At 52.6% G+C, this 129257-nt stretch overlaps 1 protein-coding gene across 1 annotated transcript; it reads left to right on the forward strand.

Annotated features, from left to right (window-relative positions):
• The first annotated feature begins 6936 nt into the window (after positions 1–6936).
• On the forward strand, positions 6937–99016 carry PPARD (peroxisome proliferator activated receptor delta). The gene is made up of 8 exons (XM_066234606.1): positions 6937–7074; positions 11747–11830; positions 85173–85403; positions 93158–93312; positions 94271–94409; positions 95559–95761; positions 95903–96353; positions 96839–99016. The coding sequence occupies exons 3-8, from the start codon at positions 85274–85276 to the stop codon at positions 97084–97086; spliced, it is 1326 nt and encodes a 441-aa protein (XP_066090703.1). The 5' UTR covers positions 6937–7074; positions 11747–11830; positions 85173–85273; the 3' UTR covers positions 97087–99016.
• The last annotated feature ends 30241 nt before the right edge of the window (positions 99017–129257 follow it).

The following is a 129257-nucleotide window of genomic DNA, read 5'->3' on the forward strand; positions in this document are numbered from 1 at the left end:
TAATGCCTTCAGAGGTACTCATACACTCGGGGCACCTGGAAAGCACAGGCTGCGTGGTCCTAGGTCGTCCCTTTGAAGTTTGTGCGTGAGGAGCTGTGACTGGCAGGAGAGCAAGAAGCTGGTTGCGAACAGTTGTTAGGATGTGCGAGGCACCTCCTCCTCAAGCGCGGTGCCCACCCAGTGCAAAGAGATGCCCACTGAAAGTTCGCCTCTGTCCCTTGTTGTAGATGGTGGGGAGCGGGGGATGCCAAGAAGGCCGATTTCTGCCGGCTGAGGAGGGCCCCACCTGCTGGCTGGAGCCTGACATGGCTGGAGAGGAGGTGGGAACCCACAGCGGCCCCGGCTGGCCGGCTCACTCCACATTGCGAGTCAGCCTTCAGTGATGCTGGAATTGCCCATGGGAGCAGGTGTTCGTAGATGAGATCTCCAGCGGGTCTGGAACGTGTTGCAGAGGTCTGGTAGGAGCCGGCTTTGCGCACTTTGAGCTGTGCCTGAGGGGAAAATCTAGTCAAAATGAAGATTCCGGGAAGCTGTATTAGCCTGGGTTTGTGATTCAAGGTACAGACGGATGTAAGTAAACGTGGACTTTATTCATAGAGTATTGAAGAGTTTCCTGAAGTAATCGGGAGGATGAAAGAGCCAGCCTGGAGGCTTTATAGTGAGGAGCGATATCAAAAATCATGGCGCACAACAGTTTTTGTGAGGACACCCCTGCCACCACTACCTCTAGGTACTGATGCTGCTGCTTCCATGGCTGTATCACCAGCGCTGGGCTCTGCTCTCACAGATGCGGCTGTGGACATCAGGTGGGGCTGCTGCTCTGCCACTTACCTGAAGGGATGAGCTGTGCTCTCTACTTTCCAGCTTCCAGTGCCTCTGATTGGTGGAGCCTAGGTCATGTGGCTTTGCCCTAGCTGCAAAGGAGGCTGGAAGCAGATGCCTGACGTTTTTGGCTTCTAAGGTGGGAGGATCCCAAAATATGGGAAGGCGATTCAGAAGTTAGGAGGCCCAAACCAAGGGAAGCCTTAAAGAGAATGGGTATACATAAAATGGCACATTCTAAGGCCAGCAATCTGGGTGGCAAAAGGCACCACGATCATTTTATAGATGTTATAGATTAAATAAGAAAAAATATATATGAGGAATGGGGTCAGACATCAAAAGGACTCTTGCATGGAAGACAGTTTGACTTAGTATACCTCCAAGAACTAGAACTAAGACTACTGGGTAGGAGCACCAGAGGATACAAAGTTTTCCTTATTATAAGGAAGATTTTGTTGTTGTTGTTCCTAAAAAAACAAACCCTGCTTCCATTGTGGGGGGGGGATGCTCAGAATAAAAATGTAGAAAAATAAAAACTCACAGCCCAAAGACAACTGCAGATAACATTTTAGTGTGCTTCCTAACACTTTTTTCTATCCTAATTTTTTGTTTTCCAAACATGTACATATATATATGCTATACATATAATCAGATTCTGCTTTTTTCCACTGAAAATTAGATCAGAACATTTTTTCATTTTTAAACTAAATCTTTGTAGTTGTCTTTTTTTTTTTTAATTTTTAAAGGAGAGTTTTTTTTGTTTTTGTTTTTTATTTATCCATTTTTAGAGAGGAGAGGGAGAGACAGAGAGAAGGGGGGGAGAAGCTGGAAGCATCAACTCCCATATGTGCCTTGACCAGGCAAGCCCAGGGTTTCAAACCTGCAACCTCAGCATTTCCAGGTCGACGCTTTATCCATTGCGCCACCACAGGTCAGGCTGTAGTTGTCATTTTTAATACCTACATAATATTCCTCAAGGAGCATATAGCATCATTTACTCACACATTTCTTCTCTGATGGACAATTAGGTTATCTCCAGTTTTTGTTGTTTCATTGTTGTTTTAAATAATATTGTAATGAGCAATGGAATTATAAAGTCTAAACATTAAATATATATTTATTAAATATATTATATTAAATATTATATTTATTCTTTTAAATATAAAAGTGAAATGAGGTAAAGTGTAGCATCTTAACAGTGCTCATGGAATTTCTTTTAGGGAGACAGCTGTCTTTTTTTTTTTTTTTTTTTTGTATTTTTCCAAATTTAGATGCAGGGAGGCAGTCAGACAGACTCCGGCTTGCGCCAGACCCGGGACCCACCCAGCATGCCCACCGGGGGGCAATGCTCTTCCCATCTGGGGCGTTGCTCTGCAATCAGAGCCATTCTAGTGCCTGAGGCAGAGGCCATGAAGCTATCTTTAGTGCCTGGGCCAACTTTGCTCCAATGGAGCCTTGGCTGGGGGAGGGGAAGAGAGAAATAGAGAGGAAGGAGAGCGGGAAGGTGGAGAAGCAGATGAGTGCTTCTCCTGTGTGCCCTGACTGGGAATCGAACCCAGGACTTCCACATGCAGGGCCTATGCTCTACTGTTATGGCAACCGGCCAGAGCCGAGACAGCTGTCTTTATCAGAGGAAGTAAGCCTGTTAAGGGTAGAAAGGAGGATCTTCAGGGCACGCATTTTGACAGGACACCTAGCAATGAAGAAACATAGCTAAGAAGTCTCCTTCTGCCTGGAAAGCCAGAGGAATTTGTTTTTTCTCTGGGGACAGTGGGATAAAGAAGAGAATAGGGGGGCAGGGAGAAGAGGTTGTGATTTGGTAAAAGGCCAGGTCCTAAGAGGCAAAGGGCCAGTTAGAAAACCTCAGTTGGGGACAGGAAAGGATGTTAAAGAATGCCTGTTGTGAGTTTAAACTGTTTGCAGTGCATCATTTGACCTTGCCCCTGGGTCCAGACTATCATAATGACTTCTATACCCATGAATGTTTTTTGTGGGAAGATTTGTGGGCAGTCCTTAGGGAGGGTGGAGTTTCAGCTCTATATTTTTGAACTGTGGGATTGCCCACAGCTGGGCTAAAGCAGGATCCCAGAAGCAGAGAGATTTAGGAGAATATTAATTCCCAGAAATTTACAGAAATCTTAGGGAAGACTTTGACCTCCACAATCCATTCCTACTTCAATCTCAAAGGACAAGGAGGTTGACATCTGAATTACAAAAATAAATGCAAATTCATTTTTAAAAAGTAGAAAATGGTGATGGGAGGAGACTTGATTTAGGGTGGCGAACACACAAGATTATGTATTACAGAATTGTACACCAGAAACCTACATAATTTTATTAACCAATGTCATCCCAATATTCAATTAAAATTTTTTTAAAATAGAAAATAAAAAGAGAAGAAGAAAAAAAAGAAAAATCACTTTAGTTCTACCATCCAGATGTCTGAGGGTGTGGCTTGAGAAGTATATGAAAGAGGGAAGGTCAGATGTGGATTCAAAGGTCAAGCGCACCAGGCGCGTGTCCTGGGCTTGACTTCTGAAAGGCCCTGCAAAACCCCAACTTTACATTTTTTTCTAATGACACCAAGTTTGGTTTCTGTAAAGCCAGTAGCCACGGCCACCATCACAGCCGCCTGGCCCATGCAGGTTTGTATTAGATTCGGACAGTAATGAAACAATGGAGCCAAGAACTGGTGGGCCATCACCTTTAATCCTAGCTTGCACCCAGCAGGCAAGTAAAAACACACACTGGGCTCCAAAACCCACTCATTCAGTGCTCACAAAACTACTGACTTATCCAAGTTTCCTAGAATCAAAGGTTTCTAGCTCACCAGATTTATTCACCTCTGTTTCCCATCTCCTTCTCTTTGCACAAACTGGCTTCTCCTTGACACTCTGCCATCTTGGCTACCTCTCCTCTCCTCCATGTGGCCTTTCTCTGCTCTCCTCTCTAATGCTATCTCAGGAACCGAGAGAAAGCAAACTCCCGGTCTGCCCCACTTTATAGTGTAGAAACCAAAATCTTTAATCCAATATACAAACAAGGAAGTCTCCGATACAAAGTCACTTATCTGAGGCATAATGGGATTCCTCATGAGAGTGCACCACCCCACATCAAAAAGGATGGGAAAGGCTTAGTCCCAAAACCAAGCCCCAGGCTACAAGGATCCTGCCTGCCCACAGCCTGCCCCCAACACACATTAATATGATCAAGACCATCCCAAGCAAGAAGGGCAACCAAAAGCATCACCTGGGCGACGGGTTTCCATGTGGGCAGTGCCATCTTTAACAAAGTGAGCATAATATATTTTATCTGCCCAACAGTTTCATATGTGCAATTTTAACATTAATAGTACATAATAATTTTTATTTATTTAAATATATGGTTAACACATATTTTTATTTTCCCTCTCTTTTCAAATTTTTTAAATTTATTTTCTCTCTCTCTCTCTCTCTCTCTTTTGTGTGTGTATTTTTCTGAAGTTGGAAATGGGGAGGCAGTCAGACAGACTCCCGCATGTGCCCGACTGGGATCCACCCGGCATGCCCACCAGGGGGTGATGCTCTGCACATCTGGGGCATTGCTCTGTTGCAACCAGAGCCATTCTAGTGCCTGAGGCAGAGGCCATAGAGCCATTCCCAGCACCCGGGCCAACTTTGCTCCAATGGAGCCTTGGCTGCGGGAGGGGAAGAGAGAGACAGAGAGGAAGGAGAGGGGGAGGGGTGGAGAAGCAGATGGGCGCTTCTCCTGTGTGCCCTGGCAGGGAATCGAATCCAGGACTCCTGCATGCCAGGCCGACGCTCTACCACTGAGCCAACCGGCCAGGGCCTCTCTCTCTTTTTAAAAAATATTTTATTGATTTTAGAGAGAGGAAGGGAGAGAGTGGGAGAGATGGGAACATCGATCTGTTCCTGTATGTGCCCTGACCAGGGATTGAACCAGTAACCTCTGTGATTCGGAATGATGCTATAACCAACTGAGCTATCTGGCCAGGGCTCTCTCTCTCTCTCTCTCTTTTTTTTAAACTTTATTTATTTATTCATTTTAAAGAGGAGAGAGAGAGAGAGAAAGAGAGAGAGAGAGAGAGAAGGGAGGAGCAGAAAGCATCAACTCCCATATGTGCCTTGACCAGGCAAGCCCAGGGTTTTGAACCAGCGACCTCAGCATTCCAGGTCAAAGCTTTATCCACTGCGCCACCACAGGTCAGGTGCTCTCTCTCTTTTTTAAGGGGCCCAATAATTTCTTCTGCGCCTGGGGCCTCAACTAACCTTAATCTGCCTCTAGGGAGGGGCAATCTCTACTTTAAAGATGAGGGAGAGGATGAGGTTACCATTGATTTATACCCCTGAGTCAAGATAACAAACCCAGCCTCTTGCATTAGACTGCAGCCCAGGGGCCAGGTACCTTTTTATAGTATACCTAAAACGACAGGTTGGGATAACAGGTCCCTTCCAGGTCCTAAACGCCTGGGTTAAGAAGCAAGAACATAATTTTCTACAACAGTAGGGAGGATGCTCCCCATTTATGTGGCAAGCCTATTAGATAAGTACAGTACATGGAAAAATAGGTAAGAAGTCCAGAAAAATAAATTTCTCTATAAGGTGGAGTTTTCCAAAGATGAACACAATATATTCAGAGATGAGAAGTCTCCTGTTTCTAATATATCAAACACAATGACTATTAGTCTGATCGGCCTACCTCTAATGGAATGAGATCCTACTCCTACAGTGAAAAGATGACTAAAGATAAATCACACAGCTGATGATGCTCGGATCAAAGCGAAGAAAATTGCAAGTAAGGATGCCAATCAAGAAGAAATACAGCCTGACCAGGCATGGCACAGTGGATAGAGCGTTGGACTAGGATGTGGAGTACCCAGGTTCGAGACCCTGAGGTCACCAGCTTGAGCGTGGGTTCACCTGGTTTGAGCAAAAGCTCACCAGCTTGGACCCAAGTTCGCTGGCTTGAGCAAGGAGCTACTTGGTCTGCTGAAGGCCCACGGTCAAGGCACATATGAGAAAGCAATCAATGAACAACTAAGGTGTCACAATGAAAAACTGATGATTGATGCTTCTCATCTCTTTCCATTACTGTCTATCCCTGTCTGTCCCGCTCTCTCTCTCTCTGTCCCTGTAAAAAATAAAATATATATATAAAAAAAGAAGAAGAAATACAGAAACATCCTAACAGTTTTATTGTTTTTTTGTCAGGTATTTAATATTTTTCCATTAATATTTTAAAACTCTTTCTTATAACATAATCTAGTTTTGTGTGCCTCTTTCATTGTTATTTATTAAACGCATGAAATAATAAACTACCTTTCGGTGTATCATTTATTTTATACTTAAAACGGTCTTGCCCAACCAGGCAGTGGCGCAATGGATAGAGCATCCGACTGAGACGCTGAGAACCCAGATTCAAAACCCCAAGGTCGCCCAGCTTGAGTGTGGGCTCATTAGGCTTGAGTGTGGGCTCACCAGCTTGAGCGTGGGGGTCGCTGGCTTAAGCGTGGGATCATAGATATAACCTCATGGTCGCTGGCTTGAGCCCAAAGTCGCTGGCTTGAGCCCAAGGTCTCTGGCTTGTGCAAGGGGTCACTAGGTCTGCTATAGCCTCCCCCCCTCAGGGCATATATGAGAAAGCAATCAATGAACAACTAAGGAGCCCAAGGAAGAATTGATGTTTCTCATCTCTCTCCATTCCTACCTGTCTGTTCCTATCTGCCCCTCTCTCTGTCTCTCTGTCTCTGTCACCAAAATCAAAACAACAAAAAAAAAGGTCTTTAGGGCTGAGAACCGGTTGTTAAATTATTTGAATCCCACCACTGTCTCTAGCTCTCTTCCAGCTTTCCATTCCCTTTTGTGATCCTTTCTAGACTTGTTTTTACTTGGCCTCGAACTCCTTTCCCAGCTCCTCCCTTAGCTGCCGGGCCCGCTTCCCGCACTAGAGGGCGCTGCAGGCGGGCCCAGGGCAGCGTGCGGTGGGAGGAGCGGCAGAATACGAGAAGTCTCCAGGAGGCGCGGTGATTGGCCGCGGCAGTGGCGGAAAGGGGCGTGGCGTGGTGTGTGTGGGGGGAGAGAAACCGAGCTGCGCGGTGACATCACGCTGTCGGGGGCGGGGCCGGGCCGCGCAGCGTGTGACGCCGGGGCCCGCCGCGGAGCTGGGGATTAATGGGAAAAGTTTTGGCAGGAGCCGGAGGACCCTGCGGAGCCTGCGGGACGGCGGCGGTGGCGCGAGACACGGCCAGGACAGGTCAGTCCAGGTCGGGGGAAGCGGCCGGCAAGCAGCGGAGGTCAACGGCCGGCCCGGGCTGAGGCGGCCAACAGAGTCGGGGCGCAAGGCCCGGGAGGAGAGTCGGGTGGGAAGAGCGGCAGGGGTCGGCGGACTCAGCCGGTGCCGCCTCCCAACGATCCGACCTGGGCCGGTCCGCGGGGGTCCGTTGCCGCCCTGGCGCTACCCCGCCGCCCCTGGATCCCGCAGCCTCTTGGACCTTCACTGCCGTGTGAGCCCGAACTGCAGGCCTCCCCCACTCGACTCTGTGACCCCACTTGGGCCTCGTGGCTCCGTCTCCTCCCACTTCTGTACTGGGAGAGAACCCGGTCTCGGGCGCGGTGTGCTCCTCTCCCGTGGCCCACCCTTGCCTTTGACCTCTATCTTCATCTGTTCTCTGCTGTCCTCGAGTGCAGTGCCCTCTTGCCACGGTCGCCTTGAGGATCTTCTCTGCCCCCCTGGGTATCCTTGTCGCCTGCTTTCGTCCTTCCGTCCTTGCCGTCTCAGCCTTTGCTCTCTGTTCTCATCCCTAATCCCTCTTCCCCCCCCCCCCTCCGGGGCCTGAGCCTTCTCGATATGAATGCTCCCCCATCATCTTCCTCGCGGTGTTACCAAGCTTTTCCAGCCCCGCGCCTCCCGATCCTGTTTAAAGCCTCTCCGCCCCAGCCTGCCCGCGGGGGCCCTGTTTTAGCTCCTCTCTCTGATTTTCTTATTAGCCCGGTCACCTACTTCTCCTTCTCGCCCTGTGCTTTCAGCCTCAAGAAGAAGCATTACTCCACGTACTACTTACTGTGTTTTCCCCTTGACCTGCCGTGGATCTAGCGGTGGAGTGAGGGTGTTCCGCCCCTGACCCAGTAGGGAGCTGAATGAACGTCGGAGCTAAAGAGCAGGTTACGACCTGTGTGGGAGAATTTGCTCCGCTGCTGTTGCATCAGAGATGATGTTTCGGATATGTAGACCATGCTTCTAATCTCAGCTTTAGTACTTCTTTTTTATGGGTCTGTTGACTTCCAGGAACCCTTGGGAAGAGACTGGCCGCTTCGCTGGGTGTGCGCCAGGCGTAGCTGGAGGCCTCTTCCAGCCCTTTTCCCCTTCCAGGAAACAGGGCGCAGTGTCTTTCCACCCTGGGTGTACTGCACACACGGAACTGTCCCCCCGCCCGTCTCTGCCCTGACTCCCACCCTCTCTGTTCTGAGCCTCAATCTGAGAGCGAAGGGAAGTCTCCAGAGAATATGCCCCAGAGAAGGCCTGTAGTGGCCCTCAACCCTTTTTTTCCCCTCTGTACTTGACTCCAGACAATTTTTTTTTCCTGTTTGAGTTTTAAATAGATTACCGCCCGATAGCTCTAGGTCTGGCAGGCATCTGTCCCTTTTATTACTGGAGGTTTGAACCAGCTGCTGATTTTCCTTTGTGCCTCTGATGTTGGCAGGTTCTCTAAGTTTCTCCTACTGTTTCCCTTGGGGACGTGTTTTCCTGTGGATCCAAGAGGGAAGTTGACACTCAAGTCCTATGTCCTTTGCCTAGGCTTTACATCCAATGTCAGGTCAATACCTGCCCGGACAGTTTGTGGGGCTGCATTGGTTAGACTATGTCAGGAACTTTTAAGTTGCTTCTAGTCATAGAGATCATTCTCTGGAGCTAGAGCGGTGTTTTTTGTTGTTTTTTTGTGTGTGGCAGAGACAGAGTCAGAGAGAGGGACAGACAGGAAGGAGAGAGATGTGAAAATCAGTTCTTCATTGCGGCTCCTTAGTTGTTCATTGATTGATTTCTCATATGTGCCTTGAAAGGGGGGGGGGCGGCTACAGCAGAGGAAGTGATTCCTTGCTCTAGCCAATGACCTTGGGCTCAAGCTGGTGAGCCTTGCTCAGACCAGATGAGCCTGCGCTCAAGCTGGCGACCTCGGAGTCTCGAACCTGGGTCCTCCACATCCCAGTCTGACACTCTATCCACTGTGCCACCACCTGGTCAGGTTAGAGCGGTGTTTTTGACCGCCTATCCGAGGACTAGTCCGCCAGAAATTTTGTGCCGGTTCGCAAAAGAGTTCACCACCCCGATGTTGTATGAAGATGATAAGACCCAATGATCTTAGTCAAATTCATTTATGCTCAGGGTGACTTCTGCCTTACTGGTACCCCAAATAATTCTATTTTCAGTGGTTTCCAAGTGTAAAAATGTTGAAAACTTCTGGGCTAGAGAGCCTACCACCTTGGTGGTGTGTCTGAGTGTTTAACCTTCTTGCCAGGCAGAAAGTTTTTTTCAGATGTCTTTAACATGGACTCCTTTATTTGGCGTTGGTGCCCTGGAGAGATTGTCAGGAAATAATATATCCTCTGTTTCTGCCCAGTCTGGTCTTGGAGGATTCAGAAGGTGTGACTCACTCTCACGTTTAGAAACGACGCCTGTTGTTTCACCTGGCTCTGGGTTTCTAGGTCTCTTTTGAGGATCGTGCACTCTGTCTTTGAGCCAGAATTGGACATATAATTGGTAACTTTCAGGAGCTTTGGTGGAGAGCCAACTGAACCAGCCAGACCAGACTTTAAAGTTTTGGAATCCTCTTGTGCACTGAACTTTTCTGTGAAAGGAATAGGGTCATGGATGGTTGAGACAGTCCCCTTTCCACGGACCCGCTGGGCCCCCTCCTAATAGCACTGGGGGGGAGGGATTGGGCAGAATGGACCGAAAGGGATCCCTTGTTCCTATGAAAAACATCTCCCTAGGGTTTTAATGGTCATTCTAATAAAGTTGAGTTTGTGTGTTTGGTGGTAATTTAGTCTTATCTCTGGTTCCAGAGTGTTTTTCCTGACATGGAGCAGTTTGCGATTCTTCTGTCTTTGCCCACCTGTTCTGTGCATCGAGGTGGTGGGTGAGAAGGGCTGGGGAAGAGGTCAAGTCCAGTGCTTGTGGAGCAGCTTGGCCACCAGCAGCCCTGGCTGGATAGCTTCTCTCTTTTTTCCAAGTGAATGTAGAGCAATGGATAGCTTCTTGCAGTTAGTCCACTCTGTTGTTTTCTTTTTCTTTTCTTTTCTTTTTTTTTTTGAGAGAGACAGACAGGAAGGGAGAGAGATGAGAAGCATCAACTCATAGTTGTGGCAGCTTAGTTGTTCATTGATTGCTTTCTCATATGTGCCTTGATTGGGGGGGGGGGGCTCCAGCCAAGCCAGTGACCCCGGGGTCATGTCTATGAGCTTGCGGCTCATGCCGGCAACTCCGCGCTCCAGCTGATGAGCCCACACAAGCCGGCAACCACGGGGTCTTAAACCTGGGTCCTCAGCATCGTAGGCGACGTTCTATCCACTGCCTGGTCAGGCCAGTCTGTTTATTTCTATGTGGGTGGTCATGATTGCCAATTACCAAGTTTCCATTCATTGATTTTTACAGCCTGGGTCAGCCTGTCCCTCTTTTTCAAAGGTGTGAGCAGTGAGGCCTCGGACATTATTCTACAGATGGTGTAGCCCATCACTTCCTTATTGATGCACCAAGTTTACTAAACAGCTCTTTTATCTGGCCGCCTTTCTCCCTGCCTCTCTGCCATGCTTTCTTCCTTCTTCTGCCAGTGCTTTCTTCCTTCTCTGGTGTGTGCCTCAGGCCACTCAGGAAGAACTGCCCTCACTCAGCCTGCCAACTCCACCTGCGGTCCCTTCCCCAGGACCCTGAGAGAGGGCAGTCAGTGTTGGGGGCTGGCCTGAGAGGCCAGGAGGCCCCTGCTTGGGGGTAGCCTGTCCTGGCTGCCGTGCGGGCGTCTCAGGGTCTGCGATGCTGGCCTGTCTGAGGACCATGCAGCGTCTCTCTCAGGAGGTTGGACCTGTCACTTCTAAAGGCTTCGGCTCCATGCTATCCTGAGGCTCCCCCTCCAGGGGTGTTCCCTGCCATCTGGAAATGCCAGGAGCCGCCCAGCAGTCCAGCATTGTCCGCTCTGGGGACAGTCTTCTTCTTCCCTGCACAGCGTGTCTCTGGACTCTGTCTGTCCTGCTGGGCCCTTGAGTGTGTCATGTCAGAAGCTCTGTATGTGATGCCCTTGGCTGTGCCATCTTGTCCCAGATGGCCCAGTGGCTGCTGCTTGTAGAGAGTTTGATGTCCCTGATCAGTTTTCTGTGCCTGTGGATCTGGGGGCAGGAGCTCCTCACAGCCGCTGAGTTCTGCAGGGTCAAGAGGAGAGCTGGGCACTTGCTTGCGTCTGGCAGGCTGGACGTGTCCCTGCGCATCAGGTTGCAGACATGTGGGTCTTCTTACTTGGTAGATAGTTCCTGGCTTTTGTCGGTCAGAGGCTGGCGCTTAGGGTGTGACTCCAGTCCTGTCTCCACGGGCCCCTGGTCAAAGCATCAGGCATGGCTCAGGGCATCTCCGTGTATGAACTGCTGCCCACGGGGGTATTGGGCTCCAGTTCCTTCTGCCCCACCCTGGTACAATCAGTGAAGCTGGTGTCTTCTTACTTGGAAATGAGCAGGCGACTTGACTTCCAGGATTGGGAAATACTTGCTGACTCAGGCTCAGGATAACAGCCTCTCAGGCTGTGTGAATGAGGAACAGAGGAGGAGCCAGCTCGCCTCAGGAGCTCTCCTTGAGCCCTGCGCCTTTAATAATAACATGTGCAAGCTGTTTTTCTGAGCCCTGAGCCCTGTCAGCTAAAGCTGTTGGGTTTCTTTCTATTCTGCAGTGCTGCGTGGTGTTTTGGGCATGTACGTGATACTCACACAGTGGCTTCTGCTCACCAACAGATGAAGACAGATGCACCAAAGAGGTAATCCCGTCTCCTTGCCCGGGGGTCTTTCACTACTGATGCACACGTCCCAGATCTAGAGTTCTGGAGTTCTGGCGTAGGACGTGCAGTCATTTCAGTGGGGGTGAGCCCAGAGCCCAGGTGCCTGTCCGAGCATCTGGGACTCATCACTGGCCCATAGCAGGCACTTACTAAATAATTATTGAATGTCTATCATGTTTATAGCTTTTCAGGGGGACGGGAACATTGAGATTTTCACCTTTATACCCACTAAAACATAAGCCCCACAAAGGAAGGGACTTACTTTGTTTCCTATTGTGGCTAGTACCATGCTTGGCACAGAAGATGTTAAGTAAATATTTGTTGAATAAATAAATGTACATGCTTCCTTCTCTACCCATATGGTTGCCAGGCCACAAAGATGGTGTTCATCATTCTTTTTCATTTATGCAACGAACATTTTTTTTTTTTAATTTATTTTTTACAGAGACAGAGAGTGAGTCAGAGAGAGGGATAGACAGGGACAGACAGACAGGAACGGAGAGAGATGAGAAGCATCAATCATTAGTTTTTCATTGTGCGTTGCAGCACCTTAGTTGTTCATTGATTGCTTTCTCATATGTGCCTTGATCGCGGGCCTTCAGCAGACCGAGTAACCCCTTGCTCAAGCCAGCAACCTTGGGTTCAAGCTGGTAGGCTTTTTGCTCAAACCAGATGAGCCCGCGCTCAAGCTGGCGACCTCGGGGTCTCGAACCTGGGTCCTCTGCATCCCAGTCCGACGCTCTATCCACTGCGCCACCGCCTGGTCAGGCGCAACAAACATTTTTGACTATCCACTATGTGCCAGTCATGATACTGGCACGTGGGGAACAGTGACAGTGGAGAAAGCAGAATCGGTCCCTGTCTCGTGCAGCAGTCTGCTGGCAAAAGGGGGACCGGTCATTGGCACGAACCAGCGGCTAGTAATTCCAGGTCCTGGGAAGGGCGTGTAATTAAGAAAAAGAGGCTTAAAGAGAAAAAGGATGAGCTCGGGAGGTCTCTTTGCAATGCTAGAGATAGCTTTCAAAAAGCAAACCTGCACCCCCCTACCTGCTTTATTTATAGGGCAAAGTGAGGCTATTAGCAAATCAAAGAGATCATTAAAGCAAAGTCACATTTCTGAGGCATCCCAAGAATTCTACCAAGTTTAGAAAACCCCACCATATAGAACATTTTAACTTCACAAAACAAAGGATAAAAAGAAACTGCCTACAGTCTTTCTGAGGGACATGGTGGGTAGGATGAGTATAAACAATCCAGCACCACAGCTAACATGAAGGTGTGGGAAAAAATAGCCTTTAGCAACTTCACAGAACAGGTGAGGTGGGGGGCTGTGCAGACTGTCAGCTTACTGCCAGTTCCCCACGCCTCTGTCCCCCAAAAATCTACACTGCAAAGACCCTGTTGGCGTTTGGTCCCCAACAGGGCATGAAGCAGACTCGTTTCTGCTGTGTCTGCCAGGCCAGCGGGTCCTCCCGGGGTCTGGACAAGGCTCTGGGCCTCCCATTGCTGCCTCCCTGTTCTCAGGATGCCTGGCTGGACTTGCAAACTCCAGACGGGAGCCCCAGGGAATCTGCTGTTCATTGTCCCAGCGATTTGGGAAGCTTGGGTGGGGGTCCGCACTGGGGGCCAGGAGAAACATGGGGATCCTGTCTGATTCGTTTTCATCTCTGAGTTTCGGTGGTTCCAATCACTGTTTATGGGCTTCACTTCCCTTTCTCTGCCTTGAACACCCTGTGCGTTTTCCTGTTGTCGCACAGTGCCGAGGGTGTCTGTCTGTGGGCTCAGGTTGTTTGTGGACCTTGCAGGAAGGCCTCAGGCAGGAGCCCCTCCTGTTCTCAAACCCACACACCAAGGCCTTTCCTCCGAAGGAGACGTGAAGGAGGAAGAAGGGGAGTTGGGAGGCTTCTGTTCCCCGAGAGGGGATGAAGTATAAATTCCCCTGAGCAGGAAGAGCTGCTGAGTTGAGTTGATTTTCTTTGTCATTTGTTTTTGCCACAGCTAGCCGCAGTGGCAGCCGTGTGCACGTCTGGTGGCAGTTGTCCAGTCAAGCCCTGAGCTACTTCCAGCTAGAAGTTTTCTTTCTCTCTCTCTCTCTCTCTCTCTCTCTTAGTTTCTCCTGGCAAAGGTGAGGCTATAGCTTTATCAGATTTTCTGGTGTGAATGAAAAAAACTGCGGGTTGCCATCTTAGTCTTTCCTCCCTGAGGCGCTTTTGTGGGCCTTGTGCTGTGACAGAGGTCTCACATATGGTCTGACGCCCCAGATGTGTGGCACCTAGCTGGGGAGAGGAGACATATGCACGGACAGGGTTTTGAGACATCAGCGACCTGGTGAGGACTAAGACCACGCTGCTGTCCAAAGACCCTCACTGAGAGGGGCAAGTCCCCACTGGGAGTCAGCTTTGTCCCTGGAGAAGCTGGGTTCAGACGGCGCTTTGAACGGAAGTTGGTTTATTTTTTATTTTTTTAAGATTTTATTTATTTATTTTAGAGAGGAGAGAGAGAGGGAGGGAGAGAGAAGGGGGGAGAAGCAGGAAGCATTAACTCCCATATGTGCCTTGACCAGGCAAGCCCAGGGTTTTGAACTGGCGACGTCAGTGTCCCAGGTTGTTTTATCCACTGCGCCACCACAGGTCAGGCCGGAAGTTGGTTTATTTTGAAGTCAACTTTAGACTGTTATAAAAAAGTGATTCTCAAAATTTCTGAAGGGCCTTGAAATTGAAAGCCTTTATACCCCTAAATATTATTAGGGGCCCCAAGAACTTTTGTTTACCATCAGAAATACCAGAGGAATTTTAAAGAATTAATTCATTTACCGTAATAATAAAAACCTGTGAAATTTATCATAGGTGAAATTTTTAAAATTTTTTTAGATTTTATTCATTTTTATAGAGATCGAGAAGGGGGGAGGAGCAGGAAGCATTGACTCCCGTATGTGTCTTGACCAGGCAAGCCCAGGGTTTCGAATCTTTGACCTCAATGTTCCAGGCTGACGCTTTATTCACTGTGCCACCACAATTCAGGTGGTGAAAATTTTAATGAAAATTAACTATTTTTCAGAACAAACAAGTTGTGAGGATTGACTTTGTTTTACATTTTTTTGCTAATCTCTTAATTTCTGGTCTCATAGGAGCTGGATTCTCATAACTGCTTCTATGTGCAGTCTCTTAAAATACATCGTATTTGAAGGATATGAACAAAATCCTGGTTTCACACAGATACCTCATTGAGAATGACAGGGTTATTCTATTGAATGATTTTGTATTTATTTTAGAGAGAGAGGCGGGGCCAGGGAGAGAGAGAGAGAAAGATTTATTTGTTGTTCCACTTATTTATGCATTTATTGGTTGAATTCTGTATGTGCTCTGACCGGGGATCAAATGCACAATCCTGGCATATTTGGACGTCATTCCAAACAACTGAGCCATCCAGCAAGGGCAAGAGGGTTATTTTAATGTGTTTCGCAGATAATTGTGGATGTTCTTTTTTGATATGACACCAAAACTTGACAAGATACCTTCAAGGTTAGTTGGAATGTGGTGTCTAAAGCCTCATCAACAAACTTTCCATTCTTTGTGACGTTAAAATTCATCTTGCACTTTGAATTAGATCTTTTACTTTGAATTAGTCATTAGTTCACTGAGTTATAGAGGTCTTCTAAATGTTGATGTCTCATTTTATAATATCAGTAAATAATATTCATTAATATCACCACTGAGCTCATCCCAAAAGTCTTCCAGTATTGGGGAGTTGTGGAACTCACAGTGGTGGCTACAGCTTTTCCGTATTTTGAATTACTCATGGAAATTGATTTGTATCATTGGTAATATACTGTCAAGTTTTTTTCTTCTTTTTTTTCTTCTGATTATAGTGAGAGAGAGGAAGGAGAACAGAGAGAAAAAGAGAGAAAGAGAAAGAGGAACAATGAGCTGTTCCTCTGTGTGCCCAGACTGGGAATCGAAACGGCAATTTTATGCACATCTGACACTCTTCACAGAGTGAACCGTCCAGGGCAGGTCTTTTTTTTTTTTTTTTTTTTTTTTTTTGTGACAAAGAGAGGGGCAGATAGAGACAGACAGACTGGAAGGGAGAGAGGTGAGAAGTATCAGTTCGTTGTTGCGTGCCTTGACGGTGGGGGGGGGAGGGTTTACAGCAGAGCGAGTGACCCTTGCTCAAGCCAGTAACCTTGGGCTCAAGCTTGCAACCTTGGGCTTTAAGCCAGCAACTATTAGGCTCCAGGCAGCGACCATGGGGTTATGTGTATTATCCCACACTCAAGCCAGCGATCCCGTGTTCAAGCTGGTGACCTCAGGGTTTTGAACCTGGGTCCTCTGTGTCTAAGCCTGATGCTCTATCCGCTGCACCACCACCTGATCAGTCAAATTTTTTTTCTTGAAGTGACTGTTACTTCATTCATTTTCAAGGAAAAGTCTATTCATCTTTTCTTTCAAGTAAAAATTGTGTTTCATGAGAAAAATGGCTAGTGTAGCTTGCAACTCAATCACTAGTGCTTTTTTGTATAATTTCTGTTTTGGTATACAAGATATATATCAGAGAGATGAGAAGCATCAATCATCAGTTTTTCGTTGCAACACCTTAGTTGTTCATTGATTGCACTCTCATATGTGCCTTGACCGCGGGCCTTCAGCAGACCAAGTGACCCCTTGCTCCAGCCAGCGACCTTGGGTCCAAGCTGGTGAGCTTTGCTGAAACCGGATGAGCCCGTGTTCAAGCTGGCGACCTGGGGTCTCGAACCTGGGTCCTCTGCATCCCAGTCTGATGCTCTATCCACTGCGCCACCACCTGGTCAGGCAAGAAATATATTTCTTAAAGATTTTATTTATTGATATTTTTATGGGGGAGGGGAGCGAGAAGTATCAACTCATAGTTGCTTCGCCTTAGTTGATCATTGCTTACTCGATGTATGTGCCTTGTCATATGTGCCGTGGCCAGGCAAGCCCAGGGATTCGAACTGGTGACCTCAGCATTCCAGGTTGACACTCTCTCTATCCCTTGTGCTACCACAGGCCAGGCTGTTAACACGAGATATTTAGAAGACTTGCACTGAAGGGTCAGGATTTGATGTTAGTTTTTGTTGGTTCATCTAAGACATTCCGAAGTAAAGTGGCACCTTGTTACCGTGAATGGCTCTGTGGGTTGAGCGGGCTCTGCTGGCAGTTCTCACTTGGTGGCTCACATTGTGGTAGTCAAATGGAGGCTGGAGCCGCGGCCATCTGAAGGCTCAGCTGGGCTGGACGTCCACACTGACTCAGTCACATGGCTGGCACTGGACGCTGGCTGTGCACTGAGTGCCGGCAGGCGGCCTCGCCGTGTGCCCTGGGCCTCTTACAGTGTGACAGCTGGACTCTGAGCAGGAACGTCCCAGTGTACTGAGAGGTCCAGGCAGAGATGGCGAGGTTTCTCATAACCTTGCCGTTTACGCTTTAGAAGCCACACAGAGTCACTTTCTGTGTGTTTCCTTGACCTGCTCAGATTCAAGGAGGGGACTACAGAAGGGTGTGAATGCCAAGAGGCCTGGTTTAATGGGAGGGAGGGAGGGAGGGAGGGAGGCCTCCTTGGAGACCAGCATCCCTGTGTGAGGTCACCTGGCCCGGATCTGAACACCGCTAGGAGACAAGTGCATCTTCTCTTGATTTCCGTTCCTGGAAACCATTGTTGGGAATTTCTAGGTTGATAGAGGCTGTTGAAAGCCAGATGAAGGAATTTGCACTATATGTTCTTTGGGCAGTGGAAGCCATTGATGGTTTTGAAGCAGGGAGCGATTGTGTTAATATTGCAATAATGTGGATTGATTGGAGACAGTATGGAGGTGGAGGGGTCAGGTAAAAGACCACTGCAGTAATTTAAATGTTAGGAAATTCTTCCTCAGGTTCACTGAGTTTTTCTGGTCGCTGTTAAAATGATTGCTTTTCATCTATCTGCCACACTGGTTAAGTACCTAAGGCATAGGCGGAGCAGCTCCTCTACCCCCACCCTCATTATTACTGGACGCTGACACGTGGGAGAGATTTAAGGGCTCACAAAAATTAAGAGGCAACTAAATGTAGGTTTTATTGTCAAGGCACATTAAAAAATTAATCATAACTTATTTTGGAAAAAGCAGGAGGTACAGGACTTCATGTAACACCGCTAACAGTGTTTCGAGTGCACTTCGGTTTCAGTGTCCTATACCATTGGGAAGTGAGAAGGACAAGTTAGAGTGGTCAGGAGAGAGACAGAGAGAGGGAAAAGAAGAGGTCATGGGGGGAGAACAGCAAAAAGCATTTGGAGGTGTTTTTTTTTTGTTTGGTTTTTTTATGTGCCTTGACCGTGGGCCTTCAGCAGACCGAGTAACCCCTTGCTTGAGCCAGGGACGTTGGGCTCAAGCTGGTAAGCTTTTGCTCAAACCAGATGAGCCCTTGCTCAAGCTGGCGACCTCTGGGTCTCGAACCTGGCTCTTCTGCATCCCAGTCCGACGCTCTATCCACTGCGCCACCGCCTGGTCAGGCCAAAAAGCATTTGAGGAAGGACGAGATCGGAGGGATGACTTGAGACAGAGGTGGCTCCGCATGGACTATGTTACAGCTGGCACCTCCTGGGGCTTTCTGGGGCTCCCTGGGGCCCGGCCCCTGGGTTTGAGCACCTTCTGTCCTTGCTCACCCCCACCTCCCTGTCTGTGAAGAGGCTGCGGGGAGGGCTGGAGTGGCCTGGTGTCAGAGACTTGGGTGTGACTTAGCTCCCAGGAGCGGTGCTGTGGTTTAAAGAGTAGAGCGAGCCTCAGTGATCGCCGGTGCGGCCCCTTCCTGCAGAACTCGGGGCTGAGGTGGCGGACCGGGAGTGACGCCTCCCTGAGCCGGTCCTCCCCGATGCACCGATGCTCGGCTGTGGCACAGCAGCCTGGCTGGGGGGGGGGGTGAGGGGGGTCTTCTCTGTGCATCTGCTGAACCGGGCGGTGCTCACGGTGCCTTGCGGCGCCCCTCCTTTTTCTTTCGAGCCCAGAATGTAAAGCCTCACTTCTGCCCTGTCCTGTCGTCATCTTGGGGGCTCCCCGAGACCATGGCCACATCTCCACAGCTAATAGTGACACAGCTTTGAAAGCGTCCTCTCGGGAGGAGGGTATTGAAGGGAGAGGCTGCCGGTGTCATGGTAAAACCACGTCATGCCTAAGTTCATTTCTCCATTATTAGGTTAAAATAGATTTTCCTTTTTTTTTCTCTTTTTTTTTTTTTTGTATTTTTCTGAAGCTGGAAACGGGGAGAGACAGTCAGACAGACTCCCGCATGCGCCCGACCGGGATCCACCCGGCACGCCCACCAGGGGCGAAGCTCTGCCCACCAGGGGGCGATGCTCTGCCCCTCCGGGGCATCACTCTGCCGGGACCAGAGCCACTCTAGCGCCTGTGGCAGAGGCCAAGGAGCCATCCCCAGCGCCCGGGCCATCTTAGCTCCAATGGAGCCTTGGCTGCGGGAGGGGAAGAGAGAGACAGAGAGGAAGGAGGGGGTGGGGGTGGAGAAGCAAATGGGCGCTTCTCCTATGTGCCCTGGCCGGGAATCAAACCCGGGTCCCCCACACACCAGGCCGACGCTCTACCGCTGAAAATAGATTTTCATTGCTTTTGTTTATAATCTGCTCTCTCTTTCTTTCTTTTTTTTTTTTTAAGTGAGAGGAGGGACAATAGGTAGACTTCGGCATGCGCCCCAACCGGGACCCACCCGGGAACCCTGGTCTGGGGCCCCATGCTCGAATCAACCAAGCTACCCTCAGTGCCCGGGGCCCACGCTTGAACCAGTTCAGCCACTGGAGGGGAAGGGGAAGGGGAAGAATAAGGGAGAGGGAGGGGGAGAGAGGCAGATGGTCACTTCTGCTGTGTGCCCTGACTGGGAATCGAACCCAGGACGTCCATACGCCAGCTCGATGCTCTTTCCACTGAGCCAACCGGCCAGGGCTGCTCTAACTCTTGATCCTTATCTGATTCCTGCTTTTGGCACTTTCCTCATCCACGAGTTGTGACTCAGAGGCACAAGAGTTGTTGGCTGCCAGTCTGATGGTAGTACAGGCCAAGTTCACTCTCCCAACAGCGGCATTGAGCAGGCAGGCCACCCTGCGTGCACAGTAGTCTGTGGGCCCACCCTCCTCACAAACAGGCCGCCCTTGAATTTAACAGAACCCAGAGCGCTCATTACCCCTATTCCCAAATAAGCAAGCATGTGCCTCAACTTCCCTTAATCGCCTAAAACAGTGGTCCCCAACCCCTGGGCCGCGGACTGGTACCCGTCTGTGGGCCATTTGGTACCAGTCTGCAGAGAAAGAATAAATAACTTACATTATTTTCGTTTTATTTATATTTAACTCTGAACGATGTTTTATTTTTAAAAAATGACCAGATTCACTCCGTTACTTCCGTCTAAGACTCACTCTTGACACTTGTCTCAGTCACATGATACATTTATCCATCCCACCCTAAAGGCCGGTCTGTGAAAATATTTTCTGACATTAAACCAGTCCGTGGCCCAAAAAAGGTTGGGGACCACTGGCCTAAAACATTTCCTTGCTCAGAACTCTTACTTGATTTTCTTTGCCTCCAGTTTCATTTCCTCCAGCACGGGGTTTCTCAGCCCCAGCTCTGTAGACATTTGGGGCCGGGTAATGATTTGTTGCGTGCGCTTTCTGTGTATTGTAGGATGTGTAGTAGCATCCATCCACTAGATGCCAGTATCCCCTAAAGCCCCAAAGAATGCCTCCAGACATTGCCACAGGCCCCCTGGGGACAAAGTCACCTCTGGTCGAGAACCACTGCTCTGTCATCTCCCCACTAAATATATCTGGCTGGCTGGGTCCACTGGTGACCTGTCAATAAAAGCTATAAGATAAATGTATAGTTCTTACATTGGAAGGCTACCCTAGTCAGTCACCTCACCGAGGGTTTTGGAGGTGGAATGAAATCGTTCACAGCGAGCAGCGTGTTCCAGCTTCATAGCTTCGTAGGAAACCACGTGACGTCTACACAACAGAGGGGCAGTGTCCGAGGTCTGATGCTGTGTCTTTGAGTGGCGGTGGTTCTCCGGGTCTTGTAGTGTCTGGCAGGAGCCCCCTTCCCACAGCTCCCAGTGGCAGTGGTTCTCCGGGTCTTGTAGTGTCTGGCAGGAGCCCCCTTCCCACAGCTCCCAGTGGCGGTGGTTCTCCGGGTCTTGTAGTGTCTGGCAGGAGCCCCCTTCCCATAGCTCCCAGTGGTGGTGGTTCTCCGGGTCTTGTAGTGTCTGGCAGGAGCTCCCTTCCCACAGCTCCCAGTGGCGCCATGCAGAGCAGAGTTGGTGACGTGTGGCATGTGGATTGTCATTTACCTGTCGGTTCCTGGTGTCCGACATTTCCAGCTGCTCTGGCGCCCCGATCACAGCAGTCTTCCTCTCCAAACCCAGAGGGGTGCTTAGAGCCCACCATCCCTGAGCTCAAGCTTGTTCGTGTGACCCAGACATTTTTTTTCAGCTTTTCTGCCTACAAAAGTCTTCCGGCCGGGCCAGTGAGCCTGATGGGCTCCCCTTGACCCTCAGCTTGTGCACCCTGAGGGGAGCTCCTGAGTGGTCCATCGGGGGCTTCAGGTTAGAGGAGAGAAGACTGCCCTTCTCTTCTAAGGAGAGAGGCTTAAAACAAAACATACAGATTCTAAAGTTCTGGAGGTCAGAAGTCCAAAATTATCAATAGTTTCACTGGGCTGAAAGCAAGCTTGGCAAGGCCAGCAGCAGTGCGGCCAGACGAGGACCTGGCCTGGGGCGCTGCCAGGACCCTGAGCTGACTCTTCTTTCATGTGACCCGGAGGTCTGAACTAGGTTTCTTCCAAACTCTTAGGGTCTGTCTCTTGTGGTGGTTGACGGGGTAATGGCCCCCAAAGATATCCGGGCTGTAAACCCGGGGACCGGGGGATACTCCCTACCTTCTATGGAAAAATGGACTTTGTGGATGCTATTAAATTAAGGATCTTGAGATGGAGAGATAGATTATCCTGGAATTTCTGCGTGGGCCCTAAGTGCAGTCAACAAGTGTCTTTTTAAGATGGAGGCAAAGGGAGGTTTGGTAGGGAAGAAGGCGGTGTGACTACCATGGGAGATGCTCTTCTGGGGCTCTGAGGGTGAGGAAGAGGCCAGGAATGTGAGGAATGCAGCTCTAGAGGCTGGAAAAGGGCGGCAGGCTGGCGAGGGAACAGATGCCAGCCTAGGACCTGGGGGGTGGCGGGGGGGAGCATGCCCAGCCAGCCTAGGACCTGGGGGGGCGGCGGGGGGGAGCATGCCCAGCCAGCCTAGGACCTGGGGGGGCGGCGGTGGGGAGCATGCCCAGCCAGCCTAGGACCTGGGGGGGGCGGCGGTGGGGAGCATGCCCAGCCAGCCTAGGACCTGGGGGGGCGGGGGGGGGAGCATGCCCAGCCGGTCTAGGACCTGGGGGGTGGCGGGGGGGAGCATGCCCAGCCAGCCTAGGACCTGGGGGGGTGGCGGGGGGGGAGCATGCCCAGCCAGCCTAGGACCTGGGAGGGTGGCGGGGGGGAGCATGCCCAGCCAGTCTAGGACCTGGGGGGGCGGCGGGGGGGAGCATGCCCAGCCAGCCTAGGACCTGGGGGGGTGGCGGGGGGGGAGCATGCCCAGCCAGTCTAGGACCTGGGGGGGGCGGCGGGGGGAGCATGCCCAGCCAGCCTAGGACCTGGGGGGGTGGCGGGGGGGAGCATGCCCAGCCAGCCTAGGACCTGGGGGGGGCAGCGGGGGGGGGGGAGCATGCCCAGCCAGCCTAGGACCTGGGGGGTGGCGGGGGGGCATGCCCAGCCGGTACCTTGGTTCGGCCCAGGGAAACTGACTGTGGACTTCTGACCGCCAGGACTGTAGGAGAATAAAATACTTTGTTTTAAGCCACAAGTTTGTGGCCATTTGTTTCTGTGGCAACAGGAAACAACGGCAGGGCTCATCCCCCTGCCAGGTGACCCAGCCGACCCCGCTTTTTGCTATGTCTGTCTTAGAGCATCCCTTTCATGGCAGTTGGAGATCTAAGTTCAGCCTCTTTCCAGAACAATATTTGAGACACTGTGTCCCCAGGGGAGTCCTAGTGACTAGTTGGGAGCGAAAGAGAAGGCCTCACATGGTGTCTGGTCCTTGCTTTTGGAACTCACCCCACACATTTAATTAAGTTGTTAATAAAGGGTTTCTTTTTTTTTTTTTTTTTAATTAATTTATTTTTTACAGAGACAGAGAGTGAGTTAGAGAGAGGGATAGACAGGTACAGACAGACAGGAACGGAGAGAGATGAGAAGCATCAATCATCAGTTTTTCATTGCGCGTTGCAACACCTTAGTTGTTCATTGATTGCTTTCTCATATGTGCCTTGACCGCGGGCCTTCAGCAGACCGAGCAACCCCTTGCTGGAGCCAGCGACCCTAGGTTCAAGCTGGTAGGCTTTTTGCTCAAACCAGATGAGCCCGCGCTCAAGTTGGCAACCTCGGAGTCTCGAACCTGGGTCCTCTGCATCCCAGTCCAACGCTCTATCCACTGCGCCACCGCCTGGTCAGGCAAAGGGTTTCTTTCAAGCTGTTGATGATCCAGGATCGGTTTAAATCTGGCTCTAATTTTACCTTCCCTCATTTCTTCCTTCCATTCATCCAGTAGGTATTTATTGGGTACCTCTTATGTTCTAGGCGTGAGGATGAAGGAGTGAGCAAAGCAGATAAAATTATCTTCTGCTCTAATGGGGGTTGTAGTGAGGGGCAGGGGAGAGAGCCAGAATTAAGTAAATCGCATGTCAGATGGTGATAAATGCCATATGGAAAATAAAGCAGGAAAGAGGCAGTGGCAGATTTAAATAGAAGGCTTGGGGACAGCCTCACTGAGAAAGTAATATTTGAGCTGAAAGAGGAGACTAGGCCATGTGTGGGAAGAATCTTACAGGTAGAGGGAAAGCAAGTGCAAAGGTCCTGAGGCAGGGACATGTCTGGTGCATTTGAGAAATAGGAGGCCATTGTGGCTGGAGCAGAGCAAGAGAGGAAGAATATAGAAATGAGGTCTGAGACGCAATTGGGGGCTAGCTCACCTGTGACCCTGAAACACTATAAAATCTCTTACTTCGGCCCTGGCCGGTTGGCTCAGCGATAGAGTGTCGGCCTGGTGTGCGGGGGACCTGGGTTCGATTCCCGGCCAGGGCACATAGGAGAAGCGCCCATTTGCTTCTCCACCCCCCCCTCCTTCCTCTCTGTCTCTCTCTTCCCCTCCCGCAGCAGAGGCTCCATTGGAGCAAAGATGGCCCGGGCGCTGGGGATTGCTCCTTGGCCTCTGCCCCAGGCGCTAGAGTGGCTCTGGTCGCGGCAGAGCATCGCCCCCTGGTGGGCAGAGCGTCGCCCCGGTGGGCATGCCGGGTGGATCCCGGTCAGGCGCATGCGGGAGTCTGTCTGACTATCTCTCCCCGTTTCCAGCTTCAGAAAAATCCAAAAAAAAAAAAAAATCTCTTACTTCACGTGGCCCTTCGTCTCTTTCTTCCTTTCTCTCTTCCCACAACACCTCTTGGTCTTTATGCCTGTGTCCCTTTTCGTAGAGATCTGTCACTTCATATCTAGGGAATACCAGCAGGTCGGCAGTCAACTTAAAACACTAGAAGTGGCGGTAACTTCTCTTCCTGACCAGTAAAAGTCCCACTGTCATTGGTGGTCTGGGGCTGTGCACTCAGTAGTGCGGTTGGCCACTCTCGCCAGGCAGTTTTGGGGTGGTGTCCGGAGTCTTCACTCTTCACCCTCCTTCTCGGCCCAAGCCTGCCACTTCTTTTTACTCCCGTGCTCCTGGTCTGCCCCGTGTGGGCCCCACAGTCGCCCACCAAAGTGCTTTCTTCACAGCCCCCCATCTTCCTGCCCTGTCTCTCCGGAGCAGTGCCACGGTCTACCCTCTTCCCTGTTACTCCCCACAGTGCTGGGGGCTGCCAGAGGGGACTGGAGCACCCGAGCTGGTGCCCCCGCCCAGTTATGGTCGTCACCTGGGTCCCTTCCCCTTCCCCACGTCTCAGAGCCACTTCAGGAATCCGCCTCCTGTAGGTCCTCACAGTATGCTTGGGTTTCTAAGACTTAGATCCCAAAGGGTCAAGTAAGCCCAGCTTGAAAAGTCACTCCCTGAATAGTGACCCCTTGACAGTTGTGGCAACTTGCTGGAACTACAGCCTGTCAGTAGTCTGATCAGCCTCGTTGTCAGCTGGGGGCAGGGGCAGATCGTCTGTATGGACTAAATCCTCCCGCCTGTGTCCTGGATTTCACAGTCCTAGGTGACTCTGCCCAGAACCTATTTTTAATAATAGCTCCTGATAGATTGTCATTGAAAAAAATTTATTAATCTTTAGTAATAAACAAATTGATTATCATTGAAAACTAAAACATACCTGACCAGGTGGTGGCACGGTGGATAGAGCATCAGACTAGGATGCTGAGGATCCAGGTTTGAAACCCTGAGGTTGATGGTTTGAGCGTAGGCTCACCAGTTTGAGCATGGGGTCGCTGGCTTGAGCAAGGGGTCACTTGGTCTGCTGTAGCCCCCCCCCCCAGTCAAGGCACATATGAGAAAGCAATCAGTGAACAACTAAGATGCCACAACAAAGAATTGATGCTTCTCATCTCTCTCTCTTCCTGTCTGTCTGTCTCTATTCCTCTCTCTGTCTCTGTCACACACACAAAAAAGAAGAGAAAACTAAAACGTTTTTGGCAATAAACAAACTGACCAATGGTAATTTCTGTCTCTCTGGTGAAAATCACTAGGCTATTCCCAGACTGCAGAATGCACCCAATCAGAATTGTATCAGTCAATCCAGCCTGTTTATATTGTTCCAGTGTCTGATTCCTATGACTTTGTTTTTTGGCATCTTAACATCCCAGCATGTTTACAACATCTGCTTACAGTTCGCCTCTCATATCCTTGCAGTGTGTCACCTTTTAGAAAAATATTTAGTCTGTTTTCTAGCCCATTTCCTGACCTAGCAGGCATATCTGCCCCCAGGCCAGGGCCTCCCTCTGTCCCCTGCAAGCCTAGGGCTCACTTGTCTGCTCCCGCACTTAGCCGGACCATCTGTTTTCGAGTCACTTCTGTGCCTGCATGCTGGCGTGTTGGGAGTAACCACGGCGTGCCTTGCACGAGCTGGCTCCAGTGTGCCCAGAGCCTCTGCCCAGCTATGTCTGTCTCTCAGTGGATGGCAGCTTGAACCTTGCCCTCCGTTCTGTTTTCTCCTTCTGTCATGAGAAAGAACTGGTTCACCCATCTGATGTTCTCGGAGTCTGAGACCTTGCTGGGTCTCAAGGAGCAGCATGCTGGGCACGGTCACGTCCTCAGTCCCGACAGGTGTTCATTAGCCGTGAGCAGAGAGCATCTTTCCAGAGATTGGCTCCTTAACGGGCAGGTGCCTTGTGCAGAGATGTCACCAAGCACTTGTTGGGTGGAATGGTGACTGGATGGCCCTCTTGGCCACAGCACGGTCCTGGCACTGGCTGACACCAGAGCCCTGTCTGGAAAGTCATTTCACGGGGCGACAGTCATACATCTGTCGAAGGAATTGTAAGCTGACGTGCTCGTTCTGGGCCCCCTCTCCCAGTCAGTGCCCCTCCCTGGTTGAAGCTCGCTGGAGAGTACTGAGAGTTTGGGCCTTGCCAGTGTTTCCCAGCTGCCTCCTTCTCCACCCTTCCTCCGCTGCGGGTCTGGTCAGGCCCCCGCCGCACACCTCCGGCTTGGCACCTAGCCTGGTCCATGATGGCGGGGTTGTTGCCTGCACTCTGGACCTTGCCATTGGAGTCTGCGTTCTTGAAGAGCTGTCGTTGCCTGTGTCTAATCCCCTTCCCATTCCCGACAGAGGCCAGTTGATACCCAGAAGCTGAATAGACTGTGACTCCCATGGGTTGCGTGCTCTGTGCTGACCATTGTACAGCACCTGGTTTTCATCCACACCAGCCTGAGAGGTGGGAACCATGGGCCCCTGTTACAGATGAGGGCGCTGAGGCTCAGACTGGTTAACAGCGCTGCTGAAAGCCTCACAGTGAGTAAGCAGCAGGGTGGGGATTTGAACCCAAATGATCAAAGCTGGTGTTTTTGACCGCCCCTTGCAGGGCTTCCCAGAGGGGACTGGTCTGGACTTGACTCTTCCATCTCAGAAAACACGTGTTGGGCCGGACAGCACTGCCGCGGGCCCCAGCGGACACCGCCTGCTCTCCAGCACCGGGCTCCTGCTGTTCACTGAGCAGAAGCAAAGGTTGGCAGGCGCCAGGCCCCCTGCAGAGCCTCATCCAGGTCACTGGCCAGAGGAACCCCTGGGGACGGCTGTGCTTTGTGGCTCCTGGATCTGCTCCAAGGCGGTTAACAGCCTTCTAGAACCATAAGAAATAGCCAGCTAACTGGGGGTCAGCCAGGTAGGGTAGAAGGGGTTCCTAGGACAAAAAACAGTGTCCACTCCGAGTGAGGAACCCGTCTGCTTTCAGCTGGTGAAGGGGAGGGGCCGCCCAGAGGAGCGCGTGTGGGGGGAAGGGAGGGAGGGAGACTGCCTTGTTCCCATTTCCCTTGGGCCGGGCGGTTGTCACCCCATTGATGAGCTCACTCGCCCTCAGACCAGCCTGCAAGATAGGAGTGTTGGTTCTGCCCCCACTTAATAGAGGGGGAGGGCTAGACAGGATCAGAGAGGCTCAGTAACTTGCCGAGTCACACAGCTGACAGACAATGCCCTTTGGAGCCCTCTTCTCCGTTCAGTACCTGCGGTTTCTGCGTGGATCCCCTTAGCCCAGGGCCCCATTCCAGTCGGGTGCCGACATGTGTGCAGGTCCGTGCCCCCGGGCTGGGGCAGAGGCTGAGGGGCAGTCGGGGCTCCTGGTACGGGTCCTGCTCGGCAGCTCGGGCCCTTCCTCGAGCAGCAGGACTTCCTGGGCTCAGACCAGAGTGGCGTTTCATTTCGATCCTTTCTTGCACCTTGCCGTCCTGCTTTATCTTCAGAGAGCTGTATCTATTTCTGCTCCCACTTCCCGGCTGGAGGCAGGGGTTGGGGTACGGGGGCGGCACTGGTACTCAGAAGAGCAGGCATAGTGGCATCTCAGCGGCAGCCTTGGCTGGGCTCTGGGGACTGCGCCCACCCGCCTGCTTTGATGGCCTGTCCTCAGGTCCGCAGTGGCCCCCGAAGGGAGTGAGCTTTTCCCTGGAGCCAGCAGGAGACGGTGGGCGGCACCCGCATGTTTCTAGCTCACTGGCTGTGTGAGAATAAGGACTTGAGGGAATGTGGAGGGTCAGGGTTGGGAGCCAGACTGCGGGGGACTAAGCGCTGGCACTGTGAGGCTTTGTCCCTCAGCGGCTTCCTCCTCTGATAACTGGGGGTGTGGGAGGACCCCAGACCCTACTGCTCAGGGGTGATTTGAGGACTGAAAGAGCTCAGACATGAGGGCACAGAGGAGGCTCTCAGCGAGGGTTGGTTGTTTTATTGTTTGCATCTCTCTGGACCCTGGGTACCCAGTGCTCTAGGGGGGTGCCAGTCATGCTGGCTGCAGTGGGCATTGGCTCTAGTCTGTGACACCTGTGGAACTCAACCCCACAGGCCAGTCCCGTGGCTGCCGCTGCCGCCCACCCTGCTAACCCCGCCTGGGCCCTGGAAGAGGCAGCCGGGTGAGGTGAGGGGCCTTCTGGCCTGAGGATGTCAGTCCCCTCTCCCCGAGAGGCCCTGACTTCTGGGTGTCAGCTCTGGGGGGGTCGGAGTTTGTACCCCATGGGCGCAGACACTGCCCGGTGGTTCTGGGTGTTCAGGCCTGGGGTTTGGAAGAAGGACAAGCTGTGTATCTTACTAGTAACAGTGGAAACTTGTATTTGGGGGTCTTAGAAATTAATCAGATGCTACCAGTAGCTGGGCTCATGGGAATTTGGGAAACTGTTCTTTTTAGAAAGCAGACCGACACTCGGGCACAAGAGTTTATTTGTGTGTGATTTTTAAGTTATAATGCTTTAATTGCATAAATCATGCTTATTCACTATTGACAATTAGAAAATATATTGATAGATAAGTACTGAGAAAATCGAAGCCACACGTAGCCAGGCCAAGCGACGGCTGTAAACACTGCCCTGGATTCTTTCGGATTTCACCACGATTGTGTGTGTGTATTTTGTTTTCCTTCAAAAATGGCTCTGTTGCCTTGGATGGCTGGCTTCACTGGTTAGAGTGTCATCCTGAGCCCTGGTCAGGGCACCTACAAGAATCAACCAAAGAATGCAAAGATAAGTGGAACAGCAAATCGATTTCTCTCTTTCTGTGTGTGTCTCTCTCTCACCTCCCCTTCCTCAAGTCAATTTAAAAAAAAGGGATACTGCCTGACTAGGCGGTGGCCTAATGGATAGAGCGTCGGACTGGGATGCTGAGGACCCAGGTTCGAGACCCCGAGGTCGCCAGCTTGAGTGCGGGCTCATCTGGTTTGAGCAAAGCTCACCAGCTTGGACCCAAGATCACTGGCTCGAGCAAGGGGTCACTCAGTCTGCTGAAGGCCCGCGGTCAAGGCACATAGGAGAAAGCAATCAATGAACAACTAAAGTGTCACAATGCGCAACAGAAAACTAACGATTGATGCTTCTCATCTCTCTGTTCCTGTCTGTCTGTCCCTGTCTATCCCTCACTCTGACTCTCTCTCTGTCTCTGTAAAAAAATAAAAAAAATAAAATAAATAAATAAATAAAAAAGGATACTGTTTAACATTTAGTTTTGTGACTTGTCTTTCCCGTTTTTCAGGTGGTTTCATCATATATCTGTCTGCTCTCTGACCCTCCTTGCCCTTTGTGACTGAGCAAAGAAAGGCCCTTTGCTCAGAGGCTGGCATTTGGAAAGAACCCTCTGGTCGTTCATTGGTACTCACTTAAAGGGTGAGGGCAGCCCTGGCTGGTTGGCTCAGCGGTAGAGCGTTGGCCTGGCGTGCGGGGGACCCAGGTTCGATTCCCCGCCAGGGCACATAGGAGAAGCGCCCATTTGCTTCTCCACCCCTCCCCCTCTCCTTCCTCTCTGTCTGTCTCTTCCCCTCCCGCAGCCAAGGCTCCATTGGAGCAAAGATGGCCCGGGCGCTGGGGATGGTCCTTGGCCTCTGCCCCAGGCGCTGGAGTGGCTCTGGTCGCAGCAGAGCGACGCCCCCTGGTGGGCAGAGTGTCGCCCCTGGTGGGCGTGCCAGGTGGATCCTGGTCGGGCGCATGCGGGAATCTGTCTGACTGTCTCTCCCCGTTTCCAGCTTCAGAAAAATACAAAAAAATAAAAATTAAAAAAAATAAAAATAAATAAAGGGTGAGGGCAGAGGGGTTCCTGGGGTCTGTCTCTGCCTCTCCCAGGTGTTTCTTCCTGTCTCCCCTGCCCCCAATTTGCTGTCCCTACCCATCCTCTGTCCTTTGCCTTCCTTTACAAACCTGGAAAAGGAGACCACCTCAAGTCAGAGAGTGTCTTTCTGTAGCTTCTAGGGAGAAACCTCTCGGGAGCTCAGGAAAGAAAGGGCGGCAAAGAGAAGATGGGAGGGGTCATGCCCTGGCTGGGGGCGGGGTCTTGGGAAGAATGACAGAGAGGACAGCCTGGGTCCCTGGTTCTAACTCAACAGCGAACAAACTGGGTGATGAGGGTGGGGGTAGCGTGTGTAGCAGGTGGCTGTGAGGACTTCTTGCTGAGTTGGCAAGCAGGCTGGCCAGGAAAAGGCCTGCAGACCAAGGGGCCCGCTTATGGGCCAGACATGGGGGAGGAGGAAGTGTGTCCTGATGGGGCTTGCTCCTGCACGGTGCCCTGCTCTCTCCGTGACCCTTCGCCTGGCTGGCTCTCCCCACCTGGCAGTGTGGAGGCAGGTGGTCTGACAGGTCTGGGACACCTGGCCATCGTGCCCTACTGACACCTGCGGCCAGCCGCCGCCCATGGCACTTCGGTCATCAGTGGGATCTGAGCGTAGTAGTCTCTGGCAAGGGGAAGATGTTCTCAGCATGCTTGGGATCAACAGCTCAAATTCCACCCTGGAAGAACAACTCAGAACCAGGGGGCAATTGAGGAAGGGCATTCTGGGAGGGGTAGGCTAAGCCTACCTTTACTTTTTTTTTTTTTTACAGAGACAGAGTCAGAGAGAGGGACACGATAGGGACAGACAGGCAGGAACAAAGAGATGAGAAGCATTAATCATCAGTTTTTCATTGTGACACCTTAGTTGTTTATTGATTGCTTTCTCGTATGTGCCTTGACCGCGGGCCTTCAGCAGACCGAGTGACCCCTTGCTGGACCCAGCGACTTTGAGTTCAAGCTGGTAGGCTTTTGCTCAAACCAGATGAGCCCGCACTCAAACTGGTGACCTCGGGGTCTCGAACCTGGGTCCTCTGCATCCCAGTCTGACTCTCTATCCACTGCGCCACTGCTCTGCCAGGCCCCTTTACTTCTCATGAAGAAAATGGGGTCTCCAGCATGAGTTAAAGCGAAGGCTTGCCTGAGCCCCGGGGGTGAGACTCGTCACCCTCACATCTGGGGCACTCTGATCGCACACAGACACTTATGAACGGGGTGATCTCCGTAAGCCGTGTGTTTCTGTGGACCTCCCTGGCCCGTACCTGTCTTCCTGTGGGTCCCAGGCCTGGCGAGACCTGGCAGACGACCTCTAGGCCGCAGCGCAGGGTTCCTTCCCGTGTGTCTCCCCAAAGCCTGCTCTGCTCTGCTCCCTTCCTCCGCTCCTGAGCTATAATAAGTTCCTGTGTGAAACCGTATCCCTCAGCTGACACACGCTGCTGACCGCAGCCCTGGCCATTGGGCGGCCCGTCTGGGGTGACTCCTGGGGCCGGTGTCCCAGCCTCCAGATGGCCTCGGATAGGTCTGAGTGGGAGGTGGGGACCCACCAGAGCAGGGGTGGGTTCCCTGAGGCGGGGGCAGGCCTTGCCCAAGAGTCAGAAAGTGGGAAGTCACGAGAGGTGAAGGGCTGGCAGGTAGCCAGGGGCCAGGGGACACAGAGCTGGAGGAGACGCCGGGCAGACCGGTGGGGGTGGGGTGGGCGGCCGTGGACAGGGACAGGCTTCCCACGCACGGAGCCCCGGGGTAGTGCGAGCCGTTCATTTTCTTTTATAGTCTGTATTTCCACAGCATTTACAAACTGATATACACGTCCCATAAGAAAGTTCACCACTTTAAAGGACATGCTTTGGTGATTTTTAGTATATTTACTATGTCGTACAGCCACCACCACTGTCTTAATTCCAGAACATTTTCATCACCTCTGAAACAGGCAGTTAGTCCAGCAGCACCCTCACCAGCCCCCGGCGGCCACAAATCGGCCCTCCTGTAGGGACCTCCCCGTTTTGGACATTTCGTAGCACCAGAATCACAGTATGAGGCCTTCTGTGTCTGGCTCCCTTCACTCAGCACAGCGTCTTCAGGGTTCGTCCATCCATCTGTCCGTCTGTCTGTCTGTGTTCGGTGCTTCAGTCCTTCATATGGCTGCCCAACAACACTCTGTGGTATGGACGAGACTGCCTTTCGTCTGTCTGTGTGTCAGCTGGTGGGTGTTCGGGCGTTCCCACTGTTGGCCTGCTCTGAACACTCGTGTGGACGTACGCGTCAAGTTCTTCCGGGAATAGACCCGCAAGTGGCATTGCCGTGTCATATGGGAGCTCTGAGTTTAACGTTTTGAGGAACCACTTTATTCCAGAGTGTCTGCACCATGTCCTCATTCGCTCGATTAATTAATTGTTTGTTGTTTTTAATTGGCCATTTTTAATTGTAAGATAACATAAAATTTACCATTTTAACCTTTTTTTAAACGTGCAGTGCTGTGGTGTTCCGTGCACCACATTGTGGTGTGGTTGTCACCGCCACTCAGCCCCAGCGCTGTTTTTCATGTTGCAGATATGAAGTTCTGCGCCCATTAGTAATACCCCCCATTCTCTCTCCCTTCCCCTCGCACCCGCCATTACGCTTTCTGTAGTTGTGGATTTGACTATAACTATGTCAAATATATGAGTGGGATCTTATAGTATTTTTTGTTTGTTTGTTTGTTTGTTGTGGTATTTTTTAGAGTCAGAGAGAGGGATAGATAGGGACAGACAGACAGGAACAAAGAGATGAGAAGCATCTATCATTAGTTTTTTGTTGTGACACCTTAGTTGTTCATTGATTGCTTTCTCATATATGCTTTGACTGTGGGGCTACAGTAGACCAAGTAACCCCTTGCTCGAGCCACGACCTTGAGTCCAAGCTGGTGAGCTTTGCTCAAATCAGATGAGCCCTCGCTCAAGCTGGCGACCTCGGGGTCTCAAACCTGGGTCCTGCACATCCTGGTCCGAAGCTCTATTCACTGCGCCACCTCCTGGTCAGGCGATCTTACAGTATTTGTCCTTTTATGAACACAGTGCCTTCAAGGTTCATTCATGTTGTAGCATATGAGAGTTCCCTTTTTTTTTTGTATTTTTCTGAAGCTGGAAACAGGGAGAGACAGACAGACTCCCGCATGCACCCGACGGGGATCCACCCGGCACGCCCACTAGGGGGCAACGCTGTACCCACCAGGGGGCGTTGCTCTGTCGCAACTGGAGCCACTCTAGTGCCTGGGGCAGAGGCCAAGGAGCCATCCCCAGCGCCCAGGCCATCTTTGCTCCGATGGAGCCTCGCTGCGGGAGGGGAAGAGAGAGACAGAGAGGAAGGAGAGGGGGAGGGGTGGAAAAGCAGATGGGCGCTTCTCCTGTGTGCCTGGCCGGGAATCGAACCCAGGACTTCTGCACGCCAGGCCGACGCTCTACCACTGAGCCAACCGGCCAGGACCGAGAGTTCCCTTTTTATGGCTGAATAATATTTTATTGTTTGCATAGATCACATTTTCTTTATCCATTCCTAGGTTACTTCCCCCTTTGGGGTATTGTGAGTGTGCTCCTATAAACACGAATATTCAAATATCTGTTAATATCTCTGCTTTACACTCTTCTGGGCATATATCCAGATGTACAATTGCTAGACCACGTGGTGAATCTGTTTTTAATTTATTAAGGAACCACCATAGTGACTGTGTCATTTTACATTTATATCAGCAACGTACAAGGCTTCCCATGCCCTTACTCTTTTTATTTTTTTTTCGAGAGAGAGAGAGTTGCCTGACCTGTGGTGGCACAGTGGATAAAGTGTCGACCTGGAAATGCTGAGGTCGCTGGTTCGAAACCCTGGCCTTGCCCAGTCAAGGCACATATGGGAGTTGATGCTTCCTGCTCCTCCCCCTCTTCTCTCTCTCTCTCTGTCTCCTCTCTGTCTCTCCCTCTCCTCTGTAAAATAAATTTTAAAAAGAGAGAGAGGAAGGGAGAGAAATGAGAAGCATCAACTCGTTGTTGCAGCTCCTTACTTGTTCATTGATCGCTTCTCATATGTGCCTCGACCAGGGGGCTCCAGACAAGCCAATGACCCCTTGCTCAAGCCAGCAACCATAGGGTCATATCTGATCCCACATTCAAGCCAGCAACCCCTGTGCTCGAGCCATAACCTCGAGGCTTTGAACCTAGGACCTCAGCATCCCAGGTTGATGCTCTATCCACTGCGCCACCACTGGTTAGGCTCCCCTTTCAATCTTGATAACTTGTTTTCTTTTCTCACCTGATTGCCCCGTTAGAACCTCTAGTACAGCATGAATAGAAGGGGAAAGATTAGACATCCTTGTCTTAGTCCTGACCTTAGGGGGATAGCTCTTAGTCTTTCAGAGCTGCTTATTTTTGAATACAAATTCCTGACTTGCTACAAGTTCAGAAGGTATTCCTTCTTTCCCTCCCCCACCTCTCAGCCCCAGCCGGTCCCCCCTCATGGAGACAGCCTCGTAGCTGCTGTCATTTATGACCATGCACCCCTATCTCTTATCACGTCATTGCTCTCCGGGCCGATGCCGTCTGCTGTAGTCACTGGCCCGCTGCTTGGGTCGAGTGGTCCTTGTCCGTCTTTGCATACCAGTCCATGCGGAGTTCCCCATTCTTTCTCTCTCCTGTGGGTGTGCCGTTCCCACCTGCCGATGGGTGTGCCGGTGATTTCCAGTCTTTGGCTGTAATGAGTAACCTCGATGTGTGTCATTTTGCACAACAGATTGATAATGCTACAGTGTGACAGATGGCGTGATGGAAATCTGCTGGGAATACTGTGGGGAGGGGAGGCTTCTGGCAGCTGGCTGACGGGGCCTGAAGAGAGAGGCTTAGGGTGGATATCCGCCTGTGTGGCGGGCATGGCCTGTGCGGTGGACATCGGCTTGTGCAGCGGACATCAGCCTGTGAGGCGGACATCTGCTTGTGCGGCGGGCACGGCCTGTGAGGCGGACATCGGCTTGTGCGGTGGGTATGGCCTGTGCGGTGGACATCGGCTTGTGCGGCGGGCACGGCCTGTGAGGCGGACATCGGCTTGTGCGGCGGGCACGGCCTGTGCGGCGGACATCGGCTTGTGCGGCGGGCACGGCCTGTGAGGCGGACATCGGCTTGTGCGGCGGGCACGGCCTGTGAGGCGGACATCGGCTTGTGCGGCGGGCACGGCCTGTGCGGCGGACATCGGCTTGTGCGGCGGGCACGGCCTGTGAGGCGGACATCGGCTTGTGCGGCGGGCACGGCCTGTGAGGCGGACATCGGCTTGTGCGGCGGGCACGGCCTGTGAGGCGGACATCGGCTTGTGCGGCGGGCACGGCCTGTGCGGCGGACATCGGCTTGTGCGGCGGGCACGGCCTGTGCGGCGGACATCGGCTTGTGCGGCGGGCACGGCCTGTGAGGCGGACATCGGCTTGTGCGGCGGGCACGGCCTGTGAGGCGGACATCGGCTTGTGCGGCGGGCACGGCCTGTGAGGCGGACATCGGCTTGTGCGGCGGGCACGGCCTGTGAGGCGGACATCGGCTTGTGCGGCGGGCATGGCCTGTGAGGCGGACATCGGCTTGTGCGGTGGGCATGGCCTGTGCGGTGGACATCGGCTTGTGCGGTGGGCATGGCCTGTGCGGTGGACATCGGCTTGTGCGGTGGGCATGGCCTGTGAGGCGGACATCGGCTTGTGCGGTGGGCATGGCCTGTGAGGCGGACATCGGCTTGTGCGGCGAACATCGGCCTGTGCAGTGGGCCTTGCAGGCCAGGCAGAGTCGCAGGCTGGGGGGACTCGCAGGCTGGGGTGCAGAGATGCTGCGGAAGGGGTACATGTGAGTAAGGGAGCAGCAGCTCAGCTGAGATTGGGGAAGTAGAGAGTATTCAGTATTTATTGCTTCATAACAAATTATCCCAAACTTAGTGGCTTATGATGACATTTGTGATCTTGCTGTTTCTGTGGATTCGGTTGCACAGGGGAGTAAGAGGAGGCAGGTGGTGTTGTGAGCTGTTTCGGAAGGCTGCCTCCAATAGCAAGCTGCAGGCCTGGGTGACAGCATGGAGCCGTGATTATAAATAATCTCACGTTAGTCTGAAAACTTGGGGCTGATCTGTGGACCGCTGACGTCTTGGAAGGCCTCTCTGCTCAGGAGAGCAAACGTGACCGCTGTCAGCTGGGGCCGTCCCTGCGCTAGCGGTGTACGGGGTTGCCGTGGGAGAGGGCTGCAGGCAGGGACTCGGCGAGGGGTGTCTGTGTTTACCCAGGTGAAAGTTTCCGGCCTGCAGGTGACACTTGGTACGGATCAAGTACCTCTGTACTTTGTACTTTGGCTGCGTTTTTCCTTATCTTCGAAGTGACCACAGAAAGAAGGCAGTACTGATTCATACTCAGTTTGCAGCTGAGGACACGAAGCCTCAGAGAGGGTGAGAGATGTGCGTGTTGAGCACACGAAGCCTCAGAGAGGGTGAGAGATGTGCACGTTGAGGACACGGAGCCTCAGAGAGGGTGAGAGACGTGCGTGTTGAGGACACGGAGCCTCAGAGAGGGTGAGAGACGTGCGTGTTGAGGACACGGAGCCTCAGAGAGGGTGAGAGACGTGCGTGTTGAGGACACGGAGCCTCAGAGGGGGTGAGAGACGTGCGTGTGGGCTGCAGCTAGTCAGTTGCAGAGGATACTCCGGTCTGCCTGGCCTTGAAGACTGCCTTTTGGTGGCAGTGGGAATGGGAAGGTCAGAAATGGAAAGGTTGGGTGACTGGGAGGCGAGGTCTTGGTCATTCCCTGGGTGTTGGAGGAAGGCGGAGGAGTCTGTCTGAGAAGGTGACTTCTCAAACTCGTGTGGCTGGGACAAAGAAGCCACTGTAACGGAAGGTGAGGCGTGGTGTGGTGGGGGGCAGTGAGTCATTCTGGGACATCGGGCGCTTCCCAGTTGTAGGGGGAGCTTAGTTCCTGTACTTTGTATGAAGACGTACCCTTGGCCAACAAGGGCTCTAAAAGGGGCGCTTGTTGGTGAAAGGGCACTAGGGGGTTGTTTGTTCAAGCAAACGCTGCGTTCACATGTTCTTTCAGCGGCCTGGAGACCGTGTGGCCGGACCTCTGCTGGGCCAGCCCAGGTCCAGGGAGGGGAACTGGACTTCATGTCTTGCTGGAAGGAGTGGCAGAGAGATAGCAGTCATGTTTAGTCCACAGACAGCCAGGACGCAATGGAGAGCAGGGATTTTGAGCCCAGATCTCAGTGACTCAGACCCAGGGCTCTTTCTGTGTCACCACACTGTGACCCTTTCTGCTTCTGACTCCACGGGCTGCCGAGCTTGCTGGCTCATGGTTGTTGTTAAAGGGAGTGGATTTTTATTTTGACCTCCCAGAGAGGAAGTTACACTAGTCAGTCCTTTTTCACAGGTTAGCACCCAAGATCACGGGGCCTGAGAGAACCTTCCAAACAGGCTCTGTCCGAGGGATTTGCTTGCTGTCCTCAGACTTCAGCACCACCGTCTGACACGCATGGAATTCCCCTTGGAGTTTCCCTCCCTGCACTCAGCAGCCTCTTGATCCATAGCGCTGGCCCTGTGGGATCCTGCAGCCCGACTCGCAGGTGGCCCTGCTGCGAGTTATCCCAGATGGTGTCTAGTCCCCTGTTTCCCAGACGTGGCTTAGCTGGCAGACTCACCAGGGAGTTTTGGGAAGAGGGTAGATTCCTGGCCACGCCTGAGGCCTCTTGAATGAGAATTTCCAGGCATGAAGTCCAGGAATTTTCAAGCTCCCCAATGACTTGAGGGGGGAGCCTGGTTGGGGAACCATGACTCCTCAGAGAGAGGCCTTTGGAGTCACTGACTAGAGGTCACAGAGGGCCAGTGCGTGATGGTCGTGAGGGCCACACACTTCACAACCCAGAAGCGATTCCTGACAGTGTTTGGGAGGTTTCCAGCTGCATTTGTTCCCATCTCTGATCTTCTTTTGCATTGTTTGGTATCTGAGCTTTATGGTGACTGCGGTTTTCTTTTCAAGTGTTTGCAGAGGGGAGAAAGCTCTGGGGCCCCGACACGTCCTTCCCAACCAGGACCCGCTGCCTCGTTTATCTGGAATAGAGCATTCCTTTGCTTAGCTGGCTGACTACTTTTGGTGCTGAGACTAGGACAATCCTAGATGTACCCAAGTTAACACAGTCAGACGTTTCTAGTTATGTGCTGTGGACCTACTTAAAGTCTAGTTATAGATTCTGTTTTACTTGTTTAGCAAGAGAGAGAGAAATGAGAAGCATCAACTCATAGTTGTTGGCACCTTAGTTCATTGATTTTTTGGTTTGGTTTTTTTTTTTACAGGGACAGAGAGAGAGAGTCAGAGTGAGGGATAGACAGGGACAGACAGACAGGAATGGAGAGAGATGAGAAGCATCAATCATCAGTTTTTCGTCGTGACACCTTAGTTGTTCACTGATTGATTTCTCATATGTGTCTTGACCGCGGGCCTTCAGCAGACCGAGTAACCCCTTGCTGGAGCCAGCAACCTTGGGTCCAAGCTGGTGAGCTTTTTGCTCAAGCCAGATGAGCCCGCGCTCAAGCTGGCGACCTCGGGGTCTCGAACCTGGGTCCTCGGCATCCCAGTCTGACACTCTATCCACTGCACCACTGCCTGGTCAGGGCTGATTGTTTCTTATACGTACCTTGAGCAAAGGGGAGGGCGCAGCTGAGCCAGTGACCATGAAATCATGTCTCTGAGCCTGCACTCAAGCCGGCGACCTCAGGGCTTCGATCCTGGGTCCTCAGTGTCCCAGGCCAGTGCTCTATGCTCTGCACCACCGCCTGGTAAGGTGTAGTTGTAGATTTTAAAACCCTGTCTGGCCTGACCAGGTGGTGGTGCAGTGGATAGAGCGTCGGACTGGGATTGTGGAAGGACCCAGGTTCGAGACCCCGAGGTCACCAGCTTGAGCGCAGGCTCATCTGGCTTGAGCAAAGAGCTCACCAGCTTGGACCCAAGGTCACTGGCTCCAGCAGGGGGTTACTCGGTCTGCTGAAGGCCCGCGGTCAAGGCACATGTGAGAAAGCAATCAATGAACAACTAAGAAGTCACGACGAAAAACTGATGATTGATGCTTCTCATCTCTCTCCGTTCCTGTCTGTCTGTCCCTGTCTATCTCTGCCTCTTTAAAAAATAAAAAAATAAATAAATAAAATTAAAACCCTGTCTGATATATATATATTTTTTTCTTTTTTTTTTTTCTTTTCTTGTCAGTTAAACTAACATCTACAGTTTAGAATACTTGGAAAATACAGAGGGATACTACAAAGATGAAAATAAAAACAACCTAGAACCTTTCCTCTCAGAGAATCGCCACAGTCAGTACTTTTTTTTTTTTTCTGAAGTTGGAAACGGGGAGGCAGTCAGACAGACTCCCACATGCACCCGACCGGGATCCACCCGGCACGCCCATCAGGGGGTGATGCTCTGCCCCTCTGGGGCGTTGCTCTGCTTCAATCAGAGCCATTCTAGCGCCTGAGGCAGAGGCCACAGAGCCATCCTCAGTGCCTGGGCCATCTTTGCTCCAGTGGAGCCTTGGCTGCGGGAGGGGAAGAGAGAGACAGAGAGGAAGGAGAGGGAGAGGGGTGGAGAAGCAGATGGGCGCCTGTCCTGTGTGCCCTGGCCGGGAATCAAACCCGGCACTCCCGCACGCCAGGCCGATGCTCTACCACTGAGCCAACCGGCCAGGGCCCACAGTTAGTACTTTGATGGGATAGTCTTTCATGTGCTCTTCCCTCCCCGCCACACACACACCTTCCTACACCCTCTTTCTGACAACCACACTGAGCTCACATTGTGATACTGTTAATTAGCAGCTTATTGGGCCTTCTTTCAAATACCTTAAACTCACTTGTTTAAAATGTACAGTTTGGTGTACCCACTATGGAAAACAGTATGGAGGGTCCTCAAAAAATTAAGAATAGACACAGCAATCCCTCTTCTGGGTATCTGAAAAATTTGAAAACATTCATAAAGATACATGTAACCCTAGGTTCATGGCAGCATTGATCACAGTAGCCAAACATGGAAACACCTACGTATCCTCAACAGAGGATTGGATAAAGATGTGACAAGCATGTACAATAGAATACTAAGTAGAATACTACAATAGAAAAATCCTGACCTGTGGTGGCGCAGTGCATAAAGCATCGACCTGGAAATGCTGTGGTCACCAGCTTGAAACCCTGGGCTTGCCTGGTCAAGGCACATATGGGAGTTGATGCTTCCTGCTCCTCCCCTTCTCTATCTATCTATCTATCTATCTATCTATCTATCTATCTATCTCTCCTGTCTCTAAAATCAATAAATAAAATCTTAAAAAGAAAAGAAGATAAATATTGTCCTTTGCGACAACGTGGATGGCTCCTGTTAGGCTCAGTGAAGGCAGTCGGATGGAAAAGCACGAGAGCGAGAGCCATGTGGTTTCACACACACGTCTGTCTTCTCAGCATTACCTCCCACTGCCTGGCAGAGTCCTGCACTTTGTAGGTATTGTTTTACATGTTTTACGTGTGTGTGCACACGTGTTCGCACACTGGTGTGTATACATTTCAAATGGATCAGAATGTAAGGATAATGATACATTTTGCCACGTTCCCAAGTTCTAGAGAGTTATACTAATTCACCTTCTCTGCGGGGTATGAGAGTTGCCTGACTCACTGAATCTGAGTTCATTATAAAGGAAGTCCTGTGAGCTTTTGAAATAGAACACGCTGGGAACCAGTTAGTTTGGGAGTCAGTGGGCACACGCCCCTGTGCTGGGCTTGCCCGTCCTGCCTGTCGGGTAAGGTGGTGTCTGGGAGCTCTGCTCTCCTTCGTCCTCGTCGTGGCCTGTGATGTTGCCTCATTTCCTGTTGCCCGTACGGCGGTTGCATGGCATTCTCTGGCCACTTCCCCTGTCGCATGTGGATGTAGACACGTCGGGGAGTGAGTCAGGTTGGGTTGGTCGAGTGTGTGTAAGAAGATGTTGGTTTCAGCTGCTGATTGAAAAGCCTTTCGCAGTCATCAGGAGAGCTGTCACTCTGGGAGTTGTGTGTCTTCAAAAATAGAAATGAAGAAACATTTCCAGGAAGTCTGATGCAATCCGCCTGGTCTGCCTCTCGGAGGTGGTGGGCGCCCACTTGCTGGTAAACACTGCCTGAGTCACCCACTGGCTTCGGTCCCTGCCCCTCTCCACACAGCTCCTGTCTGGGAAAGCCTGCTGCCCACCCAGGACACGGAGCGTGGCCAGGGACCCCGGTAGGTCTCCCTAGGTCTCCCCAGCAGCCACCCGCCCGCGGGCTCACGGCAGTCCTGCTGTTCAGAGAGGAGCTGTGGCATCTGCTCGTGTTTTAGATGCGTATAAGGAATATCTCGTGTTTTAGATGCGTATAAGGAATATGCACTCGGGGTCTGAACAGGGAGCCAGGTGGCCAGGGCAGTGCTGTGGGTGGCTGAGAGCTCCCTTGTCCCTGATTGGGGGTCACTTAAGGCCCTAGAAATTCACCTTCTGCAGCAACAGCTGGCTGTCATCCTTTCATTCATCTCTCAGGGCGTCACATCCCATTTCCCTCGATGTGCGCCCCAAGCCTCCCCCCCACCCCCCACCCCCACTTGCCCGTCCCCCTCACACGGCGCTGCCGCTTATAGCTGCGGAGACCACTGCGCTGCCAGCGGCGCCTGAGCATCTTCTCTTCGCGTCTCGGGAATCTCTCCTGTGTCGGGCCTCGAGCATCATTCATTTACTGTCACTTCAGCAGTTGTGTGCTAGCTCCTTAGGTGCTGTCAATGCAGGGTAGGAGGAGGCGGGCCCTGCCCTCTAGGAGGGGACACGTGTCCCTTCCTCTCTGATTGGGCCTTTGCCGCCCGGTTCCTGCCCGGTTCCTCTCGCCTCCACCTGAGTGTGAGCGTCCTGGAGGTTCTGTCCTTTCTCCACTTCTCGCCCGGTTCCTCCCACCCCTACCTGGGTGTGAGCGTCCTGGAGGTTCTGCCCTTTCTCCACTTCTCGCCGGGTTCCTCCCGCCCCTACCTGAGTGTGAGCGTCCTGGAGGTGCTGCCCTTTCTCCACTTCTCGCCCGGTTCCTCCCGCCCCTACCTGAGTGTGAGCGTCCTGGAGGTGCTGCCCTTTCTCCACTTCTCGCCCGGCTCCTCCCGCCCCTACCTGAGTGTGAGCGTCCTGGAGGTGCTGCCCTTTCTCCACTTCTCGCCCGGCTCTTCCCGCCCCTACCTGAGTGTGAGCGTCCTGGAGGTGCTGCCCTTTCTCCACTTCTCGCCCGGCTCCTCCCGCCCCTACCTGAGTGTGAGCGTCCTGGAGGTGCTGCCCTTTCTCCACTTCTCGCCCGCTCCTCTTGGCCCTTCCTGTGGCCGTGACCTTCTGTTAGACCGACACCGAACCTCCTGCCCTGACCCTCCGTGTGGACTGTCGGGCCCACATGCCGGGGGGCTCTGTTTTCTGGAGAACTGCTTGCTGTCTCCCCTCTCCCCACATCTCCATTTCTCTGTGTTCCCAGGAGCCTATGGCAGCTTGAGCCCCTCTCTCTGCCTTCCACGGTGTCCTTCCCCTTCCCTCAGTGTTTGTCCTCAGTGTCCTGATTTCACCGCATGTAGCTGGTTGGATCGTGCCCCAAAAGGTATGTCCACATCCTAGTCCCCAGAACCTGTGGATGTGACCTTATTGGGGGAAAGGCTTTGCAGGGTTCTTCCCTGTGCTCGCTGACCTCTGGCTCGTCGGTTCCCGGGCCTGAAACAGGGACAGTGTTTCCCTTTGACAGTGATTAGTGCACATGGCTCCCCAAGTCCGGAGGCAGGGCCCCCTGCCTGCCCCGCCCCCCAGCTCCTAGGCCCGGAGAGGTAGAGGGTCAGGGCTGTGTGCACAGCAGCCACATGTAAGGTCCTTGGGGGTGCGTCGGGGTTTGAACCCTGATTCTCCCACTCATTAGCGAGGGTCTTTGACAAGTTATTAGCCCCTCTGAGCTTCAGTTTCCTCGTCTGGAAATGGGTGTGACAGATTGTTTTGAGGATTAGAGTACGTAGTGTAGCACTGTGCCTGACACCATGTGCTCTGTCATTGGGAGATTCATTCAGCCTGGGCATCACGTGTCCGTCAGCACCAGCCTCTCCCGCTGCCGTCCGGCCACTGTCCTCATCTGTCCCCTGTGCCCCATGCTGGCCAGTGCAGGGGCAGTGCAGTCGGGGTCTGGCTGGGTAAACAGAATGTGGACATACGTGAGGTGATATGACAAAGCTGTTCAGAGTGTGGGCTCTGGAGTGAGACCTGCATCCAGAGTCAGGTTCTGCATCCCTCCCTCTGCGCGTGGGAGAGTTCCTTTTGCTTCTCTGAGTCTCAGGTCCTCATTTGCAGGACAGGAGGACCGCAGGTGCGGCCCCAGAGGGAACTGGGCGGGGTCAATGAGAGAATGCTCGGAAACAGTGTGCCTCGACTCCGTCAGCACCTCACACGTGTTACTAGAAATGACCGCCTTCCGTGGTGGGGCACGGAGGCCCAAGTCCTGGGCGCACAGCTGCAGGGTGCTGGTGCCCCGGAGTTATGTGACAGGGCACATTTCCCATGTGGGCTGCTGCATGGACTCATGACTGCAGGGGAGCTTACCACTCTTTGAACCACTGAGTCTTGAGTTTCTCTGGGGTGCTTGTCACGGTCTTTCTTGTATTACGGTTCTGCGTTACGCTACCCGAGAGCCAGACTGGGCACTGGGTGACTGAGTGACTGAGTTGAACCTTGGGATTCAGCAGTGGGGTGGTCAGCCCCCTGGCAGCAAACCCCGGGGAGCCGGGCTCCTGATCCTCGCTGCCTCCTGTGGCTGCACAGACTGGGCGCTGGGCACTGGGTGACTGAGTTGAACCTTGGGATTCAGCAGTGGGGTGGTCAGCCCCCTGGCAGCAAACCCCGGGGAGCCGGGCTCCTGATCCTCGCTGTCTCCTGTGGCTGCACAGACTGGGCCCCTCCCTCCCGAGAGCTTGCCCTGCGTCTGCAGGACTCAGGGTGGCTCTGGGGGCCCAGGCTCCCCCTCGTGGGAGCCTCCCCTTCCCACCGCTTTCCCACCACCCAGCAGGGGCAGAGCTTGGGTGGGCCAGGCGCCAGTTGGAAAAACAAGTTTACTGCCATGATCATGATAAGTCCTGGGACTGGGGCTTCGGGTTTGGTTGCTTTTTGGATTTTTTTAAAGAAAGAAACAAGAATTTTGTACATTCTATTTTGTGTGTGTGTGACAGAGGGACAGATAGGGACAGACAGGAAGGGAGAGAGATGAGAAGCATCAGTTCTTTGTTGCGGCTCCTTAGTTGTTCACTGATTGCTTTCTCATGTGCCTTGACGGGGGGCGGGGGGGGCTACAGCAGAGCGAGGGACCCTTTGCTCAAGCCAGAGACATTAGCTTAAGGCAGCGACCTTGGGCTTCAAGACAACGACCATGGGGTCTTGTTGATGATCCCATGCTCAAGCCAGTGAGCCCACTCTCAAGCCAGATGAGCCTGCACTCAAACTGGTGACCTTGGGGTCTCAAACCTGGGTCCTCCGCATCCCAGTCCGATGCTCTATCCACTGCACCACCGCCTGGTCAGGCAAGAATTATGTACATTCTTAATACTGAGTGTTGTTAAGAATCTTCTCTGAAAAACTGGAATAACCCACTGACGTTGTGACTGTGTCTGCAACTGCTTATGGGACATCTTCAGCAGGGGGTGTCCAGAACTCCTGAAACTCAACATGCCCCCAAAGACCCCTTATAGTTTTGGCCAGACCTGCTCTCCCCTCAGTCTCTACCGTAATGGGAGCATCCCCACGCCCTGGGTCCCTGGTGGTTGTCATCATTTGTCTCTTCTTTCCAGTGTCTTTAATCAGTCACCATGTCTTGTTGATTCTTCCTCAATCTCTCCTGCTTTTGCCTTTAAGTCTGATCATCCTGCCTTGTGTTTTCAACCTTTCTGCCTCATCGTGTGCTAGGAGTCTCAAATTTCATAAACAGAATGTGGCTGTTTATGGAAATCTGTTCTAAATGCATTTTATCTATTTACATCTTTGGGATTGGGTTTCAATATGTGATCGTGTTTGAGTACTTTCCATAGATCTTTGTTTTTTGCCTGTTTTTCTCCTTTCCTGCCCTATGTTAGACTTACTTTTCTTTCTTCCCTTTACTGGTTTGAAAATTATATGTCTTATTTCCAGTCTTCCTCTTACTTGTCCTCTTCTTCTCCTTCATCTTTTTACTACGTGACAATCGTACAACTATGTTTACTCTAATGTAGTTAATACATTCCTCTATATACTTCCGTTTAGAACTGTTTGAAGGTACGTGTGGATTTGTTTTTCATTTTCGTGCTCAGGATTGATGTGCTAGTTCTGTCTGAAGACTTACCTTTTTTTAAATTGATTTTAAAGAGACAGAGAGAGGAGAGGGTTGTCAGCATTCATTTGTTGTTCTATTTAGTTTTACATTCAGAGGTGGTTTTTTGTGTGTGCCCTGACCAGGAATCAAACCTGCAACCTTGGTGTTTCAGGATGACATTCTACCCAGCTGAGCCAACCGGCCAGGGCCTGAAGTCTTAACTTTAAATAAAAACACAAAAATCAAACAAAAACCCACTTTTATTTTGGAATCATTTTAGATAAATTTAGATTTAGGGAGTTTCTGTATCTCTTCACCCAGGTTCCCGTGATGTTATCATCTTACATATAATTCTCTTTTTTTAAGGTTTTCTTTATAGATTTTAAAGAGTGGGAGGGTGAAGAAAGAGAAAAGTGGTGGGGAGAAGCGGGGAGCATCAACTCATCATTGCTTCTTGTCTGGGCCTTGATCCGGCAAGCCCAGGGCTTCGAACCGGCAACCTCAGCATCCCAGGTCAACACCTCGTCCACTGCACCATCACAGGTCAGGCTGTTTATTATTATTATGATTATTTCAATGTTTGTTTTATTGATTTGAAAGAGAGGAATGGAGAGAGAGAGAGAGAGGAACACCGGTCTGTTCCTGTCTGTGCCCTGACGGGATCAAACCAGCAACCTCTGTGCTTCCGGGCGATGCTCTAACCAACCGAGCTATTTGGCCAGGGCAGGGTAATTCTTTTCTTAAATTCTGGGCAATTCTCAGTCATTGTATCTTTGGTTTTCTTCCCTTCCCTCTACTCGGGCTTTTTGGAACTCCTTTAGACACACGTTGACCGTTCTGCCATCCGAGTCTCCGTAGCTGTTTTTTTGTGTCCAGCTTTATCTCTTCAGACATCTAAATCTCCTCCTTCTGTAGTCTCTTTTGGGTTGTTTTAGGACTTCTGGTTCTGCGCTGCTACTTAATCTTTTTTTTTTTCCTGTATTTTTCTGAAGCCGGAAACGGGGAGAGACAGTCAGACAGACTCCCCGCATGCGCCCGACCGGGATCCACCCGGCACGCCCACCAGGGGCGGCGCTCTGCCCACCAGGGGGCGATGCTCTGCCCCTCCGGGGTGTCGCTCTGTTGTGACCAGAGCCACTCTAGCGCCTGGGGCAGAGGCCGAGGAGCCATCCCCAGTGCCCGGGCCATCTTTGCTCCAGTGGAGCCTCGGCTGCGGAAGGGGAAGAGAGAGACAGAGAGGAAGGAGAGGGGGAGGAGTGGAGAAGCAAATGGGCACTTCTCCTGTGTGCCCTGGCCGGGAATCGAACCCGGGACTTCTGCACGCCAGGCTGACGCTCTACCACTGAGCCAACCGGCCAGGGCCTGCTTAATCTTTATGTGTCTGATGCTTCTCCGTCTCAGGGGTTTATTTCCTTGTGTGGTTTGGAACTCTGGGCTGTGAGCTCTTCTTTTTCAGGATGGACTCTATTTAATGGGCAAGTTTTGTGCCCTGGGTTGTGAAAATCTTCATTCCTTAAAGCATTTTGCGTCTGGTGGGACCAAGGTGCCTCAGCGGTCCTGGCTCAGTTTTTGTGTTCATTTCCTAGTTTGGCAACTCATGCTTTTAAGAGCTCAGATTTGAGTCCCAACTGTTTGATTTAGAACCTGTTTGTCCTTTGGTAACATGTAATTTGGGGCAAGTTGCTTATCCTCTCTGTTTCTCAGTCTTCTCAGCTGTAAAAGGGCCCTGTCTGGCAGGTGGTAACCCCACTGCCGTCTGCAACAGGACACGCTCAGGCTTCTGCGCTTTGCACATGCTCTTCCTCCCTGGAGGTGCCGGTCGCCCGGTGACAGCCCTCCTCAGCCCTTCCAGCAGAGTAGCCTTTGCTTTTTCTGTGCTGGGTCTTTTTTTTACAGTGATTGCCACTCTGTTGTTTCCATGTCCCTTTTCTTACCAGACCCTGAGCTCCTTGAAAACACGGTCTTGCTTTTCTTTCTGTTTTTCTTTTTCTTTTTTTTTTTTTTTGGGGGGGGGCATTTTTCTGAAGGTAGAAGAGGAAAGGCAGACAGACAGATTCCCGCATGAGCCTGACTGGAATCCACCCGGCATGCCCACCAGGGGGCGATGCTCTGCCCATCTGGGGCGTTGCTCTGTTGCAACCAGGGCCATTCTCGCACCTGATGCAGAGGCCATGGAGCCAGCCACAGTGCCTGGGGCCAACTTTGCTCCAATGGAGCCTTGGCTGCAGGAGGGGAAGAGAGAGACAGAGAGGAAGGAGAGGGGGAGGGTTGGAGAAGCAGATGGGCGCTTCTCCTGTGTGCCCTGGCTGGGAATCGAACCTAGGACTGTCACACACCAGGCCAATGCTCTACTGCTGAGCCAACCAGCCAGGACCTCTGTTTTTCTTTTTTTAATTTTTTAGTGAGAGGAGGGGAGGCAGAGACAGACTCCTGCGTGCACCCCAACCAGGATCCACCTGGCAAGCCCACTAAGGAGCGATGCTCTGCCCATCTGGGGCCGTTGCTCCATTGCTCAGCAACTGAGTCATTTTTTTTTTAGCATCTGAGGCAGAGGTCACAGAGCCATCCTCAGCGCCTGGGGCCAACTGGGTCCAATTGAGCCATTGCTGCAGGAAGAGAAGAGGGAGAGAGAGAGAAAGAGAAGGAGGACGGTTGGAGAAGCAGATAGGTTCTTCTGTGTGCCCTGACTAGGAATCGAACTCGGAAACAAGGTCTTCCTTTTCTTGGTGCTGAAAGCTGCTGGCATTCAACATGTGGTGTTGCCTGTTGTTGAGTTGTGTTGACTTTCTCTGGTTGAGTACAGGGAAGGCAGTAAGGTGATTGAGACACAAATGCAGGAAGAGAAAGCAGGAAGGATTGGTGTTTTGGCGAGTTGTGTGCCAGGTTGGTGGAAGTGTGGCTAGAACAAGGTAGCGGTTCTCCATCTCACTGAGGGTTCCAGAGAGTCACAGCCAGCCAGCAGCCAGAAAGAGCCACTACATCCTGCAGACTAAAGTGGTTTCTGGCCTTAAGAGTTCATGTCCCACATTCCATCCCCTGACTCAGCTTCTCTGAGTGCCAGGTAGAGGAATACAAACTAATTATAGTCCCTAGTGGGCCCTAAGAACCTTTTTTTTTGTAAGAGAGAGGAGAGGACACAGACTCCCACATGCACCCCGCCCGGGATCCACCCGGCAGCCCCTGTCTGCTGATGTTAGAATCAACCGAGCTATCCTCAGCACCTGGGACGGAGGAACCGTTCGAGTCACTGGCTGCTAGAGGAGAAGGGGGAGGGGGCGGGGTGGAGAAGCAGGTGGTTGCTTCTATTGTGCGCCCTGAGAGGGAGTCGAACAGGGACATCTGAGTGCTGGACTGGCGCTCTATCCACGGAGCCAACCAGCCAGGGCTGGAACCTTTAATTTTAAAATAAGGCTGCACTTCTGGAAGGGACCGTCGCTTCAGGAGTGGATGATTCCACATGCCCGGGACCCCTAAGGAGACCAGGGTGTGAGAGCTCAGTAACCTGGTGTTTAGAGCCGAGTGTCACCCACGGCTGCCCTTCGTTTACAGCCCAGTTAAGGTTTCTACACTCTGAGATTTCTACAGCGCAAAAGTGTGGGTCGAATAGGCTCCGGGCAGAGCTGAACACAGCCTGGGTCATCCCTCCTCCTCAGCTTCCCTTGCGTTCTCTGGCCTCTGGGGACTCTATCACAAAAATAGTCTCAGGAGAGCTTGAAGGTCCCCGAGGCTGTCCAGCAATCACCTGGTGGAGACAGTGAGCAGGGACAGCACAGCCTCTCAGGCCCGCTGGCGGGACTTCGGGAGTCAGCTTCTGCTCAGAGGCAGGCACAAGGCTCGTCCGCGGACAGCTTAGGCAACTCACATGATTGCCATTACTCCTTTCCCGATGGCTCTGGGTCGTGAATTCAGCACCTGTGTGTTTACTGCTCTACTGGGTGCTGTTGCTGAAAATGCTGGTCTAGTAATGACACCGTCACTCTCCTCGAGCAGCATCTAGTCGGAGAGAAGGCCGAGCACACAGGAAGCTGCAGCCAGCCGTGCAAGCCCGACTCCACGGGATGCTGCTGTGTGCAGACCTGCCTCCGATGGCTGGTGCTTGTGTTCAGGAGCTATCCTCCTTTTGAGATTTGGACAACCAACTTGTTTGTCCTAAGGGAGAAGGGGGTGCAGGCAGTCTGCCAGGTCTGCCCCATCCATTCCCCACGGACTTAGCTAGTTATTAGGACGAGTCCAGGAGTGCCCATTCCAGAGCGGAGACATAGGTAAGTGGGCAAGGGCGGCACAGGGTGAGGGTGGCAGAGGGGGCGTGGGGGACCTGTGAGAGAACAGGCCGTACGCACCTGCGCAGAGCCTGGCGGAGCAGCCCCCAGAGTTTATCACAGCAGCGCTCTTCCCTGCCATGCTGCTCCTCTGCGCCCTCTCCTGCCCTCTCTCTGTCATTGTCATCATCATGATGATTTGCTAGCACTGTTATAGAGATTCCTAGGACCTTTTATGTTTCTGAGGAGTGACCCCAGATATCTTGATGAACTTCTCCTTTCTTCCATTTCTCTAAACAATGACAGTCAACCGTTACAGTGTCACATACTGCTCTCCAGGTCCCCTGGGAGCAGATCACCAGGCGTGGCTTCTTTGGAGGCATCAAGGTTTTTCCTGTGGACCCTTGGCTCGTTTCTTTTCTAGTTTTACTTCATTTTTCTAGGAGAGTGCACCGCAAAGAGATGGCCAAGCCAGGCTCTCCAGGAACGGGCCTTAGAGGCTGTTGTTGAGGGTTAGAGGAAAGTGGAGCAACTGAGATCTGAAGCAGTTCTGGAAGGATCTGTGGATGGGGACTGGGGGACTGCAAGTGAGTTAGGTTGTCTGTGGTCTCAAGCAATTGTGGGAACTCCACTGGATCATCAAGGACCATGCTTCTTCCATTTCCCTTTCTGTCATTCTTAGGCTGTGGCTATTGTCTATGGTCCAAATGGCTACCATGAATCCAGCCATCACATCTGAATTCCAGGCGGTAGAATAAAGAGAGGGAAGGATAATGGGGCCTGTCATTCCCATTTTAGGATACTTCAGGAAAGTCTTCTGTCTCTACCACTGTCTGTGAGGGGAAGTTATTTAATATCTCAGAGCCAGTTACCTCAATTGTGAAATGGGCATAATGGCCCCTTAGGAGGGTGAGTGTTAGAAAGAATGCATATAGCGTACTGGCACAAAGCCCAGCCCACAGCGAGGGCACTGGATGGTCACTGCTGCTGCAACACACCTCGATAGCCTTCCTTCCCCTTTTCCCCTTCCCCCTTCCCCTTCCCCTCCCCCTTCCCCTTCCCCCCTTTCCCCTTCCCCCCTTTCCCTCCCCCCTGCTCATCTCTCCAGGGTCTCCACCCTGCCCCCCTCTTCCCTTGTCCTTGGCTCTGGGCCTTGACCCTCCCTTCCCGCCCGTCCTCCCGCCATGTCCCTTCTCTGCCCCGATTGTCCTGCTCCCCTGCTGCCTCATTCGTCACCATCTTTATTCACCTTCTGCTTCTCCAGCTTTTACTACCTCTTCCTTGTATTGCTTCTGTCCCTTGCTCTTCCTGATGTCCCTCATTAATGGCAAAATGTCATTATATCACAAGGACCAGAGGTCAGAGGTGGTGACTGGCCTTTGGACTAAATCAACAATGACTAATTTATTTTTTTGAAGATTTTATTGGGGGTGGGGGGTGGGGAAGGAGCGGGAAGCATCAGCTCGTAGTAGTTGCTTCTCATCTGTACCCTGACCGGGCAAGCCCAGGGTTTCAAACCGGCGACCTCAGCATTCCAGGTTGCCGCCCTATCCACTGCACCACCAATGAGTCATGTAAAAAAAAAACAATGAACACAAAAAAACAAGTTTAATTGGTTTATTCATGAATCAGTCAGGAATTACATCTGGCAGTTAGTAAGCAGAGACCAGAAATAGCAGGGGCTTAAACCAAAAGAGCTGTGTTTTCTATAGGTGTTTAAAAGGGTGCCGGGGAAGACGAGAGCTGGGCTCTGCTCTGCCATCCTTAGGGTTGGGTCATGGCCTAGGATGGCTGCTGGGGCTCCAGCCATCATGTCAGGTTTCCGGAAATAAGGAGGAGAGACAAGAAAGACATCTGGCTGTTTGTCTCCTTTTTAAGGTCCTTTCCTGGAAGTCCCACCAGGAGTTTCCTCTTCTCGCTGGCCTCCTGTAGCTGCAGGAGGCACTGTGAGGTCTTTCAGCCGTGCCCAGTACTGCCTGGAACGAAGTTGGGGTGCTCCAGCTAAGGGAGAAGGGGGAGCAGACACGGCGCAGTCTGCCAGGTCTGCCCCCATCTATTCCCCACGGACTTAGCTAGTTATTAGGACGAGTCCAGGAGTGCCCATTCCAGAGCGGAGACATAGGTAAGTGGGCAAGGGCGGCACAGGGTGAGGGTGGCAGAGGGGGCGTGGGGGACCTGTGAGAGAACAGGCCGTACGCACCTGCGCAGAGCCTGGCGGAGCAGCCCCCAGAGTTTATCACAGCAGCGCTCTTCCCTGCCATGCTGCTCCTCTGCGCCCTCTCCTGCCCTCTCTCTGTCATTGTCATCATTATTTTTTTGCCCCTCATTCTGGCCCCAGCAGAAGCCCTTAGACTTAGAGCCTGAGGAAGTGGGAACAGTTGGCACCTGAGCGCCCACCCTCTGGGATTGGAGCCATGTTTGAAGAGCCAAGTCCCAGCCCCATAGCAGCTGGGGCTGGTGCAGGACGCGCCGTTCCTGGACATGCCGGGGCCCTGCCCCATAGCAGCCGGGGCTGGTGCAGGACGCGCCGTTCCTGGACATGCCGGGGCCCTGCCCCATAGCAGCCGGGGCTGGTGCAGGACACGCCGCTCCTGGACATGCCGGGGCCCTGCCCCATCGCAGCCGGGGCTGGTGCAGGACGCGCCGCTCCTGGACATGCCGGGGCCCTGCCCCATCGCAGCCGGGGCTGGTGCAGGACACGCCGTTCCTGGACATGCCGGGGCCCTGCCCCATCGCAGCCGGGGCTGGTGCAGGACGCGCCGCTCCTGGACATGCCGGGGCCCTGCCGGGAGACACTGCTCTAGGCGTGCAGTCGGCATCAGGAGGCGTGTTCTTGACCGGGCGCCTGGCATCCGCTGCGCTGGGCTGTCCCTGACGGCTTGTCGTCAAATGAAACCATTATAGTAGTAAAATCCTTCTCCAGGTCTCGTAAAATTGGTATGACTGCTTCGTCTGCATTGATTAATCAGGTGTCTCAAGATGCTGTAGTTAGTCATGTAAAAAAATACAGCTTCTGCTTTCTATAAAATTTCTGTGCTGTTTAACATTGTATTCCTTCTTGGAACTCAAAGAGAATTCTAGGGATAATTTGTCTTTGATTTCCATCTTAGGAACACCTAATGCCCTCTCTCCTGCACCCCTCACCCGGTTCTTCCTGTGAAGTTAGGCAACGGGGAGCCTCCGCAAAGATTTCTGTTTTCCCCAGTGAGAGAGAGAGACGGAGACAGGGATAGGCAGGGACAGACAGACAGGAAGGGAAAGAGATGAGAAGCATCAACTTGTTGCAGCACTTTAGTAATTGATTGCTTTCTCATATGTGCCTTGACCTGGGGCTCCAGCAGAGCAAGTGACCCTTTGCTGAAGCCAGCGACCTTGGGCTTCAAGCCAGCGAATGTGGGGTCATGGCTATGATCCCACGCTAAAGCTGGAGACCTCGGGGACTCGAACCTGAGTCCTCAGCATCTCAGGCTAACACTCTATGCACTGCATCACCGTCTGCTTTGGCAAGCTTCTGCAAAGATTTTTTTAAAAAGAAAAGAAAAAAAAAAGGGCATATCCCAGCCCTTAAGGTTTTAATCTTTCAGGGAAGATGGAAGGATTAAAAGTTTGTTCTAACCCACACTCCTTATGAGCTTGGACTGTGACCCTGGGCAAGTTACTTAACCCTCCTGTGTTCGCGGTTTTCTCATCTGTCAAAAAATAATCCAGGTTGTTACAGGGATTAAGAGGCACATTGGCCTGACCAGGTGGTGGCGCAGTGAATAGAGCGTCAGACTGGGATGTGGAAGGACCCAGGTTCGAGACCCCGAGGTCGCCAGCTTGAGCGCGGGCTCATCTGGCTTGAGCCAAAAAAAGCTCACCAGCTTGGACCCAAGGTCGCTGGCTCGAGCAAGGGGTTACTCAGTCTGCTGAAGGCCCACGGTCAAGGCACATATGAGAAAGCAATCAATGAACAACTAAGGAGTCCCAACGAAAAACTGATGATTGATGCTTCTCATCTCTCTCTGTTCCTGTCTGTCTGTCCCTATCTATCCCTCTCTCTGACTCTCTCTCTGTCCATGTAAAAATAAATAAATTAATTAATTAATTTAAAAAAAAAGATATAAGTTGTATTTGGTTGTCTTTATTAAAAAAAAAAAAGAGGCACATTGGAAGCACTTGGTACATTCAACTGTTATCACTGCCCTTACCCACTGTGGTTGGGCCCTGGAAGGTAGGGGCCAGGGTGGGAGAGGTGTTGGGTGCCACATTGAGGAGTTGGATTTTATTCTTTGGGCACAGAGAACTGCAGGAGATGTGTGAGCAAGGGTGGGACAGATCGTGTCTGGTCTCAGGAGTCTCACCAGCAGGAATAAGGAGTCTGGACGGGGGCAAGGAGGTGTCTCAAGGCGGGCTCAGGTGAGAGGTTGGCAGGGCCTGAGCCGAGACCACCAGAAGAAAGTCAGGGAAAGGGGACAGTGGGGAGTTGAAAATAAACTAGTGAGGGACAGCCCAAGGACGTTGGCATTTCAGCCAGTGTGACCAGAGTGGACCTGGTGCGGGGTGTTGGAGGAGCAGCAGGTGCAGGGGGCAGGAGAGGAGAGAGACCGATGCCTGTGGTTATTTCAGGCCGCAGGAAGCCTGCCCGGGGTTTTGTGGAGCTCTTTGAGCCGGGAAGACTAGCAGCCCCCTGGAGGCCCTTGTCCTTGGGCTCAGGACAGGATGGGCAGCAGTGACCTGCCCGAGGCCCTGACCCCACTCCCATGGGCCCTGGCTGTCAGCTCCCTGCTCTGCACCTCCAGACAAAGGATGGAATTGCCTTGGTGCGGCTTCTCCACAGCCCCAAGGGGTGCCCTGGGGGAGCACAGGCTGCTGCGTCTCTTCCTCTCTGCCTCCAGGCCTGAGCCCGCAAGCACTACCTGTAGTTTACTCGCAGGACGGACTCCAGGCAGGGGAGGAGGAGAGCGGTGCTGGTACAAGCTCAGCCCCTCGTTTTAGCTTATTTTTATGTCAGATGTTTATTATTAGAAAAATAACACGTAGCCTGACCTGTGGTGCTGGCTCGGTGGATAGAGCATTGACCTGGAACGCTGAGGGCACCAGTTCGAAACTTCGGGCTCGCCTGGTAGAGGAACGTAGGAGAAGCAACTATTACGAGCTGATGCTTCCGGCGCCCCGCCCCGCCAGTGCCGTTCTGTCTCTCTGTCCTCTCTAAAAACAATAAATAAAACCTTAAAAGGAAAAGTAACACGTAGACAGATGAGAAAGCTGTGTGACAGAAGGGGACTGACTGGAACTAGATGTGGGGTCTCCAGCCCCACTCCCAGGGGTGATGGTGACAGTGGTCATTCCTCTTTGTCCTTCAGAAGTTTCCGTGCCCGGGTGTCTGTGTGTCTGCGTGTCTGTGGTCTCCTCCTCCTCCTGCACCCCGTGGCAGCAGGGAGCACACTAACTTGTTTCGACACCTAGCTCTTTCCACTGAAATAGATTTTGGGAATTTTTTCACATGAGCATGTACAGATCTGCATTCTTTTTTTTTTTTTAAACATATATTTTTCCTTAAGAATACTCAGTTAATTATATTTTAAGACTATAGTTAAAATTATTTTATTATTTTAAATTAAAGTCTAGTTGACAACAACAACAAAAAAGTTCACATACACTTTGTTCTTTTTAAAAAAAACTTTTTTTGACCTGAACAGCGGTGGCACAGTGCATAGAGCGTTGACCTGGGACACCGAGGACCCAGGTTCGAAACCACTAGGTCACCAGCTTGAGCACGGGGTCGCCAGCTTGAGCACAGGATCATCAACATGATCCCAGGGTCTCTGGCTTGAAGACCAAGGTCTCCGGCTTAAGCAAGGGTCACTGGCTCAGCTTGAGCCCCCCACCCAGTCAAGGTCTGTATGAGAAGCAATCATTGGTCAACTGAAGTAACACAACAGTGAGTTCATGGTTCTCATCTTTCTCCCTTCCTGTCTCTGTCTGTCTGTCTCTCTCTCAAGAAAAAACTTTTTGTTGTACATATGATGTACTGTATTTCCCCGTGTATAAGACGCACTGTCCCTCAAGAAATTTGGGGTCTAAAAACTGGATGCATCTTAAACAGTGGTTTTAGGTTTTTTAACTTACATTTCCTGCTTTTTCGCGCTTGTTTTTGCACTCATTGTAGAAGAAAGTGATTCCTTATCAAACATAGATGAGGACAAGCTAATGGATGGGAGTTTTGACAGGGATGAGGAGTTGTATGACTTTTATGATGAGGAGTTGTATGACTTTTATGATGAATAAAACTTGAGTTGAATAACTTTATATAATACATTTTATTTCAAATTTCGGGCCCCAAAATTAAGGTGCATTTTATATAGGAGAGCGCCTTATACATGAGGACATACAGTATGTAGTTTAACCAGTAATTTTCCAGCACCCATTCATGTAACTGGACATTTAAATGTGTTAGATTTGTCAAGTTACCTGTGGCGTCTGTAACATCGCCCCAGCTGTTTTCTGGTGTGACCCTCGTAGCCCTGTGAGAAAGACAGGCCAGAGGGAATTCTCTGCAGCTCAGGATACTCTTTCACTCTCTGCGGACAGTGAAGAGGTGAGAGAGGTCGGTGCTCATGTAATAAGGAGTAAAAACTGGTCTCTCCTTTGAGAGACTCAGGTGGTTTGGCAGCTGGGTCTAGAGGTGCGCACACATCTACCAGAAAGATCGTGCCAGCAGCATCTGTGGGGCGGGGGTGCTGGGTGGCGATGCCTTGGGGGCGAGCTTTCTCAGAGGGGGTGGAACTTTTTTTCTTTAAGTGAGCAAGAGAGACAGAGAGTGAGAGAGACAGACAGGAAGGGAGAGAGATGAGAAGCATCAATTCTTGCACCTTTGTTGTTCATTGATTGCTTTCTCATGTGTGCCTTGACCAGGCGGCTCCAGCCAAACCGGTGACCTCTTGCTCAAGTCAGCAACCTTGGGCTTCAAGCCAGTGACCTTCGGGCTCAAGCCAGCAACTTTGGGCTTTAAGCTAGAGACCTTTGGGCTCAAGCCGGTGACCCCATGCTCAAGTTGTTGAGCCTACACTCAAGCCAGTAACCTCAGGGTTTCGAACCTGGGTCCTCAGTATCCCATGCCGACACTCCATCCACTGTGCCACCACCGGTCAGGCAAAGGAATGGAACTTGAAGGAGATCTTTAAAACAGGGAGTTAGGAATGAGATGAGTGATACAGGGAGGGCGTCGCCGGCAGGATAGCAGCGTCCGCAGAGGTTCGGGGCCCCATGGCACTGTCCCTCCCACCACCAGCCCTGTCCGATCATGCAGTCAGCAGTTTAAACGCCTGCGCTGCACCCAGCACCTTTGGGGTCCAGGGAGCAGCAGGGACACCTCCATGCCTGCCCTTGATCGGCTCACAAACTTGAAGCAGGAGATGATGGTTGCACAACAGGCAAAACTCATTGATGGTGATTGCATCGGAATAGTGGTCTCCTGTCATTGGGGCAGTGCTGGGGAGGTACAACAAGGGCCTTCTGGGGTGCTGGACAGGTTTGCTGTCTAGAGCCGGGTGAGGGCTTTGTGGTGTAAGACAGCATGGCACTGCATGCTGCTTAAGGTAACGCAGACCACACATTCTGCCCGGGAGAGTGTTATACCCCTGCCATCCAGCAAGCAGGCAGATAAAGCACATCTCCGAATAAAGAAGGAAGCTGCAGTAGCCAGAGGTGTGGAAAGGCTGTGCTTGGGGAAATCCAGAGACGGCAGGAGTGTGCGGCGGGAGGCTTTCCGAGGAAGTGATCCAGAAGCCGAGATGAGGGTGAGGCAGGTGTCACGGTGTCCCAAGTGGAAAGAGCAGACTGTGCCAAGGCCCAGAGGGCTGGAGCCGGTGTGCTGGACAGTCCAGTGACCAGAGTGCAGAGCTCAGGAGGGCTGAGAGATGGGGTTTCAGCTCCTCAGCCTCGCTCACTGTGGTTTCAGAGCCCCTGGTGGTCTGGCTGCCTCTCTCTGCTCTCATGAGCACTGGCTCCAGAGCTCCTCGCTGGTTCCTTCTTGCCACAGAGTCAGGCCCACCCTTCGTAACTGGAAAGTCAAGGCCACGTTCAAGTGCCTTATCTGCCCTTCGGAGAGCACAGCCTGCCCCAGCCAGAGGGACAGTGCGCCATTCCCGGACGTGCACGGCGTCCTGGGCTGCCACGCCTGGCTCACCCTGGCCTTCTGAAAGTGCCTTTCCAGCCTTCCGGCCCAGCTGAAAGGAAGGCCTTGCCCCTACTCCAGAAGTGTCCCCACCTCTCCAGAGTGGAAGTGTTCCTCCCTCTGAGCTGTCCACTCCTTGTGTGGCCTCAGCCACACAGCTCCCTGCACGCCCGCCCTTGTCGAGGGCAGACTCTGTCTAGCTCCTTTTTGGCATCTCACCCTGTAGTGCTCTAGGGCAGTGGTCCCCAACCTTTTTGGGCCACGGGCCGGTTTAATGTCAGAAAATATTTTCACGGACCGGCCTTTAGGGTGGGACAGATAAATGTATCTCATGACCGAGACAAGTGTCAAGAGTGAGTCTTAGCCTGACCAGGCGGTGGCGCAGTGGATAGAGCGTCAAACTGGGATGCAGAGGACCTGGGTTCGAGACCCCAAGGTCACCAGCATGAGTGCGGGCTCATCTGGTTTGCGGAAAAACCCACCAGCTTGAACCCAAGGTTGCTGGCTCCAGCAAGGGGTTACTCGGTCTGCTGAAGGCCCGCGGTCAAGGCACATATGAGAAAGCAATCAGTGAACAACTAAGGTGTTGCAATGCGCAATGAAAAACTAATGATTGATGCTTCTCATCTCTCTCCATTCCTGTCTGTCTGTCTGTCCCTGTCTATCCCTCCCTCTGACTCACTCTCTGTCTCTGTAAAAAAAAAAAATTTAATTAATTAATTAATTTTAAGAATGAGTCTTAGATGGTTGTAACAGAGGGAATCTGGTCATTTTTAAAAAAAACATCGTTCAGACTTAAATATAAATAAAACAGAAATAATGTAAGTTATTTATTCTTTCTCTGCAGACTGGTACCAAATGGCCCATGTACCGGTACTGGTCCACGGCCCGGTGGTTGGGGACCCCTGGTCTAGGTCTCTGCTGTTCACATAGTTCCCAGATCAGTCCCTTCAACGTGTGTCAATTGAAGGGGGCTCTGGGTGGAAGGTTGCCATGGGGTCATAGCAGAGGTTGCCTGGGCAACTATTGAGACTGGTGCTTTCAAATTCCCGACACTTGTTAACTTTTAGGATTCGGGGAAAAGGCAAAGAATTTTCTGGGAATTCCCAAAATCATAGCTTTCATAACACCGTATTAATGAGTTTTTAAATAAGAGTGAGAGACCATGATAAACTGCAAATTCTTTTTTTATGTGATAAAAGTTTCAAAGGTTCTCCTGTAAAAGAAAAATAAAGATCTAATAGTAGATACATTATTATTATTATTTAGAAAAAATATATTGTGACAAGATTATGTTTTTTTGTTTGTGTTTTTTTTGTATTTTTCTGAAGCTGGAAACGGGGAGGCAGTCAGACAGACTCCCGCATACGCCCGACTGGGATCCACCCGGCTCGCCCACCAGGGGGTGATGCTCTGCCCACTAGGGGGCGATGCTCTGCCCATCCGGGGCGTCGCTCTGTCACGACCAGAGCCACTCTAGCGCCTGGGGCAGAGGCCAAGGAGCCATCCCCAGTGCCCGGGCCATCTTTTGCTCCAATGGAGCCTTGGCTGCAGGAGGGGAAGAGAGAGACAGAGAGGAAGGAGAGGGGGAGAGGTGGAGAAGCAGATGGGCGCTTCTCCTGTGTGCCCTGGCCGGAAATCGAACCCGGGACTTCTGCACGCCAGGCCGACGCTCTACCACTGAGCCAACCGGCCAAGGCCGATTATGTTTTTATTAACATGTAAAAAATGACCTTCACCTGATAAAGGTATTTAATAGTAGAAAATGTTAACGGGAGAGAATATTAACAAAATGAATGTCAAAAATCACTTAGTGATTTAAGGATAATGCCACAGATATTTAATATTTAAAAGTTATTGTTAATGTAACATTTAAAATCTTTATTTTTTTAAACTTCTAGACACCAAAATTCACTCTTTTGGGGCTGACCAGGGAGCTGGTCAGCTCAGTTGGTTAGAGCATTGTCCTGAAACACGAAGGTAGTGAGTGGGTTTGATTCCCAGTCAGGGCACATATGGGAAGCAGCTAATGCAGTGGTAGTCAAACTGGTCCCTACCGTCCACTAGTGGGCATTCCAGTTTTCATGGTGGGCGGTAGTGGAGCAACCAAAGTATAAATAAAAAGATAGATTTAACTATAGTAAGTTGTTTTATAAAGATTTATTCTGCGGCCCTGGCCGGTTTGGCTCAGCGGTAGAGCGTCGGCCTGGCGTGCAGGAGTCCCAGGTTCGATTCCCGGCCAGGGCACACAGGAGAAGCACCCATCTGCTTCTCCACCCCTCCCCCTCTCCTTCCTCTCTGTCTCTCTCTTCCCCTCCCACAGCCGAGGCTCCATTGGAGCAAAGATGGCCCGGGTGCTGTGGATGGCTCTGTGGCCTCTGCCTCAGGCGCTAGAATGGCTCTGGATGCAACAGAACAACGCCTCAGAGGGGCAGAACATCGCCCCCTGGTGGGCATGCCGGGTGGATCCTGGTTGGGTACATGCGGGAGTCTGTCTGCCTCCCTGTTTCCAGCTTCAGAAAAATGGGAAAAAAAAAAAAAAAGATTTATTCTGCCAAACTTAGCGAAAATCTGACATAAAGTACTTGGTAAGTAATTATTATTATATGCTTTAACTTGCTGTGACTCTGCTTTATAAATTTTATAAAGTAAAGTTACTTTCCTACTTTATAAATCACTATTACTGTGGAACTGGTGGGTGGTTAGAAAATTTTACTAACAGAGATACAAAAGTGGGCGGTATGGCCCTGGCTGGTTGGCTCAGTGGTAGAGCATCGGCCTGGCGTGCAGAAGTCCCGGGTTCGATTTCCGGCCAGGGGACACAGGAGAAGCGCCCATCTGCTTCTCCACCCCTCCCCCTCTCCTTCCTCTCTGTCTCTCTCTTCCCCTCCCGCAGCCAAGGCTCCATTGGAGCAAAAATGGCCCGGGCGCTGGGGATGGCTCCTTGGCCTCTGCCCCAGGCACTAGAGTGGCTCTGGTCGCAACAGAGCGACACCCCGGATGGGCAGAGCATCACCCCCTAGTGGGCAGAGCGTCGCCCCCTGGTGGGTGAGCCGGGTGGATCCTGATCAGGCGTATGCGGGAGTCTGTCTGACTGTCTCCCCGTTTCTAGCTTCAGAAAAATACAAAAAAAAACCCAAAAACAAAAGTGGGCGGTAGATATAAAAAGGTTGACTACCCCTGAGCTAATGAATGCACAATTAAATGGAACAACAAATAAATGTTGCTCTTTCTCTCTTTTTCCCCCTTTCTCTTTTCCTCTCCCTCTCTCCCCCTCCCCCCTTCCTCTTTCTATCTTTTTTAAATCAATCAATAATTTTTTTTAAGTGAGAGGAGGGGAGATAGAGCAAAAGACTCTCACATGCGCCCTGACTGGGATCCACCTAGCACCACCACCAACCCCTGCCTGGGACTAATGCTTGAATCAACTGAGCTATTTTTAGTGCCTGGGGCTGATATGCTTGAACCAACCAAGTTATTCTCAGCACTTGGGGCTCATACTTGAACCAATCGAACCACTGGCTGCAGAAGGGGAATAGGGAGGAGAAGAGAAGCAGATGGTTACTTCTCCTGTGTTTCCTGATGGGGACTAGAACCTGGGACATCCATACACTGGGCCAGCGATCTATCCATTGAGCAAACTGACCAGGGCCAATCAATAAATTTTTTAAAAATTTACCCTGTTTGGTGTGCAGTTCTGAGTTTAGGCAAACTCAATCATTAATCACCATCATAATCCAGATAAAGAACCTCGCTATCACTCGCTAAAAATAATTACATTACTTTGTGCTACTCCTTTGTAGCCAGACCTCACCGTATCACTAACCCCTGATCTATTCTCTGTTCCTATAGTTTTGCCTTTTCTAGAACATCATGCAAACAGAATCATAAAGTATGTAGCCTTTTGAGCCTTTCACTTAGCGTAATGTATCGAAATATACCCAGTGTTGCTGCTGTATTTGTAGTTTGTTCCTTTTGTTATTAAGTTGTCCATTGTAAGGATGTGCCACAATTTGTTTATGCAGTCCTCAGTTGAGGCACATTTAGGTTATTTCTGGTTTTTGTCAATTTTGAATACACATTCATATGCTGGCTTAAACATAGGAATTTACCATATTTCCCCATGTATAAGACGCACTTTTCCCCTGAAAAGTTTGGGGTCTTAAAACTGGGTGCAACTTATATAGTGGTTATAGGTTTTTTTTACTTGCATTTCCCGCTTTTTTCACGCAGATGAGGAGTTGTATGAATTTTATGATGAATAAAACTTGAGTTCAATAACTTTATGTAGCCTGACCAGGCGGTGGCGCAGTGGATAGAGTGTCGGACTGGGATGCAGAGGACCCGGGTTCGAGACCCTGAGGTAGTCAGCTTGAGTGCGGGCTCATCTGGTTTGAGGAAAAGCCCACCAGCTTGAACCCAAGGTCGCTGGCTCCAGCAAGGGGTTACTTGGTCTGCTGAAGGCCTGCAGTCAAGGCACATATGAGAAAGCAATCAATGAACAACTAAGGTGTTGCAACGCGCAATGAAAAACTAATGATTGATGCTTCTCATCTCTCTTGTTCCTGTCTGTCTGTCCCTGTCTATTCCTCTCTCTGACTTACTCTCTGTCTCTGTAATAAATAAATAAATAAATAAATAAATAAAATTAAAAAAATAATAACTTTATGTAATACATTTTTTCTTCTACTTTTTGGGCCCCAAAATTAAGGTATGTCTTACACATGGGGAAATACAGTACTTAAGTGAAATGAAACCTAGGAGTGGGATTACTGGGTGAATGGTGGGAATACGTTAGTCTGCCCAACTATTTTCCAAAGTGGCTGTTCCCCCGTATCCCTACCAGCAATGTGTGAGCATTCCTCTTTTTCCATAGCCCTATTAGCATTTGGTGTTGTCAGTTTCAGGGTTTTTGTTTTGTTTGTTGTGGCCATTCTAATAGATGCTGTCTTATTGTGGTTTTTTTATTTTTGGTGTTTTTTTTTTATTTTTCTGAAGTTGGAAATGGGGAGGCAGTCAGACAGACTCCCACATGTGCCCGACCAGGATCCACCCAGCATGCCCACCAGGGGGCTATGCTCTGCCCATCTGGGGCGTTGCTCTGTTGCAACCAGAGCCATTCTAGCGCCTGAGGCAGAGGCCATGGAGCCATCCTCAGCGCCCGGCCAACTTTGCTCCAGTGGAGCCTTGGCTGCAAGAGGGGAAGAGAGAGACAGAGAGGAAGGAGAGGGGGAGGGGTGGAGAAGCAGATGGGCCCTTCTCCTGTGTGCCCTGGCCTGGAATCGAACCTGGGACTCCTGCACGCCAGGCCGACGCTCTACCACTGAGCCAACCGGCCAGGGCCTTATTGTGGTTTTAATTTGCTTTTCCCTAAGGACAGAGGATGCTGAGCACCATTTCTATGTGTTTATTTGTCATCTGTATATGGTACCTTCTTTGGCGAAGTGTCTATTCAGGTCTTTTGCCAATTTCTTAATTGGGATGTTTGTTTTCTTACCTGCTATGGATTGGGAGTTCTTTGTCTATCTTAGATACAAGTCCTTTGTCAGGTATGTGATTTGTAAATATTTTCTCCAAGTCAGTGGCTTGTCTTTTCATTCTCTTAACCGAGTATTTCAAAGAGCAGAAGTCCTTAATTTTGATGAAACCCAATTTATCAAAACGTTTTTAATGAATCCTGTTTTTGATGTCATATCTAAGAACCTTTAGCAAGAACCAAGATCACAAAGAATTTCTCCTGTGTTTTCTTCTAAAAGCTTGTCATTTTAAAAATTTTATATTTAGATCTACCCATTTTTAGTTAATTTTATATTATAAAAGGTGTAAAGATAGATCAAGGTTCTTTTTAAAATATTTTTCCATTTGAGTCATTTCAATTGTTTGAAAACAATTTGTTCTCTTTATTGAATTGTCATCCACTTTTGTAAAAAATTAATTCGTCATATTTTTGCAAGTCTAAAATGAAATTGTAAAATATACAAAGCATTAATTACCCTTTCTAATAATCTTGATGTTTGTTTCATGACAAATATTCCAGATATAGAAAAATTTCTTTCTCTTTGACTTGATGTTGGTTGAATAAAATTTGTGTCCAAAGGTATTTATTTTTAAGACTTTATTCATTTTAGAGAGGAGAGAGAGAGAGAGTGAGAGAGAGAAGGGGGGAGGAGCAGGAAGCATAAACTCCCATATGCGCCTTGACCAGGCAAGCCCAGGGTTATGAACTGGCGACCTCAGCGTTCCAGGTCCATGCTTTATCCACTGTGCCACCACAGGCCAGGCACAAGTATTTTCAGGCTGGACATCTAGGAATATGTTACTTTGTATAAGCTCTCTCTTTTTTTTTTTTTAAGTGATAAAAACACTTTGCTTGCGCTGGTTTGGGTTTGGCTATTGCTTTTTCTAATCAAGAACTACTTTTACTGATTCTGGTTTTGTGTCCTCGAGTTCCACTGTACATCTCCTCCTGCCCCTTCTTCTAGAGCAAGTAGTCAAATGCTAGATGGTGCCATTGAGCGTTATTGGGTAGTGGTTGAATAATCTTAACAAGTGTATCTTCTAGGTAAGTTAACACCACGATACAGAATCACATGTCAAAATTGCCAGTTGAAGGACTTGTTTCCAAACATATTTCTTAGAACAGTGGTCCCCAACCCCCCGGGCTGCGGACTGATACCAGTCCGTGGGCCATTTGGTACCAGTCCGCAGAGAAAGAATAAATAACTTACATTATTTCCATTTTATTTATATTTAACTCTGAACGATGTTTTATTTTTAAAAAATGACCAGATTCCCTCTGTTACATCGTCTAAGACTCACTCTTGACACTTGTCTCGGTCACATGATACATTTATCTGTTCCACCCTAAAGGCCGGTCTGTGAAAATATTTTCTGACATTAAACCAGTCCGTGGCCCAAAAAAGGTCAGGGACCACTGTCTTAGAATATCCCTTGTAGGGTTTGCATAAACTATGTATATTAAATTAATGCACGTTTGCAAGGATGATTCACCATTGCAGCAGACAGGGCCCTGAACACACGGACACATGGCAGTGGCTACAAGCAAACTTTGATTAGATTGTGGCCACTCCTATGCTGTGTCCCAGAAACGTCAGTCTTAACCTTCAACTCTGCGTGTTCGTTTCTTATTCTTGCTTTGAATCGAAGGTAGTGGATTCCTCAAAACAAAAACCAATCACATCTTTAGGTTGATTGTTCAGCTTTAATTCTCACCAGAGGATTGTCATACTTTTTCCCATTTTCCCAACTTGTCAATATTGGGATGTTTCTCAGAGTTTGGGGATTCAGTAAAACATTCATTTCCCAAGAAAAGTTGGGAAGGAGGTCTTGCTTGGAAGTACTGGTCAAGAGGTCGTAGGCAGGATTTGATGAGAGCCAAGTGCCGACGGGTGACTTGTAAGGAAAGCTCCCCAGGGCAGCGTTGCGTCTGTCCCTCACACTGCCTCTGGGCCGGGCTTGGCGCCTGACCCATGGACGGCATCTGACCTGACCCTTGGAGGGTGCTTCATGAGAGTTGCTGGCTGACAAGATGGTTCTGGTTGTAGTTTTGTGGAAGATGAGCTTACAAAACTCTGGGAGGTCCCGGTTGTGCCAAGCCTCGAACAGTAAGCAGAGAAGCTTGGATTTTTATATTCTGGACACTGGGGAACGAGTCAGACAAGATACAACTAAGTCTTTGTGGCTCAGAGCCATGGGGTGGGCTGAAGGCAGAACAGCTTTTTACTCTCTGGGTTTTTTTATTAGTCAAAAGGCCAAAGCTATAGAAAAAAGGACAGAACGCTGCGTGAACATCTGTATCTCCTTCACTAAGATTCACCCACTGCTGACAGCTTGTCACTTTTTCTTGACTCTGTCATAGATCCTCCACCTTCCGTGTTTGTCTGATCGTTCCCTTGTGATCAGACTTAGGTTTTGGTGCGAGCCCACCTGGGTGGTGAGTGCTTCCTGCCACTTCGCACCTGGAAGCATGATGGGGCCAGCTGGCCCCGCAGAGGGGGTGCTGACTTCAGTCACCTGGCCAAGTTGGTGGTCTGTGAGGACGACTTCCATTTGAACCAGAGAACTTCGGGGTTTTGTTGTTTGTTGTTTGGTTGGTCGGTCGGTCGGTTGGTTAGTTGGTTTTTGAAGGAAGAGAACTTTGGAAAGAACTTTTCACTGACTTTTGGGAATGGCTGACAGCCATTTTGGAAAAGACACTATTTTTCTGTCAGTTGTACCTGCCATTGAGAAACATCTTGAGGTAGTCCAGTAATTTTCAATCCTTATCATCTCGTGGCACACATAGCTAATTACTAGAATTCTGTGGCACACCCAAAAATATATTTTTTGGTGAATCTGACAAAAAAATAGGTATACTTTTGACTCATTCACACCGGATGGCTGTTGTGTTGGCTGTTGTCACTTTTTTATTCAACAGTGTAAGGGAAAAGAGGTCTGTGCCCTGACTCAGTAAGCAGGTATTGCGTGTTTTGAGACTCCTTGCAGCACAGTGGGTGAAAACCGCTGATGTAGTCACAAGCGGCCCCGGGAGCCAGGAAGTGGGACTCGGGACCAAGCTCCAGAGCTGCCCCTCCCGTGACTGCAGACAAGTTATGTCATCTCCCTGGCTGAGCCATTGTGCTCCCACATATAAGGAAACAGACTCTCAGAGAGGTGAAGCAATTTCCCCAAGGCCACTCAGCTAGGAAGTAGCAAAGCCGGGATTCAAACCCAGTGCTGTTTGGGCCAAAGCCCTGCCTTGCTCCTGTGCCAGTCTGCCTCCTCTGAGGTGGCTGGTCGTCGTGATGGTGGCACAGGCACCAGGTTCTCGTGCTCAGAATGCAGCAGAACAGCAGCCCTGTGGGATCTGAGCTGACGGGGGAGGCTCCTCACCCCCAGGCAGGCCGGGAGGCGGGCTGTTGGCCCAGCTCACCACCGTTGGAGAACACGCTCTAGTCCGGGTGTTCTGGAGGTGAGCTGCTGGCACTGTGCCAGCCTGGGCCTGCCCTGCATCCCCACAGTGGCCCCTGAGCCTGCTTGGTTCCTGGGGGGGGGAGCACTGCTGGGGAAAGGTACGGGCCCTGCCCAGCAGGTCGCTGTGGGTGGGGACACACCGCCCGTGCCCAGGTTTGGGTGGAGGTTCTCGGTGAGGCAGCCAGCAGGGAGGGCCGTGCAGCAACACCGAGTTCTCCAGGGCTGCTCTGCCGGCCCCCTGCTTGGTTAGCAGCTGTCCAAGGGCAGACACCTGGCACCTGGTGAGTAGTGTCTGCTGCTCGTGCGCCCATGGTGTTCCTCCCCGGAGCGGTTGTTTTGAGGACAGCAGTGGCTCTGGCTCGATGGGGATATGGTTTATCGAGGCCTCTCGTCCTGTTGCTGCAGAGCTGAGAGTCCCAGAAAGCCCATGGCCCGTGGGTCCAGCATCGCTGTGTGTCCTCACAGGCCTCCAGGGGAGGGGGCGGGCTGGCAGGGAGCAGGCAGCGAGTGGGGGCCCTGGGCACTCTGGGGGCTTCTGCCTCCTCCTGAGGTGCATTCTGGAGAGGACCCCCTGCCACTGGGGCACTGCTGCCCGTAGGCAGGGGCGCGCACCCGGAGAGAGCGGCTCAGAGGGAAGGCCTTGTTGGCGGGCACAGTCCCCTCATCACAGGGGGTAGGGCTTTCTCTGCTTCCCTTTGCGGGAGCCGGGTCTCCCTGCTGCCAGCTGGGGCAGGAATCCTCCTTGGGGGCTGACATGACCCAACGTGTCCGGCTTTCCGCTTTCTGAGCGAATTCACCCAGTGGCATCGCTAAGTCGTGCCAGTGCGGGCATTTCCCCATCGCACCCCGCGCAGCCCTGCCCCTGGCTCAGGGCCCGAGGGCTGAGCGTGCAGTGTCTGACCGGCGTTCTCGCCCAGAGCTGAGCAGCTGCCCCGTCGGCCTGAAGTGCAGGCTGCCTGCTGTCGGAGCCAGGAGCACTGCCAGGCGAGGGCACGGCCAGTCCGCTGCCCTCACGGTGCTTGGTGCTGAGAGGCCGCTCCGGCGCCCTGGGGTTGGCCTTCCGCTCCCTTACTGCTGGCTCCCCCGTCCCTCAGGGGAACCTCGTGCTTTTCAAATATTTGGTAAGCAGGCCCTTATCTGGGATTCGGCGGGCAGCCAGACAGGTGTGTGCTGGGGGCGGGGGAGAGCAGCTGCAGGCACTGAGAGGTCTTCGAGGTCCTGTGGCTGGTGAGGCTGTGCTTCCGCGGGGTCAGTCCTCGCCCCCTCCTGAGCCTCTTTCACTCCGGTGGGAGCCCGAGCTTCAATGCAGGAGGAAGCAGGACGCGGGGAAGGAGCCCCCTGGCTCTTCCACTCAGTTTCAGTACAGAAGACAGCGACAGGCTGCAAATGACAACTATGAACACAGGAAAACTGTTCGTCTCCCGCCATCACACCCTCCCTCCCTCCTTCCCTCCCTCCCTCCCTCCTGGTCCTGACTGTCCCCTCACAGTTGTGTAGGCTGCTGGGCTGGTGTGCGTTAGCTCAGGGGTCTTATACACAGCGGGCGTGAGGCCCACGTACAGCCGACCCCTCGCTGTGTGCAGGGCCTCCGCCCGAGCCCCGCACCTGGGCCGCCCGCTGCTCTGGGAGGAGGTCAGCATAGGGCCCCGTGTGCCGTGGCCGAGCCAGCATGTTGCATCCTGAGACGGCTGTCTTCGCCGTTTCTGCTCCGCTTGCTGCTTTCTAAATAATGCTGTCTCCCGTTTCTATTGTGCTTCCAGATCTCCCCCTAACAGCACGTGTTCCTTATAGAAAATTGAGAAAAATCAGATAAGCTGTAAGAGAAGAAATGAAAATTATCTCTAAGAGATATCCTTCATGAACATTTCGGTGCATGGATTATATAATACACGTTCTCACATTTCCTCTCTCTGAGCCTTGCTGCCTTCATGAGGGAGCCCATGTGGCTATCAGGCCCATCTTAGAGATGGGGAAACTGAGCCACGGAGCAGTTGGGGATATGGCTAGTGACAGAGCAGTGGTTCACAGCCTAGTGTGACGGTGGGGAGCATGCTTGTACTCTGTCCAGCACCGGTGCTCTCTCCACCGTGTCCCTGTCTCCTCACCTCCACAGACAGGAGGGACGCCTGCGGTCTGGGTTTCGGCAGCGCCTGGGCAGTGGCTGTCGTCTGTTGAATTGCCTTATCCAAGGGCTGATAAAGAGATGGCGCCTAGGTGACACTTTGGCCCTCGTTGACGTAGGAGGAAAGATAGGACTTGTGCTTCTTACCTGTGGAGGATTGTGTTCCAGCACGTCAGCTTCCTCTTGGTTGTTGGGGGCTGTAAGAGCCGAACATCAGGAGGGAGTGACAGACTAAGGGAGAGGTGGGCTTGGGAGGCTGTCGAAGGACAAAAGCCGCAGTAACTGAGAGGCGTCACTGGGAGATGATGGCTTTGGGCAGGGGTCGGGAACCTATGGCTCGCAAGCCAAGAGTGGCTCTTTTGATGGCTGCATCTGGCTTGCAGACAAATCTTTAATAAAAAAAAATAATAACGTTAAAAATATAAAACATTCTCATGTATTACAATCCATTCATTTCCTACCACTCATGTTCATGGTTGCGGGTGGCTGGAGCCAATCACAGCTGTCCTCCCGGACAACAACAAATTTTTATTGGATAATGTGTAACATACACGGGTCGTTGTATGGCTCTCACGGAATTACATTTTTAAATATGTGGCATTCATGGCTCTCTCAGCCAGAAAGGTTCCCGACCCCTGGCTTTGGGGATGAAGAGGGTGCAGGCTGAGGCGTGGTGGCCAGAGGTCAGGCAGGACCGGCCTAGGAATGGAAGTTAGTTGGAGGAGGGGTCCGCTTGCCAGGTTACGGGATACGTTTTAGCATCAGAGGTTCACGAGCGGAAGCAGCGGGCAGTACAGTGGAATGGTTGGGAGCGCCCACCCTGAAGGCAGACTGGCTCAGTGGTCATGGAAATCACTTCACGCTTCCTTGCTCTGCTTTTCTCCTCTGTAAATAGAGATGATAATAGTGCCTGCTTCAGCCTGAGCAGGCAGAGGCACAGGGGATAGAGCATCCGCCTGGGACACTGAGGACCCAGCTTCGAAACCCCGAGATTGCTGGCTGGAGCGTGGGCTGGCCAGCTTGAGCACGGGGTTGCCGGCTTGAGCACGGGATCACAGACATGACCCCATGGTCTCTGGCTTGAGCCCAAGGCCTGTTGAAGTATCCCTACCCACCCTGGTCAAAGCACATATGGAAAAGCAATCAATGCCTGACCTGTGGTGGCACAGTGGATAGAGTTGGCTTGGAACACTTAGGTTGCTGGTTTGAAACCCTGGGCTTGCCGGGTCAAGGCGCATATAAGAAGCAGCTATGAGTTGATGCTTCCTGCCCCTCCCCCATTCCTTTCTCTTTCTCTCTCTGTCCTCTCTCTTTAAAAACGTCAGTAAATAAAATCTTTAAGAGAGATAGAGAGAAAGCAATCCATGAACAACTAAAGTGCCACAACTATGAGGTAATACTTCTCATCTCTCTCCCTTTTTGTCTGTCCCTGTCCGTTGCCCTGCCACTTAAAAAAAGAAGAAGAAAATAGTACTTGCTTCGTAACCCTCAGTTGTGATATCTAAGTGAGTCACGAAGCATAAGAAGTTTACAATAATGCCTGGGACTCAGAAACACTATGTGCTGTTTGGTTCAAGGAGAATTGGACTAGGCACCACATGAAGAGTCGCAGGACTATCTGTGTGTGTGTGTGTGGTCTGGCTGTGACCGCTTCCCCAGCCTTCTCTGGACCCCGCCACCTCGGTCTTCTTGTGTCTGCACCCCCTCTCCTGGGCCTCGGAACATGTCCCCTTCCTGGAATGCCCCCCTCAGTCTGTGTTCAAAAAATAGTCTGCTTCTTGACTTTATTGTTTTCTCTAGTGAGCGTATTTTACTTTTAAGATCATTTCTGGATCAGCCAGCTCTCCTTGGCCTTGAACCTTCCGCCAGGCCTGCAGCAGGGGCCCTTTCCACCTCCTTAGCACGGCCACCCTCCTTCCCTTCCGTGCCTGCAGCCTTCCCCTGGGTGGTTGCAGGTGCTGGTCTTATCTTCCTCCCTGGCTGAAGTGTAAACACTTTCCAAGCACCTGAGGATCTGTCACCACCTCCCACCCCTGCCCCGAGAAGAGCCAAGTCCTGTGAATGACCCACGCTCCTGCCGCTGAGCACTTACTACCCGAAGTGTGCTCAGAGAGGGGATTATAGAGTCAAAGCGGGGCAGGCGTGCCCCAGACTCCGTCCAAGACAAATGAACTGCCTCCCCGAGGCGCCTGTGGACTCCCTGCCTCCTGTCCCCTGCTCTGCGTTGCTACGGTTTGTTGTAATCCTGATGAGATTACAGTTTGGAGAGCAGCTGGGATGCCCTGGAAAACTGAATCCAGAGGTCGGCTCATCTGTACGGGCTGCTTCAGGCTGGCCCACCAATAGACCTCTCTTTTCAATGATAAATACTATTCATTTATTCAGCAGGTATTTTTATAAATTTTTATTTAGAAAATGAAACTTAATGGGGTGACACTGATCAGTAAGAGTACCTAGGTTTCAGGTAAACATTTCTATAGCATTTGAACTGTTGATTGTATTGTGTGCTATCACCCAAAGCCACATCATTTTCTGTCACCTATATTTGTCCCTCTTCACTCCCCTCTGCCTCCCTCCCCCTGGTAACCACTTCATTTCTGTCTGTGTTCATGAGTCTTGTTTTTATATCCCACTTACGTGTGAAATCATACAGTTCTTAGCTTTTTCTGATTTGCTTATTTCACTAAGTATAATGTTCTCAAGGTCCATCCTTGTTGTCATAAATGGTGCTGTGTCATCATTTCTTATGGCTGAGTGGTGTTCCATTGTATAGATGCACCACATCTTCTTTTTTTTTCCTGTATTTTTCTGAAGCTGGAAACGGGGAGAGACAGTCAGATAGACTCCTACATGCGCCCGACCGGGATCCACCCGGCACACCCACCAGGGGGCAACGCTCTGCCCACCAGGGGGCGATGCTCTGCCCCTCTGGGGCGTCGCTCTGTTACGACCAGAGCCACTCTAGCGCCTGGGGCAGAGGCCAAGGAGCCATCCCCAGCGCCCAGGCCATCTTTGCTCCAGTGGAGCCTCGGCTGCGGGAGGGGAAGAGAGAGACAGAGAGGAAGGAGAGGGGGAGGGGTGGAGAAGCAGATGGGCGCCTCTCCTTGTGTGCCCTGGCCGGAAATCGAACCCGGGACTTCTGCACTCCAGGACGACGCTCTACCACTGAGCCAACCGGCCAGGGCCCACCACATCTTCTTTATCCAGTCCTCTGTCGAGGGACACCATGGTTGTTTCCATGTCTTGGCCACTGACCAAGATGCTCCACTTTAGTTGTTCATTGATTGCTTCTTATATGTGCCTTGATCAGGCAAGCCCAGGGTTTCGAACCTGTGATCTCAGCATTCCAGGTTGACGTTTTATCCACTGCGCCACCACAGGTCAGGCAATTTGCATTTCTCTAATAGCTAGTGAAGATGAGCATCTTTTCATGTATCTGTTGGCCATTTGGATGTCTTCTTGGGAGAAGTGTCTATTCAGGTTCTCTCCCCATTTATTTATTGGATTGTTTATTGCTGAGCTTTGTGAGCTCTTTATATATTTTGGATATTAATGCCATATTTGAGCTGCTGTTTGCAAATATCATCTCCCATTTGGTTGGTCCCCTTCTTGTTCTTGTTTTTTGTTTGTTTTTCCCCTTTTTGTCTTGTGGTCAGTCTCCTTCGCTGTGCACAAGCTTCTTAGTTTCATACAGTCCCATCCATTTCTTGTTGCCTTTACTTCCCTTGCCTTTGGGGTCAAGTTCATAAAATGTTCTCTATGGGCAAGGTCCATGAGTTTAGTACCTAAGTTTTCGTCTATGTTGTTTATTGTATCAGGTCTTATATTTAGGTCTTTGATCCAGTTTGAATTAATTTTTGTGCATGGGGACAATGTATAGTCAAGTTTCATTCTTTTGCATGTAGCTTTCCAATTTGCCCAGCACCGTTTGTTGAAGAGGCTTTCTTTTCTCCATTGTGTGTTTTTGGATCCTTTATCAAGATTATTTGTCCATTAATATGTGGTTTTATTTCTGGGCTCTTTTAAAATTTCTTTTATTTATTTATTTATTCCATTTTAGAGAAAAGAGAGAGAGGGAAAGAGGGGGGAGCAGGAAGCATCAACTCCCCTTGACCAGGCAAGCCCAGGGTTTCGAACTGGCGACCCCAGCATTCCAGGTCAACGCTTTATCCACTGCGCCACCACAGGTCAGGCATTTCTGGGCTCTTGATTTTGTTCTATTGGTCTGTGTGTCTGATTTTCTGTCATTACCGTGCTGTTTTAAAGGTGATCTATTGTGGCTCTGCAGTATAATTTGAGGTCAAGGAGTGTGATACCTCTGGCTCCATTCTTTTTCTCAGGATTGCTTTGGCTATTTGAGGGTTTTTATGGTTCCAGTTTGAAACTGTGGGTTTACCTGGTCAAGGCACATATGGGAGTTGATGCTTCCTGCTCCTGCCCCTCTTCTCTCTCTCTCTTCTCTCTAAAACAAATTAAAAAAAAAAAGTGGAGCCTGACCAGGTGGTGGCGCAGTGGATGGAGCATCGGACCGGGTCGTGGAGGACCCAGGTTTGAGACCCTGAGGTCACCAGCTTGAGCGCGGGCTTATCTGGTTTGAGCAAAGCTCACCAGCTTGGACCCAAGTCACTGGCTCGAGCAAGGGATTACTCCATCTGCTGAAGGCCCACGGTCAAGGCACATATGAGAATGCAATCAATGAACAACTAAGGTGTCACAACGAAAAACTGATGATTGGGTGCTTCTCATCTCTCTTCGTTCCTGTCTGTCTGTCCCTGTCTATCCCTCTCTCTGACTCTCTCTCTGTCTCTGTAAAAAAAGTGGGGGAAAGAGTGGAGAGATTGGGCAGCTTTGTCTTGTTCTGATTTTAGAGGAAAAGCCTTCAGTTTTTCACTATTTAGTATATAGTATGTTGGCTGATGGTTTGTCATATATGGCCTTTAGTATGTTGAGGTACTTTCCTTCTCTACCCATTTTGAGAGTTAAACATAAATGGATGTATCTTATCTAATACCTCTTCTGCATCTATTGATAGAATATGATTTTTGTCCTTTGTTGTGTTGATGTGGTGTATTACATTGATCAATTTAGGTAGGTTGAACAATCCTTGTCAGCAAATACTTATTGAACAATTACTGTCTGCCGGTCACTCCTCTAAGACAAGGATATGAATCTATCATGTGAAAATCTGCCTCATGGGGTTTATATTCTTTTGGGGAGACACAAGCAGTAAACAAACGAGTTTAAGAGCATCGTCCCAAAACGACAAGGTTGTGGGTTTGATCCCCGGTCAGGACACACACAGGAAGCAACCAATTCATGCACGGCTGAGTGGAACACCAAATGAATGCTTCCCTTCCCCCATCCCCTCCCTCTCCCTTCCTTTCTCTGTCTCTTACAATAAATAAATTTTTAAAAGTTAAGCCCTGGCCAGATAGTTCAGTTGGTTGGTGCGTAGTTCCGGAGCACAGTGTTGCCAGTTTGATTCTCCTGACAGCACCAGATGTTCCTGTCTCTCTCTCTCTCTCTCTCTCTCTTCCTGCCTCTGTAAAAAAAAAACCCCAAACAAACAAAAGAACCCCCCCCAAACAAAAACAACTCCCCCATATACGGGCATATACACGTATGTATGCGTGTGCATATACCCACACAACACGCACGCACGCACGCATGCATACTATTCCAGATAGTGGTGAGAGACAGAGAAAGTGAAGTGGAGAGGGAACTGGAAGTACCCGAGCCCTGAGGAGGGAAGACAGCCAGCCGTGTACACTAGAGCAGGGGTCGGGAACCTTTTTGGCTGAGAGAGCCATGAACGCCACATACTTTAAAATGTAATTCCGTGAGAACCATACAACAACCCCTGTACATTATGCATTATCCAATAAAAATTTGTTGTTGTCCCGGAGTACAGCTGTGATTGGCTCCAGCCACCCGCAACCATGAACATGAGCGGTAGGAAATGAATGGATTGTAATACATGAGTATGTTTTATATTGTTAACGTTATTATTTTTTCATTAAAGATTTGTCTGTGAGCCAGATACAGCCATCAAAAGAGCCGCATCTGGCTCGCGAGCCATAGGTTCCCGACCCCTGCACTAGAGGGACAGTCTCCGCTGCAGAGGCCCTGCAGCAGAGCAGCCTGCTGTGCTCCAGACTGGCAGGGGGGCCGTGTGCCCGGCGCCTGGTATACCAGGAAGGGGGAGTGGGCAGGGGCCGTGCTGGAGGGCCTCGCGGGCCCGGAAAGAGAGGCAGGGCACTCCTGACGGGATGTGGTCGTGGAGGGACAGAATCTGACCGCAAGGAGCACTGGCTGCTGTGTGGAGCGCAGGGGGTGGAGCCGTAGCAGGGAGGCCGAAAGCAGGGAGGCCAGCTGTAATCCAGGCGAGAGGTGGCGAGGCCTGGAGCGGGCTCCTAGCCGGGGAGGTGATGGGAAGGGATTAGACTCTGGGTATTTATTGAAGGCAGAGCCAACAGGATTTGCTGACTCTGACATCTACTGAGGTAGGAAAGATGTTGGGGGGTGGGACGAGTCAAGGGCTTTTGGATGTTGGACTTGTGATACCTTGGGCCTCCACATGGGGGTGTCAGAGAAGCTGGGACTGGAGAGAGAGGTAAATGTGGGAGCCGTCAGCATAGTGAAGGTGTGGAACGCCACGAGCCAGCTTAAGGTCATGCAGGGAGGGCGTACAGGATGACAGAGACCCTAAGTCTAAGAGATCGGGAAGGAAATGGCTCACTGGCACCAGCAAAATGCTTGCCAAGGGGTAGCCGGTGAGGCAGCGGGAAGCCTGGAGTCTGGTGAGGACGAGGCTAAAGGAGGAAGGGTTCAGCAGCGTGCCATGTGCTCTGCAGGGTCAAGTGAGGTGAGGATGCTGCTACGTGTGGAGCACAGAAAGCGTAAGAAGCACAATGACATAAACACAGGAAGTCACGCCCTGGCTGGTTGGCTCAGCGGTAGAGTGTTGGCCCAGTGTGTGGACATCCCAGGTTCAATTCCTGGTCAGGGCACGCAGAAGTAGTGACCACCTGCTTCTCCAACCCCTCCCCTTCCCCTTCTCTCTCCCTGTTGCCTCCTCCCACAGCCATGGTATGAGTGGTTTGAGCACATCAGCCCCAGGCACTGATGGCTCCATGGAGCATCTGCCTCACCCGCCAAAGATAGCTCAGTTGTGAGCATGGCCCCAGAAGGGCAGAGCATCAGCCCCAGACCAGGGCTGCTGGGTGGATCCCTGTGAGGGTGCTTGCAGGAGTCTGTCTATCTCCCCTCTTCTCAGTTAGAAAAGAAGGGAAAAAAACAAAACCAGTAAATCACTTACCCGTTCATACATGGGCACTTACTTTCATTCTTTCTCTGGTCGTTTTTATGGGATTTTTGCTGTATAATTTAGTTCTGCTAATTTCCATTTAAGTTTACTGAATAGTCTATGGAAAATAAATAGTCTATGGAAACAGTCTATGGCTGGATAATACTCCGTTTTCTAGGGGTGCTCTCATTTATTTAACCATTCCTCTATTATTGAACATTGAGTCATTTCTGTTATTCTTCATTATTATAAAAATTGATTTCATGATTATAAATAACACTGTATTGAACAGCCTGGTACGTTTTTCTAGGAGGGGAATTACAAGGCCGGAGGACATGAACACTGTCAGGTGAAGCTTGACTCTAGGAGTGACAGTTTCTCCTGGACAGAACTGAGTGACCCTGGCTTGGCTGCAGGGTTCTTTGTCTCATCTGTCCTCAGGGAGCTCAGAAGTCACTCAGCCCAGCTGGCCCCTGGTGTGCCCTTCCCCTCCAACCGCGTCCTGTTTCTCCTCTAGGGGGCTGGTCAGTCTCGTCCCCTCTCAGGAGGCCTGGCCGGCCACCCCCTCCCATCTCCTCTCCGGGCACGTTCTCAGCGGCTCCCTGGGGTCAGGCTTTTCCCTTTAGTTTAGGTCAGCCCCACTCCAGCGGGCTGCAGGGCTGGCTGTGGGTGGGATTGGAGGAATTGTAGAATGTGAGGGGCAGCATGGCCTGCTGGGTGTCACTTCTCAGGGTCTAGCACTCTCTGAACGAAAATGGCCCCCAGGCCATGCTTGGGGGTGCACTGCGGAGCTGGAGCCACTGGGCTCTGGTGTGCCTTGAAGGGACTGGGGCGGCCTGCCTCAGCAGCGGGAGCACAGCACCGGGAGGGGCCTGTCTGGGAAACCAGGGCACTGGGTCAGCGCCCGGATTAATGATTGATTGGAAAGCTTGGGAGAGGGTCAGCCAGGCCATTCTCTCGTGGCCTCCCGCACTGCCCAGCCTGAAAGCACCCGCCAGGGACGTGGGACAACTCTGCCCTTTATCCGGAGGCTGCTGACCCTCATGCCCTGCCATGGAGGAGAATGGGGGGGTGGGGGAGGAGGGGGGCAGGGAGGGAGAGGCAGAGGAGGCTCTGGACTCCTTTCTCTGAACAGCGCAGCCTGGGCCTGGGTAGGGAGCCCCCTGTCAGTCCTCTGTTGCCACAGCCGATTGTGAGGCAGGAAGTTGGGGAATTATGTTTGTACTGGTCCTGGAATGCAGTAGGCTGGTGCATTTCTGGACCTGGAATATGGAATAGCACTCACTGCGCACAGTCCCCTAAAATGAGCTGACAGCACCGACCAGGTGGTGGCGCAGAGCATCAGAATGGGACACAGTGGACCCAGGTTCAAAACCGCGAGGTCGCCAGCTTGAGCGCGGGCTCATCTGGTTTGAGTGCAGGCTCACCAGCTTGAGCCCAAAGGTCGCTGGCTTGAAGCCTAAGGTCGCTGGCTCGAGCAAGGGGTCACTCGCTCTGCTGTAGCCCCCCAGTCAAGGCACATATGAGAAAGCAATCAATGAACAACTAAGGTGTCGCAACAAAGAATTGATGCTTCTAATCTCTCTCCCTTTCTGTCTGTCCCTATCTGTCCCTCTCTGTTTCTCTCTGTCTCTGTCACACACACACATACACACACACACACACAAAATAAATAATAAAATGAGCCGCCAGTGATGACAATAGCAGCAGCTACTGTTCTTCTCGGTGGGACACACTCTGTCCCCAGCACTGGCGAGCAGGTGCTGTGTGGCTATTTAATCCTTACAACAGCTCCTCGGGTTAGGCGGTGTTACCCCAGTTTTAGGGCTGAGAGATGCTGTGGGATGAGTGTCTTCCCCGACCCCCACGAGGGAGGGGCCCAGGCCGGGCTGTCAGCAGTGAAGTACTTCCGTGGAGCCCCGCACCTCAAGGCAGGCAGTCACACAGGAGAATCGATCCAGGGGCAGATGCCACAACTGATTGCAGCATGGCAGGTGTTACTGTTTTCAGTCTGGTTAGTCATTCATCAAGTGTCTGTTGAGCACCCACTGAATGCCAGGCGCTGTGCCAGGCGCTGGGGCCCTACCTCAGCAAGAATGGAGGGCGCCGTCCAGGGGACCGACAGCACAGTGTGGCCAACCCCGTGACGGGGGCTGTGGAGCTGCAGGCCGGGGCGGGGCTGTGGCCGGAGGGGCAGATGGAGCTAGCGAAGGAAGGCGAGCTTCCTGAGGAGGAGGGGCAGGGGCCTGAAGGGGTTGGCCTCAGCCCGTAGAGGGGCAGCCACCGGGAGAGGCCAAACGGGCTGGTGAAGGTGCCGCGGCCCAGGGCCCAGGGCTGTCTTCAGCACACGGTGGCTCCCTGCTGGCGGGGACAGTCCAGAGGGCTTTGACCAGGGTGTTCCTGACAGAAACAGGTAGCAGCTGGCAGCGGGACTGAGGTTCCAGGGGTGATGGCTCTCGACCGAGGCTCAGCAGCTTCTAGAGCCCTGGGGCCCAGGCTGGGCGGGGCGTGCCAGCCTCCAGTCCGGCTTCACCGGCACCGCATTTGAGGTGCGCGGCACAGTGACAGGGCCTGACCCACCTGCGCGGGCTCAAGTCCTGCTCCGTGGTTTCCTCACCGGTTAAACGGGGCTGGGATAGCACCTGACTCAGGGTGGTGGTGAGGAGATGCGTGTGTATACACAAGCCTGGTGTGTTGTGTGCCCTGGCGTGGACGCAGGTACCACTGTGATGGACGTGACAAGTCTGAGGCTCTGCTCCAGCCACGCCACGTGGTGGCTGGGACCCTGGCACATCGCTGACCCCGCTTGGTACACACCGGCCAGTGTGCAGGTGTCAGGAGCGCTCCGTTTCCTGAGCTGGACTTGGCGGGAAGGTTTAGGGCCCCAGTTGCGTTGTTGCTCCGGCCACCTGGGCCTCTCAGAGCTCTCGGTCACCGAGGTTAAGATGTTAAGCTGTGCGCTCGCTCCGCCCGGGAAACTTCCCTGCCCCGTGGGGAATGAGTGGAGTCGTGGCCCTCCCCCACTGTGGCTCCCAGAGGGCCTGAGTTCCTTCTTAGGGTGAGAGAGTGGTTCTTGGCCTGGGAGCACTGAGCACGTGTGTGCTGTGCGTGCGTGTGTGCGCATTTGTGCACACCAGAATCAGAGCAGCCCAGGCATCTGTTTTGCAAAGAATTCTTTTGCTAGAGACTCTCCTTTGGTCCCCCAGGGGCAGCAGTGCAGGCCGTCCTCATGCTGGCCACAGGACCCTTGTCCTGTCTGAGGACAGCGCCAGCCTCCTAAGTGGGCGCAGCTGTGGCCTGATCAGAGCTTCTGGCTTTGCCCAGTGCGGTGGGTGGGGGGCCATGGTGAAACCAGGGTTTCTCGGCCTCGGAGAAGTTACACCTGGCGCCAGGCCTGCAGGGGGAGAATAGGCTTCGCTGCGAGGGTGAAGGCAGGTGGGCTCCCTGCGGAGTCGCAGCCTGTGTGCTGGGCCTAGTCGGGAAGGGGGCATCCGAGGAGCTCCTGGCCTGACAGGCTGGGACAGAGGTGGGGCGGGTAGCCCTCGGCCACGGAGGGAACAGGCAGGGCTGTGTGGACATGGGCAGCTCCTGGCAGAACACAGGCACGGGCGCAACGCAGTGGTGGCGTCTAAATGTGAACCATCCCAAGGGACGTGTCTGGGTGCGGCCCCCCCCTGCACCCCCAGCCCCGCAGCTGGTGTCTGTAAGAGGTCACAGCCAGAAGAGACAACTCCAGGCTGGGGAGGAACAATCACCTGGAATCCAGGAACCCTGACCCCAAATCCAAAACTCTAGCTAGAGCCCAGAGCCATATTTGATCCCAGGGGGCAAGCCATGGGCACCTGCAGAGACTGAGAACCGTGACCCTAGGTCCTGGTGAAACGCCAACCAGCCAGTGTGGAAGCAGACGCTGAGGCTCGTCCCGGCCCAGCCAGGCTCGCACTCCGTCGTGTCCAAAACCCCTGGTCGTCGGCTCAGCCTCTGGTGTGTCACAGACAGCAGGTGGGCCCGGCAGGCCTGGGCTTCCTGTCCCTTCCCTCAGCTGCCCAGCGAGCTCACAAGGCTGACTGTGCGGGGCCATGTGGGGCCATGTGAGGACGGAGCAGAGCCTGTGTGTGCTGTGCCCTGCAGGTGCCGGACGTGGAGTGGGGGCTCAGTCCCCCCTGCCCCTCCCTCCAGGACTCAGTCCTGATACTGAGCTCCGCCTCGTCTCCCAGGGTCACTCAGGGCATCAGAGGGGGTGTGTGAGAAAACACTTTGTCAAGTACCTATAGAAGGCAGTGTGGTAGTTTCTGTCTGCCAAGGGAACCCCCAAATCTTCCTGTCCCCTCTCACTGGCTCTCGTCACCCCAGCCTGGTGTGCGTCTTTGCATGTCCACGACACCCCAGGTCCGCGCATCCCCAAACAGTTTGTTCTGATCAGTCTCATTCCACGTACCCTATGGCCAGCGCACCTGGCTCTCAGGCGTCACATTGCCTGACCCCCGTCACCTGCTGCGTGTCCTCTTGGTCCTTCTCCTGGGAACCTCCGGTGGCCCTCAGCCGTCGGCCTGGCTGGGTGCCTCTCCCATCCTCCGCCCATGCCGCCTTCACCTCCAGACTTTTCATTCCGTGCAACGTGAAGATTCAGTGTCTCTCTGGTCCTCGCTGTTTGGATAATAGCTAATTTTCCAGTTTAACAAATGCCACAACAGTCATTGCCAGATTCCTTTGCCAGTGTTGTCACCAGCCTCCTCCCCACAGTCCGCTCTCTTCTTTAGCTAAGCGTCCTCATACTGCCTTTCACTCAGGATGTGTGCAGCCCTGTGCATTAGGAACCTGGCAAAACAGGCCTTTAATTTTTCACCCAACGGACCCCGGAGTGGGCCTTCCAGGGCTGCGTTGGCCGCTGGTCAGAGCGCTAGGATTCCACATGCTTCTCCTAAGTCTTCCCGTTCTGCTGCGGCCATTTGGCAATCGTACATTCTATTTATGCTCTCTTACTACCTTTGGCATTTTTCCATGTGTATTTGACTTCTGTTCCCAGTTCATAACGGCATCGTTTTCTGTGGGGTTGCATAGAATTCCATGTTTTCTGTATCACAGTTCATTTAATAAGTCCCTTGTGAATGAACCTTTAGGTGGTTCCCCACCTCTCACTAGTCAAATAGTACTGTTATGAGTAATCTGTGCGGATACATGGTGTTATCTGCTGTGTCGTTTTGCGCAAGCGGAAGTGTGGCTTAGGTCAACTACCCAGAAGAGGTGTTTCTGGGTCAGGGGGAACAGGTACACCTGGAATTTGGGTAGCTGTGGCCCGGTTAGCCTCTGTAGAGGCTGTGCTCGCATCTGACAGTGAAAAGTGTAGTTCAGTGTTGTTTTAATTTGCAGTTCCCTATCTGTGAATGATGTTGAGCGTCTTTTCATCCACGTAGAAGCCAAAGTATTCCTGGTCTTCATATATTTTTTTTATATTCTTGGCCCATTTTACTGTTGGATTGCTGGTCTTTTGCTTATTAATTTTTAGGAACTATTTGGGAGAAATTGACCCTTTTTCTGATAAGAGTCGCAGATATTTTTCTCAATTTATTACCTGTTTGTTTCTTTGTTTTTTCTTCTAATGGTTTTTTTTTATCGTGTAGAAAGTTTGGGGTTATTTTTGAAATGAAATTTATTAATGTTTCCCTTAATCTTTTAACCCGTAAAGATTTATGGGTTTAGTGTCATTCTTAGTCCTTTCCCCGTCTCAAGACTGTTTGTATAGTTCGTGTCTGTTTGTTTTAACTCTAAAATCTTTTATTTGTTCGGGCCTTGTCTTGGTATTCAGACAGCTGCTCACAGGTCCCGGCGTGTACCAGTTATTGAAGGACCCTTTTCCCTTGGATTGAAGTGCTGTCTTTACAGCACATTCGAGGAGTTCCGTATGTGTTCGCATGCTTAGGACTTTTGTATTCTCTTTCATCTATTGTCTCTTCATGGACAGTGCCACACTGTTTCAATTATTGTAGCTCTTGTTCTTTCCAGCTAACTCCCTGTCCTGTTTGCCAAAGTGGCTCCACCCAGCCCTCTGCTTTCTTCAAGTCCCGTCTTCTGTGCTCAGAGCGAGGCCGGTCCACGTGTGCTTCCCCCCCACACACACACACACACGTGTGCTTCCCCCCTACACACACACACACACACACACACACACACACGTGTGCTTCCCCCTACACACACACACACACGCTTCCCCCTACACACACACACACACATGTGCTTCCCCCCTACACACACACACGTGCTTCCCCCCTACACACACACACACACACGTGTGCTTCCCCCCTACACACACACACACATGTGCTTCCCCCCTACACACACACACACACGTGTGCTTCCCCCCTACACACACACACACACACACACACACACACACACACACATACACGGCTGTGATACTTCTTTGTATCCTGGGCCCCTGATTGATTCCGCCCCATCAGTCCTGTGCCCGGGCTTCCCCCTGAGCCTCCCCGACCCTCCTCGGCACACCTCTCCTCGGCTGTAGCTTATCTGAGTTCCTTCTATTCTGAAACCCCCGGCCTGGCTCTGCCCTTTCTCAGTCTAGCGTGCTCGTGTGCCTTTCCTTCCCTGACGTGGTCCCTGGGGGTCACTTTCCCCGGGGTCCCAGCCTCATTGCTGCAACTGCTTCTTCAGAGCCCAGCCTCCCCCGCACACGCACTCGGCTGAAACTTGCCTCACGAGGTCACGGATGGCCTCACAGTCCCCGAATCCGGTGGTTTCCGTTTATCACCCCACAAACTGCCGCATCAGAGCAGTCGGCCCCCTGCCCCCAAAGACGGCCCTGCCCTTGGCCAGGCTGTCCTACGTCCCTCCCGCTTCCCGCCTCCGGCCACTGCCATGCGTTGCTCTCGGTGCTCCTTCCTTGGTGTGTCATGGTCTCTTTGGTGAACTGAATCCCTTCCTGTGGCTGTCACATCACCAAGGAGGCCCCCGTCCCTGCAGAGTGCCAACTCCCCAGCTCTTAGACTCTAGGGCTGCATTTCCAAACTGCCTCTAGGAGACCAGCTCGGGTTATTGTGCCAGTCCAACAGGAAGACGAAAGCTTGATGGGAAGGAACGATTACAGTCCTCGGGGAATGAAAAGTAAAAATACTGACGTCCACGCTACGCCCCAGACCAGTCAGATGAGGCCCTCTAGGGAAGGGCCCAGAAACTTCCAGTGGTTCCAGTCCAGCCGAGCTCGCAGGCTGGGGGGCAAGGGCTCAGAGGGCTTCTGCCTCCGGCCTCGATAGCTGGGTCCATGGGCGTGTGGCTCGCTGAGGTAGGGACTGCAGAGGAGGCGGGTTTGGGGGAGGCAGGGCTCTGTTGGGACAGGCCGAGTTTGAGCTGCCCGGAGGACGTCAGAGATGAGGGGTCCCACAGATGCCGGTCTCCCTGAAGCAGGTGTCTTCCGCTCCTGATCGTGCAGGTCTGCACTGACGTAGTACAGACCTCGTCCCCCTCGCAGGGCCGGGGCATGGCAGCACACGTGCCTGGAGAGAGCCCCCTCCCAGGCGTCCCTCCAAGTCCTCCGCCCCCGCACCCCACTCCCAGCCAGCAGGACTCCACACCGCTCTTCGCTGCGCTGCCTCCGAGTCCTTCTCGGGCTGTATCCCCAACAGGAGGGCCGTGCCGTGTCCCCTGGCCAGCGTCCACCCACTCTCAGGGCCTCCCCGCACTGTCCCCTACCGGACAGCTCCCATGACACCTCCGGACCTTGCCGCCTCTGGCTGGCATTTGTGGACAATGCCTTAGCTGTTGAGGGCTGGAACTGTCTCCCCCCAGGTGATGTAGGCCTGGCGGTCACCATCTATTACCCACCTTTGGGGCAGTGCGTCCCCTTCGCCTGATGGCTCTCACTGGGGTCTGGCTGCAGACCTGCCGGCTGCGAGCGAGGCTGGCGAGGCCGTGTCTCTTCCGCGTACCCGAAGTCGCCCTGCACGACGGCTGCTTCAGACAGCAGTGATGCTGGGGCCTATGTGCTGGTGGGGACAGCGTGGGGGCTGGCAGTGGGTGCCTGTCAGGGTGTCGGGACTGGAGCATTGGAAAATTTCAAAGCCCCTCAGGTCGTTCTCCTGTGTCTCCTGTTGACTGGGGCTCAAAGAGCAGGATGCAGCAGAGGAGGCGGGGAAGGGTGTCACGGGTCATGTCACCCTGCCTGGCTGATGGGGACTGCTCTGAACCCCGCGGGCCTGCCGCAGGAGCCAGGCGGGCGGAGGGCGGGAGGGAAGTGACTGATGCAAGGCATGGAGGCCATGGGGCAGCACTGCGGGGCGTGGGGAGCCCGGCTGTCCCCAGACAGGGGCCCTCCTCCGTGCCCCACCTGGGCTGCCCCAGACGGGGGTCCTCCTCCGTGCCCCACCTGGGCTGCCCCAGACGGGGGCCCTCCTCCGTGCCCCACCTGGGCTGCCCCAGACGGGGGCCCTCCTCCGTGCCCCACCTGGGCTGCCCCAGACGGGGGCCCTCCTCCGTGCCCCACCTGGGCTGCCCCAGACGGGGGCCCTCCTCCGTGCCCCACCTGGGCTGCCCCAGACGGGGGCCCTCCTCCGTGCCCCACCTGGGCTGCCCCAGACGGGGGTCCTCCTCCGTGCCCCACCTGGGCTGCCCCAGACGGGGGCCCTCCTCCGTGCCCCACCTGGGCTGCCCCAGACGGGGGCCCTCCTCCGTGCCCCACCTGGGCTGCCCCAGACGGGGGCCCTCCTCCGTGCCCCACCTGGGCTGCCCCAGACGGGGGCCCTCCTCTGTGCCCCACCTGGGCTGCCCCAGACGGGGGCCCTCCTCCGTGCCCCACCCGCTGCACCCCTGCCCCCTTCCACGGCCTCCCCAGCCTCTTCCTGTCTCCCCTTCGCCAGGCTGACGGGAACTGCCCTGTAGAGGTCCGTCTGCGCTCAGACCCAGATGATGCCAGAGCTATGACCGGGCCTGCAGGCGTGGCGCCGAGGGGACGTCAGCCATGGAGCAGCCGCCGGAGGAAGCCCCTGAGGTCCGGGAAGAGGAGGAGAAAGCGGAAGTGGCAGAGACTCAGGGAGCCCCCGGGCTCAATGGGGGACCAGCGCACGAGCTTCCTTCCAGCAGCTACACAGGTGAGGAGGGGGCTCGGGGACACGGCAGGGGGCGCGGCTGGCGGACGGAGAGCCGCCTTCTGCAGGCAGCGCCGTGGGAGCGTGGGGTCCTGGCGTGGGTGAGGGCTGGAGCCACACGGCCCAGGCTCTCGCCCGTGTGCTGCTCGCCCGCTGCAGGACCCTGGGCCCGTTCATCACATCTCTCTCTAAAGCAGCGGGATCGCAGGGGACACAGACCCACACCTCTGTGGGACCCACCTGAACCGGCACGTGCCATGCATGTCGTCATTTCGCCACCGCCATGGGGGGGGGGGGGGTCCGTCTGCAGTAACCACACGCCAGAGAGATCACTGCACCTGTGAATGTGAGGATCGCTCAAAACACAGCCCCGCTGAGTCGGTGCTGATGGCACACCTCGCTGGGTGCACTGGCGTTAGGTGTAAACGTGGGCAGTTAGCGGACTGACGCTGCTATTGTGCTTCAGCCTCCCTGCTCTCGGCTCCCCTTCACTGCCGCTGTCAGCAGCAGTGTAGACGTTGTTCTCTTGTGCTTCCACCCCATCTTCATCACCATCGTCATCGTCGTGGCCTTGTACCCACCGTCCAGGGCACCCACACCCACTGCTCCAGCCCCTGGCGTCCCCTGCCCAGCGCGTCTTCCCAGCTCCTCCCGTCCCCTGCCCCTGAGCACCCGCGTGTCCAGCTGACCCTGGCCCTGCCCTTGGGGACTCAGGGTCAGGACCTGCTGCAGGAGCGGGGGACATCCTGTTCTCGCTGCTGGCTTCTGCTGACAGAGGTCCTGGCCCCCGGGGATGATCCGGGGCAGAGGAGTGGGCCTGTCCCGTCATTTTAAGGACGGCCTCGGGCCCCTGTGCCTGCATGGGTAGAAGAAGGTGGACGTGTCAGAGTTAAGAGTTAGGGGGGCGTGGGGTGCTGCTGAGGTGGGACAGGCTCCCACCTGGGCCTGGCCCCAAGACCCCCACACCCTCAACCTGCAGAGCAGGTCCTGGGCTTTGCAGTCTCTTCCTCTTCGGGGTCTGTGGTGGGGGAGGGGTGGGGGGAGCCAGCACCCGCCCTCGGACCCCACCCGACACCCAGGGATGACCTCAGTGGGCTCGTGTGCTTTCAGGGCCTAGGAGACGGTGTGTGCATCCCGGGGGAAGCCCGCCCCCGTTGGCTGGTGGCTGGGATGGCTTTGGTAGCCCAGCCTTTCTCAGAAGAGAGGAGTGGCCAGCCGGGGGTGGTCGGTCACTCAGCACTGACAACACATACTGTTCTGACCTTGAGACGGGAGGAGGGGCTAGACGCAGAGGGAGGACACTGGGGGCTAAGGATGAGCAAGTGATGTCACTGAGGACATCCAGACAGAGTGACAGAGAAGAGAGGACATGGGATGCGCGGCCTCACTTCCTGCCCCCGCCCACCGTCCCTACGTCTTCTGGGCCCTGGCCCAGAGAACTTGCCTGCAGACGAATGCCCTGCCCTGGGGTTTCTGCATACCCATGTGGGGACCCATCCCCAGTGCACTGCTGCCCACATGCAGACCAGAGCGTGGTGCCCGGCCGCACCCGCAGGGCGAGGTGGGTGTGTAACGGCATCTCACGGAGGTCCGTGGGTGGGCACTCGGGCACACAGGGAGACGTTCGGGCAAGAGTGTGCCCAGCCACCCCGTGTTTGATAGATTTCATTTATCGGTAAATCAGTGACGTGGAGGTAGAAAGACCTCCTTGTTCAATAATTGAAACAGGAGGGGGTTGTTTAACACGATCACTATATATTAAATGCGTTAGTTTATAAAAACTTCTCACAAAGTCTACCAGACAAGCTGCCTGACAGGAAAACAGAGTCAGATTCCACGGTCCGTCCTGGAGTGTGGCCCCTGCGCACGCTCACTCAGCATGCACAGCGATGTCCAGGCCTGTGTACTGCAGCACTGGCCGTAAACGCAGGGACGGGAACGCGCCGTCTGGGGAACGAGCTGTGTGCACTGTGGTAGAGCCGTCCTGGGGAACGCTCTGGTCACTAGAGGCGAAGGTCGGTCTGCATGTCCTGACGGGAAGTACGTTTCTCACGATGGGGGATCCTGTTGTTTAAAACACCACCTGTACCCAGGAGGAGCCTAGGAGAGCAGACTCAGGCTGAGGGGTGGCCCCGAGGAGCAGGGCCAGGACGGGGGGGGGGGGGGTCTGTCCTAAGCTGCCATACGCCGTTTCTCCCAACAAGCCTGCAGCTCTCACTTACTCTGAAAAGCAATTAAATTGCTTTTCGTGAATAGGTTAAAGGAAGGGCCAGCAGGTGAGGGGTGCCAGAGACAGAGCCTCATCCTGTCTTGGGGCCACACAGACCAGGGCAGGCGTCCAGGGCAGCCACTAGGGGCCGTGGTGCTCTCTCCGTGCCAGTCCCCTCACCTTCAAAGGCTGAGTCCTGCCCACCTCCCCGGCCAGCCAGGCGAGGAGCATGGCTGCTGTCGGACCCAGCCCAGGTCTCGGCACCTGCTCGTTCCCTGCCCCACCCACGGGTCTGTGGCTCTGACCCCGGGGCCCCCAGGACCCACAAGGATGGGGTGCAGCTCGAGCCTGCAGCAGCAGGAAGGCTACATAGCGTGCCCAAGCGCCCAGAGGTCCCGCACAGACCGGCCTCTCTGCACAGCTCCCCCCTGCCGGCTGCCCCCACTGCAGGGAGGCGGGCAGGATAGCAATGGGGACACTCAGCGCCCAGGTCCCTCCCCTGGGCGGGGGCAGGGTAGCGGCTGCTGGTGCCACAGCCCACTCCTGTCTGCGTCCCCTGCTGCGTCAGTGATGGACACCCCAGGCACACCGAGGAAAGGGCTCGGGGTCTCGGTGTGGGGCTGAGGAAGAGAAGTGTCCTTCCTCTTGGCCTGGTGCTTCTGCTGTCTCAGTCAGCGCCTGGCGGGTGTCCCGAGCCGTTCAGTGGAAGGCCGAGCTAGAGGCTGCCTGGTAGCCCCGCCCCAGGCTCCTGCCAAACTGGTCCTGAGTTCAGAAGCTGTCTGCCTGGGGGGTTCTGCCAGCAGAGCGGGGAGACAGGGCCGGCCTCTCCGGGCCCCTCACAGCTGTCCCAGCGGCATGCTCAGAGCCAGGGAGACAGACATGCAGGAGCGCTCCCAGCCACACAGCGTGATGGGAGTCAGGTCAACAGTGTGTGCCGACCTTGTAATCAAAGATGGTGCGGCTGATACCTTCTGGTTGAGAGGGCTAGCGTGTGCGCCGTCCACGCCGTGAACCATGGCAGTGTCAGCCTCAGCAGTGACGCGTCTCATTTATCATGGTCACAAACGACTGATCAGCGGTAATGAACGTGTGTTTATATGCACGGGAGACTGTGGGCTGCAGAGAGGGGGAGTCAGCCCCAGTGGACACAGATCTCACTTTTCTGCAGTGTGATGGTTCTCTAGACTAGAGACACAGACCAGTAGGATGTGTGTGAGTGAGTGTGGGGGGTTATTTTAAGGACTTGGCTCAGGCCATTGTGATGGCTGGCAGGTCAACATCCTGTAGGACAGGCCGGCAGGCTGGAAGCATCCAGGGACAGTGATGTTGAAGCTCCAGTCTAGACGCCACCTGGAGACGATTCCTTCTCCCTTCGGGAGGCCTATGGAGAAGACTGATTCAAATGTTAATCATGTCTAGAACACCTTCACGGGGACACCTGGACATGTCTGACCAAAAGTTGGGTCCTACAGGTACCGTGGCCTGGCCAAGTGGACACGGAAAAGTAACCTTCAGAGCCACTGTCAGCATGTTAGTTAGCCTCTGAGCCTGTTTTCTCGCCTATAAAATGGGGGCGGGAAGAGCTGCGGGAAGGGTTGTTCCGAGGTTCACAAGATAAACGGTGTGATGGGTCCGCAGCGTGCCTAGCACACAGTGGGCACGCACTAAAGAGAGGTGCGGTTGGTGCAGACACACCGTCTCACAGGGGAGTCAGGGCGGGGTTCACGTGCCGGTCCCACCATGTGTCAGTCTCCCCATCTTTACCTGGTGGCATTACTGTCTCCCGAAGTGCAGGAGATGATCCTGACAGCATGCAGACACTGACACGCTGGGCGTTCGGTGGGGCCTGATGCATGCTGCTTCTTTCTCTCTCCTGGGGGGCCAGGCCGGCTGTGGCTGGAGTGAAGTTCAGGGTCAGGGCTTAAGGTCCACGTGGTGGCCACCAGGTGAGCGAGTGTGTTTCTGGAGAGCAGAGGATGGGCCGGGCTGGGTGGAGGGCGCTGTGCGGGCAGGCGGCCCTCACACAAGCCCGGGGTCTCCTCACTTGACATGCTGGAGGGGGCCAGGGCAGACGGCCCTCACACAAGCCCAGGGTCTCCTCACTCAACATGCTGGGGGGGGGCAGGGCAGGGGCTTTCAGGGGGGGGAGGGCCTCTCGGAACCCAGTGACCACCAGGGGGTCCTGAGAGGTGATGGGACCTCCAGAACTTGTTCCGAGAGGTGGGGCTTCCTGCCATCAGTACTTTCAGGGAGGACGTGATGGTGATTTGAGAGTAAACCTTTAAGCCAGGTGGTCAGCAAAGAGGAAACAGAACCTTTATCTTTGGAAAATCCACCCCCAAGCTGCCACCACTGCAGTATCCCTGATAACCCCACAACAAAAGCGCCCCCCGCCTGACAAGGTGGTGGCGCAGGGGATAGAACATCGGACTGGGACGCGGAGGATCTAGGTTCGAAACCCCGAGTCACCAGCTTGAACATGGGCTCACCAGCTTGAGCAAGGGGTCGCTGCTTTACCGTGGGATCATAGACATGACCTCGTGGTCCCTGGCTCTGCTGTAGCCCTCCCTCGTCAAGGCACACGTGAGAAGCAATCAGTGAACAGCTGAGGTGCCACAACTATGAGGTGATGCCTCTCATCTCTCTCCCTGTCTGTCCCTCTCTCTGACTTGCTCTCTGTCTGTCAAAAAGACAAAACAAAAACAAGAGCCCCCCGCGAGACGTGTGCACGTCTGCTCACCCAGGTGCCTCTCTGCCTGTGTATCAGTTACTGTGGTTCCTTGTTCCCTCAGGCAGGGGGTGCCCTTGTCCTGTCCGCTGAGGCCGCCAGACCTCCCCGACCGCTCTCGGGTTCAGCAGCCTGCACCTGTGAGCTGCCCGGGGCAGGACGTCTGTAGGTCGCCCCTGCCCTGGGCCTGTGTTTTCCCGTCCAGTTGGCAGCTCCTCCTGACCGGGCCCCTCTCGGACTCTCATCCAGCGTTTCTCTTCAGTCCAGAGCTCTGGCTGAGTCCGTGGGTAATAGGGTGGACATCTTGGCTTCCAGGGTTTGGGGTGGTCCTGTCACCTCTGAGACAGAGGCCAGCAACAGGCCAGGCACTGCAAGAAGAGGTTAGGTCTTGTCCCAGGGGCTCCTCAGGCCTCATGAGCAGAGACACCCCCCACACACACACCTTGGGTTTCTGTGCAGCTGTGGGGGAAAGAGACACCCAGAAGAAGGAAGAGAGGCACGGTCCCTGCCCGCGGGGCACAGAGCTGGGAACCCGCAGGACTGCGGCGTTCGTGGGCACCACCCGGACCTGGGCTGGTGTTCACACGGCACTTCCAGCTCTGAGAGCTGTCTCTGTGTTACCTCCTGCCCACCTCACGGTGACCCCCTTTCACAGAGGAGGAAACTGAGGCCCGGGGACACAGCTGGGTTTTCAGCACAGGACCCTGATCTGAAGTTGGGCTGCGCGACTCCTGAGCTGCATTCTTACCCCCATGCCCATCGTCTCCGAGCACCTGGTGCCACTTGGAGGTCACCTGAGCACTCACATCTGAGCCAGAGAGAGGGGCCGTCACCTTCCCCGACCACCTCGCGCCAGGTGGTGGCTCCCCGCGTCCTGCCCCGGTCGGCCTGCCCCTCGGCCCGCGCTGCCCTCGCCGCGTGGTGCCCCGGTGTCTTACGGTTCTCAGCTCCGCTAGTGGAGGACAGGGGCTGGTCCTGCCCTGCTCTTCAGTGTGTGTGAATGAAGAGGGTGGCATCGCCGCGCAGCACCAACGGCAACCACATGACCAGACTCCTGCCGAGCCCCCAGGGCCACGAGGGAGAACGAGGAAGCAGCAAGAGGTGGACGCTCTGAGGTCCCTCTGGTCCCTGTTGAGGGAGCGTGGAGATCTAAAGGGAACATGACCTGAGACGCTCCGAGTCTAGCAGAGGAGCAGACGTGCGAGCCACGGGAACAGCCCTGGTGCCCACAGGAAGTGCCACAAAGCACACTCGCAGGCAGACCACACAGATCAGAGGGGACGTGCCGGAACCCTCTCGCCAGCGTCTGCACAGGTCCCTGGGGAGGGTGTCACACTGGTCTCCTCCCCGCAGCTGAGAGAGCGCCATCTACCGCCCATTATAACGCCTCACCAGCCTTAGGACCAGCTATCCCAGAGCCTCTGAGCGCCTGCCCTGGGGCCCTCACGTCCTCATGGGGGAGCCCCGCACTGAGCAGACCAGCGGCCCGGCCTGCCAGGCTGCAGTCCTTGCCCAGGAGATGGAGGCCCCCCACTCTGTCTGGGCTGCAGGGGGGTGCGTGTTCTGGAGTGAGAGAAGGGTGGGAGCTAAGGCTCTGGGACAGGACAGGCTGTCTTAGGGACCAGGGACTCGTGTCACCTCTGCGCTCCTGAACCGAGGGCGGCCGGCTGCTGGGTCCTCTGCTGTGGGCTGCTTGTGCCCCGCTGAGTCCAGGATGTGGCCGGCAGGGGCTCTCCTCCTGTCCCCCTGGGATTGGGGCGGGGAGTGGGGGAGGTGGCGGGGAGTGGTGTGCACTCTGGGAGGTCACTCCATGGTACGGAGAATTAGATCTTTTGCAGATAGAAAATGTTAAGTCTGGGCTTATTCCATGGCTTGGGTCTCTGTAGGGCTGTCTGCTCTACACTGCTGATGCTCTGGTTTGGGGTTGGCCCCTGGCCCCTGGCCCCAGAGAGGTTGCTGAGTTATCGAGGAGGAGAGCAGAGAAGGGCAGGTTAGCAAGCAGGCAGGGCAGGGCAGGTGGCAGGTGGGTCATGCAGCACTGGGCTGGGTTAGGAGACTTGAACTCAGTGTGGGTCCCTTTTCCAAGGGAAGGGCTCATTTCTGCTCCAAGGGAGAGATTCAGAAGAGACTCCTAGCAGTTCTTACTTTCATCAAACGGTAGTCGTTGCCATGGCCACCTGCTTTCTTTGCTAACACTCCGCACCTGGTTCAAACATCTGTACATTTAATAGAAAAACGCTTGTGAAAATTCATGAGCCGCCCAGTCAGTGTGACTGATACTTACGCTCTCTGTGTGTGAGCAAGCTTCGCGGGAGTGAACCTGAGCCTCTCGGGAGGTCCTTCCCACTTCACAGCACGTCGGAGTCCCTGCAAGGATCGCTTCCCAGCGGAGGGGTGCTCTGCGGAGCCCTGCGCTTCTGCTGCCCTCGCCACACGCCTCCCGCGGAACTCCACGTGGCCACCTCCCAGGGACAGTCTGGAGTGATTCTGTCTGCACCCCCCCCCCGCACCCCACCCCCAGAATGCAACCGTCCCTCCATACGCTCTCCTCCCTGACGGCGAGTGCGGCCCAGGGAGGCTCCGCCTCACCCAGATAGCCTAGGTGCCATTTGAAATACCTGCTGGGTGGCAGGTCTGGGGGTGCTATGGAAACCGCCATCCCCCTGAGAGAAGCTGTCGCTCACCCCATGCTCTAGGTGAAGAAACTGATCCTCAGGAAGGTTGACTTCTGTGGCCACACAACTCTTAGACGGCGTGGCCGAGGGCTGTGAGTGCGCAGCCTGGCCCAGCGGAACGTGCAGCCACTTGTGTTGTCCACAGACCTCTCCCGGAGCGCCTCCCCACCCTCCCTTCTGGACCAGCTGCAGATGGGCTGCGACGGGGCTTCGTGCGGCAGCCTCAACATGGAGTGCCGCGTGTGTGGGGACAAGGCATCGGGCTTCCACTACGGCGTCCATGCGTGCGAAGGGTGCAAGGTATGGGCAGGGGGGTGCTGGCTGGCCACCAGAGCTGTGCTCACATGACAAGGTGACCTGCCAACTAGGGTTTCCCTGCCCCTCTCCACTGCGGAATTCCTGCCTGGGCAGCAGCCAGGGCCCTGGACCCAGTACATGGCCTCAGCTCTGGGTCCTGCTGGAGAGGAGGGATCCCTTGTCCACACTGCCCTGCTGGGCACCTGCTGCGCTGACCCAGCCACTTACCTGGGCTGCTTGCGCCCCCTGGGGGCTTGGCTGGAAAAGACAGGACAGAATGGAGGTCTTGGGCTGAGACTCCTTCCTGAGGTCAGGGGTTCCTGCACCTCAAAGCCTGACAGGGGGGCTCTTTGAGGAAAAAAGAAAACAAATGGTACATCTCTTTTTTCAGTGGTGATTTTGGGTTCTTCCTCCTAACTGCACACCCGTCAGATCACACACAGGCAGTCCCAAGGTCACGAACGAGATAGGTTCTGTCGGTTTGAAAATGTTTAAGTATTTACACAGAAAGGTAAAAATAAATACTACCTTAAAACAAACACCTAAGTTGCATTCAATAGGTAAATGTCCCTGTTCCAACTTATGTACACATTCAACTTAAGAACAAACCTACAGAACCTATCTCGGTAACCCGGGGACTGCCTGTGTTATTTTATTAAACCATCACCTAGGAAACACGCAGAACCAGATATTTATGAATAAGCCCATTGGTCACGGTACAGTTTCGTTACCAAATTAACAAACATTTAGGGTAATGATGGTATATTATTTTAGTTATTTCAAGTGTTTTGGAGTTGTTGACCCTCCTCCCACTTCCTTCCAAAATAGTTCCCCCACTACTTCCAAATTCCAGGGGTTTGTACATCTTCGTGCACAACGGGGTCCCTAGGACGACCTGGTGGGCGGCAGGATCCCCAAGCCTGTCCCTTCCCTGCGCGCTTCCTCCGCGCACGTCCCGCAGGGCTTCTTCCGCCGCACGATCCGCATGAAGCTGGAGTACGAGAAGTGTGAGCGCAGCTGCAAGATCCAGAAGAAGAACCGCAACAAGTGCCAGTACTGCCGCTTCCAGAAGTGCCTGGCGCTGGGCATGTCCCACAACGGTGAGCGCTGCCCGCCCGGCTCTGCTCTGGCGCTGTGCATTCCGCACCGCTCAGCGCCAGTTCCAGGGAGCCCAGACAGGGGGCACCTCAGTTGCTGACCTGGACCCTGAGTCCTGGAGCTGGCACAGCCTAGCCCAAGGTCTGCCCTCTGCACCATGGGACACTGGGGCAGTCAGCGCTCTATCTGTGGCTTTCCCTCCGGCCCAGAAGGGAAGTGGGAATCACCTCAGCCCCGGTGCTGTTGGAAAGACCACTCCCAGAACCTCAAGCCTGTCCCGAATGGTCTGGCACAGCATGTAAAGCTGCTGCGAAGGCCAGGCCCGCAGCCCTTATTGGTTATTGAACAAGGGCCGAGCCAGCAAGTGGCCCCACATGCCAGGAGCCAGGCAGGAGTCCTGGAGGCCAGCCACTCCGGGGGGACAGCCTGCCCAGTGCTCCGGGCCTCCTGCAGGCTCTCTCTTCAGACCCCAGAGAGGGGGATTTTGAAAAGCCCACCTGCCCCCTCTTTACCTCTCTGGGGAAAGCCTCTCCGTTCCCTTTTCACCCGTGCGTACCCTAACTGCCTTGGTTCTCGGGGCTGGCAGGGCCTGAGCACCCCGTCTGCAGCCTTTTTAGGTGATGGGGTCTGGCAGGTTCGGCTGTGGTCTCTCCCTCAGTCTGTCTGCTCAGGCCCCTTATGTGGCTGAGTCTTGCTTTTTCTCTGAGAGAAGCCAGATTGGTTTCCTGCTCCTTTACTAATGACTACAGTCTGCAATGTGGATTACTTATTCTGACCATCCAGTGAGATTTAAGTGTCAGCCCTGTTTTTCTGATGGAAAACGAGGTAGCCTGCCTGAAGTCACATGGCGAGTGAGCTGCTCACTGGAACTCAGGCTCAGGCCTTTGACACCGAAGACTGTTTTCCTGCCTGTCACACTGTGCCACCTCCCGGCCAGGTGGTCCAGAACCCCTACAGCCCTGGAGCGCACGTTCTGGAGGGTTCCCCAACACTCCAGCTTGCGGCCCCGGAGCTTCTGAGGGAGGGCCCTGGGTTCCAAGGACGGGTCTCCATCTTTGGCCCATGCGCCTGTAGAGAGACCAGGAGGTTAGAGGGAGGTTAGAGGCGCTGGCTCCTGCGGGGAGTCCTCATGACTGCCCCCCCACACACAGCCATCCGCTTTGGCCGGATGCCAGAGGCCGAGAAGAGGAAGCTGGTGGCAGGGCTGACGGCGAGTGAGGGGAGCCAGCACAGTCCGCAGGTGGCTGACCTGCGGGCCTTCTCCAAGCACATCTACAGCGCCTACCTGAAGAACTTCAACATGACCAAAAAGAAGGCCCGCGGCATCCTCACCGGCAAGACCAGCCACACAGCGGTGAGTGCCGGACTCGGCACAGCGGGGCCCTGACTCCTGGGGGAGCCAGCCCCCTCCCCCAATTCATGGTGCAGGCGGGGGTTTGGGGAGCGCACCGGCGGGGTCCCCACGGCCTGGCCTCTGACCGGGCCTGCTTCGCAGCCCTTTGTGATCCACGACATCGAGACACTGTGGCAGGCGGAGAAGGGCCTGGTGTGGAAGCAGCTGGTGAACGGCCTGCCGCCCTACAAGGAGATCAGCGTGCACGTCTTCTACCGCTGCCAGTGCACCACGGTGGAGACCGTGCGCGAGCTCACCGAGTTCGCCAAGAGCATCCCCAGCTTCGGCAGCCTCTTCCTCAACGACCAGGTGACCCTGCTCAAATACGGCGTGCACGAGGCCATCTTCGCCATGCTGGCCTCCATTGTCAACAAGGACGGGCTGCTGGTGGCCAACGGCACCGGCTTTGTCACCCGGGAGTTCCTGCGCAGCCTCCGCAAGCCCTTCAGTGATATCATCGAGCCCAAGTTCGAGTTTGCCGTCAAGTTCAATGCCCTGGAACTTGACGACAGTGACCTGGCTCTCTTCATAGCCGCCATCATTCTGTGCGGGGGTGAGTGTGGGTGGGGCAGTGGGCCAGGCCAGTACAGCCAGCCCTCCAGGACTGGGCCCCCACTGCGGACACCGGCTGTGCGTCCGGCAGCCCTGTCTACAGACATGGGACGCGACAGAAGGCCGAGAGGGCAAGACCAGCATGTCAATGGGGGCCGTTTACACTGGTGGAGAATATTCTGTATTTTAGCAACATTTTTCCTTTCCAACACAATAATTACAGTAATCATGCTGGCAGTGGTGGGCACCGCTCTGTGTGGGGTCCTTCCATCCTCCTCAGTTACGGGGCGGACGCAGGCACAGGGAGGCTGAGACAGTGCGGGGGCGGCAGCACTCCTCGGGCGGAGCGGGTGTCAGTGCAGGCAGTGGGCCCCTCACCAGGACCCTGGACCAGGCGCCCCCTGGGCGGGCGCATGGACACTCCTGGGCCTTCTGGGAGCCCACGCGTGCCTGTGCCCATCCACACTCGGTCCTGTGTCCCCACAGACCGGCCGGGCCTCATGAACGTGTCACAGGTGGAGGCCATCCAGGACACCATCCTGCGTGCCCTCGAGTTCCACCTGCAGGCCAACCACCCCGACGCCCAGTACCTCTTCCCCAAGCTGCTGCAGAAGATGGCGGACCTGCGGCAGCTGGTCACCGAGCATGCGCAGATGATGCAGCGGATCAAGAAGACCGAGACGGAGACCTCGCTGCACCCCCTGCTGCAGGAGATCTACAAGGACATGTACTGACGTGCGCGCCCAGGGCCTCCGCGGGCCCAGGACGGGGCAGGCGGCAGCGCCGGGACAGGGCCCGCCACGGGATGGACTTCCCCGCGCCACCCCACACACTCGGGTGGCACAGAGCCGTGAGACGCACTGGTGCCGTCTCACCCACACCTCTCTCCCTCGGTCCCTCCCTCTCCTTCAGTCTCGGTTCCCTTCTCTTCTCTAACATCTGCTCTTCCTCTTCCTTTCTCTAGGTTTCTCTCTTCCTTCCTCCCTCGCCCTCCTTCTCTCTCCCCCATCCCCACGTCTGTTCCTCTTCCATTTCCTGTGAGGAGGTTTGTATTATTTCACCAGCAGCATAGAATAGGACCTCTGCTTTGCCCTGCCCCTGCCGCGGAGGGCGTGGGGCCTGTCCTGCAGGTGTGAGGGCCTCGTTCTGCTCCTGTCTCCACAGCACGGACCTGAGCCATCCAAAGAAACACTAACCCTGGCCCAGTTCCTGGGGAAGCCGCGCAGGACCTGGGCTGGCTGCGGCAGCGGCCCTAGTCACTGGGGCCTCCCCTGAAGGCCATGGTGCCTCGCGGGGACTGTACCATCGTCCCCAGGCTGAAGCAGACACCCCTGACCCAGCAGACCCCACTCCGGCCACAGGCCCCAGCCCCACTCACACCAACGTCCTTTCGTTGTTTCCACGGGTCTTCCAGGCCGTGGTTGCTGATGGCCCCCCGCGCTGGCTGCTGGGGGCCTCCCCTAGCCTGGAAGGAGGTGGGTTTCCTGCAGGCAGGGGCCCCGCACCCCAGGAAGAGGAGTGAGCCTCTCGAGAGGCGGAGGTTGGTGGTGAAGCGGCGAGCGGGCCGGGGTAGGCCTCCAGCAGCGGGCACCCTCTGTCCGCCGCCGGCCACTCTGCTGCAGCCTTGCCGGCACCACGCCTGTGCTGTCAGCTCCACGCCCGCTCCCCAGGGCCAGGACTCACGGCCACGTTCCCTTCCAGCCAGGGGACCGGGCCCTGGCCTGAGCTGCAGGTGCCCACACACTCCTGGAGCCCCCCTCCAGCACACACCACAAGCACTAAATTCACTTTATCTGCAGGTTCGACCCCACCCCACCCCCCAAGGCAGGTGCGTGCCCAGCGGCGCCTGTAGGGGGACAGGCAGAGCTGTGTCCTTGTTCGCAGGGCTGGGCCAGGTCCCTGGTCAGCAGGGTGTCCTGCTGAGTCAGCCCAGCACCTGCTCACAGGGGAAGGTGCCAGAGATAAACTGATACTGTTGGTGGAGGCACCCATCTGTCCCAGCAGCTCCGCTACCCTCCCTCTCCCCTCTACTTAGCTCAGCTGGTCACCTGCAACTCTCCCTGCACAGCCCCTAGTGACAGGGACCTGGCCAGGCCAGGCCAGTCTCACTCCCCTGGCCTCTTCTCTCCCCTCCCCTGCCTTCCCCGCCCCTCCCCACACTCAGTGCTGAGCAGGGGGGCTCCTTTCTGGGGAGGAAGCTGGCTGGAGCTGTGGGGACAGGCTAGGGTCTCAGAACCTGGGTCAGAGCCCACTTCCTGGATCCTGTCCTTCAGAACTGCAGCTCTGGGAGGAAGTGCCCTAGAGAAAGGGTAAGCCCAGCGTGTGCCCTGCCAGCGCCGTGGCCTTCCCCAGAGAGCCCATGGTCACTCCCTGCTGGCAAGAGTCTTCCCTCTCCCGCCCCGCCCCCTGGGCTAGGGGTGCCCCCTGAGACGCTCTGCCTGGCCCACCGCCTCTACCCCTGCCCCATTCTACCCCCCCCCACACACACACACACATACAGCCAGCTCTAGTGCTGAGAAGATGCTATTCTTGGTGTCTGAACAATCTCCAAAATGGAAATGTATATTTTTGCTAGGAGCCCCAGTTTCCTGTGTTTTTAATATAAATAGTGTACACAGACTGACGGAACTTTAAATAAATGGGAATTAAATATTTAAGAGTTGATTAGCCTGACTCAGTTCTCTGCGTGTTCTTCGTAGGGGCTCCCTGCCCCCCCTCCCCCTCTGCTCAGTGCTGGTAGTCTGCCAGGGCTGCGGGGATGCCATCCCCACCCTGCAGGGAGTCTGGGGTGTGAGGGAGAGACACTGACAAGGGCTTGTGGAGCCGTGCCTGGTGTGGGGGTCCGGGAGGGTCCCTGAAGGGCCTCGAGAGGCAGCTCCCCTGGGTTTCCAGTGGGAGATAGGCCTTGCCAGCCCAAAGGTTGTCATTCGCTGTCAGGTTGGTGCCCCCACAGGCGGTCGGGGTTTTCCTCTCCTTACCCAACACCTCGGTTTTTCCTTTGCGTCCCAGGGCGCCTCCTTCACAGAGGCTCCGGGAACCAGCGCTCGGCTGCAGCCCGTGAGGCAAGTTCAGGGTGTGTTTTGGCTCCGGTCAGAAAACAATGACTACTAAACCTTTCAAAGTAGGGAGTTTACTCCAGGAGATGGTTACAGAAGTATCGAAGGGACTGAAGATGCCGGCATTGGTAACTTAGGGAAGCCGCTCACCCCCGGGCTGGACGGGGAATGCTACCAAGAGGCCCCCAAGGCTAGAATATCACCAACACTGCAGGATGCAGGAGCCCAGAGCCACCTGCTGATTGGCTGGGAGCAGAGTTCAGTGAGCAGGACATCTGGAGCAGCCAGGGTGCCCGTGACCGCTGCCCCGGACCTCGCACTTGAGCAAGACGCCTGGAGCTCGTTCATACTCCGCTGCTCCTGCCAAGAGAGCCATGGGGGGGGGGGGACGACGACAGTCTTCCTCTTCCCATCTTCAGTCTGTTGCTTTTGCCTCCCACGGACAAAAAAGCTATAAGGGAGCCTCCTGCAGACTCCCAGCCCGCCAGCGTAGAGCCAGGGGAAGAGCCAAGGGCCACTCCCGGCCCAGCCTGGCCCAAGGGGACCGTCCTGGGAGGCTCACAGATCAAGGTAGCAGTCAAGTCTGACACCTGCCGGCTGTCTGGAGCCATCTGAGCTCTGTCAAGTTCCTACAGTTCATCTCAGCCAGGAGAGGGACGGTCCCAGGGCAGCCGAGGAGGAAGGATGCTCGGGAGAAGGCACCTCCGAAACTGATAGCCGTGCCCATGATGGAGTCTGGATTGCTTGGTTGGTTTCCTCCCCTCCGGGCCCGCTCCCACACCATCCGACGGGGAAGCCCAGCCGAGGACTGATGGTCAGCTGTGCAAGGCCAGTCCTCTTCCAACCTCCAGAGGGAAGAATGCGGGGTGCCGAACAGCGTGACTCGGCCAGAGGGGAAGCGAAGTCTCCGCGCCAGTTTCCTCTTGTGACCTGGCGGCTGGGTGCTGCAAAGGGAGAGCATCGTGTCCCTCGGGCACCCTGTCGTGGCTGCCACTCAGTGGCGGTCTTTAGTAAGCTCCTATTTTCTGCTGGGCACTGTGCACGTCACCTCTAATTCTCGCCACAACCCTGCGAGGCAAATATTCCCCTCTGCCGTGGTACAGGTGAGGAGGGACGGCGACAGAGTAGGACGTGGGCCCGGGTCACTCAGCAGGGGGAGAGGTGTCCCCAGGCCTGCACTGACCCGGGCCTGAGGCTCTCCGCCCTGACTCATGAGCAAAACCTTGGCGATGACAGTTGTTCACCTGGTCTCTTTTTAATGATGCTCGGGACAAGCATCATTAATTTTAGTCTAAATTAAATATTTAGACTAAAAAGAAAAAAAATGGAGAAAACAACCTTAAGAGAATTAGAAGATACTATCTTTGCAATTATTTTATAAACTGCTTCTGAAATTAAAAAGAACAGAAGGAAGGCAGGGAGGGATGGAGAGAGGGAGGGAAGGAGGGAGGGAGGGAGGGAGGGAGGGAGGGAGGGAGGAAGGAAGGAAGGAAGGAAGGAAGGAAGGAAGGATGGAAAGGAGGGAAGGAAGGGAGGGGAAGGGGAAAGAGAAAGAGAAAAAGAAAAAGAAATGAGGCCCCAGCCTGAAAACAGCCAAGGAAGGAAGGAAGGGAGGGAGGGAGGGAGGGGAAGGGAAGGGAAGGGAGGAGGGGGGAGGGGGAGAGGGAAGGGGGAAGGGGAAGGGGGAAGGGGAAGGGGAAAGAGAGAAAGAGAGAAAGAAATGAGGCCCCAGCCTGAAAACAGCCCTCGGCAGCCTTTAAGCAGCAGCTGCCAACCTCTCCAGCACATGATGGACACAGGCAGTACAGAACTCCCATGAAATTACAGATGCGGAGGTCACAGACACATCCAGAGAAAGAACCCATGTGAAGGCATTGGGAGAAAAAAGCAAAAAAAAAAAAAAAAAATTACAGATGCGGAGAAGCGAGCCCGCATGACAATAAAGAGACAAAACAACCAGAGGAATCAGAGCCCTGGGACTTCAAAAATATAAACATTGGCCTGACCAGGCGGTGGCGCAGTGGATAGAGCGTCGGACTGGGATGCGGAGGACCCAGGTTTGAAACCCCAAGGCCACCAGCTTGAGAGCAGCCTCATCTGGTTTGAGCAAAGCTCACCAGCTTGGATCCAAGGTCGCTGGCTCAAGCAAGGGGTTACTCAGTCTGCTGTAGCCCCACGGTCAAGGCACATATGAGAAAGCAATCAATGAACAACTAAAGTGTTGCATGAAAAACTGATGATTGATGCTTCTCATCTCTCTCCGTTCCTGTCTGTCTGTCCCTGTCACTCTCTCTGGCTCTCTTTCTGTCTCTGAAAAAAAATAAAATAAACATTGATGATAATATAGGAGATGTTTCAGAGCAGTAAAAACAAAGAAATTGAAACCATAAGAAAGGAATAATTTGCTCTTTAAGGGAAAAGAAAAAGACAAATATTTTAAAAGAAATGCCTGGAATTTCCAGGAAAAAAGAAAGAAGAAACTCAATTAATTAGACAGATTAGAAGCAGCCAAAGGGATCATTTTGGCACATCCAGAAAGACCTGGAGAAATCATCCAGAAAATAGTACAGGAAAACCCGGATAGGAAGCGTGGAGTGGAAGAACAGCATACACATTTTCATACAGTGCAGAAGGGAGAAGTGGGGACAAACAACTTGAAAACGATTCAGCAAAATCTAGTAAGTTAGAATATGACTGTGGGCTCTGGCCGGTTGGCTCAGCGGTAGAGCATCGGCTAGGTGTGTGGCTATCCAGGGTTCGATTCCTGGCCAGGGCACACAGAAGAAGCACCCATCTGTTTCTCCACCCCTCCCCCTCTCCTTTGTCTCTCTTCCTCTCCTGCAACCAGGGCTCCATTGGAGCAAATTTGGCCTGGGCGCTGAGGATGGCTCCATGGCCTTTGCCTCAGGTACTAGAATGGCTCTGGTTGCAACGGAGCAACACCCCAGATGGGCAGAGCATCGCCCCTTAGTGGATGTACTAAAAGGATCCCAGTTGAGGCGCATGCAGGAGTCTGTCTGCCTCCCTGCCTCTCACTAAATTAAAAAAAAAAGAAAAGAATATGTGGTGGGCAGCTGTGGCCACCCCCCAGGTTTCACCTCTTAAGACCCAGGCACTAATCTCCATGGCTGCTGGGAGAACGGACTGCTGAGCCCACAGCTGCGTTTCTCGCGGGAACCTGCCCTTCCTGGAGGGAGCTGCCCTGCCCAGGATGAGCACACACACCCCCTCCGGGCAGCCTATAGCCAACATAGGGGGCACACCAGCCTCCGTGCCCTGACTTGGGACAAATTGAAGCATCACCCCAGCCCCTGAACTGAAGTGTCTGTTGTAACCACATTGCAGTCCAGCCTTACTCGCTACCCAGTCCTGCTTCCTTCCGTTTCCTTCAGGTGTTCCAAAAAGCACTACACCACGAGTATCCTGCAGGTGAACCCCCAAATCTACCCTGGAGAAACCAACCCAAGACAGTACCCAGAGTGAAACCCACCCCATTACACCTTGTATGTATGTGCATTGCAGCAAAAGCAAAAACTTGGAAACAACCAAGATGTTTACCAACAGGAGAATGGGTAAACTTGATATGTTTATACAACATAAAAAGAAGAAAACATTGGGAAAAATTCATATAATCTTCAAGTGAATAGACCTTTAAAAAGTCTATTATCTATCCCGTTTCTAAATTTTTTTTTTTTTAACAGAGACAGGGAGAGATAGGGACAGACAGACAGGAACAGAGAGAGATGAGAAGCATCAATCATCTGTTTTTTCATTGCGACACTTTAGTTATTCATTGATTGCTTTCTCATATGTGCCTTGACCGTGGGCCTTCAGCAGACCGAGTAACCAGCGACCTTGGGTCTAAGCTGCTGAGCTTTGCTCACACCAGATGAGCCCGCGCTCAAACTAGCGAGCTCAGGGTCTCGAACCTGGGTCCTTCCGCATCCCAGTCCGATGCTCTATCGGATACACTGCGCCACCGCCTGGTCAGGCCCCGTTTCTAAATTTTATGCAGTATCATGAAACCTAGAGTCCATAATTTTTTTTGTTGTTGTTGTTGTATTTTTCCAAAGCTGGAAACGGGGAGGCAGGCAGACAGACTCCCGCATGCGCCTGACCGGGATCCACCTGGCACGCCCACCAGGGGGCGATGCTCTGCCCACCAGGGGGCGATGCTCTGCCCATCGGGGGCGTCGCTCTGTTGCGACCAGAGCCACTCTAGCGCCTGAGGCAGAGGCCATGGAGCCATCCTCAGCGCCCGGGCCATCTATGCTCCAATGGAGCCTTGGCTGTGGCAGGGAAAGAGAGAGACAGAGAGGAAGGAGAGGGGGAGGGGTGGAGAAGCAGATGGGCGCTTCTCCTGTGTACCCTGGCCGGGAATCGAACCCAGGACTTCCGCACGCCAGACCGACACTCTACCACTGAGCCAACCGGCCAGGGCCCATAAAATTATTTAAGCGAAAATTTTGCCCTATACACATTTAAAACTTCTTCCTAGGGAAAACATAAAGAAATTAAATCAACCATGTTAAAAATAAATAACACTGTCACATAATCAGACAAAGGGCTAATTACAGAAACAGGCACGCTCACACCACTAGCGGGAGTCTCAACTGGCACCGCCTCCAGGAGGGCGAAAAGAGAGCACCCATGAAAAAAGGTTTTTTTGAAATAATTTTGATCTGGCAAAAGTAAAACAAGAAGCTAGGTCTCCAAGACTATTGGTTTCCCAATCTAGCATCTCAATTTACTGATGGATATAGGGAATTTGTTTTGTTTGTTTGCTTTGAGAGAGAGACAGGAAGGAAGAGAGATGAGAAGCATCACCTCGTTGTTGCTTCACTTCAGTTGTTCATTGATTGCTTTCTCACGTGTGCCCTGAGGGGAGACTCAAGCTGAACCAGTGACCCCTTGCTCAAGCCAGTGACCTTGGGCTACAAGCCAGCAACTCATGGGCTCAAGCCAGGGACCTTGTCCATGATCATGTCCATGTCCATGATCCCACGCTCAAGCTGGAGAACCTGCGCTCAAGCCGGAGGAGTCCACGCTCAAACCAGCAGCCTCAGGGTTTCGAATCTGGGACCTCAGTGTCCCAGGGCCATGCTCTATCCACTGCGACACCACTGGTCAGGCTAGGAAGTTGTTTACGTCCAATTTTAAAATCTCTCCTTGAACTTTTAACTAAATTCCTCTTATTTGTTTTTTAACTTTCCTAATTGACCCCCTTCATGGGACAGTGCCATCTAGGGGAGAGAGAAGTAACATGGGTGTGAAGGGGGTCTGAGTAGTCGGAGCTGGAAGGGCTCTGAAAGTAACGGTCCCCCTCCCCCCACCTCCCCACCCTCAAAGGGCCCAGCCCACTGTTCTCCCCACCAGGAGCTATGACTCCACCAGGCACTTATACTCCCTGGAGAGCGGCTCTGGTTGGCTGACTTGCTGTCATTTTTGGAACTTCCTCACTGGATAGAGCCTCAGGCAAGCCTCCTGGTCACCTCTCAGGGGGGCCCCTGGGAGTCATGGACACTAGTCTAATATCGTGTCATCAGGAGAGCAAGCTGGCAAACACAGACCAGGCCACAGTGACCTTTGTAGAAAGAACGTCTTGGGCCTGGAGGCAGGTCCCCAGAGCCTCTTGGGTCTGTCCAGCATAGGGCCAGTCTGGGAGAGGCCTCCCTGTGGTCCTCAGCTGGCTCGCACCATCTCCTGGAGGCTCCCGCCCGCCCTCGGATCTGTCCACCAACCTTGGCTCCACCTGTGGGCTTCACACGGCCCCGAGGTGGGCTGAAGCTCCCCTCTGGCCTCCTCGGTTACAAGTTCCCCTCAGAATCCAACCCCAGGACTCAGCCCTCCAGCCTCCCAGGTCCTTGGTCCTCATGGGGCCCTCCCAAGTCACCCTGCCTTCCAGGGCGCTTAAGGTCTTTCAACCAACCCCCAGTTTCTTGCAGAAATCACCGAGGGACCGCTGAAGGCCTGCATGCCCATTCCACCAACAGCCCTGGTCCCCAGCGGTCCAGCCTTCACCCTACATCCCTCCTGCCTACAGATCTCCGCCCACGGGAAGGGGTGGGCCTGGCCACAGAGCCCTCCTCCCATTGGCCCCGCCCAGAGAGGGCGGGATAAAGGTGCGTCAGAGCTGCCCTGCCTGATTCTCACGAGGGGCTGCCGCTGCGATGGACCCTGCGGGACAGGATGGTGACAGTGGCTGTGGTGGGGAAAGCCGACCCCACCCCCAGTGGCCAGTCAGGTAGGAACCTGGGTCTCAGGGGAACACAGGACGGTGGGAGAAAATTTTGGGGGGGGTTTGGCTAGACCACTGAAAGCTCAGTCTCTAAGTGTTTGGGGGCAAGTTTAGGGGAGGAGGGACTTCCTTGCCCGCTACCCCAGTGTCGCTACCCGTGTCGGAAGGGTCTAGAGACCTTCTCCCAGCCGCGCCCAGTCCAGAGGAGGAGACTAGGACCAGAGGGGGCAAAAGGCACTCTACGGCTGCACAGCTGGGTCAAGCCTAGCTCGGGGGTTGACCATTTAGGGCAGAGATTTCCACTTGCCTGCTTTCTCCTCCCAACAAAGGTTTCTCTGCCTGGAGACACCGCCCAGCTCTGTGCCGGTGGGTCCGGTTCCCTGTCACCTTCGTGGCCCCAGCACTGAGCGTTGGGCTAGGTGTTCATGAATATCTGAATGCAAACACTTCAGACTGAACGTTACCCCATTAGAGCGCCATTATCGTGGGCGTGCTGGCCCGCGAGGCCCTCCCCCAGATTTGTGTGCCTGAGCACAAGTCCATTTTGCCAATAGCTCGAAGGAAACTGAAGTTTGGGTCAAGTGGAGATAATTGTAGATTTTAGAGTCTTAGTGCGATACCCTGTTGGGCGGATAAAATATATTATGCTCACTTTGTTAAAGATGGCACTGCCCACGTGGAGGCCGTTGCCCAGGTGATATTAATGTGTGTTGGGGGTGGGCTAAAGGCAGGCAGAATCCTTGTAGCCTGGGGCTTGGTTTTGGGACTAAGCCTTTCCCACCCTTTTTGATGTGGGGCGGTATAATCCAATCATGCCTCAGAGAAGTGACTTTGTATTAGAGACTTCCCTATTTTGTATATTGGATTAAAGGTTTGGATTTCTACACTATAAAATGGGGGCAGAACGAGAGCTTGCTCTCTTGGTTCCCGGGATGATTAGCATGAGAGAGCAGAGGGAGCAGAGCAGAGAGCAGCATGCTTCTCCATGTGGCCAGGAGAAGCAGCCAAGATGGCAGAGTATTGAGTGAGAGGCCAGTTTGTGCAGTTTGACGCTGGAGAAGGAAGGAGATGGGGAACAGAGGTGAATAAGGCTGGTGAGCTAGAAACCTTTGATTCTAGGAAACTCGGATAAGTCAGTAGCTTTGTGAGCACTGAATGTGAGTGGGTTTTGGAGCCCAGTGTATGTTTTGTTTTGTTTTGTTTTTAGAGAGGTTTTTTTGTTTTGTTTTGTTTTTTTTACAGAGGCAGAGATAGACAGGGACAGACAGACAGGAATGGAGAGAGATGAGAAGCATCAATCATTAGTTCTTTGTTGCGCGTTGGGACTTCTTAGTTGTTCATTGATTGCTCTCTCATACGTGCCCTGACTGCGGGCCTTCAGCAGACCGAGCAACCCCTTGCTGGAGCCAGCGACCTTGGGTCCAAGATGGTGAGCTTTTTGCTCAAGCCAGATGAGCCCGCGCTCAAGCTGGCGACCTAGGGTCTCAAACCTGGGTCCTTCCACATCCCAGTCCGACGCTCTATCCACTGCACCACCACCTGGTCAGGCCCAGTGTATGTTTTTACTTGCCCGCTGGGTGCAAACTAGAATTAAAGACTATGGCCCACCAGTTTTTGGCTCCGTTGTTCCTTTACCGAGTGTCCGAATCCAATGCGAACCTGCATGGGCTGGGCGGCTGTGATAGTGGCCCTAGCCCCGGCTACTGGCTTTACAGACCCTAATTCCTAGTTCCTTTTAGCGGAAGAAAGGCAGCCATATAGCTGCCACTAGGGATAGACAAAAGAAGAATAAGAATAAGAAAGTAGATGCTCATTAAAGGGAGATTTTTTTTTTTTTTTTGGTGGGCCAGTCTTTAATTCTAGCTTGCACCCGGCGGGCAAGTAAAAACATACACTGGGCTCCAAAACCCACTCACATTCAGTGCTCACAAAGCTACTGACTTATCCAAGTTTCCTAGAATCAAAGGTTTCTAGCTCACCAGCCTTATTCACCTCTGTTCCCCATCTCCTTCCTTCTCCAGCGTCAAACCGCACAAACTGGCCTCTCACTCAATACTCTGCCATCTTGGCTGCTTCTCCTGGCCACATGGCCTCTTTCTGCTCTCTTCTCTCTGCTCTCTCCTCTAATGATAATCTCAGGAACCAAGAGCATATGCTCCCGTTCTGCCCCCATTTTATAGTGTAGCTTCATAACCTTTAATCCAATATACAAAATAGGGAAGTCTCTAATACAAAGTCACTTCTCTGAGCCATGATTGGATTGTACAGGAAAGGCTTAATCCTAAAACCAAGCCCCAGGCTACAAGGATTCTGCCTGCCTTTAGCCCACCCCCAACACACATTAATATCACTTGGGCGACTGCCTCCTCGTGGGCAGTGCCATCTTTAACAAAGTGAGCATAATATATTTTATCTGCCCAACAATCCACCCCTATGCTCACTTTACTACCCACAATTTACATCACCAGCATCCCCGTGCAAGGAAATTAGGCACATTACACAAATTACAACATGACAAATCATACAGTTACAACAATCACAAAGGTACACTTCACCAGTCTCTGAGCACTTTGCCCAAAGCGCAAAATGTCCTCGGCCTTCTTTCTAGCCACGGGAAAAGCTTCCCAGGGCAGGGGAGTGCTTTCATCAAAGCCACCCTTACCCCCATCAGGGTATTTCACATTGTCCAAAATCCGTAATCCGTAAATTCATCCAACAAAGGAGCCAATGCCCACTCTGGTCGTAGTCCAGGAAATCAGTCCATACACATGGGGCATCAGCCACCCCCTTCATTCCTGCCATCCTCGCAGGTCTTACACTGTCCCAAAGAGGAGCATGTGGCAATGGCAGTCAGCATTTCCATCTCTGCTCCGGAAAGCATGACAGCGTCCAACCCTATGTCCCAAAATCGCAGACCTACCAGGGCCATAGTAGGTGCTGCTTCCAGCTGGGCTCTCATCTTCTGGAGACTGCAGATTGCAACTCCAGCCTGATTCTTCTCATCCTCCAAAGAGGAACTGAAAACACCAGCTCCCGTTGCCGGTCTCGAGCCCTGGGCTGCCGCAGCCTTCTGCTCCGCAGACCTTGCAGCTCCAGACCTGGCCTCACCCTCAGCCCCGGCCTCCTGCCGCTGCTGGCTCTCCACAACATCCAGGGCAATCTGCAACTCACGAACCTGTGAATCCTCCTCCAGCAGCTGCTCCATTTCCAGGCGAATCTCGCAAACCTGGTCGGCCTCCTCCTCCAGTGCTTCCTCCAGCTCCAGGGTCAGCATCTGTTTCTTCGGCATTTGCTCCAGCTCCTTCCACTGCTCGGTTTGCAGGTCCCGGGCAGCCTCTTCCACAGAACTCTCAGTTTCCTCACTCATGGCTGTAAAAGTCAGCCAACCTACGGTCCCCAAAAGGACAGCCATGGGGAACCCTAACACTAGCCAGTCCTCTACTCCACCACTCAAAGGCTCCTTGCCGATCTGTATCGAATCCTGCCAACTACGCCAGTTGTAAGGCCAGTGGGCAGGGCTGCCAGCACAGCAGCCTGGCCCATGCAGGTTCGCATTGGATTCGGACAGTTGGTAAAGGAACAACGGAGCCAAAAACTGGTGGGCCATAGTCTTTAATCCTAGCTTGCACCCGGCGGGCAAGTAAAAACATACACTGGGCTCCAAAACCCACTCACATTCAGTGCTCACAAAGCTACTGACTTATCCAAGTTTCCTAGAATCAAAGGTTTCTAGCTCACCAGACTTATTCACCTCTGTTCCCCATCTCCTTTCTTCTCCAGCGTCAAACCGCACAAACTGGCATCTCACTCAATACTCTGCCATCTTGGCTGCTTCTCCTGGCCACATGGCCTCTTTCTGCTCTCTTCTCTCTGCTCTCTAATGATAATCTCAGGAACCAACTAAAGGAGATTTTTAATTATTCTTCCCTGAGCTTTGAGCTGGGCCCTCAGGTTTTGTTTTAATTTAGTGATTGGTTTTTAGAGAAAGGAGTAGGGGGATAGCGAAAAGCACCAACTTGTAGTACTCTAGCTGCTTCTCATAGTAGTTGCTTCCTGCGTGTGCCTTGACCAGGCAAGCCTGGGGTTTCGAACTGGCGACCTCAGCGTTTCAGGTCGACCACAGGTCAGGCGGCCCTCATCTTTTAAGCACCCTGGTCAGGGGGCTCCTTTGGCAGGCTCCCCCCCACCCGTGACTGTCCCCAACACTGCTCTTCTCATCCCTGCCCTTCTTCCAACCCCCAACACCATCCCCACCACCCCTTACCCCAACCTTTAGTTAGGTCCTGATTCTGCAGGCTCACTGCTCAGGGTCTGCTGCTCCAGCCCTCAAGCCACTAAGCCCCTGTGCTGCCTCCTGTGACCTCTGGCTTCTCAGTCCCCACCCCTTGGCCTCAGAATTTAGCTTGAGAAATTCCCCACACTCAGCAGCCCGCACCCCTGACAGGTCAGTCTTAGTTAACTAGAGGGTTATTGGGCTGAGTGAGGACACCTGGGTTATCGTACCAAGTCTGTTACTTTATCTCTTTGAGCCTTGGATTTGGGGTTTTATTTTGAGAGAGAGAGAGAAAGACAGAGAGAGGGTGAGAAGCATCAACTCGTAGTTGCTTTCACGTTAGTTGTACATGGAGCTTCTCCTACATTCCTTGACTGGAGACAAGGCAGTGTCCCCTTTCACGCCAGCGACCCTGCACTGACGAGCCCCATGTTCAGAGACAGTGACCTTGGGGTTTTGAACCCTCGACCTCAGCGTTCCGGGGGTCCACACCTTATCTTCTGTGCCACCGCTGGTCAGGCTGAGCCTCTGATTTTGAAAACAAAACATGACCCCCTGATTGTCAAGCCTTGTTTTGGGGGATTAAATGAACTGATTTGACATTTTCATAAATAAAACATGTTTTATTGCTTTGTTCAGGGTGGGTGGGTGGGGCGCCTCAACAAACAACAAAAACAAATTGAAGCAATGCTGGGTTAAATCAAGCACGCCCCTTTGCAGACCTTAGCAGAGCGTTAATGTGTTCATATCCAGTAAGCATTATGTAACATGGCTCTAGGAAATTAGAGGAGAGTTTCTCAGATCAATTTGATTCCAGAGCCCTTAACCTCATCTAATCCGAGAGAGCCCTCTGGATGTGCTGGGAGTGCTCTGTCCCTGGACCTCGTGGCTTGTGAAGGAACTAGAGGGGGGCGGCCTCTCTAGGCAGTCCTGGAGGTCATCCTCGTCAGTGGTCTTTGGGGAAAAGCAAAGCTTCCCCAGCACACCTTCCCTCCCAGAGGCTTCCCGTTGATGGACTGGGGACAGGAGGCCGGTGAGCCCTTCCTCTCTGGGCTGCTTTTCCTTCCCTAGGAGATGAGGGGCTCCTCCTCTGACCCCACCCACCCCTTCCACAGAGACTCATTTCTACCTCTCCCCTCCACCCTCCCAGCCCTCCCTAAGCTTGGCCGTCACCCATGGATCTGGTCGCCCCCACTCCAGCCTCTTCCTGTCTACGCCCCACATTGTAATTGGGATCAGAAACATACCAGTTCAGGCGTGTCCGTCCTCTATAAACCTCCTAAAAGGAACCTGAAAAACCACGTAGCCCCTCCACACCCCCAGTTATCTAATTAATGTGTTCCATCTTAATGTAAATAGTTGCAAAGGTAATGATTTCTAATGTATTATAAACGCTTCCACTTAGAAACAAAATGAGTCTATTGCTCCTTTTTTTTTCTTTTTTCTTTTGTATTTTCCTGAAGCTGGAAACGGGGAGAGACAGTCAGACAGACTCCCGCATGCGCCCGACCGGGATCCACCCGGCACGCCCACCAGGGGGCGATGCTCTGCCCCTCAGGGGCGTGGCTGTGCCACGACCAGAGCCACTCTAGCGCCTGGGGCAGAGGCCAAGGAGCCATCCCCAGCGCCCGGGCCATCTTTGCTCCGATGGAGCCTTGGCTGCGGGAGGGGAAGAGAGACAGAGAGGAAAGCGTGGCGGAGGGGTAGAGAAGCAAATGGGCGCTTCTCCTGTGTGCCCTGGCCGGGAATCGAACCCGGGTCCTCCGCACGCTAGGCCGACGCTCTACCGCTGAGCCAACCAGCCAGGGCTATTGCTCCTTTTTAAAAAAGATTTTTACTGATTGATTTTACAGAGAGAGGGGAGAGAGGGATGGGAGAGTGAGACCTATCAACTCATAGCCGCTTCACTTTAGTTGTTCATTGATTGCTTGTTGTCTGTGCCTTGACTGGGCAAGTCCAGGGCTTTGAACCGGCGACCTAAGCGTTCCAGGTCAAAGCTTTCTTTATCCACTGCGCCACCACAGGTCAGATTACATTTTTACGTAATTCCTTTTTCTCCTTGAATGTCTATTCTGTTCTACTTTCCACACGGAATTTTATCCTAATATAAAAATGTTTGTTCTCAGAAGTCTTTTGCTGATCACAATATTATATGTTCTTGTAACAAAAATATCTGTAAAACAGAAATTAAAACTTTTTTTTCTAGATTTAGGTATTAGTAGTACTAGATTTAGGTATTTGTGATAAGGTGCTGAAGAATTGCAAAAATTAACATTAGTATTTTAGAAGGAAGAGTCAGGCCCCCTAACCCCTCCTTTCTGAAAAGAAAAAAAAACAGAGAAAGATTAAAGGGGCAAAAGTTAGTAACTAATGATAGTTTAACTATACTTCTCTGGAAGGACTGAGGCCACAACTTGCTGGACAACAAAGAACTTCCTCTTTCCCTTCAATAAAATTCTTTAGGAGACAATGTTTACATATCCTACACTGATTCTGGCTCTTCCTCCCCTTCTGGAGTCCTGAGAGTGACTGATACCTCGACAAAGGGATCACCAGGCCAACTCCCCCTTGCTTGTAAAACCTGCATTCTGTAACATTTTATATGCTTTCTAATAATCATCCCTCTTGAAGTCCTTTATATGTATAAAAACTTATAAATTAAACAAGAGGGGACTAGTTTATTAGTTTCCAAGGGTATTTTCATTTGGCCTCTCTCCTTATCCTAAGCTAACCAATTCGCTGTGGCAACAGGGATGGGGGGGGTAGACACTAGAAGATTTGGGAATGTTTTTTGATATGTAAAATGGCATTTTTTTGCTACTGTGTTGATATGTAAAATGACATTGTCTGCTATTGTGTTACCTTGTAAGTTTTAATAGAAAGGAATGTTTTTTCCTTTCAATAGATCCTATAGATGAATGTTGCAAACTTGTTAGTAATTAACTATTGTGTCATGCCCCCCCACATAATTAACTATATGTGATCATGTCTATATAACTACCTCAGAGCTATATTCGAGATGACACGATTTGGGTTAGCTATACCCCGTGTAAGTCATATGTAGCTGGCTTGTTAATAAATCTCCTAAAAACTCTTCTGTATCCTGCCTTGGTGTCTCTATGTAACCCACAGAATTAAGGTATGCTACTTTATAACAAATTGATCAAAACAACTTAAATACTGTATGCTATACATTTTAGCAATGAATTACTAAATAATAAAAAGATTTCTCCTGATATAGATGGAACTATTGCTTTCGTTCCCCCCGCCGAAAAAAAACATCATGTATCCATGGATGAATATTACTTATTGCTAGAATAAGACAGGGTTTGACATCGATTTCAATTTATAATTATTATAAATGGAAACACTGAGAAATCTTGTTCACACAAGTAAGTGGGTGGAAATGAAAGACGATTTGTTACAATAGGGGGCCTCAGTTCTTTGAATTTCCTCTGGATTAAGTGCCAAACATTACAGTGGTCTATCATCAAAACCTGCTATTTAAAGATCTCACTTGCCTGACCATGCGGTGGCATAGTGGATAGAACATTGACCTGGGATGCTGAAGACCGAGGTTTCAAACTCAAGGCTGCTTGGCTTGAATGCGGGCTCACCAGTTTGAGTGAGGGGTCACTGGCTTGAGTGTGGGATCACAGACATGACCCTATGGTCACTGGCTTGAGCGCAAAGGTCGCTGGCCTGAAGCCCAAGGTCACACTGGCTTGAGCGAGGGGTCACTGGTTCAGTTGGAGCCCTCACCCCTCTCAAGGCACATATGAGAAGCAATCAATAAACAACTTATAGTGTCACAACTACAAGTTCATGCTTTTCATCTCTCTCCCTTTGTCGTCTGAAAAGAAAGAAAAGAAAGGGAGGGAGGGAGGAAGGAAGGAAGGAAGGCTCTCATTTATTTACTTATTTATTTATTTAATTAATTTATGAGTCCGGGGCCAGAGAAAGGCTGGGGTAGGTGGAGCAAAGAGCAGGGAAGAGACCCAGAGAGATGGGGCAGGCGGGAGGAAAGGGAGGAAAAGGGGGACTGGAGGGGGGATGGGGAGGGGCAAGGGAGGAACGTGGAGTAGGAGGCAGTGGAGAGCCGGGCTGCCTGAAGATCTCATTTTATACTCCTGGCTTCCATAAAAAGAGCAACAATAGCAGCTACTGTTACTACTATGGAATAGTAATCCCCGGGATAATGTTGCTGCTGCCCGCCCCCCTCCAGGCCCTACCTGCTGGCTGTCTGAAGCCACCGGCCAGGGGGCCGCCTTTTCTCACCACTGCTGGAGCCCCTGGCTTGGTTCTGCGTGTCCTCGCTGCTGGGCGGGGGCAAGGTGGGGGCGACGGGGTGGGGGGGTGTCCCGTTTTCATTTTTAACACTTTGATCTCTTTGTTCACAGTGAATTTTTATTTTGCCTTAATTTTGATCTCTTTCAAAATTGCTCTAAAGTGTAATTTCTTTTTATCACTGAGTTTTCTTGGTCCCCTGAAGTTCTGTGTCCCAGGCCAGTGCCTCACCAGCCGGCCCCGCCCCTCCCCCAGTCCTGGCCCTGGTTTCTCCGTGACCCCAGCCTAGCTTCCCCGGCAGGTTCCGGTCCAGGGGCTCCACAGCCTGGCCCCTTTCCCGACGAGCCCAGGCGCCTGTGGCCCATCTTCCCCTCCGTCCACTTGCCCCTCCGCCAGGGCCTCGCTCTTGCTCCCAGACAGTCCGTTTGTGGCCGGCCCTCAGCGGGGGCTGGCAGGCTGTGTTTCCTTGGAGCTAGCCTCTGGCCTTTGTCCCTGTCCCCGGTGCCTTGGTCACATCGCCTGCGTCCAGGAAAGGAAGCAGATGACAAGAGCAGCGGTCCTCTCTACCTCGTAGCTGCCCCAGAGCCCTGGCCCAGGCTGGGACACGTAGTAGAGTCTCTTTTTTTTTTTTTTTTTTTGTATTTTTTCTGAAGCTGGAAACGGGGAGAGACAGTCAGACAGACTCCCGCATGCGCCCGACCGGGATCCACCCGGCACGCCCACCAGGGGGCGTCGCTCTGCTGCGACCAGAGCCACTCTAGCGCCTGGGGCAGAGGCCAAGGAGCCATCCCCAGCGCCTGGGCCATCTTTGCTCCAATGGAGCCTTGGCTGCGGGAGGGGAAGAGAGAGAGAGGAAGGAGAGAGGGAGAGGTGGAGAAACAGATGGGCGCTTCTCCTGTGTGCCCTGGCCGGGAATCGAACCCGGGACCCCTGCACGCCAGGCCGACGCTCTACCACTGAGCCAACTGGCCAGGGCCATAGATTCTCAATGAACGTGTGTGCCCAACTCAGCTTCCTCCCTCCCTCTCCCACCTTGCACCCTGACCCTCCAGAACCCTGTAAAAGCGATGATGGGGCCTGACCTGTGGTGGCGCAGTGGGATAAAGCGTCGACCTGGAACACTGAGGTCACCAGTTCGAAACCTTGGGCTTGCCTGGTCAAGGCACATATGGGAGTTGATGCTTCCTGCTCCTCCCCCTTCTCTCTGTCTCTCTCTCTCACTCCTCTCTCTCTTAAAAATCAATAAATAAAAGCGATGATGGTAGTGATAACAATAACAAGGGAGCGATGACAACGGCCAGTAGTATTTAGAGAGGGCTTGCAATGTGCCAGGTACTTCACATGCATTGTCTCATTTGAGTTTGACGTCACCCTGTGAAGTAGGTACTAATTTTACCTTCTTTTTACAAATGAAGAAACTGAGGCTTGGAGCGACTGAATGCCTTGTCCAAGCTCATGTTACCAAGAAATATAGTAGTAGGCAAAACCAGCTATATGACTTGTGGATCCCAGCACAAAATGAAAACCAGGGCCCCTTGTTCTGAAACGTAATCGTTTCAAGACAGCGGGAGCATAGCATTAGAGCATGTGATCACACAGGTCCGTGCCCACGAAGCCAGCTCTGGTACCAGCGTATCAACCCAGAATTCTGACTCTGGGACCCAGAAGACTAGCACTTGGAGAAAGTAATAGTAACCACCATGATTTACTGAGTACCTGCTGTGTGCATTGTGCAAGATCTTCAAAAACACTCGCAATAGGCCCTGGCCAGGTGGCTCTGTGGATAAAGCATTATCCTGGCATGTTGAGGTCACAGGTGTGATCCCCAGTCAGGGCATGAAGGCCAAGCAGTCAATGAATGCACAACTAAATGGAGCAACTAAGCGAATCAACAAGTTGATGCTTCTCCTTCTCTCTCTCTCTCTCTCTCCCCCCTCTTTCTCTCTCCCTCTCTCTCTCTCTCTCTCTCAAATCAATGGAAAAATTAAAAAAAAACCCAAAAACCCAGAAAAAAAGACTCGCAACAACCCCGAGGCACTTTTACCCTTGTGTTAAGGGTGAGTTACCCCCCAGCCAGGGTTCCCAGTCTGGTCAGGGTTTAAACACAGGACCAGCTCTGGAGCCCGTGCCCTCCTCACGTCACACAGCCTCCCTATGACTGACTCAGACGATCTTTCAGGACCTCTGACCGCGGGGCCTGTCACTGGGGGTCCAGCTGCCACGTGGCTCAAGACAGGAAGGTGTCCCAGGTCTGCAGATACTTCCAGCGAGGCTTCTGCTTCCATGGAGACCGATGCAGGTGAGCACCTCTTCTCATCGGATGGCAGCGGGGTGGGGGACACGGGAGGAATTGTTCCCCAGTGGACCATTGCGCTTCCCGAGCCTCCTCTCCCCTCCCAGCTCTGAGTGGCAGGCCGAGCTAGCTGGGGGGCCCCCGGAGCGGCTCTCCCTGTCCCCTCACCCTTCTCCTCCCGCACAGCTATCAGCACCTGCCGCCCCCTGGCCACCTGCAGTGGGACCGCCGCCATTCGGAGCCACTTGTCACCCTGCCAGGACCCCTGCTGGGGCTAACTCGCAGGGACTCTGAGCCCACCTACTTGCCCTCAGGGGCTGTGGGTTGGGACTGGGGCCTGGAGCCTGGCCTGGAAGCGCTGGCCAGCCAGAATGAAGAGCTTGGTGGCAGTTCCAGGAAGTTCCTGCTGTCCTCATGTGAGTCATCAGGGGTGCAGCAGGTGGGATCTGAGGCAGGGTGCCTGCTCTGTCTCTGAGCAAGGTTTATATTTCTTTCCATCCCTCCCCTTCCTCAAGATTCTCAGCTGCTGCCCTGGCCAGTTGGCTCAATGGTAGAGCGTCGACCTGGCGTGCGGAAGTCCCGGGTTCGATTCCTGGCCAGGGCACACAGGAGAGGCACCCATCTGCTTCTCCACCCCCCCCCTCCTTCCTCTCTGTCTCTCTCTTCCCCTCCCGCAACCAAGGGTGCATTGGAGCAAAAGATGGCCCAGGAACTAGGGATGGCTCCTTGGCCTCTGCCCCAGGCACTAGAGTGGCTCTGGTCACGAAGCCCTGGAGGGGCAGAGCGTTGCCCCCTGGTGGGCATGCCGGGTGGATCTCGGTCGGGCGCATGTGGAAGTCTGTCTGACTGCCTCCCCGTTTCCAGCTTCAGAAAAATACAAAAAAATACATAAATAGGCCCTGGCCAGTTGGCTCAGCGGTAGAGCGTCGGCCTGGCGTGCGGGAGACCCGGGTTCGATTCCCGGCCAGGACACACAGGAGAAGCGCCCATTTGCTTCTCCACCCCCCCCCCTTCCTCTCTGTCTCTCTCTTCCCCTCCCGCAGCCGAGGCTCCATTGGAGCAAAGATGGCCCGGACGCTGGGGATGGCTCCTTGGCCTCTGCCCCAGGCGCTAGAGTGGCTCTGGTCACAAAGCCCTGGAGGGGCAGAGCATCGCCCCCTGGTGGGCAGAGCGTTGCCCCCTGGTGGGCGTGCCGGGTGGATTCCGGTCGGGTGCATGCGGGAGTCTGTCTGTCTCTCCCCGTTTCCAGCTTCAGAAAATTTTTTAAAAAATAAATTAATTAATTAATTAATTTAAAAAAAAAAGATTCTCAGCTGCAGCCTGACAAGGTGGTGGCACAGTGGATAGAACATTGGTCTGGGATGCGGAGGACTCGGGTTTGAGACCCCAAGGTCACCAGCTAGAGCGCGGGCTCATCTGGTTTGAGCAAAGCTCACCAGCTTGGACCCAAGGTCACTGGCTAGAGCAAGGGATTACTCGGTCTGCTGAAGGCCTACAGTCAAGACACATATGAGAAAGCAATCAATGAACAACTAAGGTGTTGCAACGAAAAACTAATGATTGATGCTTCTCATCTCTCTCCATTTCTGTCTGTCCCTATCTATCCCTTTCTCTGACTCTCTCTCTGTAAAAAAAAAAATAGATTCCCAGCTACAGGAACATGTCCCCCCAATCCGACCCACCATTGCTGTCTGTGTTCTAGAAGCATAATGCCCTGTCGCCTGTGGAGTCAAACCACCTAGTTTCAAATGTCAGTTCCACCATGAAATAGCTGTGTGATCTTGGACAAGTCACTTAACCTCTCTGGCCCTCTGTTTCCTCACCTGCCCAGTGCGGTATGGGGGTGTGATGTGCTTAGCGAAGTACCTGGCACAGAGTAAACATGAAATGTTAGTGGTTATTTGTTAAACGGTTGCTGTAATTCAGCACTGGCTAAGAGAAACATAAGTCCTGTGTGTAACTTTTGGAAACAGCTTTATTGAGATATCACTCACAAACCCACCAATTTAAATGTAATATCATATAGTCGGGGTTGTACAAACATTACCACGATCCAGTTTTAGAGTATTTTCATCACCCCCAAAAGAAACCCATGAGCAGTCGTTCTCCATCCACTCTGGCCCCTGGCAGCCCTGAATCTGCCTCCGGTCCCTGTGGATCTGCCTGCTCTGGGCATTTCTATAAACGGGATGATACAGTATGTGACCTTTCCGGTCCGGCTCCTTCCACTTAGCATAGTGCTTTCTAGCTTTACACCTGTACCAAAGAACCTATTTGTGGCCAAATAATGTTCCACCGTATAGATACACTGCTTCTGTCTTATTCATCAGTTGATGGACAGTTGGGTTGTTTTTCCTTTTTGTATATTATGAATAATTTGGTTATGAGAATTCATGTACAACAAGTTTTTGTGTGGACATTTGTTTTTGTTTTGTTTTGTTTTTATTTAATTTAAATTTTTATTTATTTATTCATATTTTAGAGAGGAGAGGGAGAGACAGAGAGAGAGAGAGAGAGAGAGAGAGAGAGAGGAGAGACAGAGAGAGAGAAGGGAGGAAGGAGCTGGAAGCATCAACTCCCATATGTGTCTTGACCAGGCAAGCCCAGGGTTTCGAACTGGCGACCTCAGCATTTCCAGGTCGATGCTTTATCCACTGCACTACCACAGGTCAGGCCTGTTTTTGTTTGTTTTTGAGCGAGAGAGAGACAGACAGGGACAGACAGACAGAAATGGAAAGAGATGAGAAGCATCAATCATTAGTTTTTCGTTGCAACACCTTAGTTGTTCATTGATTGCTTCCTCACACGTGCTTTGACTGGAGGGCTCCAGCTGAGCCAGTAACCCTTTGCTCAAGCCAGCGACCTTGGGGTCATGCCCATGATCTCGTGCTCAAGCTGGCGACCCCACGCTCATGCCGGATGAGTCCACACTCAAGCTGGAGACCTTGGGGTTTTGAACCTGGGTCCTCAGCGTCCCAGGCCTACGTTCTAACCACTGCGGCACTGCCTGGTCAGGATGGACATATGTTTTTACTTCTCTTGAGTGTATACCTAGGAGTGAACTTGTTGGATCATATGGTAATGTGTTTAATATTTTGAGAACCTGTCAAACTATTTTCCAAAGTGGTCACATCATTTTACAATTCACATATGTAATTTCAAATTTTCTAGTAGCCACACTGAAAACATTAAAAAGCAATAGATTAAAAAAAAAAAGGCAACAGGTAAAATTAATTTTAATGTTTTATTTAACCCAATATATCAAGTTATATGTCTAATATCAATACTATTATTTCAACATGTAACCAATATAAAATTATCACTGAAATATTTAGTCTTTTTTTGTACTCAAGTTTAAAATCTTATGTGTACATTGCAGCTCGCCTCAGTTTGGATGAGTCCCGGTTCAGGCCCTCATAAGCATAGGTGGCTGTATTGGGCAGCACAGCCCTAAGTGGTTGTATAGTTGTACTGGAGACAAATGGTTCTGACGGGACTCTGAGCTGGGGTGGGGTGGGGGGGACGGGCGGGACTTCGTGCGTCCACAGAGGCTTGTGTGGAAAGTCACTCAGTAGATGCCCCACGAATGAGTACATGCATGAACGGACTCAGTTTTCCCCGACAGCTGCCGATGAACGACATCCCGGCTACTCCCAGGAGTCTCAGTCTAAGTCAGACCCTGTCCGGAAGCTCGTGGCCTCACTTCAGCGCATGGAACTTGAGCAGGTAACGGGGGAGAGGACGTGGTGAGGATGCCACAGGGGACCTCCAGGATGCCCAGACCTGCTGGCGGAGGGCTCTGTGGTCCCCTGGGCTGTATCTGGGGTGGCCGTGTGCCTGTGCCTGTGCGTGCACGTGTGTGAGTGTGCGTAGATGTCCTCTGACCCGGCCCGTGGCTGCAGAGGGAGCAGGACAGCCGGGACGTCGTGTGCGGCATCTGCATGGACAAGGTGTGGGACAAGCCCGAGGACAAGCGGCTCTTCGGCATCCTGCCCAACTGCACGCACGCCCACTGCCTGGACTGCCTGCGCACCTGGCGGAGGAGCGGAGCGGACTTCCCGCGGGATGTCATCAAGTCCGTGTGGTGCGGGGGGGGGGGGGGGGAGGTGGGGGGGGGGAGGTGGGGGGGGGAGGTGGGGAGGTAGGGGGGGAGGGGGGAGGCCGGCGGAGGCGGGAGAGAAACGCCCCGGAGGGACGTGGGCTTGGAGGCCCGCAGTGAGTCGTGACTGTCCTCCCACCTCGCAGGGCCTGTCCCCAGTGCCGTGTGCATTCCAGCTACGTCATCCCCCACAGGCTCTGGGTGAGCAAGGGGCCTGAGAAGGAGCGACTCATCAGGGACTTCAAGGCTCGGACCAGGTGAGGCTGGGACGGGGTTTCGGGAGGAAGGGAAGACAGTGTCTGATCCATTCCAGCTCAGCCACGGTGTCCCCTCCCGGGATCCCCCACATCCTGGAGGTGCAGAGTGATGGAGATGGCGGGTGAGGGTGTGAGCTATTTCCACTATTTACGAAAGCCGGATGAACAAACTGGCGTCTTAGGTGATAGAGGTAGCAGTGGAAGAAGAAGGTGCATTTCTCTTCTAGCCTGGGTCAGGATCAGGCCAACTCTGGTTCTCTGCTTGCCTTTTATTTCTGATTTTTTTATTTTTTAAGCAGGAAGGTAATTTTTTGTTTGTTTTTTGTTTATATTATGTGAGAGGCGGAGAGGCAGAGACAGATTCCTGCATGCACCCTGACCGGGATCCACCCAGCAAGCCCACTAGGGGGCGATGCTCTGCTCATTTGGGGCCGCTGCTCCATTGCTCAGCAACAGAGCTATTTCAGTGCCTGAGGCAAGGCCATGGAGCCATCCTCAGCACCTGGGGCCAACTTGCTCCAACCTCTTTAGCCATGGCTGTGGAATAGGAAGAGAGAGAGAGAAAGAGAAGGGGTGGAGAAGCAGATGGCTGCCTCTCCTGTGTGCTTTGACTGGGAACCGAACCTGGGACTTCCACATGCCAGGCTGACACTCTACCACTGAGCTAATCAGCAAGGGCCAGGAAGGTCAATTGATATGAATATAGTATATTGTTTGCTTAGATGATCTTTGAAAACATGGGTCTCTGAGGAGACTAAAAGATAGCTGTTGGAGACAGGGAACATTTGGGTAGATTTTATTTATTTATTTATTTTAAAAGTTATTTTTATTTATTCATTTTAGAGATGAGAGAGAGAGAGAAGAGGGGGAGGAGCAGGAAGCATCAACTCCCATATGTGCCTTGACTAGGCAAGCCAGGGTTTTGAACCAGCGACCTCAGCGTTCCAGGTCGATGCTTGATCCACTGCACCACCACCAGTCAGGCCATTTGGGTAGATTTTAATCTCTTGCGGAGGGGAGGCATTTATCCAAACTCTGGAATTAGCTATAACTCCAGGTTCTCAATTCCGCCTTTCCAAAGGGTTTATTAGACTTGTAATATGCAAAGATACTTGGATAAAGGTTGGGATAGTCAACCTTGTTGGAAAGACACCTAGATTTCCCCCGGGAACTGTACTAACTTTATCGACAGAGTTGCCGAGATTAACGCCCGGGTGAGCCTCACGGATGGACGGGGAAGCACTTGAGCTGGTGCTGGAAGAAGAGTAGGGGCCCCTCAGGCGGAAAGCGAGAGCGCTCGGGCAGGGGGAGGTCCTAGCGGGGACAGACTGGCACCAGGGACACCCGATGGGGGTCTCCAGAGGGGAGTGCCCAGGCCTCAGGCATGAGAGGGGACAACGTAGATGGAGGGGGTTATGTGTCACAGACCTTGCATACCATAAACTCCACGAAGTAGAGACTCTTACTATCCTCACACTGCAGAGGAAGAAACTGAGGCACAGTGTGTGTGACAGAAGTGGGTTTGAACCCAGCATTCCGACTCACAGCAAGTGCTGGAAGGAGCAGTGGACAGCATTCTGACTTGAGAGGAAGAAGGGCCAGACCTGGGGCGGCCACCTGACCCTGAGGTTGAAAGGAAAGTGTAGGATGACTTATGTTTCCAGCGTCGGTGACCACAAGACTGCTACTGCCATGAGAGCTGGCTGAGGGGAGCTGGTGGGATTTGGACAGGTTGTAAGCGGGAGTCCTGCAGGCTGTCGGGATGGAGCGGTCCTGATGCTGGCATTGATCAAATGGGAGGAGGAGGAGGAAGAGAGGAAGGGATGGTTGGAGGGATTCCCAGGCATCCTGCTTGGGTGCCTGTGGGTGCTGCATTCACATGGGGACCAGAGGAAATGGGGAAGACTCGATTGTGCGAATCAAGCAGAGTGATCATGCAGGAGAAGCCTGCAGACTCCCTTCCTCCCTCTCATTCGTCCCTCTCACAGGAAGAAACCTGGTCTTACTTAAGTGGATCACAAGTTGCCCACAAACCCCTCCTGTACCTGACCTTTCACGGAGTGACTTTGAAATCTCAGAAGTGGGAAACTTCCTAATGTCATCATCAAATCCTAAGGCCACACCTCCGAGCAGGACATTGTTCTAACTTGGTTCCAGAAACATATTTTAGGGTTATCTGCTCTCTGCGCTCCTTCTATGGTATCACTGAAACTTAGTTCAAAGGAGGCAGGGAGATTCCCAGGGTCCAGACTAAAGGAATAAAAGAAAGGCAGCTCTTGATACTTGACTGCCATCTGCTGGAAAACAGGTGTAATGAATGTACCGTGGATGCCGTCTACAATGCTATGGTGCCTTTGTGCTCTGTGCAACCTACCCAAACTTGTGGGTCAGCCTTCAGTGCCCCTTTGTTCATGGGGGCAACAGGGCTTGAAGGCGACGGTCTCCTCTCCTCCTGTCCTTCTCTCTCGCAGCCAAATCCGGTGCCGGTTCTTCATTCAGAGGAAAGGCCGCTGCCCCTTCAAGTCAGACTGCATTTACCTGCACCAGCTCCCGGAAAAGGCCCCACCCTCTGATCCTCCCTGCTCAGAGAGTATACAGCTGGCCCCTGGGAGTGAGATGGTAACAGCAGGGATATGGGTGGGGGAGGTTGCTGGTCCTGGTTTATAGCAAATGTCTGTGACCCATGTAAAACCTGTCTAATGTCTATGACATTCATGGAGCCTGCTCTTAAATGTGGCAGCCCTGTGCTGTGTACAACCTCCCCAGTCTCATGTGTGAGCCCGCTTCCCTTGTTCCCGGGGCACTTAGGGTTGAAGCGAATAGCTTTTCACTGATTTCTGTCCCTCCTCCCAGGTGCTGGGCCCAACAGCGTTGCTAGAAGATGAAATGTTCGCAGACTGCCCCCTGGCCATGGCCTTCTGGGGTCTGGAACTCCTGCTGAATCCCGACAGTTCTTACCATGGTTTCCTGTAACCAGGATCGACACGTGGGGTGGGGCTGAGGGCAGGGTGTGCTAGGTGGTCGGTCTTTTCCCTTCTGGGATTTGGTGGGGGAGGCACCTAGCCAGCCCTGCACCTCCGTGAGCACAGGAAGGGGGCGAGGGCTCTGGGGGCAGGGGAAGGGTTCTCACTCTCGCTGGGATCATGGATTTTAACTTTGCTCTTTTGTAAAAGGATTCTGGGGGGAAATCAATAAACTGCACCTAAGCCATTACTTCTGGTGTCTGAAGAGTGTCTGCTCATAACGCAGGGACCCCACCCCAAACCAAGGTTGCTTCTGCATTTAATCTGTTGCATCACTTAGCCTCTGGGAAACTTCACTTAATGCTCATAAGAGAATGAGTGGAAAAGGAAAATAACATCTTGGTATTATAAAAATAGTAATGACATCACGGATCCCATCAAAGTGTACAGAGAGCCTGACCGGTGGTGGCCCAGTGGATAGGGCGTCCACCTGGGAGGCTGAGGCCCCAGGTTCGAAACCCCAAGGTTGCTGGCTTGAGCGCGGGCTCACCAGCTTGAGTGAGAGATCTCTGGCCTGAGTCTTGGATTATTGACATGATCCCATGGTTGCTGGTTTGAAATCCAAGGTTACCGGCTCAGCTGGAGCCCCCTTGGTCAAGGCTCATATGAGAAAGCAATCAATAAAGTGACGCAAATATAAGTTGATACTTCTCATCTCTTTCCCTTCCCGTCTCTCAAAAAAAAAAAAAAAAAAGAAAGAAAAAGAAAAGAAGGTGTACAGAGGATCCTCCAGGGTTCTTGAGTCACACTGAGAACTTTACTCCCTGTTCTCCTTCCCATTGGTGAAAATGCAGACCTTGATGGGCACAAACTAGAGCCACCATGAAGTAAAGCTGGTGGTTGCCTGACCAGGCAGTGGTGCAGTGGATAGAGCGTTGGACTGGGATGCAGAGGACCCGGGTTCGAGACCCCGAGGTCGCCAGCTTGAGTGCAGGCTCATCTGGTTTGAGGAAAAGCTCACCAGCTTGGACCCAAGGTCTCTGGCTTGAGCAAGGGGTTACTCAGTCTGCTGAAGGCCCATGGTCAAGGCACATATGAGAAAGCAATCAATGAACAACTAAGGTGTTGCAGCAAAAAACTGATAATTGATGCTTCTCAGCTCTCTCTGTCCTATCCCTCTCTCTGATTCTCTCTGTCCCTGTAAAAAAAAAAAAAAAAGCTGGTGGTTGAGAGTGGGCAAGGCATTAAAGGCTGGATAGCATTCTTGGCTCTGCCCACTACTCATCAGGATCTGCCCCTGCAACAGCTGGTCATTGAAGATCATAAACATCTATGAAGTATTGAATAAAAATTGCTGCTGGCCCCATGTTTATTGCAGCATTGTTCACAGTGGCCAGGACATGGAAACAACCAAAAAGCCCATCAATAGATGACTGGATAAAGATGTGGCACATATACACTATGGAATACTACTCAGCCATAAGAAATGATGACATCGGAACATTTACAGCAAAATGGTGGGATATTGATAACATGATACGAAGCGAAATAAGTAAATCAGAAAAAACCAGGAACTGCATTATTCCATACGTAGGTGGGACATAATAGTGAAACTAAGAGACATTGATAAGAGTGTGGTGGTTACGGGGGGGGGGAGGGGGGAATGGGAGAAGGAAAGGGGGTGGGGAGGGGCACAAAGAAAACAAGATAGAAGGTGACAGAGGACAATCTGACTTTGGGTGGTGGGTATGCAACATAATTGAACGACAAGATAACCTGGACTTGTTATCTTTGAATATATGTATCCTGATTTATTGATGTCACCCCATTAAAAAAATAAAATTATTAAAAAAAAAAAAAGAAAGTAAATAATCTAAGTCCTCCAAATTTAAGGTTCTTTTTCAAAATTGTTTTTGTTTTGTCACCCCCCCCAAAAAAAAGTTTTGTGACATTTTCATTGGAATTCTGTTGAATCTATCGACCAATTTAAGACTGCCTTACAATACTGAATCTTCAGAACAATAGTGAAAGGTATCTTTCTCTTTATTCATCTGTTCTAATTTCTCTCAATAGTATTTTGTGTGCAATACTGGTCTTGCATATTGTTTATCAGATTTAACCCTAAATATTTTATTATAAATAGTAATTTTCAAACTTTAAAAAAAAAAATTGCTGCTGGACCGGTGGTGGCACTGTGGTTAGAGCATCAACCTGGGATGCTGAGGTTTCAGGTTCGAAACCCCTAAGTCACTGGCTTGAGCATGGGATCAGAGACATGATCCCATGGCCGCTAGCTTGAAGCCCAAGGTCGCTGGCTGGAGCCCTCACCCTCCTCAAGCACATATAAGAAGCAATCAATGAACAACTAAAGTGATGCAACTACAATGTTTCTCATCTCTCTCCCTTCCTGCTTGTCTCTCTTGCTCTCTCACAAAAAACCCACATTTTAAAAACATTTGCTGACCTGAGACAGACATGCCTGGAGGAAGTCTCTTTGCTGCTGTTTTGGCCTCTGTATTTCTTAGATAGTGCCATTTGGCACTAAGAAATACTCCTTAATCTTTTCCAACAACTCCCTTGAAATTATTTGGGAAAAAATTAAAATTTTGGCTCCAATGGAAATTAGACCCAGCTCAAAGTATTCCTATGGCTTTCCATACTATTCAGAGGAAAAGCCAAGGTCCTCTCTATGACCCCAAAGCCTTGTAAGATCTGGTGATTTCTCTGATCTTATTTCTTATTGCTCCTTAGCAAGTACACTTGGCTCCGGCTACATTTCTGCCCCAGGGCCTTTGTATTTGCTGTTCCCTCCCTTCTGTTTGAAATGGTCTCCCACAAACCTCTACCTGACTACCTGCTTAATATTACCTCTTTCTCCTGACCTGTGGTGGTGCAGTGGATAAAGCATTAACTTGGAGTGCTGAAGTCATCAATTCAAGGTCCTGGGCTTGCCGGGTCAAGGCACATAAGAGAAGCAACTACTAAGAGTTGATACTTCCTGCTTCTCCCCCCTCCTTTCTCTCTCTCTCTAAAGTCAATTTTTTAAAAAATTACCTCTCCTTTCCCTACTATATTCTTCTTAAAGGCACTATCACAATCAAACATTCTATTATATACTTACTTGTCTTCCCACTTTAGTGTCAGCAACAATGTGAGCAAGTCTTTGTTTTGTTTCCTGTATCCCCAGCCCCAGGTGCACAGTAAAGACTTATTGAATGAATGGATGTTCATGTGGCAGCAGAAGTTGGATGAGAAATATAAGCTGATACCAAAAGTAGGGCTTATGAGGTGCCGTGGGGCTCTTCTCCCCTCTCCCTTTATTCCTATCCCCTACAATGATCCCTCCTGAAGGGCTGAAAGCGTTCCGGGCCCAATCCCAATGTGTGATGTGTGGAAGCCTCCCTATGCCAACAAACAATTCTTGGACGGCAACAGAGAGCCCAAGAATTCAACTTAATTCTGATACCATCTGCACGGGGATAGGATCGGACTCCACCGGCTCGGTCCCACACACCACCCTCCACTTCGGAGGCCAGTCGTGCAAGCCCAGGTTGTTACCTGTGTTTCTGACACCCCCCCACCCCCGCCTTCACATCACAAGGTCCCACGACCCCTTCCTCGGGTTCAATTAGTTTGCTAGAATGGCTCACAAAACTCAAGACTCACTGGATTAGCGATTTACTAGCAAGGAAATGAAAGAATATGAATCAACAGACAAGTGAAGAGGTACTTGGGGCAAGGTCCCAAAGGAAGGAGCTTCTGTCCTCCTGGAGTTTGGGGCCCAGCAAGGAGGAAGTGCTCTGGTTCCCCAACACAGAAGCTCATGGGGAAAAGCTAAGGACGTATTCTTCCGTTATTTTAGTTAAAAAAATTTTTTTTGGTGACAGAGGAACAGATAGGAAGGGAAATAGATAGGAAGCATCAACTCTTAGTTGCGGCACCTTAGTTGTTCATTGATTGCTTTCTCATATGTGCCTTGAACGGGAGCTTCAGCAGACTGTGTAACCCCTTGCTCAAGCCAGCAACCTTGGGCTCAACCTGGTGAGCCTTGCTCAAACTAGAGGAGCCCAAGCTCAAGCCGGAGACCTTGGGGTTTCGAACATGAGTGCTCTGCGTCCTAGTCCGACGCTCTATCCGCTGCGCCACCGCCTGGTCAGGGTGAAAGATTTTTATTGATTTTAGAGATAGGAAACATCAGTTTGTAGTTCCACTTATTTATGCATTCATTGGTTGATCCAAGGAGGTATTCTTTTGGGGGATTTTATGGAGGCTTCATTAGGTAGTCATGATTGACTAATTCTTTGGCCATTGGTGTTTGATTCAATCTCAAGCACCACCCCGTTCTGATCCTGGGGAATCAGGGGGTGGGGCTGAAAGTTGTATAATCACATGATTGGCTCCTGTTGGGTGGGATGGATCCAAAAGTCACTTCATTAACATAACAAGAGACACCTCTGTTGCTGTAGTGGGCCTCATGTGGCCCCCTGAGGCCATTTATCCGGCCTCTGCTGCACTTCCGGAAGGGGCACCTCTTTCATTGGTGGTCAGTGAGAGGAGCATAGTTCCCATTGAAATACTGGTCAGTTTGTTGATTTCAATTTACTTGTTCTTTATTTTAAATATTGTATTTGTTCCCGTTTTGTTTTTTTACTTTAAAATAAGATATGTGCAGTGTGCGTAGGGATTTGTTCATAGTTTTTTTTTATAGTCCGGCCCTCCAACGGTCTGAGGGACAGTGAACTGGCCCCTGTGTAAAAAGTTTGGGGACCCCTGGAGTAGAGTCTAGTCATTTGAGAGATTCTGAGAGGTTTGAGAACTGTAAACTAGGAACTGTGGATGAAGACCAACTATATCCGACAAGTATCGTATTTCCCCATGTATAAAACGCACCTTAATTTGGGGGTCCGAAATTGGAAAAATAAATGTACAGTATTACATAAAGTTATTCAACTCAAGTTGTATTCATCATAAAATTCATACAGCTCCTCATCACTGTCAAAACTCCCATCCATTAGCTTGTTCTCTCATCTGTGTCTGATGACGAATCACTCACTGTCTTCAACAATGAGGACAAAAACAAGCGTGAAAAAGCGGGAAAAGCAAGTAAAAAAAATCTACAACCACTGGGTGTGTTGACGCACTTAGTTTTTAGACCCCCCAAATTTTTTGGAAAAAGGTGCGTCTTATATACGAGGAAATACGGTATATTTCAGTCCATCTGCATGACCAAATATATTGGATTTCTTATACAGCACAGTATTGCACCTCCCTTTGCGTGAAGCCTGCCTCCTCCAGCAGATTTCCTTGAACTGAAACCCTGGGAGGTGGAGCCACCCTGGCCCCTTACAAACAATCAGAGCAAGGCTGTTTTTTCGTCTATAGGAGTAAGTTCCAGGCAAGGCCTTTGATCACATAGAGGGCGTTAGCTTTTATCCCCGC

Source organism: Saccopteryx bilineata, chromosome 1 (genome assembly GCF_036850765.1).
Source record: "Saccopteryx bilineata isolate mSacBil1 chromosome 1, mSacBil1_pri_phased_curated, whole genome shotgun sequence".
Lineage (NCBI taxonomy): Eukaryota > Metazoa > Chordata > Mammalia > Chiroptera > Emballonuridae > Saccopteryx > Saccopteryx bilineata.

Bases quoted from the DNA above. Each gene is read 5' to 3' on its own strand.
- PPARD (XM_066234606.1), top strand. From the start codon at position 85,274: ATGGAGCAGCCGCCGGAGGAAGCCCCTGAGGTCCGGGAAGAGGAGGAG. The intron at 94,410-95,558 runs GTGAGCGCTGCC...CCCCACACACAG, and splicing joins GCTGGGCATGTCCCACAACG to CCATCCGCTTTGGCCGGATG. The intron at 95,762-95,902 runs GTGAGTGCCGGA...CCTGCTTCGCAG, and splicing joins GCAAGACCAGCCACACAGCG to CCCTTTGTGATCCACGACAT.